At 42.1% G+C, this 142,685-nt stretch overlaps 5 protein-coding genes across 5 annotated transcripts in view; 4 read left to right on the forward strand and 1 right to left on the reverse strand.

The window, feature by feature from the left end:
- The first annotated feature begins 7,288 nt into the window (after positions 1-7,288).
- Positions 7,289-58,505, forward strand: DDAH1 (dimethylarginine dimethylaminohydrolase 1). Its single transcript, XM_062497505.1, has 6 exons — positions 7,289-7,594; positions 46,213-46,312; positions 47,382-47,455; positions 48,037-48,156; positions 58,002-58,145; positions 58,389-58,505. Exons 1-6 carry the CDS (start codon positions 7,289-7,291, stop codon positions 58,503-58,505), a joined length of 861 nt encoding a protein of 286 aa, XP_062353489.1.
- A 7,392-nt stretch (positions 58,506-65,897) lies between these two features.
- On the forward strand, positions 65,898-71,760 carry BCL10 (BCL10 immune signaling adaptor). Its single transcript, XM_062497649.1, has 3 exons — positions 65,898-66,004; positions 68,110-68,398; positions 69,441-71,760. The coding sequence occupies exons 1-3, from the start codon at positions 65,921-65,923 to the stop codon at positions 69,806-69,808; spliced, it is 741 nt and encodes a 246-aa protein (XP_062353633.1). The 5' UTR covers positions 65,898-65,920; the 3' UTR covers positions 69,809-71,760.
- Positions 71,761-73,075: 1,315 nt separating this feature from the next.
- Positions 73,076-75,905, forward strand: C8H1orf52 (chromosome 8 C1orf52 homolog). Its single transcript, XM_062497491.1, has 3 exons — positions 73,076-73,339; positions 73,430-73,637; positions 74,819-75,905. Exons 1-3 carry the CDS (start codon positions 73,082-73,084, stop codon positions 74,902-74,904), a joined length of 552 nt encoding a protein of 183 aa, XP_062353475.1. The 5' UTR covers positions 73,076-73,081; the 3' UTR covers positions 74,905-75,905.
- Positions 75,906-94,131: 18,226 nt separating this feature from the next.
- On the forward strand, positions 94,132-120,404 carry SYDE2 (synapse defective Rho GTPase homolog 2). The gene is made up of 7 exons (XM_062497392.1): positions 94,132-94,243; positions 97,641-98,357; positions 106,937-108,036; positions 110,708-110,834; positions 116,092-116,273; positions 117,096-117,327; positions 119,486-120,404. The coding sequence occupies exons 1-7, from the start codon at positions 94,132-94,134 to the stop codon at positions 119,986-119,988; spliced, it is 2,973 nt and encodes a 990-aa protein (XP_062353376.1). The 3' UTR covers positions 119,989-120,404.
- A 5,226-nt stretch (positions 120,405-125,630) lies between these two features.
- Positions 125,631-142,685, reverse strand: part of DNAI3 (dynein axonemal intermediate chain 3) — a 22,476-nt gene continuing 5,421 nt past the window's right edge. Inside the window, exons 5-21 of the mRNA XM_062497086.1 lie at positions 142,438-142,552; positions 140,741-140,940; positions 140,374-140,490; positions 139,521-139,705; positions 138,486-138,610; positions 138,295-138,384; positions 137,746-137,865; positions 136,218-136,346; positions 134,194-134,267; positions 132,688-132,835; positions 131,841-131,928; positions 131,047-131,177; positions 129,656-129,719; positions 129,163-129,293; positions 128,330-128,534; positions 127,840-127,928; positions 125,631-125,848 (exon numbers count right to left, since the gene is read on the reverse strand). Of these exons, the coding sequence (XP_062353070.1) occupies positions 125,741-125,848; positions 127,840-127,928; positions 128,330-128,534; positions 129,163-129,293; positions 129,656-129,719; positions 131,047-131,177; positions 131,841-131,928; positions 132,688-132,835; positions 134,194-134,267; positions 136,218-136,346; positions 137,746-137,865; positions 138,295-138,384; positions 138,486-138,610; positions 139,521-139,705; positions 140,374-140,490; positions 140,741-140,940; positions 142,438-142,552 (2,119 nt within the window). The 3' untranslated portion in view covers positions 125,631-125,740. The remainder of the gene's footprint in view (positions 125,849-127,839; positions 127,929-128,329; positions 128,535-129,162; positions 129,294-129,655; positions 129,720-131,046; positions 131,178-131,840; positions 131,929-132,687; positions 132,836-134,193; positions 134,268-136,217; positions 136,347-137,745; positions 137,866-138,294; positions 138,385-138,485; positions 138,611-139,520; positions 139,706-140,373; positions 140,491-140,740; positions 140,941-142,437; positions 142,553-142,685) is intronic.

The following is a 142,685-nucleotide window of genomic DNA, read 5'->3' on the forward strand; positions in this document are numbered from 1 at the left end:
AACAGCAGTAAATCAGCTTAATCCGCTTTTTTCTCTTTGTGGTTTGAATATGCTTGAGGTGGAAATCTTCATTTTGAGTTGTGCTGATTGGTGGAAGAATTCAGATGGACCCTGTGAAAACTGAGCACTGGGCCTCATGAAGGTCAACAAGAAGAACTGCAAAGATTTGTTAATGGGTAGATCTGCATACAATAGGAACTAACCAGGAGCCCTGCAGAAAAAGATCTGACCGTTACTGTGGGCTCCAGGTTCAAAGTCTGCAAATACACAAATAGCATATTAGACTGCACCAGCATGATCATGGCCAGTAAATTGAGAGAAATTGTTATCTCCACCTGCTTGATACTGATGAGGCCGTATCTGGAATACTGTCTCTGGTCTGGAGCTGCTCCATGAAAAGAGAGATTGAGAAACTGGAAATTGCCTTGCAGAAGACTACCACAATAATTAGGAATCTGAAACATGTGGCATGGAGAGTTGGAGAGCTAGGCTTCTTTGGTTGGGAAATGAGGAGGCTAAAAAAGGAACTAGAAGCAACCTATTGGTACTTGAAAGACAGTTAAAAACACAATGGAGACAAATTCTCAATAGACGTTGAGGGTAAGTCAGGCAGAAGTTATGCTTTGAGAGGTTCAAATTTGACATCATGACAAAAGCTTTTGCACTAAAAAGGATACATGATTCTAATACCAAATACACAGACATAAGCTCTGGTCTTCTTGCTGACATTTGGAAAACAGACCTTAAAGCCCATAGATGCTTCAGCTCAGCATCCCCTCAGAATTTAGTATTAGGTGTATCAATGGTAAGGGTTTATCTGCTGAAGGCAGTGCCTTGCAGGTTTATCAGCTGCAGGTTTATCTGCTGCAGGCAGCATCCTCTGTGCTGCCTCTGATCTCTGTCATGTGTGGTGGCATTACTTGCCAATGACATTGTTGGGAGTAGTTTTGTCCCTTTCAGAACTGCACCTAAACTTCATTTCTCCATTCTGTTTCAGCTGGTGAGTTTGAGGTATCCAGAAACCTCTTGGTTAAGTGATAAGGAACAGCAGTTCAAATGAAACACGCTGATCACTGATCATCCACTGCCTCTTCAAGCCATCCAACTGGTGTCACTCACTGTACAGTATTTGCCTCCTACAGAAGCACCTACCTATTATGCCCCCGTGGTGGGGCAAACAACTGTTAAACATTCTCCTTGGAAGAAGACAAGATCACTTCAAGCCTGTTCTGTGATGAATTATAGCAAGAGTTATTGCCACCCGGATAGACTAACACTGTAGCTGATCCATGTATCCTTCATTGTTTATAACTTCTTAACTCTGACACTTAAGGGACAGCATATTAATAAACGTGGTAGAAAAGCCAATTGGAAATCTTTCTTAGCTTGATTTGTGATGTATTAATCTGCTTGTTTGTCTGTAGCACTAATCTCAGTGCTGAGGGAGATGGCAAAAGAACTTCTTGCCCCTTGCAGGAACACAAAATCACAAAGTTGTAGGCTCATGTGCACACATATATATACACAAATGCATATATATATATGCACATATATATTCTGTTTCATGCAGATATAAAAGCTAACTCTAACAAGTTTCATGTAAATATAAAGCTTCATAGTTGCATTTGCAAGTTATTGACCAAGTCAACACAAAAAATATAAAAAAGCTTTTTAAATCAGTTAGGAAATGATGCCTAACTGATAAGAAAGGCTGTGAATTAATTATCAGGCAGCTGGCTCCTAGAAGGAATGAGAAATGCAAACCATGAAAAGCAAAAAAATGTTACAGCCAAAGGTCACTGCCTCTTACTGCTGAGTTTGCGAGGGCTTTTCAGGCAATGCAAGGGAAGGACAGCCTGCCACACCTGCAGGGTGCTGCCAGCTGGTCAGCTGGCTCTACAACAGGGAAATGGAGTCTTAGGACAAGCATTAAAAGGTAATTCAAGTTACATTGCAAAGGGCTTGGAATATTAACCTACATCCATCAGCATTTTTAAGCGTTTGCTTTTTGAGGCAATTAAGACATAGTTTTGATGGTAGATATGAAGGGAAGGCAAGAACACAGCATATGCATTTTTCCTCTTGTATCAGTGCAGCCCAGTTAAGCAGCCATGATTTAGCAAAGGCTTTATCCCACCCTTCCCTCAGGAAGCCCCGAAGTGGGCACCTCTACAGCATTTCACAGCAGCTGGTTTTGGATTCATGAGACCCATTGAACAGTAGCTGCATAAGTATGAATGGCATGAACCATTTCCCCCTCTACTGCTAGAGCTGATGCTTTCTTGCCAAGCTTATAAAATTGCATACTGTATTAAAAATGCTGTTGATAGTAGAAATGGTTTCATTGTTGCAGTCACAACAAGAACCATTTGCAAGGCACTTATTCTAGCTCTGTCTCCTCCTTCTCTTAGCTGGAGTAGCATTTCTGGCATATTTCTGGGGAGTCTGCCCATCAGGGACACAAATGGTGCATTTCTATTATTTTCTGTAAGAGATAGGTTTACTTGTGTAATTCAGCATGCATTTCCACAGACTACTAGCCTCATTTTTTCATCATGGTCTTACCTGTTGTACCTAGCCCATGTTTTGTGTTTGTTTTCTTTTTTTAATTCATGGAGTGACTTTTCTCCTGCATAGAAAGAAGGGTTAAAGTGGTCATAAGGCATGGTGAAGGTGAGGAGATAGGAGCACAGAAGGTAAATAGTCAGAATCCTGCAGCTCTTGCTTCAGTGATCTGTTTGCTCAGCCAAGTAAATCCAGAAGTTGATTCTGGTTGTACACAATAACTGCAATCTATTGTAACAAAACACGTGGGAAGAATACAAATGTGAGGAATGCCCTGTGCCTCTGCATGTTGTCCAGGCTGCTTGGTGCTGTGTGTCTCTGCAACAATGCTGCCAAAGCTGACTTGCAGCTTTGAACCACCCTCTGACAGCTTGGTCTCCCAACAACTGTATAGCTGTCAGTTCATGGAAATTCCTGCTTCTCTGCAGGATGCAAAATACCAGCTGAGGAAACACCCAGCTCATTATCCCATAGTAGACAAAACAAATATTGTGTTTCCCTGAACCAGCTATATATAGAATTTATCTGACCCTGGTAAGACTCTGAGATAGCATGGGTTCAACTCAGGCAAGGGAAAATGCTGCTCCCCAAAAGGATTTCTCTACAGACTGGCAGACGCACTGTTGATTTATGCCATCCAGAAGAAGTTCTGGATGGCATAAATAGTCTCTTCCAGAAGTTCTCTGTTATTTAAAGAATAGATAGTAAACAAAGCTATTCAGCATCTGGAAAATATAAAAGCACTTGGGAACTTGTCCATGCAGTAGGGTGAAGTGACTTGTTGCCCACCTTCATCTTCTCTAAATCAGGAACCTGACACTTAATTATTTAGTAGAAATATTGACTTACTGAGTCACCGTGGTTTTTTACAGTAGAAGAGCAGAAAGAGAAAACCTCTGACAACTGCCTGGGTGAAAAACCCTTTGAGCCACTGTTTGTGTATCCAAGGCACAATTAAAGTAACATTTTTCTCTTCTATGGCTGTGAGTATGGCTTGGTCATGCACTTCTTGTAAGAGAATGATCCATTGATCATAATGGGAGTTTTTCCAGCATATCAATGTTAGTAATGGTGTTTGGCTGTGCAGTAGTTGCAGTTTTTTATTGAGCTAAAGAAATAATTTGTATTCTTTCTGAGAAGTGAAATTCAGTGTCTCTCCATCTTTCTGGTGCAGATTCCCTTTGTTACAGCAGGATGTGCTGGTGACTGAATGGTTTAGTTGTGGTCTTGTCCCGGATTTTCATTCTCTGGAGTTTCAAGTGGCATTTCATTAACAGCGTGAGAGATGTCCATTAAGGTTTTAGGGACAGTGGTGATGTTCCAGCATTTCCAAACAATGGGAAATGTTTTCCAACATAGCAGCTGCCTATCATGCCTGAGCAATTGCCTGTGTGGTATGCATTTGTATTCAGCAGTGATCCAAATTCTCCTTTCTCATGGTCACACAAACTGTTCCAACAGCAGTGGCCATCCCTGACCTTCAGTGACCCAGGTGAAGGTTATGTATTTGCTACTGGGCATGTTAGACTCATCATTACACAGCTGTTTTCACTAAAACAATAGTATCTAGTGTAAAAATAATAATTGAATCACAGGACCGGAAGGGACCTCTCCTTACCCATCCTCCTTCCCCATCTCTGGCTTTCTGCTCCTGACAGATGTTTCTTCTTCTTAAAAACACCTGGTATGCAGGCTGCACATTTTTACCAGGCAATCTTTTTCTCTGCTTCTTATTGTTAGAAAGTTTTCTGTACTTTTCCTGAAGTACAGAATACTTCAGGATAAATATTGATACAATTTAAGCCTGTTGCTTGCCTTCTGCCTTGTGGAAATGATTCCCTTCATCTTTGCGGTAATTTTTTACATAGCTGCAGACTGTTCTCAAGTTGTGGCTGTGAAAAAAAAATAAAAATCTTATTGATATCTACTATTTTTTTGTCAAATGGATAAAATTTCACTCCGGGTATCAATATTTTTCTGTCATAACTTTTAAACCATGTCTCCTGTTTCAGGATCTATCCCTTTCTCCAAAAGCAAATGCAAATTTCACAAATGCACCCTCAAGTAAATTTCACAGAGCAATTTCCTTCTTCCTGTCACTGCCAGCAGATGACTCTGTGCAATGCAGTCACAAAACACCTGGATTTGCATCCTCCTCTATATGAAGCATTTTCTCCTTTCCAAATACAGCTTGCTCTGATACTGCTTAAGTGGTCTGCAGCCCGTATTTTATTAGGAGCATACTTTTCATTGTTCTGCATTACTTTAATTGTGTCACACAGCTTTTTTCTTTGATGGGGGGCAGATTTGTTCTTTTGTACTAGTCTCTCTAGCAGGACAGTTACAGGAAAATACTGGATATTCAACAAGGTAGACAATATTTAAATACTATGTTGGTGTCTGACCTATTTTGTATTACTGAATATGATGAATTTTAACAACACACCCATAAGACTGTGTGAACACATTCTATTTTGTAATATTAATTTGTGAGTAAACTGATATTTTGATAATCTTATTATAAATATGCACAATATTGCTCTGGGTGCGTCTGCTCCTAGATTGTTAATGATGCTTTTCTATTCACCATAAATAATAGAACAACACAATCAGAAAACAGATCTTAATTTGTACCTAAACGGCACAGTTTTATACATTTATGGGAATACAGACTACTTTTTTACTGTAGTCATTAGTACCAACACCTTGTTTAGACAGCTAGGATATGTACTTCCAACACACAATTGTGTGCCTAGCACACACTGTCTCATAGCACTGTGTCTCACAAAGACATTCTCCAGCCTTGTCTCCCACAAAGGTATTGAGAAGCTGTCAGAAGTGATACCTGACCAGCTCCCAGGGACCAGCTGTAGTCACCCGTGCTGGACTGGTGACTGTGCCTCTGGGGCAGAGAGCATGTCATGTCTGTATGAGCTCACATCATAGCATCACCTCATATCCTGTAATTTCAGTGAGATCTAAAAATTGTCATCACTTACAAATTCACAAAGTAATTGCAGATGTCAAAAACATCTGTATTGACTATAACTTTCCAATCCATTGGCTGCAGGAAAACTATTTTCAATACCTTTTCTGATAGGAACCCCGTCAAGTTTTAAATTACTGGATGTAGCACTTTTTCTTCTGGCTAGAAGTAATGCTAACTAAAAGAAAACCAAACTGTGCCAATGGCTATATCCCAAATATGTAATAAGTCCAAATATACTTTAAGGATGGTGGAAGGATTGCATGTTATATCAGATACAGTAGGATGGTACTTATCGTGGTTTTTCAAAATTTGATATATCCTACATGATAGCAGCTGGATTACCTGTCCATTTGTTTAAGTAAAGTAATATTTGCACATTATTCAGTGAATGACAGTTATTCAAATAACTGTGCCAATGCATATTAAGTTAAAAAGGCCTTTACAGAATATTTGGAGAATGTGTATAAAATGCAGATGAAAATCTAGTGAGCTGCCATTTTAGAAACACACTTTGGTATTTCCTTCATGCTATTCATTAACCATATTCCCAAATGCTGAACATCTGCAGATATCTGTGACAGCATGGCCAAGGCAGCTGCCTGGGTTTGCCTGAGCTCTGGAGGGGCAACTCAGCTGTGTGCTAGTGGGGTCCCCTTCAGCATCAGAGGGACACCTGCAAAACCCTTGCCAGCAAAAAAAAAGCTGGAAGGAAAATTAATACTGCTTCTTTTTTCCTGCTCCTCTGGTGAGGACTGGGCTTGGAGACAGCTGGGTGTCTTGGGAGCAGGAACAGTACAACTGAGGACTGGTGCTGTGGATGTTGCCTTTGTCGAGCACAAAGCCCCATTTGCCTATTACCTGGGAGACAGAGATGTGCCCTGGCAAGAGCTGGCCCTCCTTCAGGACAATCTCCAGTCAGGGTAAAACTGGGAGAAATAAAACCCGGGGGAGCGTGTTTTGTTTTTTTTGTTTGTTTTTTTTTTTTTTTTTAGGGAACAGTGTGTGAAATCCTCCTTGTATTTCAGTCCCTGAGGCGGAGGAGAACACCAGTGTTCCTCCTACTCCATGGAGGTGGCAACCTTAATGGTATAAAGGAGTGGGAGCAGGTGGACACGTTCTGCCGATAAGCGCCTGTAGAAAACCATGACAAGAATCGGCTGAGCTCATTTCCCTACGATTTGTATTTGGAACTGCCCTTGTCATGGGATATTCTTCCTTTGGCCACCCACACGAACCGCCTGGTCTTCAGCTGAGCCAGCAGGGAAGGAGAAAGCAGCGGCAAAGGCCTCGCAGGTGGCCAAGCCAAGGCAACCTCGAGTAGGAGGGTCATGAACGTTCCCCCTGCCCACCCCAGCTCTAACGGATGTAAAAACGTGCCCGGACAACGTGCGGGGGTTAAAACACTTTCAGCCCAGTCGTGCCTTTGGCAGAAGCACCGCAACCGGGCAGCGCCGCCCCTCAGGCCACACGCGGGGCCGTCCGCGCCCGCCCGCACAGGTAAGAGGCGCCGCGCGGGGGGCGGCCAATGGCACGGCCCGGCAGCCACCGCCAGCCAATGGGGGCGCGGCGGCGGCGGCCCCATGGAAATGTGCCTGCTGGGGAGCCAATGGGGCGCGGCCGGGCCGCGGGCGGCGCTTTCTCCGGTGCCAGCGGCGGCCGCGCGTCCCCGCGTCCCCCTCCGCCGTCCCCGCCGCGCGTCCCTCTCGTCCCTCTCCGCCGTCCCCGCCGCGCAGCATGGCCGGGCTGGGCGGCGGCCTCGCCGCTTTCGGGCGCTGCACGCACGCCGTGGTGCGGGCGCTGCCCGAGTCGCTGTGCCGGCAGGCGCTGCGCAGCACGGCGGGCCCCGAGGTGGACTTCGCCCGCGCGGAGAGAGAGCATCAGCTGTACGTGGGCGTGCTGCGGAGCAAGCTGGGGCTGCAGGTGCTGGAGCTGCCGGCCGACGAGAGCCTCCCCGACTGTGTCTTCGTGGAGGATGTGGCCGTGGTCTGCGAGGAGACGGCGCTGCTCACCCGCCCGGGCGCGCCCAGTCGCCGGAAGGAGGTGAGGAGCGGAGAGGGGAGCGATGCCCGCGCAGGTGAGCTCGGGGCGGCCGCGCCGTCGGGCGTGTCCCCGGGTCCGCCCCAGCCCGCGGCGGGGACCGCGCTCGGAGCTGCAGCCCTGCTCGGCGGGAGCGGCTCCAGCCCGGCGTGCCGGCCCGGCTGCCGAGCCCGCTGTGCGGCGGAGCCCCGCTGTTCTGGGCGTACTGGAGAGCGATGCTCTGCTCCTGGAGACACGGACAAGTGGATGGACAGTGTAAACTATGACTCATCCATTCTGGGGCGTGCGGGCTTTCGCTCCGTGTCAGCTTGCCCAGCCCGTCTGGCGGGATGGGGTGGCTGGCGGATTGTGCGGGTTTGTGTCCCCGGTGCAGCCCTGCTCGGTCCACAAACCCCCATATTCAGTACGCGTTGAACCCGAGCTCAGCCCCAGGCAGTGCATTACTGGTGCCTGCGATAATTGTATCTACTGACCTATGCACAAGAGCTGGTGTGTGTTTTGGTGTACTTAGTGTCAGCCTTAATGCCCTTGAACCTGATGTCGCCTTCCCTGTGGGACCATTGCAGGTCCCTGCATGTATAGGGGATGCAGGCTATCTCATTGGAGAGACGTGTGGAGGATGCACACCCACAGGAGCCTTAGTTTAGATCTTCTTAGTACTTTCTTAATGTCCTCAGCCCATTCAAAAACTAGTTCATGAGGCAATGCATGCATTGAAGTGCCACCCAGTTATCTTCCTCAATGGGCAATGACAGCTTGCCTTCCTGTAACCATCTTTTAATGTAACGCTCCTCTTGTCTCTTTTAGTTCCCATCTTTGGTACCACAGTGCATTGTGAGATCTACAGGTGTGTGCTGTTGTACCTGTGGGACAGGGCAGTAGCTCCTCTTGGCCATTGAGAGCAATGCTCCACTTGGTTTTGGGTTTTTTTTTACAGTGCCTTTCTTTTCAATTGCAAAGTTTTCTTAAATTCTCCCCCAATGGTGTAACATCTGAGATACTGTGTACAACTTGTACACATGCACTTCTTGTACATAGCCATGTGTATTTACTCTTTGTAACACACTTGGATGCTCTTTAAGGGGACAACACCAGAATGAAGTGTTTACCACATGCTGCTCTCAGAAGCAGCTGTTTCTTAGCCAGAATCAAAGCACATTTTCACTGGTCCTTTCCACGACACACTGGTATGTAGCTCTGTGAGTCCTGCTGCCATTTGTACCATTTCCCCTTCAGGAGGAGGGATTTATTTCTTTCCATGAGTGACTTGTCCAGGCAGAGTCATGAACAAGAGAGAGCAAGCTTTCAGGAATAATTTAAACATTATTGATGTTCTTGAATGATGGAGCAATCCCTCCCTTGAGTTTTCTATGAAGCAAAAATAAAAAAATAGTTGAACAAGTATTCTTTTAAAGCTATAACAGTGCATGACACTGCAGTGTGATGCTTGTCTGAACATTTAACTCTTGCAACAGTTCTTCCTCCTGGTAACATCATTACAGCAGTGTCTTGTGGAAAGGGAGAGAAGGTGTTCATTTCTGCAGGATGCTACCTGCCTATTCCTGATCCCTTTCCTCTCCAAGGCATCCTCCCCTTCTCAGCGTGGCTACTGTCAGTTTTGTTTAGGTGGAGTATCTGTGTTGAGTAGTTAGTGACCAGGATGTCATATTGAAAACAGTGAAATGGCAAAGGCTTTAGAAAGCAGGAATGCACACATGCCTCCCCAGAGCTCTGTGTGCTGGGCAGAGGGCTTGGTGTGTGCCTTGGACATCTTGGCAAACATCTATAATGTCACTAAAGTCACTTTCATAGAGCCCCCCCATAAAGAGCTGCACGAGAGGCTATTTCCTATTGTACGCAAAGCTGGTCTGCTCCTATTGCCTCCAACTTTGGTTTTGGAGGGGCCAACCACAGGTGCTCAGAAGTCCAGGTGCTGAGGGAGCCCAGCACTTGCCCCTGACCCTCCTGCTAATCTCAGTGAGTGTCTGTTAGCAGCCTCCAAGGATATTTTTCTGAGGTTTATGTTCAGTCTCTGAATTCCCCACTGAGATAGTTGCTGGAGTCTGGTGGCAAGTGATTTTGCTGCAGGGTCTGTCCTACCATCTGCCCTGTCAAATGCCTTTATTGCTGACCTGGAGGAGATGGAGGCATCTTTATTTAGCTGTGAGTGGCCCCACAGTGGGGGTGAGAAGTGATACCATTGAGGTCTAGGCTGTGCAGAGGGTCCTTATGAGGCTGAAGAAAGGGGCTGACACATGGTAAACCTCATGGTGGAAAGGGACAAATTCAAAGTGCTGCCCCAGGAAATGAAGGATCCTACATCGCTTAGCTTGGTCAGCCTGCTATGAAAGTGAACCCAGGCTGTTGCAGTGCACTGTCACTTGTACTGGGTGACAGGGTGGATGCAGTCTACGTCAGCACTGGTTTCTCAAACTGGAACCTCTTTTTCTTTTTATGTAACGTAAGTGCAAACCCATGAATATTTTAGCAGTACAGTTTGTGTATGCTTGGCTTAACCCAGTGAAGCCCAGCTCCTGATCATGCTCTCCTGACCTGAGCCTCCCTGTAAGGGAGGACTCAGCTGGGCTTGTCTTACTGGTCTGTTAACTATTAAATGTATTTTTGTACAGAGCAGGCAGGAGCGGTGGAGCAAGGAAAGGATGAGGGAAACAGGGTCATAAGGCACCATTTCTGCAAATAATTAACAGAGGGAGGGTCTGTGTACAGGAAATCTGTCAAAGAGGCATGCGGTAGGCTGGTTTCTGAAGCCTGATCAGACCAGTGAAAATTGAAGAGCACATGGGGTTTGCTGAGGTGCATCTCAAACACAACAGCCTGGTTGCATACACAGCTGGAGCAATGCTGTTTCAGGTGTGCTGTTCCTTCTGATAAACTGTCTGCCAGATACATGAACTGAGCAGTACTGTCTTAATCTCCTCTATTTCTTGCTACTGGAAACCTTCAAACCTATACAGTATTTAAAAGGATACAGCTTTTTCTTTCACTGACTAGACTCCTTATTAAGAAGGCTTGTCACCAATTATGGTAACACTATGCAGTAGACAAATTTCTGCAATAGTTTGTAATAGCACTGATTGAGCTTTCAGGCTTTATAGGTATTAGTATTATTGCTTATCCCCCCAGCAACATTGGATTCTCTACTGATTGTCTGTCTGGAGCAAAACAAAATAAAACCTAGGGTTATGTCTGTTCTTGCTCCAAGTTATTGTAAGGAGAAAAAAAGAATTGAATTAAATTTGGTCATGTTCAGGCAGCACTGGGAAAGAGCCCAGTATTTTTTTTAGCAAAGTAGAAAAATTATTCATGCATTTAATGATTTGTTTGCAAGTCAGACTTATTTCAAGGCATTATGTTTCTGTGTTATCTGCTTCTGAACTTATTTTAAAATTCATAGTTTCTGTAGAGTTTTGATTTGGCAGAAAGGTAAAGGCTTTTGGAGTAAGCCTAAGGTAGATTACTAATATGTCTAAGCTGGTGTTTTGCTTATCCGTGTGCAGTCACCAGTGCACTTGATGCTTAAGTTGAGTAAGTCCAGTGGAAATGTTGTGATCACTGATCAGATTGTGAGTTCCAGCACCTTTTGTTCTAGCAGTGTGTTCTGTCACCTTCTGCAGGCAGCAGGGTTGGTTGTGAAGAGACCTCATCAGCACATTGCTCTTGCTGCCTAAGTTGTCTTAATGTGCTTGGGATAGCACAAAACAGCATTTCCACAATTTCTGTGCTTATGCAGACAGATGGAAACCCAAAAGCTCAGCAAAATGCACTCACAGTGACCTGGCCTCTTCTCAGCTGCCACATGGGGAATGAAGAATTAGCTGGTGCTGGGAAAACGACAGGAGCTGCTGCAGAAGACCTCAGTGTATTTCCTTCCTTGGTTAAGAGGAAGCTTCTACCCAAGACCAAGTTTTTCCCAACTCCTCCAAGACACACTGGGAACACTTGTGATTGCATTCATGTAGTATAGGATAGCTGGTCCTTCAACAATGAGGGACAGGATGAGCAGCTAAAGAGTATGTTTGTCAAATCCCACCCTCTCAACGAGAAGTTGAAACTACCTAATTGCTTTTCCAACATCCCTGGGTACCTTTTCCCAAATCTACTTGCTGTGTAACAGGATTTTGTCCACAGTAGTGCTTCTGCAGAGCTTCCAGCTGTGCTAGGCCAGATAACTTGCTTCTCAGGGTGGCTGCTGCCACCCCTCCCACCCTTTACAGATTCTGCAGGGCTGTGTAGCTGTGTATGAACCATACATAGTTGGGGAACCACAGTGTGAAGCTGCGTATGAACCATAGCTTGCACCCTACACTGCCCGTCGTCCCAACTGGAGCTACTGCTTGCAGGGATAATTCTTAGACCAGGAGGTGGAGGTTTCTTAAAAAAAAAAAAAAAATAACACAGAAGGCAAAAAGAGTTTATGAAGTTATTCATTTGTTATATATACCGAGGTAATACAGCATAGCTGCTGCTAAATGCAAGACACTTTCTCTGCTCTCTGTAGGTATAGATGATCCTGCAGGTTAATGATGTCTGCTTCAAAATAATAGAAAATCTAGGTTCAGGAGAAAGAGATTGAAGGCTCTGCTGGCTCCTGAACTTAATTTGGTTATGGGGGTTTTGTTTTACAGCATATACTAGTACAAGTGAGCCTGTATTTAGAATTTAGGTTTGAAAGATCTTTAAGATGGTAGAGTCCAACTGTTAAGCCAGCACTGCTGAGTTTATCACTTAAACCGTGTCCTTAAGTGCTCCATCTATGCATCTTTTGAATATCTCCTGGGATGATTATTCCACTACTTCCCTGGGCAGCCCAAAGCTTGACAACCCTTTCAGTGAAGAAATTTTCCCTAATATCCAGTCTAAACCTTCCCTGGTGCTGAGGGCTGTCCCCCTTGCCCTGTTGCTTGTGATACGGGAGATGAGACCAATTCCCATCTCACTAAACCCCCCTTTCAGGTATTTGTAAAGGGATGAGGTCCCATCTGAGCCTCCTTTCCTTCAGGCTGAGCCTCCCAGCTTTTCATAGGACATATGCTCCAGACCCTTCCCCAGCTCCACTGTCCTTCTCTGGGCTTCTCTGCAGCCCCTCAATGTCTTTCTTGTCATGAGGGCCCCAGAACTGGACACAGCACTCGAGGTGTGGCCCCATCAGTGCTGAGCACAGGGAGGCAATCACTGCCCTGGTCCTACTGCTGCACTATTCCTGATATAGGCCAGGATGCCATTGGCCTTCCTGGCTACCTGGGCACAGCTGGTTCATGTTTATGTCCAGCTGCTGTCAGTCAGTGTCCCCAGGTCCTTCTCCACTGGGCAGCTTTCCAGCCAGCCACTCTGTCCCAAGGCTGTTGTGATGCATGAGGTTGTTGTGAGCCAAGCACAGGATCCAGAACTTGATATTGGTTAACCTCATGGAAGTGGCCTTGGCTCATTGATCCAGCCTGTTCAGGTCCCTCTGGAGAGCCTCCTACCCATATGCAGTTCAGTAATGCCTCCCAAGGGGCTCTGTCAACCAATCCCTTAAACAGGCCAATTTCTCCAATATTCAAAAATTATTTCATGATTGCTGTGCCTAGGGTGGCCTTCAGCCACCAGATCACTCACCAGTCCTTCTCTGTTCACAATCACCACATCCAGAGGGACCTAACATACCAGTAACACTTTGCTGCCACATGGATCTGAATCCCGTGCTTCCACTGAGACAGCAAATGGAAGGACCTTGCTAGCACACCACCCCTCAAACGTGGGTGTACTGCCCCCAGGCTTATCTCTTGTTAGCCTGTTTTTATCTCTTTTTCTCTTCAAATCTAGTTTAAAGCTCTTTCAATGGGAACTCCTCTGCAAGGAGAGAGACAAGTGTCTCCAGCAGGCCTGCTGTTGTGTAAACTTACCCATTATCAAAACCCAAAAATTCTGCTGGTGACACCAGGCTCAGAGCCAGGTATTGATCTGCTGGCTCTCTCTTTCTTCACTCATCGCTCCCTGCTGTTGCAAAGCTCATAGTGACTTGTGCTCCTGATCCCTTAAGCATTTGTCCCAAGGCCCTGAGATCTGTTGGTTGCCCTCAGATTTCTTGTTGGGGCTTCATTGCTGCACACATGAAAAATCAATAATGGATTAAAATCCGAGGGCTGTATCAGAGGAGGAAGCTTTCTCTTCCATCTTTAACCAGGGCCCCAGGGGAGCAGCAGGCTTCCCTAACAAATGAGTCTGGTCTGCATGGGGGGGCCTTGTTCCCTTCAGAAGGGAACATGTCAGTGACCGGTCTTGTTTTTCCTTTATGTAGGCAGTTTTGATGCTGGGCACAAGCTGACTGAACCTCAGCAACATCTCCCAGCTGGATGATGAACCAAGCAGAGGAGCTCCTGTGCCTGGGCACCTGTCCTACATAGATGCTCATTGCTGCTGGCCAGCACTGGAGGAAGAGCAGGGCACTCCTGCAGCCCAACTCAGGGTGACAGTGTGCTCCCACCCAGCTCTGTCTGGGCAGCTCAGTCATGTAGGGACAGAGCTTAGCAAGGCTGTGGCTTTCTTCTGGGTGGGTACCATTGTTCCCTGTTTGATCTGGCACTGTCAGGAATCTGTCTTCTTTCTATGGAGGACTAGCATTGGCAGGTCACTGAAGAAGCAAGAGATTAAATGTTTTATTACCATCTTAAATAATTTATGGCTCTTTAAACTGTCACACAAATTGTGGTGGTCTTTTATGTTTTCACTGACCCCTTTGCACATCCTTCTTGTGCTTTACCCTTGATGACCCAGACCATCTTGGTGTTACACCTAGAAAACTTGTGACAGAAAGCACAGAGGTTGCCACAGTGTAATTGCTTAGTACTTAAAACAGCAGGTAAGTAAACATGGGCAAACACTTTACATGAAGGCTGACAAAAATTAGAGGTGCCACTAGGTGCCTTCCCACATTCTTGTTAGATTGAGTTTTTTAATACCTTTCCCATTCTATACTGAGCCATATTTATATACTCCTTTAGCCTTTTTCATCATGTTCACTTACTTCACAATTAGAGTGAAAGCATGCAAGATATTGTCAGCATTTTATTTTCTGTCATACTGAAAACAACTTGAGAAGTACCAGCCAGACTTTGGATATGATGTATACCTGAGTTTTAATGTGGGATTTGGTTGTTTTTTGGGCCTATAATTGGCAAACCTGAATGCAATGATCTTCTACAAAGTTAGTGTCACTTGGAGACTTTCTCCAGGATGATGAGTGATGCCCTTCATGGGTTGCAGAAGGTAATGAAGTAACTAATATCAGAATCTGTTTCAGTGTTTTCTTTTATCGTATCAATAGCTTTATTTTCGGTGCTTTCTGTATTAGTATATAAATTAACTGAAAAGAATGCAGTAGAGGAGAAAAATTTCTTAAACAGTACTGAGAAGTTTAAAAAAACCCAATCATTTAGGCAACGTCAGGCAGACCTTTATCAGGAGCCAGTGTAATTATCAGTATGCATAAGAATGGGTCTTTTGCCCTCCTAAAGCAGACTGTTTCAAAAATCATCTGCTTCATATTTTAAGTGATGCCTTTTGGTTTGGGCAGGTGGTTCTTTGGTCTTGAAGTTCATTCCTGGTGTAGTTCTGACCCTACATTAATAAGTCTAACACTTTGAGTGAACTGGCTATGCCAAGAACTGTATTTTTTCATGTTCAATTTTGCTTCTGTGATCCCCAATTTAATGAAAATGTTAGGAAGTAGCTTATAGTCAGATCAATATAAGTGGACTGTATTAATTACAATTGGTTTCTATTTATAGAACTGTAAAACAATCTGTAAGGACAGTCTAGAAGCAGCTTGGGTTTCATGCTTTTCTAGTAAAAGACATATTTAGATCTTGTTATTGAATTGTGACATGAGGATCGTCAGAAATATGCCAGTTACTGACCAGAAGATTAAAAAAAGTCGGAACCCAAATTAAATGCCTTTTTTTAAATCTGTTGTGGACACCTGATTATTATAATGCAAGCCTGATGTCAGCTTCTGTACTTTGTTAATCACTGTTCCTGTGGCTGTGATAGATAGCCCTTGGTGAGCTTATGGTTCAGTGTAAATGTTAAGTGGTTAAAGGTTCCTCCCCCAGGAACATTCTGCTTGGGCTTTCAAATTGAACCTGACTAGTTGATGTTTTGTAGTTTTTTGTTTGTATATTTTGGGGTTTTTTTTGTTGGTTTTTTTTTTTTTTGTAACCTCTTTACTTAAAACCATTGCAAAAACTAGTTTACCACAGTCACTTTTGGAATTTTGGTATTAAGATTCCAAGATAGGTTCATAACATCCCCAGTGTAGTCTGCCTGATCAGTTGTGCACTTAAACTTCTTGTCTCCCATCATCCCTCTTGGTGAGGTGACTGGGGCGTGCAACTCTTCAGCAAGCCTGGCTGATGTTAGCACTGATATTTTTCATTAAAATGAACACATGCAGACTTTAATTTCTACCACTATTACTGGTTATTTTGAAGTGATTCTGGAGCAGGTACTCTGCCTCTGCTCTAGGCTCAGCATGACTCTGCTGAGGATGCTGAGGGAAGTGACAGTATAGCAAGTTTTAACTTGCAGCACTCCATTCATGCTGAATATTTGGTGAGCTGAGCAGCTCAGTCTGGGGAAGCAGTGTCTATGCTTGTGATGTTCAGTTTTCAGAGGATTTCTTGTCTTTGTCAAAATCTCCTGGTAAATAGAGCTGGATCAAAAGTGTAGACCTGATCACAAAATGCTGACCTTAAATGAAAGTTATGTATACAAAACAGCCTTCATTAATCATAAGTCACACTAGTACACACACACATCTCTGTAGAAGTCATTGTTTATGGAGGCCTTGCCAACCAGGAGTTGTGACTATAGAAAGTGTGTTCCTACCAAGAAAGCAATTATTATCAGTAATTACTGATCATTCATTCCTTTGAAAAATAAACCATTCTGATTTTTTTTTGTATTTATTATAGAAGCATATTCCTAATCAAGTTTATGGTGTAAGAGAGTTTTACTCTTGGTATCAGGTCTGGTCAGTCACAGTTGTAGGGTGAAGATAAATTATGTACCCACAGCATCAGGTGACAATATCTTTTATTTCTGCCCTTTTTATAGCAGTATTAGGAGTTTGTCTTCTGGGGGGGAAAAAATAAAAGTGAAATGTTTTATGGCTGAGATGTACCTGAGTCAGGTCTTGCATTCATCCAAGGCCAGTTATCACCTGTACCACTCTAATGTGCTGTTTTTCTGTCACTTGGAGTCAATATTAAAACCACACAAGTAGATAAAAATCAGCTCGTTCAGGACTTGCAGAACTAATTTTCACATCAATAGAGATTCAGTATTTGGCATCATCTTTAAAAAAGGATTGTGATAATTTGTTTTTGGAGGGTTCATTATGTATGTTAATAGTAAAGGATCTGGCTATCCACGCCTGTCTCCGGATGCCAACTGAAGTTCTCTGGCAAAATGTAATCATCTATCTCAGCTCAGTCCCAGCTGGCCGCTGAAGCAAACCAAAACAAAACTGCTACATAATTGGACACTGTTGACAGTGCTGTGACTGATTTTGCATTTCTTTTTTTTTTCCTAAGGCTTTTAATGTAAGAGCTGTCAGGAAGCTGAATCCTGTATCTCGGAAAGGGTGATCTTGCAGGATAAGAATCCTGCTTATGCAAATGTCTCTGCATTTCAGTGTGGTTGATGTCATTTGAGCTGCAGGCCAGCAGCCATGGTGTTAGTGTATGTTTCTAAAAGAAACCAGGTGGACACTACTCTGGTGTTTTCCTTACTGATATTTGTCCAATAATTCTTGATGCTTTTGTTCTGAACTGGCTGCAAGGAGGGAAACTGAAAAGTAGCCCCACCATGTCCAGTGCAGGAAAAGTCAAGGCAGAGGTCAGTGTAGGAGAGATACACTGTCAAAGGAAGGGGTGGGGAGTGACCTGACTCTGTGTACATGGGGGAGAACCCTTGTCAGCACTTTATGCATCATATGGGATGCCACGTCTTCACTGATGCTGGCAACTCCAACTGTGAAAATCTAATCCATAGGAAATAGAGTTTCTGCGTGCCATACAGAAATCTCTTATTTTTGTGACCCTTAAAACAAGTGTTTCTGTTAATCTTATTCTGGAATGTGATCTTATTGTCACACAATAAACCAACCAGCCTGCCTTGACCACAGATCTCTGGTTTAGCACAGTCCCTTCTAGATGAGTACTGTATACCTCCAGTATTGCTGAAAGGCTATTTTCTTCACTTGGCCAAACTGATTATTCATCTGGAACTGAAATGCTGTGTGAGGTTCTGGTAACACATTTTGGAAATGTAGAATAAACAGAAAAGGTGTGTGGATGGATGAGAAGAACTTGCTGCAGTGTAAGACTGTTCCTGTATGAAGTGACACTAATTAGATAAATGCCTTCAACTCAAAGTTATTTTGGATAGGGGAGAAATAGGAGAGTTCTACAGTATCTCAAATGGTACAGAGCAAATGATCTGCGACTGGCAGTATGAAAATGACATCCAGAGAAATACCCGGGGCAGCAAATTCCAGCAGAAGGAAGTATTTTGTCATGCAGTGCACAACTGAACTGTCGGAGTCTTTGCCAGGATGTTGCAGGGTTGGGGGGTGGCAAAAGTACAGCTGGATGTCAACAATGAAAGAGAGATCCATCAATAGATGTTTTAACTCTTTGATCCAGATGCAATAGTTGTTTTTGGAAATATGTGCACTGCCTCTTAGAGTAAGCTGGGGAAGATACACTGGAGACAGCAGCACTTTGTACTTGTCCTCTTTGTTATTCTTTCCTTAAGCTGCCAGCACTGGCCACGCTTGGAGTCAGGCTGCTGGGATATACAGGTCTCTGTGACCCACTTAAGCTGTTCATGTATTATGAATAAGCTGTAATACTGATAGCTGTTTAGCAGACTCTTAATGAGTCACTTGCTGTGATCCTGGAGGTCACAAGTTGTTGAGCACTATCTGTTTGGGAAGGAGATGCCCAGTGTTGACCTTGCACAGATCTTGCTGGTGTTTTCCTCCCCTCAGGCAAGGGAAAACTTGTGCTCAGGCTTAATCAGGGTGTCCAATGGCATAAGATGGGCCGTCACTAGAACCATCAATGGTTGGTTTAAATTTTGATGTTGATTTATTTTTTCTTCCCTGCCTCAGGATATCCATCCTAGAACAGATAGTAGGAAATGGAACAATTTCACCATGAAGACAGTCAGAGATACTTTCTGTCAACAGTATAAAAGAATTCTGAAGCCCCCCCCAGTCCTTAGCAAGTCAGATTAACCCAAAGAAACAGTGCAGACTTTGTAAAGCAGAGATTTCTCATTGGGAAGTGTTGTTTCTAGCTTTTCCACATCAGGTGTGAAAACATACTGCCATCCAAGCTTTGCAAAATGATTCTTAGAAAGGCCTAGCAGTGAATGCTTGGCAAATAGAGGTTGAATATATTGAGAGTCAGGCTTAAAAGCTTAATGTTATGGAAGAGAGTGTCCTGGAAGAGCCTTTGCAGAAAGCTGCCAGGGGAGAACCGTCTCCTGTGGACTTTGGGGTCTGTTTTGTTGTGGGACAGCTGATGGTAGCTGATAATCTGCCAGTTTGCGCTGTGGAAATGATCGACAGGTTTTTCCTGAATAGCATGTTATAGATTAAATGAGCCTGAAAACACCAGCATTGCTAACAGGAGATAGATATTAATTTCCTGCTTGCAAGGAGCCATTTGGAAAAGGTACCAGTCTTTTTTGGCTTTATGCTCTGGCTTCATGGATAACCCAATCACAAAAAATTTTAGACTAGCGCCGCTCGTCTTTTTATGCCTGTGAGCAGCAGAAGTGGAGCCATTTCTGGGTGGGTTTGATGAATGGCAAGCTGCCAGGAGTGGCATCCATCTTGTATCTGAGATAATGCCATGAGCAGCCTGAAAGCCATTTCTGACAGGAGAGCATCAAACCAGCTGTGCATTGTGCAGGGCTGACTGGAGAGATTTTGCAGGAGCATGACTACAGCTGGTGTGACCAGAGTTGCATTGAACATTTTTCTGTGCTTCCAAAGCCTTCACAGACATCAGCCCATTGTGTCAAAGCCTGGTGTAGGCCGATGACACCAGTGATGCTCTGATCAAACTGGGGTCATGAGAGCCTTGGTGCTGTAGGTGTTACAGGGCAGGGAAGATGGGCTCTTGTCTTGCATCTCTGTTTTGGTGCTGTCACTTGGCTGCAGTAACCCTCCCAACAGTTTTGCCGTGGCTCCCCTGCTGTAGCACATTGCTGAGCTCTGTGTCCTGGCCATTCAGGTTGACTGGGGAGTAGCAAAAGTCAGTTCAGGGGAAGGTGAAACAAAGAAAGGTGGCTGCCATCCAGGCTCTGAACTAAGGCAGTGGTGTTTGTTCTACTGATGGGAATGTACTCCCATGACCATCCCCTCTGCTAGCTGCAAGCATGTCCTGTCTCTCTTGGGGCTTACTGTTTCTTGTCCTGACTTTGATATTTTTCTGAGCATGATTTTATCCTTCTCATTTCTCCATCCTTTGGGGAACTTTGGCACAGATGTCAGCAGCCACCAGAAACCGCCAAAAGCTTTTGTGCAGTAAAAATGTGTTCTGTCCACACTTCATCTTAAGAACTAAAGGCACTGTTTATAATTCTGCACCAGGCTTCTCTGAATTCAACCTAGTTTCCACTTTGCTTAGTTTCTTTACCCTCTTTACAAGATTACTGCACATAAAACCGAAGTCTAATGGGAGCTTCTAAAGGCCTGCCAGTCCTCTAACATGCAGTCCTAAAAATCTGGATGGAATGTAAATCAAGGGCTGCTAATAATACAGTGTGTAAGGTCTTAGTTTATATAAACCCTGAAACTGTGTCTAAAAATAGTGTATTGTTTTGCATTCTTGAAAGCAGATTCACCATGCACCTACATATGCCGTGAAGTACTATGCTGGCTGAGGAGTTGTTTGAAAAGTACTGAAAACCCATTTTAATTTTATTAGTCCTGCAAAATTCACATGGGCAGTCATGTTAAATATGATAACACCTGGAATGAACTGCAGCTGTGGTACTAGCAGGAGGCATAGGGTATGGGAATCGTGCTAGAGAGGTGTCCATCAGGGAAGTGCAAGTATTGATTGCCTGATCTGGAGTAGGAAGCAGTTTGGGGGAGCTGGATGGAGATTTAGCAAATACTTTCAGGCCATAAGGAGTGAAAGAATAAAAAACAGGTAGTTAGTGTGTCTTCTGTATGTTATGTTAGGTTTCAAGAGAAGGGACTTTTTCTTTTAACCGTAAGGCTTGTGCTTATGACACAAGTGTGTAAGTAGATGGGGTTTAATCCTGTAAGGTGCCACTGCTTAATGTAGGGCTTGTGATCAGTCTTACCAATTTAAAGCACTTAAGCTCCTTCCTCCCCTGTGTCTGCTTACTTGCCATCTCTCTAAGCTGGTCTCATGGTTATGTTTTTCACTAGTGGAAAGTCTGAGGTAATGTAATGTTTGAGATGTGGCTGTAGTTTTAAAGTGTTTCTTAGCCTTGAGTATTGACTTGGTGATTTTGGGCTGTAGTGTGGTGGCTGTGAAAGTGTGTGGTTAATAGCACAATAGAATTCACATTCGTAGTAATCTTAAATAGATAATGTAGCAATATGAAATATATCCTGCAATTAGCTTTAGGAACAAGCTAAATGGATCTTTAAAGAATGCATAGTCTTTGCCCCTTGCTTTTTGCATTCTCTCCAGGGCTGGGAAAGCTGTAACCTCATTGTTGATTCATAAAGCATCTGCCATGTCTCCTGTATGTGTTGACTTCTCTAGTAATGAGATTTTTTTTGTAGGTTTGCTCCTTTATACTTGGTAGAAAGTGGATGCACTCATTCAGCTTTTTGGGAAGGTAATCCAGAAGAGATGAGGAGGTGACTGCTGTCAAAATCAGCTTTTCCTTGTCTTGCAGACCCTGTCTGGTGCAAGGCAGCAACAGACACAGGCATAAGTGATAACTCCTATCGATGAGATCATAAACACAATCGTTTGGAAGTGTTTTAATGTGCTTGAATAAAAGTTCTCACCATGGTACATGTTCTCCTACCCATGGCTGGAGTCCTGAATGGCAAGTACAGGCTCAGCACCTCTGAAAGTCAGGCTCTTTCCTCCTGAGACCTGTGCAGGATATTTAGGAGTCCAAACCACCAATAAAACCTCATATTGGGAAGTTTGGGGCTCTTTCTAAACTCAGCCTAAAAATGTGAGCTTCCTACATGCTAGGAGTGGCATTTTCATTTTTTCACAAAGTGTTCTTGCCCCCACTTCCCCTGCTTTTGCTACTGTAAGAAAGCTAAGCATGAGGCAGAGGAGCATGCAGTCACATGCTGGAGGTTGGAAAGGTGCTTGAAAGTGTCTGACTACTGCTTGTATCAGCATACTTTGTAAGAAGCTGCATTTTCAGTGAAAAACTAGAAGAATGTCTGAGGGTCACCCCTCTTGAAAGCTCCAGGACCTTCCACAGTTTCCGTTGTGGTCTTTACTTCATGCCAGTGCTATGGGCATACATCCAGACTATCTACTGCAAGGTGACACCTGGGATGAGAAGAAGGAATTTGTTTGAGTGCATCTGTATGTGTCCAAATTCTGAATTTTCAGCAAGGCTTTTTCCCCAAGCTCATCTGTCAGTGGGAATTATATTGGTCCAGCAGTGGTACCTTGAAAAACACTCTCTGAAGTACAGGTGTGAGCTGTAGCAGCCTACAAGTGTCTGAAGTATTTAGTGTGAGACATTAGTCAAACTGAGGAATGCCTTGTCCAGCTGTAGTGCAGGCTTGCATGGTAATTCAATAGAAGAGACCACAAAATATGGGAACTCTGGCTGCCTTAGTTCATCATGAGCAGCACTTTGAGGAATATGCATCACAGATCTGTAGGCCTTGCCTGAAGCTCCTCTGCAGTTTTTCCCAGCTAGGTCATCTTTATTGAAATGCCTACTGGAAGTATCCCAGGACTCGTGGAAAACCTAATTCAGCGTACTTGGAGGGTCAGTAGTTTGTTCTTTCCATAGTGTTTGCTTCACTGGAGCAAACTGCTTTCCTGCCCTACTGTGGTAGTGTCCCAAGCTGTTTTCTGGGAAGCAAATTTTTTGGTCATACCTTCAGCACTGTAGTTTCCAAATTCAGTTAATCTCAGTGGAAGCAGTCTTTTAGCATGGAAGCCAACCAGACACCCAGGGCAGCAGAGGGAAGAGCTATTTTAAAATTCTAAAAATTAAAAAGTGTTTTTTTCACTTGCATTCCTGGGTCTTGGCCTGAACAAGGAGTAGAGGTGCCAGAATACTGCGAGAGTGTCTGTTGTTGCAGTATGTCTGGCTGAACCAGAAGCAGGAAATTCTTGTGAGAGTCTGTCTCATCAGATTGCCAGCCAGCTCTGAGCCTTGTTGGTTGTGAGTTTGAGTTGGTGAGGTGGGAATGTGGTTGAGAGAAATATTTGAAGGTAGGTAAAATGGTTCATTGGAAGTGATAGCACAGTATGTGTGTGCAGCATGGTGGTGGTTTTCAACAAAAAAACAAGAAGTGAATACATGAAGCAAACTTGCATCACCTTCCTTCTTGCAGTGGAGGAGGAAATAGGGAAAACTCCCTGTATGGGTTGAGTGCTTCTCTGCCAGAACTGGTCTGCCTCTGTGCTCTGCCTTTGGGTCTCCCTCTGGCTTGAAAGGGGCCAAATCCAGCCCTCTGGTTCATAACTTCCTTCTTAAAACTTGCAGGTCAGGAATTTTTTCTTACTCTAGGCTAGACTCTGCTCTAAAATTTTCCATGTTGTTGTGTGCAGAGCTGCCTTGGCAGGAGCAGGGATGCAGGCGCTGCAGTCAGAGTCCCAGAGTTTAAACCCCCTGACCAGCAGAATTATTCCACCTTGGCTCCATTTCAAGGCCATTTAAAAGGCTGTAGCCAGTCTGTGCGGCCGATTTCAGCATTACTGCTCCTGGTGGAGCTGTAACAGTGGGAGAGTTTAAAGAAAAAGGACATAATGGAAACTGATTAGAAAAGTGAAGAAAGTCTTGGGATACAATAAAGCATTGCTTAAAGAAAGGCAGGAGGGTGGGTAAGGTGAACCCTTAAAAGGCATGTATTCGATCACAGCAGGGCAGGAAATAGCTTTAGGAGAATTTTTTCTTTGGTCCATTCATAACCTGGTTTGTACCTCATTAACTTTCTGTTAGTGCTTTTTTTCTTCTGAAATCCAGGGTAGCTTATTTCCACTGAAGTCAGTGTGAAGAGTCATTCAGAATCTTTTCCTGCAAATTAAACAAGAGAAGCTCCCAGTGTTGCTTTCCTGCTAAAGGGATGAGAAGCACATTGAGGATGTGCTGATGATGCGTGCTTTATTTACTCCGTTTCCTTGGAGCTACAATAAGCTTCCCAGAGGCACCCTTTCCAGGGTGCTTGCACCATTTTTCTGTAATTTACTGTGTGATCAAATGACAACCACTGTGAAACCAGTTGCACTCTTGCCTGTGGTTGCATTAAGTCTGTTAGATTGTTAGAACCTCCTGGTTTATGAAGGAATTGCTGTAAAAGCTTCATGGCTTAAAGCGTACCTGATAGAGAAGTGTCCAAGATCTTTAACACTGTCAGCCCTTCTCTGCTTGCCTAGCAAATGCTGGGTTTATGAACTGTTGTTCTGTGGTGCTAAATTTGGATTCCAGGTAGCTGAAACTGTGGTTCATTATATCTTTTAAGAAAGACAGTTGGGGTTTTGTCTTGCTGATGAAGCCTAATTTGAATGACTTTCCTCATCAAGCCTATTTAATTAAAGATTCATTACATTCTGTATAGTGTAATAGTGAAACACAGAACTGTCCTCTGGGCAGCCAGCTGCCAAAAGGGAGGGATTAGCTGTAGCTAAGATAGGGTAAGAAGCTGTGGGATTAAAATGCAGCAAGATGCAGGTTTGAAGCTGGGGCAGAATGGGAGGGATAGTGAAGTGTCACTGTGTGTGTCTGGGGCCCTGGAGGGAGGGTTAGGTGTGCATCTATGGGATGTACTTCCTCTGCCTGTGCATGAAGGGTGCATCTCTTGCTGTCTGCTGCTTTCTAGGGTTTATTGCAGAAAGAAGAAAGAGGATGGACTCTAGAAGCCTTTTTCAAAGCCTATATGGTTTGTAACCAATAAGATGGGCAATGGAAATCAATAAAATGATGCTCTGAGTTTGCGAAAGGAACACTGGTTGTGCACCAGCTCTTTGGCTTAGTTTTTGTCCCTGTATAACAACTGTGTTTGTGAATGGGGAGAAGAATGGTTTGCCAACTAGCTGTTCAGCAACAAACACTTCCAAAGACACTGAACATTTTGTGATGGGTTCCTTGGTGGTGGTTGGCTCTGCACTGGGGAAATGCTTCATACAATTCCCCTGGAAGGTGAAGTGGTGCCACTGGAGTGTCCATACATGCTAAGTTGTAGATCCATCTGCTACCCAAAGGCAGGAATGAACAGGTATGTGTTGTTTGGCAGCAGAGGGGCATAGGTTAGGGATTTTTTTTTTGCTTGAAAAAGAAGACTTTGTATGGGTCTTATTTATATTTGAAAAGAGGAATGACTAACTTATAGAAGAGCATTTTGCTATAAATCTCAGAAGCCTGGGAAAAATTCAAGGCTGCAATTAAAAAGTTTGTTTGTATTCTTTCTGAAGTGCCTGTTCATCTTGTTTGCTCTGATCAAGAGGACAATCTTACATTAAGAAACAAAGAGTCAGAAAGCCTACCATTGCTGGTCAGGGCTGCCATTCTGTAAGGGCCCCACTGAAAAATAACACTTAATTCTTCTGGTCCCAATTCTTTCTGTCTCTTGAGGTTTTTTGTTTAATTGAGTAGCCATCCATATTTAGACCAACAAAACAATGGACACAGGCTCTTCTCTAACATGAACATTATGGCTCTCACTTGGTTCCATATCACCTTTGAAGGTGCTTTGGTTCTCTGCCTGCTTGAGCCACCAGTTGGTGGCCAGGCTTCACCCTACCAGCTCTCCTTAGGCAGAGCTGAGCACCTGTGGCTTCCCTTGACTGAGTCAGCAGGGCAGGGATGCACCATTTTCTATCTATCTTACCAAAATAATCAAACTCCTCAGCTGTAGAGCTGGGGAGGAATCATTAATTTGTGTAAGAGCACTTGAAAGCTGTTTTTTTATGTGCCAAGTGTTTGTTGATGTGACACTGGAGTTCAGCTGCAATTAGGAATAGAGAGAGACAGTTATATTTTGGTTCTGTAATCTGAGCCTTCCACAGCCAGTTTGTCTGGCTGAGCTGAGGGTGTTCACAGTTTCTTCAGGGGCCTTAGGCTCTCTTGGGTCTGGTAGGTGACAGTGCACAGGGAGCTCCAAGTTACTTTTAATGCTGTAAGAGTCAGTATTTGGGATCTGATTTGGTATAGCACAAGCCCCCAGTAATTTGGATTAGAGGGCAGAACATGAGCTTTTCTAAAGACCAGCACCACTGGTTTTTTCAAGGAAGGATCATGTTTTCTGTTGAGAGCTCTGGCATAGTACAGTGACAATGACATGTGGAGCATCTCTGCTAGCATGGGGTTACATTAGTTGTGTCTTGGGCAGTTTCTTACAGACTGTTGTATGCAATGGGAACTTGCTGTTCCAGGTAATTTTGAAAATTATGTGACATCTCTTAGCTTGTAAAAGTTCAGTTATCATTCCCATCCCTATCTGAAAGGATCTCATACTTACATGTTTATGTGTAGATGTACATATGTGTTCACAGTGTGTGTATGTAATTATGTCTATGTATGGCTCTTTTCATTTCATGGGACTGCAGGGGTTCTTTCCTGCAGGGAACTGCTCATTTGTGCTAATGTCTGCTGAGAATTAACCCTGTCTCTGAGAAATAGTTTTGCTCTTCGACTTAGGCAGGTCTTAAACCTGGGACTCAAAGGTAGGAAGAGGAGTGTGCTGAATGATGAGTGTAGCTAATTCTCAGAAATAGCATGGTGTTCTTTATGCCCACCTTTCTCTTTCATCCTTCTCCTTGACTCTGTTCCAGGACATCTTGTGGAAAAAGGAAAAGTAGTTTCCGTTAGAACTGGCTGTTTTTCTTCTTTCCATAGATTTTTTTTTTACCCCTCTACTCTCAAGTTAAATGGGAAAACAAAGTATGCAGTATTTCTGCTGCAGAGTTAAATATTGATGAAGATTAAGATGCATTAAAAAACTGAGGAAATTCATGGCTCAGGAGTAAAAATAAGCAAAACTCAGAAAATTGAAAAAATGTTCAAGTGTATGAATAGCTCTTTATCTTTCCACCTTCCAGCATTACTTCCAATAAAATGTTTCAGCATCTTGATGCAAACATTCCAGTTTCACAGAGTTGGGGACAAGAAAGTGCTGTACAGTAACAGTTATGGGGGGGAAATGTTCTGTGCTGTGTTGATCTTGGACTTCCTCAGAGTATTTTTGTTCCAGATGTTAAACTGCTATTTTTTTTTTTCAGAAGCCTTGTTAAGTTGCCAGAACATTAGATTTTTTTTTTTTTTGAGGATTTTCCGAACCCCAGCTGATTATCACAACACACAAGAATCCAAACTTGGGCTTGGCTTTGCTGTGCTTCAGCAGCTGCAGAAAATCTGTGCAAAGGCGTAGGTTTACAGCGCCATCATCAAATGCCCTTGTAGGGTAAAACAGGGAGTGAGGGAATTCTGCTCTGCTGCCTTGTACAACACAGGATTTACGTCAGCCATTGAGTAACATCAAGTTCCCCAAAGCACAAATACCCTCACATAGACACTGTGGCCAAGGTGGTAGCAGAACTCCCAAAAGAGCTACAGCAGAGCAACTCAGGGGTGGAAGAAATTATATCCTATCCGCCTCCGTCCAGGCAAAGGATGATAATCTGCTCATAGCAGAGGCAAAATCAGTCCCTGGTGTATTTTGTTTCTAGATATAACAGCACTTTTCCTGGCTGACAGGGCATGATGGTGCTGGTGGTACAGGGCACAGATTGCTGCTCTTCTGAAGTCAAAATGCCACCTGTGACTCCCTGAGCAAGGCGCCTGCACCCCAGCTCCCCTGGCCCTGTTGCTCACATTCTTTTCAGACCTTTGATCTAATCCTTATGGAAATAGATGGAAAAATCTGTTAAGCTCTGTGTTGTCTAGTGAGTGTTGTCAATAGGAAACTTCTCTTTTCAAAACCAATAAATGGATAAACACCTTCTGCTTTGTACCTGCTTCCCTCCTAACCTGCCTAATTTTTGTCTTTGTGCATCTACAGAATTTTTGCACGTGATGTATCTTCCCAAAATGTACAGGACCTCCCCTGCTGCCTTCAGTTTGCTTTAAAGGATTGTTAGCCATTTGAGCAGAAACCTGTGAATATCCTAGTATTAAAGACAGCATGGAGCTCCATGTGTTCAAATTCTTTTCTTTAACCACAGTCCTCTTTTTAGAGATGAATTCTGCCAACCAACTTGGGTGACACACTCATCTGTGCCAAAGAAAGCGACTTGCCTAGCCAAGCATATCTGCTGTACCTGGAAAAGGGCTGCTTGAGGCTGCCGGAAGAAGGCTCCTGCCTTCTCCAGGACAGATCCCGGGTCTGCTGGTGGCTGGGGCAACACTGGGCTGCCAGGGCACGTTGCCAAAGTGGTGAACAGATTTAGCACCTGGCAGTGTTTCATTGTCTTGGGTCTGTGCCTGGTCTGTGAGGGCCGTGGCAATCTTTCCTGGGAACGACGTGGGGTCACAGCACTTGTGGGGTGCCTGGGAAGGAGGTACAGGTGGGTCTCCCACTGAATGGCACCAGGCTGTCCCCTGCCTCAAGACAGAACCATAGAACAAGGCCTACTGAAAAAAATTACAGAGAAAAGTGGCTAAGTCTGTGTTTTGAAATGGGGTTTTGTTTGGTGGGTTCCAAGAGAGTGGCAGCTTGAGGCAGTTAAAGTAGTAAGGTAACTGTGTCAGCTCTCTTCTGCTGTCAGTATTGATGTCTCAAGGAAGGTATGATGAAAAATTGAGTCCAAAATATGAGATATGAGCAGGTGCAATGACTAATGATAAACTGAAAACTTTTCAGAGCAGCAGAGCCGAAGTTTGTGCCAGAGATCCAAAGGACCCTTTGCTGTAATGGCATTAAGGTGAGACTGGGATGCTAGTGGGGAGCTGTCCCCATCTCCTGGGACCAGGCACTGTTACTCACAAGGGGTTTCACTGTGGTGTCAGGTGTGCCACAGGAAAAGCTCTGTTCATGATTCATGCTTGTACTGAAAGAAGTCAGTGACTTATCCTGTGTCACTCTGTGCCTTCTCTGTGTGGGCCTAATCCCAGCAGAGCTTTTCCGGTTTTGTTTCTTTTTTCAACAGTATTTCGTAAAGGATATGCTTGAGTCTAGTTTTGTGTAGGAAGATAGCCACATGGAGACCACAGAGGAAACTCTTCCAGAGTAAAATCTGAACCTTGGAGTGAAAACTGGTGAAAGAAGGCAGAAATATGGCTGTAGAAGTACAGACAATCTTGTCTCTGCTGTGGCAGCCTGATCCTCCTGGGCTTTGGAGGGTGATAAAGAGAGGATAGCAATGAGTCAGGATAGATATTTGAACTCTGTCGAGGTCCTTCCTGCTATTTCCCTCTGACTCACGGATTGCACAGAGATCTCTAAATATTTTACATGCCAGTGGCCCCTGCAGCAGTAGGCGTGAGATTAAGCCCATTTTTAAATCAGTGTGACTCTGGACAGACTACCCCCACTAGCATCCTCCAGACTCTTCCTATTTCAGAGCAACGGAAACAGAAGTCATCCCTTTTTTACACAAACTGATGGATTTGAACAGTTCTTCTTGAAAGGTACAATTATCCTAATTAAGTGAAAATAACCACTGAAAAGTCTCAATTATCTTAAAATCGAGATGTTGCAGTTCAATTGTATTTCCAGACTCGGGCAAGCTGCTGGAATGCATGCAGTTCAACTTTCCTCTATGATATAATAGTTTAAAAGAGATCAGGGTACATTTTACCATAGTGTCTAGCAATGTGAGTTTATTCAGACTTTTGGCAGGCAGTTCTGCACACTCTTGCTGTAACTGTGAATCATCCATTGTTGGCTGATTGCACTCTAGTTGCTAAGAGATCTGTCAAGTGCATACTGAGGCTTAATTCTACATTTGCTCTAAGAAGGGCTAAATGTATTAAATTGGAACATGTCACATCCTTCCTAAACAAGTAATTAAGGCACTGCTATGAGCCTGTCTGATGGAGAGAAGGAGCTAGGAACAGCTGGAAGATTTAACTTGTGTTGAGATTGGTCTCTTCTGTCTGGGAACACTAGACTTATTACATGTTGGATTTTCACAACCTGATGCATAGTGGAAATAGAGAGGGGAGGGAAACATTAAAAAAATAGAATTTGCAAAAGAACTTGTTTTTCAGTGTCCTTATATAAACCTCTTAAAATGATCTAATGCTTTTTCACAAAGTGTAATTTTTAGTAATGGAAAGACAATACGTCAGTGTTTCCCAAGCTGCCTTGCCCCCCACCCCCTCCCAAGTGAACTCCACCACTCACATGCTCCTCCCCAGTTATCCCAGCACTTGGATATGGTGCAGTACATATTGCAGATGCTTTGTGCTCTCAATCAGGAGCAGTAGGCTCCTTAATATTCTTGTTTGCTAAATACACCAGCAGAAGTGGTGAGTAAGTGGTACTATAAGATATCTTTAACCACCTTGTCTGTCCTGAATAGCCACAGGTTTTTCCAGGAGACCTTTTACTACCTGCAAGGAGAAGAGGGATCCATTTGTAGGCAGTAAACAGAGCACATCGTCTGTTTCTCTGAATGTACTCCTGCACGTGTGAGGATGTGTGGCAGCAGTTAAAAAAACACAAAAGTAAATGACAAAAGTTCTTTAGTCAAGATTTTTAGTCTCATCTGTTCCTACAATTACATCATTTGCACTGACATGAGCCACGTTCAGAAAGTGCCTTAGTTTCTCATCAGGCTCTATATCTTCTCCCCCTTCACTGAACAAGAAGTTGTGGTGTCTGCCAGTCTTTCCTGGTACCCAGACTAGCAATGAGCTGCCAGGTTCAGCATTGCACGTATCACCTCCCAGGTCTGTGCTGTCCTATTGGGATTGAGCTGCTTGCTGCCCATGGGTGGCCCTCTGCTTGGGCTCTAAAAAAGGGAAAGAGTTGAACACAATCCTTGCTTAGTTGTCTAAATGATAAATTGTCTTCCTTTTAGAAATAAAAACACTATTCCTGTATCAACCATGGCTAATGGTTTGCTTAAATGGTGCTTCTAGGTGCTGCATTTTGTCAGAGTCTGTTACTGAATTTTGCTTCCTTGCGTAGGTCTTCGTAGACATGACTGAAGGCCTTTATAATCCTGTCTGATCATCTTTGAAACAGATTGAGCTCTGTGAATGCTGTTTGATAGGGATCTTGGAAATGATGTATTCTTTCTGGTGGTTCCTCTCCAAGCTGCTCAGGGCTCTTGGATGTTGTCTGAAGGCTGGATACTGGGTCATGGCACTGGCCCATGTTGGGGCAGTGGATCTGTCCCTGCAGTGTTGCCCTGCTTGTCTGCCCAAAGAGGTCTCTAGTTGAAGGGTAGTGGTTGAAGCCCACATGCAGACAATGATCCTCTGTGGTGGCTTGGCTTACAAACCAAGCAGATGGCCATCCCCTGGCTGTAGCCTGAGGCCCTGGTGCCGGCCAGGCAGCCTTCTCAGTGGCCATATGGCAGTGTGGGTTGGTCACTTGTACCTCCTGTGTGCTGTCCCTGCCAGTGACCTGGTTTGCTCAGTGTTTAACACTTCCTTGGTGGCTGGCCAGTGATGGTTGTGTGCCCTCAGGCTATTTTTGTGAAACCTGAGTGACCTTGCACTGAGGGGTTCTGTTTGAAAGGTACCTATCCAGCAATGATTTTCATTCTCATCAGGTCTTGAGATGTGTGAAAACATTCTTCATGCATACCAGCAGCAGTGCCACTTGTTTCCATCCAGTTTAACCTGATACCTCAGTGCTATCACTGCTAGGTATGGTCAATGTTCTATCTAAAGCTGTTTTAAACTAGGTGAGATTGACTTGTTACAAACACATGATGATTGGTAGTAATTATTTTTTCCTTCTGTTCCTTACTACTCCCCTGTCAGTCATTTTGCAGATTTTTCTAGCATCCCCATTAGGCTGTAAGGATGATGAACTCCACAGAACTCTTCCATAGATAGAAATAATCCTGAGTTGCTGTTTTAAAAGTGCTTGTTAATAACTGCTGTGTAATGTCTCCCTGTGTTACAGATGGGATGAAAATTACTCTTTGTAATGCTCTCTGAATATTTAACTGGCTTTTTACCTATGCAAAGCAGAAGTATTTTCCTTTTGGTGTGAATTTTGAAAGTTTCACCTTTTCCAGATGAATAATAATTTCCAGATAGTAATAAATCAGCACTACTGTTGCTCTTCCTGTTGTTCCTAGGGTAAGGAAATAAAGGAAGGGTAAAAAAGGTTCTCTGCATATTGATTCTGATATCCAGAGTTTTTGCTTGTATAAATTTTGCTTGTATTTTGCTTGTATAAATTCTCTTAGTTTCTGATACATTGCACTAAAACATGCCATAATTGTTTTGGGGGTTTATATCTGATTTAATTTCTACATCAATTAACTTAGACTTCACCTCTGATCCTTCATCTAATACAGCATTATTTTTCACATCTGAGTGTGGGTTTTCTGGACATTTAATGACATTTTCTTAAAACTGATATTAGGCATCACATATTTTTCGCATGCAAATTAGCTGCTTAGTGAATTAGCTCAACTATTTCAGCTTTGTGAAAATAAGGCTTTTGAAAATTATTAAGTGTGTGTGGTATTAAGTCTATGTGTTACCTAACTTCTTTTACTTACTAGGAACATTCAGTTTATCTACTAAATCTGTTACTTGTTCACTGCTTTTTTCATTTCATCACTTGGTCTGCAACTGAAAGGGTACAAAATATCATCTGAGGTTTTTCAGGAGTATCATCTTTCTGGTCATTGCAACAGGTGGTTTCTGGCAGAGCAGCTGAATGTCTTCCATGAAAGCCAAAGGAGTATTGAGAAGTCTTGATATGTTCCAATATGTTGGAGGCTTGCTTCCAACCTTTGCCCTTTTTTCAGCCTGTTATCTGCTGAAGTGGAAGCTGAATGTAAAGCAGGCCAAACAAAATATCATGTTATTTTTGCTCTGACCTCGCAGACTGTATTTTTTTCCTCAGCTTCTCTTCACTCTTGCATATCTACAGTTACGACTTTCACCAGCCAAAACAGGTAGGAAAACAAGATTTCTATATTTGCCTTAAGCTCTTAGGACTGCAGGACATGAAAAGCATTCAGCAGTAGGTAATGCTGTCATCTACAAAGAATGTAGCAGTCATTATTTTCCCAGGTTTCCACCTCATTGCTTGACCCCCAAATCTGTAAGAGTGTGCAGTGTGGAGTCACACTGGTTAGCAGAAGACCCTTCTTACTGAGGATGCTAAAAACTCTTGCTGTACAGCAATATGCTTGTCTCTGGTCTCTGAAATGTAACTCAGTGAGTGTGAGGAGTGAATGAGGAACTCCTGAGCTGTCTTCCTTACTGGGGCTGCATAAATAGCAAGTTTTAAAGCTATTTAAAAAAATATACTTGTTCTTCTCCAGGATGCTTGCAGGAGATGCACTGAGTGCTCAATGCCATAGTCAAAAGCAGCTGTCCATAGAGCAGGTGCTCATGTTAATGTGTCCCCCATGCTTGCAATGTGGTGCAGGCTTTGTTTCCCTCCTCCTAGGTTGGGTGACAGGGCAGGTACACAACTGAGTCCCTTTGGTGCAGGGCTGGGGCTTGCCTGGCTGGGGCTGTGTTCCTCAGGGAGGCTCAGCTGCCTTATACAGACAGCAGTGCTGGCTTCCCCAGTGGGGCCAGGAGTCCTCAGTAGTCAAAACCAGAAACAGATGCCAGGTGTTCCTCATGGCAGGAGTGCATTCAGTGGTTTTCATTTAACTTTTTCATGAGCGACTGTCACCCCAGCCCCAAGCTCACCTTCTGTTTGCAGCAGGTAGCTGCAGGCTCTGGCATCCTCCTTGCCTGAGAATGCTACAGTTACAAGCTGTCAGGTTTTTTCCACACCTCTGATGGTGTTGATAGCATCTGCTTAGGTAATAGTTTCCATTTGGTTACAAATATATAAATTTCAGTGTTTCTCTTTATTTCTGTATGGTGGTGAAGTTGCATAGGACTGTGTGGAGAAAGGAAAAGCCATTAGACTGACTATAAAGTAATACTGGAGTCTAATGTATCATCAGCTCTTGGCTGTTATTCCAGCAGATGTGCTCCCTATTCCCACGGGAGTCTGGGCTGATACGGCACTGTATCCATCAGTCATGGCACTACTGCTTGCCCTGTGCCATGTGGGTTTGTGCTGAGCTCCTGCATGGCAGGTATTGCTCCAGACAGGGGACCTGTGAGGAGGATCATGGCATCACCATGTTCCCCAGTGCAGTGCTGGCAGCAGCCAGGAGGGCAGAGGTCAGGTGCTCCAGTGTGTAATCCCTTGGGATCATTGCTGCTGCTCAGCAAAGGGCACTGACTTGGGTGCAACAAAATGTGGGCATGTTCTACCTCAGGTAGAGGAAGCATAATTAGGAAAGGTAGGTCATCAAAAGCAATTAGCCCAGTACAGTGTAGCTGGGAAGAGTTCTTACTGTATTTACTTCCTCCTCAGGGTAGCTCTTAGTAAAGAATACTCTAAGTGAAACTGTCATTTCTAAGATGCACTTAAAAGCCTACTTCCCTCCCAAAAGAAGTGTTTGCAAAATTAAGTAGGCAGATACTGAAGAAGCTGCATCCACAGTGTCCTGGGAGGGGATTGGTGAGTGAGTGGGTGAAGGAGAGAGGGGGCAGTTGGCCAAAGCACACCTTTTTAAAGGAGCATGATTGAGTTAGGAGTCTCACATCTGAAGTGTCTTTCTAATACAAGAGCTTTAATTACATAGAATCTTAGAATAGTTGCTTTTTACTCACCTGTTATTTTTACTTCAGTTTTTTTCCCCTCCATTTCTCTGCATTGCTAGCTTCCCTTTGTTTAAATCCACTTGTATTTTATGTATGAACACTGGAAGCTGTTTCTACAGCTGCAAAGTGCAGACTGAGTTGCAAACATGGCTCGGAAATGTAGTTGTTTAAAATGTAACACTGTTCCCAGCCCCGATTTCTCTGTAGCTTGTAGCTGAATGCAGTATTTAGCTCTATTGAAAGAATGTGGTCTCAGTATCTGTAAAAGTGTGGAGCAGCTTGTTTGGCAGGGAAAGGAGCAAAACAGTGAACCACATTGCATCTGTTAGTGCGCTGAAAGTGCTTTCCTTACAGGTATGCAGACATTTGCATTCTGCATTTATCCTGCATTTATTGTGTAAAATATAAAGGGACATCTTGAGTGGGGAGAAATTAATCCTCTTCTGCCTGCCTAGAGCTCGGGTCCTGTGTTCAGGATTGGCCCTTCTAATTCCCACCTGCAATTAAACGCTCTGCTGAGAAATCTGTGTGGAAATGCAAGGCTCATTAATACAGGTAATCAAAGCAACAGGGTACTCTGAGAGTTGAACTTGAACTTAGAATAAGCACCTAAACAATTTCTTTTTGAAAAAGCAAAAAGGTGTAGTATTCTAATCTAGGTTTTGGGTTGAAACTTGATCATCATTGAGTATTAAAAGGATGTATGCTGCATATTGCAGAAATTGTTTGGGCAAATTGTTTAAATATCAGTGCATTGAAACTCACGTAGACTTAAAGGTATTTAAATGCATGGAGGCCTTGAAGGAATTCCTTTGGCTTGTACTTCATTAATATTTGTTGCATAGCTCAGGGCTGTGTAGATCAGAGTTTGTATCTGTGCCCCTTTTTGGCTGGGTGAAACATCACTGTGAGAAAAGCAGGTGGCTGTGTCCCTTTTCCAAGGATTTAGATGGTTGTCATAAATAAGAAATCCAGAGGTTTTCAGTACTGCTGCTGGTGTATCACTTACATCCAAAGTGATTTTCAGGGTAGGCACGTGGCTTTCACAGCACTTTTAGTGGAAAGGTTTGGAGCGGCTTTGGGAAGGCTCCCGTGCTCCCTCCTCAGGGCTGAGGCCATGGTTCAGCATCTCCTTGGTTGCTGTCCTCTCTTGGGCAGCAGGACTGAATATTGTCACGTAGGAGGTTTAATCACAGTGAACTCTCTGTTCTGTAACTCTGGTCTTGTAATTTTTTGAGCAAAAGTGTTGCAGTTCCCTTGAGGCATTTTTGGGGGGAATAAGAGGAGTCAGGGTTTGAACAGGCTGACTAAAAGCAGGAGCTCAGTTTTGTTAGTGCCGTGTTAATGCAATTAACATTTACATTGCAGTGAAGGTAGTCTATGTACAGTTGTTAATGTTTTAAAATGAATTGTGTTCTGCAGTTTTACCACTTAAAAATGAAAAAGGTGAGGAGAAAGCACTACTGTTATCCTGTCTCCAGAGGCACAGGAGGGTGAGGGACGTCCTGGAAAGCAGCCCAGGAGGTGCACTGTCCCTTTCTGCATTTGCAGGGTGCACAGGAATCTTCTGGGGGACAGGCTTTTCCCAGCCCAGTGCTGTAGGCTGAGCTGAACACGTGGTGAGCCTGCAAGGAAATGCAGGGCAATGCATCGATGACAGTTTCTATCTCTTAAAAGAGACTGCACCAACTGCTGTACCTTGCATGTGCTCTTCATGTTTTACTGCTTGCTGTTTTATCCTTGTTCCCTTCTTATGACTGTAAGCCTCAAACGGGAAGTTGGTGCCGAAGCAGGAAAACTGGCTCTTTCTTCTCCATTGTCACCATGAGTTCAAGGAACAGTAGCCATATTATTTACTGCATAGTTTTCTTTAAGAGTTTATTAAAACTTGTCAGTATAGTATTAGACTGGTAAAGATTATTTTCAGGTTGCAATGTCTCACCTAGCCCTGTGATGGCAAATTTGTTCATCAGATGATTCTCTGTTTGCTTATTTATATTGGGATGTATTATTGACTGTTTAAAACCATTAGTGTGTCTTCAAGGATTTAACTCCATTTGATGACTAACAGTAAACTTCCATAGTCCTGCTGGCATGACACTTCTCTTACCTGCCAGTGGAAACCTTACTAGAACTAGCTGTGGATTGGAAAATGGTTAGAATTTAAATTTTTTGCCATTACTGTTGTTATATATGTCTAGACAACTAAGGGCACTCTTGCAGGATGTGTTAGCATAGCTAAAATATGGCAGACAGATCAACTTCTCTGAAAGCATGAATGAAACCTATTATTAGAGGGGGAAAATGCTGGGTTAGTAAGTTAACCTCTGCCCATGGGGCCTTTGTTATAAAACTAGGATGCTCCTGGCAACAAACAACTGGATGCTCCTCCATGAAAGGCTGCTTATTGAGTGAATTCAATGTGAAGAAAAATAGTCTTTGTTGCCTCTTATGATGACCATTACTCCTTGAACTGAATTGGCTCAAGGGAGCCAGGACTGGCAGGTGCCCCCTGGAGCATTTGCTACTCCTCCCTGTCCAGCTTTGGTTTGTGGCAGTGGAGATGTGATGGCAACCACTGGGTTCTGTGTGGAGCTTCCCACCAGAGAGACTAAATGGGATCAGAAGATTATTCTTGGCCATTTGTGCAGCTGAAATCTTCAGGTTGGTTCCCACATACCTCAGAGAGATGATGGGAAGAGTCAGAACTAGGTGGTGATGATGCTTCCCTTCTGGGATGGAGCTTGGTGGGAGCTGCTTTTTAGCAGCGTTGGGTTAGTTAGTATAAAATTAAAGCTTTTAAATACTCTCTGAGGACACTGATACGCTTTTCATTGTTAAAAATTACAAAACCTGGAACCTTCTTGGTACAACTACACATGCACACAGCAGATCAGCAGACAATGGCAAATGTGCCAGCAACTTGACAGCTGTGAGGAATCTAACAAAATCCATTTTGATCCAAAACAAATACTCTTGAAGTTCTTTACAGAAGTTCTTTTATATTTTATTGATAAAACTAACTTTTAGCGAAAGAAGGATGAAACGAGTTGCTGAACTGCAAACTCAAATGAAAATTCATACCAGACTGAGCTTGGCTGAGCACTAGGGAAGCTGGGAGGTGCTCATACCATTTACCACTGTATTCAGATTGTGGGCATCTTGTTCAAGAAGCTGCAAAGCCCCACATTTCCCTGGTGAGGGTATTTAATTATATTTCATTTTTCCTTTGAAAATACTTTCCTACCTTAAAATAAGCAGAGTATCCTTGCCAAAGTTCTTTCAGCCTCTTTAGAATAGGGCATTTAGATTACTGGGGACAAAGTGAGTGTCTTGAATGCTCCGTGTCAAGGCACGAACAAATGGCACAGAAACAGTAGTACAGTACAGAGTGAAACCTGACAACTTGGTGTTAAAGGAAAGGAATGCTACTGTATGGTTTGATTGTGATCAACTTATCTTCAAGTGGGTGTATTAGCAATTTAATGGAATATTGGTTATTCAAGAGCCATAATAGCCCTGGTTAAAATGTCCCTTCTGCACGGTTTTCCCATACCCTGTGGAATGAGCAGAATGTGACAGTTGAGCTTTCATCAGGCTTCATGAATTTTAAATACTTTTCAACTGTAAAATGGGGCACATGGCGTTTGGTCAACGATGGACAAGGAGCTGGCAGCCACTGAGGGTATTATGGGATATTGAGTGTCTGGGAGATAATGAATGCTTGGCTTATCCAGGTGCATTCTTGGCCTGCTGTGCATGTCCAGACAGAATGGAATATATTTCTCTGTCCAACATTTAACAATTGATCATTTTGTAATTGTAAGCAGAAAGTATTTAGAACATTATTTTCTCAGCATGCCTGTGTACGACTTAAATTTCATGTCATCATCTTTATCCGGCAAAATCTCTGTTTTTCTGTAACAATGCATTCATGCTGCTTAAACTTTTCCACTAACCTGATTTTATGCTTAGTGATCTTAGAGAGTCTATTCTTCTAGTGACTTTAAATCTCCATCTTTTTAAGTATCCTTTTTTTTTTTGCCCCTGAATTTTTAAAATCTGACTGAAATTGTTTTTGCTTGCTCTGGGTTGAAATTTTGTAGCAAGTGAGCTGTTTGCTGGCTCCTGCTTTATGGGAAATAGTGTTCTTGCATTTTAAAGGCTAAATGGTGAAAGACAGAAAGGAGAAACCCAGACATGTTTTACTTCTGGTGAGCTGTGTAAAGTTGTTCTTATGCGCTTCAGTTCTACTTAGATATTAAAACACAACATGTTCAAAGGACAAACAGATTAATTGTTGTTTTAACTGTATGTACCTGGAAAAGGAGGTTGCTGCTTGAATTCCTGGGATCAGTCAGATCAGAGCTCACCTCTTTCTTGATCAAGAAGCTTTTCTAGGACAGGAAACCCTAGAGGCACCCCTTATTCTGTTTTTTCTACATGTGCCAGTCCTTCTCTGTGCTGCCCTGGTCCAGCTCGTTCCATGTTTGGGGCAATGGCCACCAGCTACATCAGCACATCCCTTGAGACTGTTTCAGCAGTAGGGCAGCAAGTAAGTTTGGATCCATAATTAGCAGTGTGTAGGCAGTAACAAGTGGGATCCTTATCTCTTTCTGAACTCCATGGTTCATAAACTCCCAAAACTCAAGCCAGAAGCTGCACCTGTTTGGTGCAAATTTTGGTTAAGCATGAAACTGGCTTTGAGCTGCAATTATCATGGGATCTGTGTATGAGGAGATACTAACAAGTTGTCTTCTCCTTGAGAATACAGTTCAGGAGTCCTTTGGTATTCCTTCTTGTCCCTTCTGTGGCTTTGTTTGATGAAAAGTGGCTGAGGCTTGAGGACGAGCCATGCTGTCTGTGTGCTGGTTGGTGTTCTGGCTGATTGATGCTGCTGTGTAACCATCCTGCCACCTGGGTAAGGGCCTGGCCTTGGACCTCCAAGTTGGCAGTGGCAGGCTATGATCAACTGAAATGCCAAAAAAGCTTTTTCTGGGTGTTGTGATGTTCAGCTCAGTTTAGTGAAGTCATGCTCATATTACTCAGAATTGAGAGTCCAGATGATTTGTGAGGGTGTCCTAGGGAGCAGCATATCCACATGTGTCATCCAGGAGCATGCTGCTGAGCAGCTGGCAATCCACTTTGGGACCAGGCTAGTGCTGGTCTTTACCTTTTCTCCCCTTCTCAAAAGAGACATGGACCAAAGGCCCTGTGTGGGTGAAAGGGGAGAATGATCGCCAAAGCAAATCTGTCAGCTGGCAGAAGTGGGAATGGCAGATACAGAATGGCTTTACCAGGGCGTGCTGGTGGCTGCTTGCAGGATAGAGCTAACCTTTTTTGTCTTGCTCTTAACACACTCTTACTGCATGACCTTCATTAAATAGCCTCTTCATTGAATGGGTCCCAGAGCATCTTGTTCTTCTGCTCTTTTCCTGATGGGTTTTCAAGAGCCAATGCCCTTTCTGGTATCAACACTAGGAACATGAGTTGGAAACTGTGCCACAACCCACATCCCACAAATTTCTGAGATCAATATACACAGGGGTGTGCATCTGACCTACTTAAAGGAATAAAACAACCAGGAGTGGGTTTTTCTTCTCAAAACTATTACAACACTGCTTTATTTTCTTTGAAGCCTGTGCAAGTCCAGAAGGGCAGTGCTTAGTGTCAAAAGGAGACAGACTTCCCTCATGTCCAAACAGAGCAGATTCAGGCAGGCAGGAACCTGAATTGTGACCAACATTGGTATCTGGTTTTGCAAAACTGAAGTCTACCATTTCCTGGCCATCTCTATTTATAGCCTTTACTCAGAACCTTGCTGAAAAATGTATTATGTATTGACAGTGGCATTTTGTGAACTCAGAGCTAATGGCTCCAGAAATAATCATCTTTGAGATTATTATAGTCTAACTTTTTCATATGTTAGGTCTGACATTTGCTTTGCACAGCTATGAATGCCTGTTTAAAACACAATAAGGTCTGAAATGCAGTATTTGTGATTTCACAAGCTGGAGAAATGTGTGGTGGATGTAAACTTTCAGGAGACAGTGCAGTAGTGTGTTGTGGACTGAGAGCCCTTTTTGTTGGAGCTGTGGTTGGTCTTTGGAGAGTTGAGCTGTGAGCACATGGAGCTGAGCTCTGCTGGCTTAGAAATCTTGTTTCATCTCTGGATGGTCTTCTGCCCTCTGAATCTCTCTGCATCCTTTCCTTTAAGACAGGGCTGGAGGCACCTTCCCCCTTTCACCAAGAGCTTGGGCATGAAGGCAGATTGGTTGCTGAAGTCATTAGAAGATGCCTGGTTTGATACCATCCACAACTTCTGCCAAGCTCCAGGTGTGCTCCTGCCCACGGGGCATTTTGGGAGCCTGAGGGAAAAACTGCAGGGGAAAAACTGCCCTGCTCTTGGCAGGTGTGAGATGGTGGCTTGCAAAATCGTTTCCCTGTTTCCATTGTCTTTTGAAAAGATAATTTCCTTCTTGCTGTCAATAACATAAATCCCATAATATGGTTAGTGCGCGGGAGACCAGTAAGTAATTTAGGAAGCAGCCTATGTTTAGAGTGCATCAAGTACTAATATAAAGAAGGAAAAAATCCGTGCACACCAGTTACAGTAATTAGTGGAAGGCACCAGTCCGAAGGGTAATGAGCTGCATTTTTAAAGCACAAGGAAATTAGATTTTTATAAATGTCAAACACAGTTATTGTCCTCCTTCCTTGAAACAGAGCTGAGCTGGCTGGAGCCCATTGTCTATCAATCAGCTTTGCTATGGATTAGACACATCCTGTCTCACACCAGGAATGTGCTTATTAGAAAAATATCACTGCACAAAGCATACAAGCTTTAACACTCAACCCATGTACTAATGGATACATGTACAATGAAACCCAGTATCACGTTACAAACCTTAAACTGACCTGAGATAATAAGATACAGAAATCTGAAAGGATACAGATGAGTGCTCTCTTTGTGTGCACAATTCTGACTACCTGGGACTTTAGTTTTCAAATAAAGGAGATAAAGTGAGGGAAGGTGACTTTTCCTCTTGGCTGCTTATGAAAAAAGCAAGCAGTAAGTCTTCTTCATAGTGACAGTGCTTGTAATCGGGAAGTGTCCAAATATTTTGTGTCTTGTACTGGTGTCTCCTGGGTAACTGTGGTTTCACAGAGGACTTTTCACTGTTTTTTGGTTCTTTCTTGGAGAAAAAGCAAATTTGTTTATACATCAAAGCTAGCTCTGTGAATTCGTCTTTCATTCATAATGAATAAAAATGTCGCCAGTATATATTAAGGCACTTCAGAAAATGGCTATCAGTTATTTGGAGAGAGTAAAGTGTGAGCAGAATAGAGGGCTTTGTAAAATCAACCCCCTTTCCTACATCTCTTTTTTAAGCATCTTACTTGAGGATAACAATCACCTGTCCATCCTTAGCCTGAGATTGTATCTTGTTCCCTCTCTGTAGGAGCTCTATTAGAAAGTAGCACAATCCTTCTTGATGTGGAAAAGTTTAAGGGTGGAGCCAAACTTTGAATTCCCTTTGGCAGTGATGAGATGCAGGTTCAAACTGCTGGTGTGGACTTTACCCCGTGCTAACCCAAATCTGAATGCTGCATATGCTGTTTCCAAGGTGGTTCTGTGTCAAACACATTCCATGGACGTGCTGTGTTGGGAGACCCAGCTCAGGGCTGGTGCAGGATGCTTTAGAGATGGCATGGTGGGGATCATGTGAGTCTGTGCTGTCCTCTCTACAGGAAATTCACCACATGGGCTATTCAGTCCAAGTTTGTTTTTCTGCAATCCTTTATTTGCAAGTGTTCTCCTTCTGGGCTTTTTGTCAGTTGCCTTTTTAATAATATCAAGTTTTCCGTCCAGTCTTCTTCAGCTCATTGTGTGCTTTTTTAATTTCTGCTTCAACTGATTGACGTTTCTGGTGTTGCTTGTAGGAAAAAAAGAGTAACTTGAGACTTCTATATTACACAAGCAAGATATTGAAAGATATTCCTACCATGCATGTGTCAGCAGACATGTGAACAGCACTTCCCAGTGAAAACTCCTAAGAATTTCTACTGGTTGCTTAAAGTCCTTACAAAACAGTGTTCCATAGGTTGAATCCATTAACACCCATCATGGAAAAGTGATCCAGCTATTTATTTGGCAGTAATTTTATTTATTTAAATTGGCTTTAGAAGCTAAAATTAACCCAGCTATTGGAGGAAAACAATGTGAGAATGTTACGAATATCTTTAAAGTGTTGAACACTATGAAGCAAATTAAACTAGTTTTCTGTGACTTTGGACAACTTTTAGTTCTGATAACTTCCCTTACTGTCTGTGCTACAGCTGCATCAACCCCTGTAAATTAAATAAAGAAACAATTCAAGACATTTCGGATGTAGCCTGGTAGTTAAATGGTAATCAGCAGCTGGTGATTAAAACATCCGTATGACTCAAATCACAAATCCAAAGTCAGCATTTACATTGTGCTAGCCTCATTAGCTGTGCACTTTAGTTAATTGGTAGTCTAGTGCAGGGGTTATTAGTTGGCCTTCTGGGCCAGGGATGTGAAGTGCTGCTGCCTCTCTGCCTGGCCCTCCCTGGGGAGCTCTGTGCTGCCCCTGCTCACTGCAGTGGTCTCTTCCCAGCACGGAGCATCGTTTGCAGTGCTCAGGTAAAAGCAGGTTTCCCACCTGCTGAAGGGAGCTCACACCCACATTGGTGACTGGTGTGTGTTTCATCACAGCCACTGCTGCCCATCCCTGGTCCCAACTCACATCACAGTTGTTGCACATTCCTGGTCCCATTAGGTCTTCAGGAAGCCTTGAGGCTGGAGCCTTCACTACATGAGGCACCTTCACTGGTGTCTGCAGCCTTGCCCGAGTTTTACACCTCTTTGCTGTCTCAGATGTTGTTCTGTGGTCTGGAGAAGCTTTTGTGTCTCCCCATGGAAAGTGGGAATGGTGGTGGTCCTCTGCCACAGTAATATCCACAGCTCTGCTGATGCACTTCTACTTCTGGAGACGTGGTCAGGGAGGAGGGCAGGAGTGGTGTGGGGAGCAGGTGCGTGGCAGGGGCAGCCACTGGCTTGATTTCCTCTGCAAGCCCAGACAGCTTCTGTTGGGAGCCCCTGCTCAGCAGCACATCTCCTGAAGGGGCTTTCTCTTCTGGCTGTTTTGGCTTTGGAAGCCACTGCAGGTTGTAGATTAACTGGAGATAGGTAACTACGCAACAGGCGGGGTGAACCTGGTTCTTGTCATTTGGCCTTCTGCCTTAAATAATCCCATCTGATGGTTTTATTTATTTATTTGAACTGCCTGTGACTGGTGTTCCAGTTGGGAGTTTGTCTGTCTGCCTCATGTCAGCACAAAAGAGTGAATCTGTGTGTCCTTGGAATGGAACCCTGCTTTTATCATGCTACGTCTCCATTACTCTATATTAAGCAATGGTTTTCTTCTTTGGGGTCTGTTGACTCTTATGTATCACCTGCACAGTAAAACCCACTGGGCTTCACAGACAAAACAAATCATTCTGCTATCAGCATGCGGATGTTGCGAAGTGTTGTCATGTTTGTACTATAACAGTTTTCCAATATTACCTCAGCTGTTCCCCATTTATTTTTAAAACACCACATGGGTCCAATCCTCATTATAAACCTAATTTTAAAGAATGCTGGAGGTAAAGCAACAAGGCTAAGAAAGATTAAGCCCTTCTACTAAGCCTGGAGACTCTTGAGTGCCAGGTATCTGCCTGAAGTCATTTTAGCATTAGGTGAAAGAGGAGCAAAAAAGAAGTGTTAATTGTAAAAAGCATGCTGTAGGCCCATTCTAGGCTTCATGCCAAGTCCTTAGATGGTCTTCTGTGGGGGGAGGATGATTCCCTTGCTATCACAAACCCACTGGATACAGTTCTGAGTTGCAATATAACCCATCAGAGTTCTGCAGGTGGCACAAAGATCTGCCTCTGTCCTTCACAAGTTTAAACTGAGGCACCTACTTTAACAGTGTGCTTGTCCAGGGTATTTTCTCTGAAGTTACTGGAGAGTGAGAAGATGTTAAAGAGGAGAAACCTCCAGAGAGCAGATCAGGCTTGAATAAGGTGCTGCCTCCAGTGTATCCCATGCAGACCTACACCACCTGTCCTGACAGCCCATGGGGAACCTGCCATTGCCTTTTGAGCCTGGGCTTCAGGGTTAATGGGATCACTCACAAATCCCACATTGCTGAGTCATGGAAAAGGTAGCTTAGATGGATCATGTCTGTCTCCTTCCTTATTCCCTAAAGCCAGCACTGCTCTTAGGAAGTTGTGTCAGCCAAACTGTGTGCTGCTCTTGTGCTGAGGCTGCCACAGTGAGTGTGAAGGACCTGTCACCATCAAATGTCCTTCCTCTGCTATGGCAGGTGTAGTTTGGCAGAGCCCAGGAGTAGGGCTGCTGGAATTGCTTCTGTTGTTGTATAGTGCTGTAAGACTAATATGGTGTCACCTATTTTAGCTTCCTGTGGTTTTTTTCCTAGAAATGCTTAATTTAGCACTTTAAATAGATGAGTGACCTGTGGGACATGCAAAAATATAAAAATTGTTCACTGTGTTTTCAATGCTTATTAATGTTTTCTGGGCACTTTTAGTTAACCATGGTGAGGAAGTTTCACTGAACAGATGCTGCTGTGTGGGATCACATTCACAGGTTTCTGTGAATGAGCTCTTATTTTTATTGGCATTCTGCAAGTTATAGGTATATGTTTTTGGTGAGTGGTTGGTTGTGTTCTTTTGGCTTACAAGGCACCACAGTGATGTTGTTTGAAGATAGTGAATGTTGGCTCCTGTTCTGGATGGCCAGTGGTATGAGCCTCTATAGAAACAGATTCTGCTTTAGGCTTCAGCAGCTCTTCTGGGAAAGAAGGAACCTACTGAAGCTGCATTTCCTGCTCCTAATACAAGCTTCTTTCAGCAGGAAACAGGCTCTGACTTCCAGCCATGTGTGTGCCTCTCCACAGCAAGCAGTAAGCCCCACAATGTATAGGCATGAAACGTCTTGTAATTCTGAAGCAGGGTGGATCAAACATGAAAGGAGAACTAGTGCCTAGTAAAATTGCAAAGCCATAAGGAATGTGAAAGTTTACTGACTAGGGGATTTTTTTTTTTCCTGCTGACTGAAGAGGGGCTTGTAGTAGAGCTGCCACCTCCATGGCTGGCAGAACCACCTCTTATGTCTGAGCAGAGTGGAAGTAATGAACCTCACTCTGCTGGTGCTTTTTGTGGCCCAAATCTGAGGGACAAGGTTTGGAAGAGGATATTACTGTGCAGGGGGGCTGCACTTAACATGTGCTTTGGACCCTTTGTCTGGCTCCCCTGAATGCTGCATGGCTGCTGTGCAAAGACAAGAACCTAATCTCTGCCACTTGCCAGCCCATTCCCCCAGATCAGGGAGGCCTCTGAAGACAGGTGGGGAACTGTGATGGGCAGGGCCACTAAGGACCCTGCCATCCATCTTGCTAAAGGTGCATTAAAAGGCTTTCATTCTTATTAATTATATGTATTTCTGGCAGGTTTTTACAATTTTTTTTAACAGTACAATATGTCCTTAATAATTTTCTTTTAAACAGGTGGAAGCCATGAAGAGAGTACTAGAAAGTCTCAACCTTAATATAGTTGAGATGGTGGATGAAAACGCTACCTTGGATGGTGGAGATGTCTTATTTACAGGTATAATGGTAGTGAATTTGTTGTTTACATGTTCTGACTGCCTTGAAGACTGCATGTTACCTGATACCAGCATAATAAAATGTCATTCCCCTGGTTTCCTGAATCAGTTGTTTCTAAATGTCACAAAGGTGGCTGAGAGGTGAGTTCTTAGTGCAACCCTCAGTGTCCTGCCTAGTACCTGGATAAATGGAGTAGCAGTGCACACACTACAATGAACAGCATTGTGCATACAGATTTTATTTCAGCTTGTAAAGTGCCAATAAGAAAAATGCTTTCAGTAGTCATCTGTCTGGGGTTGTTTCATATTTCTTATTACAAGCAGCTAACGTTCACCAGACTAATTTTCAGCAGTTTGATGCAGACAATTGTCACTAGTTCAATGAATTAAATGCAAAAAAATGCATTTTTCATTTATCAAGGATGTGGTGGAGCTGCCTGTAAGATGTCATGAGCCAGACACCTTACATGCATGGCTGATTTCAAAGATGAAGACACTGCCTGTGTTTTTTATGTCATTAAACCCATTAGGCATTTTCTCACATCAGCTGCACACAGGGTCACTCCCTGCCTGTGCTGAATAAGCCTGTTTGTTTTGATCAGCATCACAGTAGACTGGCTGCTGGCCTCAGTGCACCACGGGGAAAGAAGAGTCTGCTCCAGAGGCAGACCAGGAAGGGAAGCCTTTCTAAGGCAGTGCAGATCCAGCACTGATTTTCCCTGGTGCTGGAGGATGCCAATGACCACAGATCTGCCTTGAGACCAGAGGAAATCTCAAAGGGAGAGGGAAATGGTCAATCAGTGGTGTACTAATCCAGCCCAGCTGTTGTCTTTCCTGACCCAATGACTACTGCAGAGATTTAGAAGAGGAAGCTATTTATGTTTCTGGTTAAATGTGTCTTCTGGAAAAAGATTAATTGCTTTAGATTATCAGCTCACAATTGCAGGTTGCATTCTTTTATGCTGAATTTTCAGTTTAACTACTCAGTTTGAGAAAAGAAATACAGAACACGAAAATCCATTGAAGATTGCTTCAGAATGTCTCTAAAGCTAGTGTGATTTTTCATTCCAGGCAGAGAATTTTTCGTAGGTCTTTCCAGGCGGACAAATCAACGTGGTGCAGAAATTCTGGCTGACACATTTAAGGTTTGTAGATTCCTTCATGCCACAGGAAATACAAGCTGTCATTCACTGAACTAATTGAACAATTGTACTGGCCATGATATTTGTCATACTCATGTACTTGATATAAATAAAGACCTAATTAAAAAAAGTCCCAAAGGTACAAGTTGCTGAAAAGGTTTGACCATCCTGTAAAGTGATGTATGCTGAAATGTGAGATTGCTGCATAAAAATCAGTTGGGTAGTGGGAGGCTGTTATTTTTTGAGAACACATAAACACTCACTTTCTTCATGTTCTCATGTATCAGCCCTGTGTTCTTATTGCTGGTCCCTGGAGAAGTTTTATGTACCTACTGTTTAATTAAGCATTTTAATGTATTTCTTTATGGTTGCAGCAATAGTAGTATTTGAAACATGTTCTGGATTTTATGCCAGTCTCCAGGCAAGACAAGCTGGCCAGAGGAGTGTCATACTTAAACAGTTGACACTGTGCCCTGGGGTTGATAATTTGCAGAAAGTAATATTAATTATGGAATGTCTATATATAAGTATGGAACTAGGACACTTTAAAAATATTTATAGCACCCTTCTTTACTTCCATACAGGATTATGCTGTCTCCACAGTCCCTGTTCATGATTCTTTGCATCTGAAGAGCTTTTGCAGCATGGCTGGACCAAATTTGATTGCTATTGGATCAAGTGAAGCTGCACAGAAAGCCCTCAAGGTAAAGCACCTAAGAAAATATTCTAAAGAGCATATCTCTTTCTAGCCCTTTAAAAATATCTTCTTAAGGAAGATGGAATTTTAAAATACATATAGATCAGTGAAAGAGGAAACAACAACTACATGTCTCCTGTGTGTGGAATCCATAAAGAATGTCTATATCAGGCAAGAGAATGGTGATGTTGATTTAACTTTAGTTATCTTAAGGAAATAAACAGAACGTACAGGTTATTATTTACAGCTTTGCAGACCAAAAATCTGATAATTTGGTGTTAAAAGGGAGAAAGGAGATACAGTCAGACCAGTGGAGATATTCATTTCAGATATTGCCATGAGGAAATCTGTCTTTTAGAATTCACAGAGGGGAAGTAAATGTTCTGTGATAAAGGAGGGAGAGGCCCTACACTTGTATAGAGTGTTTATAAACTCAAGCAAAATTCAACTACAATACTGATTTTGCAGTGCTGCACTTTGAATTTGAGCCAGGGCTAATCTGAGAACTCATCAGTTTGATTAAACCCTCTGCACAGCTTGGCTAATCATGTTGCAGTGCTTCAATTTAGCTATTATAACCAAGAACATTTTTGTCTAACTTGATCAAATATTGCTGGTAACTAACCATCAAGTTAATACCAGCATTAATCAAAGTAAAGTAATAAGCAGAGATATTTTTAAAAGAACATGGTAATTAACAAGATAATCTAGCAGCCTCTGATTGTCTGGATATACTTTTAAAAATAAATCAACTCTGACAGTTTTCAGTGTGTTTCTCTGCACTGGACATTTAGCAGCACATTTTCATGTGTCTGAGGATAATGTTTGCTCACACCCTGCCAGCTGAGGTTAGGGAGTCTGGGCTGGAGCAGGGATTTGTCCCATAGGACATGCTTTTCTCATGCTCCTAGAGAGCTGACAGGTCACACCAGGCAGCTGTGTCATAGCAGCATATGGAGTTACCTAGAGCATGTTCCAGTGAGTTGGATCTGGCTGTTTCTTCAGGAGTCTTAATCTCTTCAGAGAAATTATTGGCAAACAAATGGGTATATTGTTTGTCTTGGAAATTATGGCATTTGCGGTGCTGCTCATCATCAGCTTCCCCTAACATTTGAATTCTTGCCTTTTGACAATATATTTGTATTTGTTAACTTGCCACCAAAGCAAAAAAAAATCCCGTTGACAATCAGCTTCTTGCAGTCTTGTGGAAATGCAGTGCAAGAGGATCTTGGAGGCACTGACACATGGAATTAAAAGCTGCTCCTTGGATTTCAGCAGATCAGCTGAGCTGTAGCAGTGCTGTCAGCTTTTCTCCTGTTACCCAGCAGAGTTTGAGGCAGTATAGTCCCCTGAGCTTCTGCCCAGTTTGTTGCCTGGCACAGCTCAGCATGCCACTCCTTTATTGTAATAGCTTGTTATTTTAAACCCCTCCCTCATGTTGCCATTTTTCATGAGTGGAAATGCAATCATACAAGCAAGATGATTGAGCTGTCTTTAACCATCTCTGGTAATTGAGTTGTTTTGCATGTTGTGTTAGGCAGCTACTACAAGTGAACTGCTACATCATGCTATGCCCACATTTTACATTTAAAACAGGATTTATCTGCTTACAATCTTATTTGAAATAGAGATTTTTCTTGATTGTTCTTACTGGTGCAACTTATGTATCCTTACAATACTTTAAGTATGTGTAATGTAAAGCACTGCAAGTGAGCTAGGAAATGAATCCACAGAGTTTAGGATAATAGACCACATGCTAGAAGCAGATAATAAATCAGAAGTGACATTTTAACCATTAAATCCTCTTCAGGTTTTGGCTAGTGTAGTGCATTTATTTGAACCGCAGCTGAAAAGTGGCACTTGAGGGAACTTGGTGAAAGAAAGAGACAGATTAAGTGCAGAAAGTGCTGGGGCCTCTGGTGGCTATCACATCTGAAACTTTAACTTCCCTCTGCTGTTTTCAGCATGTATTTAATTCCTTCTTGTAGTTAAACCTGTTTATAATTCTGACCATGTAATTCCGCATTGGAGCATTAGCTCAATGGCTGTTGGGACGATGAAGCCTGGGATTATTTTTCAGTTCTCTCACTGAGGCCAGGATTTCCTATAAACATGTCACCTTTAGGCTCTGAGCATGCACTGTCAGAGTTGCTGTGAATGTGAATAAGGACAGATTTGGGCTGCAACAGTGCCAGTCCTAATGTAGGGAGTTGATGTGGCAGTGCTGCAGGTGAACACTCTGCACCACTTTTTCCCCAAAAAGGGACAGCCCTCAGGTCTTGCTGGGACAGCAGAAGAACAGAAGCTGGCCCAGGACATAATCCAGTTCAGGTTCCAGCAGCAAAGGCAAAAGCTAGGCAAGATGATGATGGGAACTGTGACACAGCATCTATTGCACACTCCTTTCTGTATTACTAAATCCAGAAAAGCCACATTTGTGGCTGCTTGTATGGGTTGATACAGAGCACTATATCCCTCCACATTGTGATGAGTGAAGACTTGGACAGCAATAGATGATTGTGAACACAGTCCTTGATCAGACCATCTCTGTCACCCTTTGGATAACTCAGTAGTAATCCCAAAGGATCTGAGGGTTGCACATGTTGTTCCCAGCTTTGACAAGCTCAACCCTTCCCTTGTAAGCAGTATGGATTGTTATCTGTAGCAAAGTCCTGCTAAAAAAATTGTTCTCTCACCTGTCTGTCCTTTGGGTAGGCTCTGATACCAAGCACTGACCACAGGACCAGCCCTCAGGTCTCCCCACAGGACTGCTCTGGGGTCATGCAGGGTGTGTGGGGATTGCTGATGGATCTTGGAAGGGAGGGCACTCATCCCACCATATGGCCTGAGCTCAGTCCTGCAGTCAGCTGACCCTGGCATATTTCCTCTGAGATCTGGAATAACGGAGTGAAACATCTGGGATTTCAGTTGGTCATTCGAGAGGAGTGTATGCTAATTACAGAGGCAGTGTGGCCATGGCAGATGTCAGGACTGAGCAGCATTGCCAGTCTGCTGCAATGGTGCCAGGCAGAGCAGGTGATGCAGCTGATCATGTAATCCCTCGTGTCCCCTCACAGACTTGTCTTAGCAGGACCCAGAGCAGTGGTGACATCTGCCCTTTGGTGCTGGTCCTTGATATCTTGGAGTCCAGCTTCATTATTCAATGGGATTTCTTTATGGTCAGGACTTGGTTGGAATACCTACAGTAATGCAATGCCATGACTTTAGCAATATACCTTTCTTTTTTCCTCCTGCTTTCAATAAAAGCTGGGACATGATTGTCCTTCCTTGTTCTTGACTGTCTCAATTCAGTATCTTCTGGGGGGAGTGGAGCTGCTCATTCATCCCCTAAATTATTCCCTAGAGGATGCTATTGCTAGTGCAGCTGTTTTGACAGTGGTCAAGGGAGGCTTATCAAAACCACATCCTAAGGATAATGTAGAAAGGAGTCTCTTTTGGGTAACTATGCCCTTGGTCTGTATCCAAGCTGTGATCAGAGCAGAGCTTTTAAAGATTTTAGCACAGGGAGTTGTTCTCTCATTGTCAGTTGCCCCCATCCCTTTGATTAAAGGCATTTTGTTCTTACTCCATCTTGTGTAACTGAAGTCTCTGCAGTGTGCCAGCTTTTGAAGAGCTGAGTACTGTTTCCCTGCATGGGAGGAGGGTTATTACAGTGCCTGGATAAAGCAGAGGGGTTCCCAGTTCTGCCACAGTAGTGCCTCCAGACACGTAAGGGAAATCTTCATATCTCTGGTTTTCTTAGAAAACAGCCTATACTGCTATGCAGCAGGAAAAGGCTCAGCTAAATCTGCTTTACCTATTGTCTGTATAACAACCTTCTTTTCTAGTAATGCACAAGTTTGCGTGAAAACATTATCTCTTCTTCCTTAAGAATTAATCATTTGTGCCTCTGCTTATTCCCCGTATGAAGTCATAATCCTCTATTTATGCTATCACAATGGGTTGCTGTGGAAATCATTACCAATATTAATAACCCAAAGAAGATGACATCAGGTAGGGAATTAGCAGAAAGTGCAGATGTATACTAACTTATTTGTAATGTGGGAACAAAAAAGGGTTAGTGAAATACAAAGGACTGTTGAGAATTTTCCCCTTAAAGCTAAACATTAGAAAATGAGACTTTACTTCTCTCAGCCTTGTAGATAGGAAAATTACTCAATTTATATTCAGTCAACAAATTAACCAACTTACCAAGTTCTGTGTACTTTCCTTGATCCCCTTCTGATTCTTCATTACTTTATCAATTAGGGGTACACATCATCTCAGAGGATGTAGGTCTTCACTGAACGCCACATAAACTCCTACCTTAAAAAGTCAACTAGTTATGTTTTACTTTGAATTAATTTTAGATTATGTAATAGACACTGCACTTATCTGTGGGTTAGTGCTGTTTGGTTTGCATATGTGCAGAAATATCTTTGGAAGATAAAGATTCAAAAGTATATCTTTATAGACTACAGATTATTGTATTAATCAGTTTTGTTTGTTTGTTTGTTTGTAAAGGGTGAGGAAAGTGTCCCTTTCCATACATGTTTTTCCTCACCAGTAAGGCTGTCAGTCACAGGAGCTGGGTCAGAGGCTGAGTGAGATGTCATTTGCTTTGCGTAAATGGGGACTCATGTTTCTGTTCCTTTGCTTCTTTTTTTCCCCTTTTCCTATTCTCTCCCTGGGTTCCTGTTCCAAACGACAGGATGTTCGTGCTCTTGCCTTCTCGACTGAGAATAACAGCCCACGTAATCTGCTTCCTTTTCTCCTTCTCAGGTCATGGTTTCCCTTTGCAGTGGTCCTTGGCAGAGCTGGCAGGCAGGTGACAGTGTGGCCCTGAGGGATGGTGGCTCAGAGGGGCAGAGCAGTGTAGGTGTGCCTGTCAATGACACTTGGTGCCCTTTGCATCAGTGATGATGCAAAAGGTGCCCCGTGCCAGGAAAAGCTAAGGAGCAGGGTGGGAGAGGTTGCTTAAAAGAACTCTTCCTTCTGGAAAACATGACTGAGAGGGTGCAGCAGGGAGGCAAAGCCCAAAGCCCAGCTGCTGAGACCGTGGGTGGTGGGTGGAAATTAAAGCAACACTCTGGCTATAGTTGGACTAAGGAATTTGGTGTAATGACCATGGCAGACCAGGGCACTGCTGGCTTCAAAGACATCTTCAATGGAGTTTGTCTCTATAGGTCTATGCTGTCCTATCCTATATCTCTGTCAGACTTTTCAGTGCCTGACAAGAAGTCTTAGATCATTCTCCTTTGATTTATGCTGCTCACAGTGGTTGTGATGGCCCCTTCCTACTGAGTCTACTACACTGTTGTCTCATCTGCCTGTCTGCATATCACTACTGATAGATCTTGACAGTCCAGCAAGGTTGCTGGCTTTCACCTCCACTCCCTATCTTGGGATGCAAAAGTGGGTACCATCACCTCTCACCTGAGACTGGAGACACCCTACCATGCAGCACTAAAAAGGCTCTTCTGGATGCTGCAAGAATTTATGAAAAGCAGATTTGGCAGTCAGCGGTATTTTCCAAGTAACAAGCACTAATTTACCTTTCTCAGCTGTCCCTCCAGATGGCAGTGGACTGGTCAGGTGCCTGTCCTCATCTTCTGCCTTTGCTGCATAACAGCATAGCCTGACATTGTTCCCAGACAAGTGGTCTTTCCTCCAAGCAGAAAAGAAACATGCTGACCTTCCAAACTCCCATCCAGCCTGGGGGCATGTGACTGCCTATTGCTGTTATTCTCATCAGTTTTAGTTGCCCTGCACCATAAAAATACTTCATTTTTGTCATTGTAGGCGAAACCTTGAGGTAGTTTAATCTTTTCTCACACCTTTCATTCTCTTGGATTGCAGGCCAAGGGTTGCTTAAGCATCTGTCAAACAAGCCAAAGTTTAATGTGCTTTGAAAGAAAGGAGGTGGGATAGAAAAAATATCTTAAATAGTTTGACATGACTAGTTTTCTTTTAAGAATACTTTGACTTGAAGGATTTAAGAAAGGATAACTGAAAGCTGGTGAGGGAGTGATCCCATGGGTATAGAGTTACATACACTCAACTTGAGCTTAGATTTGATTTTTCTTTTAAATGTTGGGGTTCAGGGGAACAGTGCCTAATCAATACAAACATCAAACCCTGGAAATCTGGGCTTTTCTGTCAGGATCACACATGCATTTTTAACTATGGTGCTCAACGCCGTGCTCGGAAGAGGAATATTCAGTCTGTGTTTGGTTTTGCTTATGGGGAGTTGAAGATAAAAATGTGCATTGCAGGTGGGTTTGGTCACTCTCTCCTGCAGCAGTCTGGATATGAGTAGGTCCCAGAGTGAGTAGGCAGCAGGGCTCAGACTAGGTCCTTCCGGAAAGTTTGTAGCTAGGCTTGGCCTCTTTTAAAAGTGCATGCAGTCATCTTAGTTCTGTCAGTGATAACAGACCTGAAATGCATATACATTTTTCCTTCATGCATAATGCTGCTTCATAGTTAGGATTATTTAGCTTATCCATTACCTCAGTTGTCTGAGGACACACTATAAAAAAACTATAGAAAAGGCATTTTAGGCTATGTGAATGACTTCAGCATAAGGAAAGCATGACTAAGGGCTGAGAGAATGTGCAGTGAAAATTACCCTCTTTAGGCTAAAGAAAATTCCCAGAAACCTGGGCACGCGGGAAATGCCTGGCTCTTAACGTAGCTGGTTGTACAATGTTTGTGGACAGAAAGCCAGCCTCTATAAATGCATCATATTTTGGGATGTATCTGATAGAAAATACAATCAAAGGACCTTGCTTTTATCTCCTTTTCTCTGCCATGGAGTCAATCTGGCCAGGCCCATGTACTTAATGACTTCACATAATAGAAATACAGAAAACCACATGGGTCTGTAAAGTACCCTGATAGTGTCATATTGGTGCATTTCTGCTGCATCCAGAGCCTCCCTGTGGGGCAGATTTGGGGTGTTATTGCCTGGGGACTCCCTCAAGTAAGTGGCTTTTGAAATTTTACTGCAACAGTCAGGCATAGTTATAACAGTGATGAAAGCTTGCAAATATGATTTCCTTTTTATCTTAAGAGCTGAGGAAGAGAGTAATCTTGTATTGTCAAACTTCCAGTTAGTAATAAAAGCTTTCTTGTGGTGTTGTTCCAGCTAGCTGAGATCCCAGTCCCACTATCACAGTTTGAGCTGTGTCACAGAATTCACAGAGTCACTGGGTTGGAAGAGACCTTCAAGATCATTAAGTCCAACCCATGCCCTAACACCTCAACTAAACCATGGCACCGAGTGCCACATCCAGTCTTTTGTTAAACACTTCCAGGGATGATGACTCCACCACCTCCCCAGGCAGACCATTCTAGTATTTGATCACTCTCTCCATGAAAAACTTTTCCTAATATCCAACCTATATCTCCCCTGTAGCAGCTTGAGACTGTGTCCTCTTGTTCTGTCAGCTGCTGCCTGGTGAAAGAGAGCGACCCCCACCTGGCTACAGCCTCCTGTCAGGAAGTTATAAAGAGTGATAAGGTCACCCCCGAGTCTCCTTTTCTCCAGGCTAAACAACCCCAGCTCCCTCAGCCGTTCCTCACAGGGTTTGTGTTCCAAGAACCTCACCTCCCTCGCTGCCTCCTCTGGATGTGTTCAAGCATCTCAACACCCTTCCTAAACTGAGGGGCCCAGACTCAAACTCCTGTGCTGCTTTGTCTCACTTTCTCACTCAAGTTTTCTCATTTGTTTCTCAACTAATTCAACCACCATTTGTGTGCTTTTTAATATTAAAAGCAATCCTCGTAACATGCGCTTGGCATCATCTCCCAGGCTCCCAAAGCCAGTCCTTGAGGCACTAGAGCCCTGCCACTTGTCCTTTATTTCTGCTGGCTGCTGTAGTTCCCACTTCACCATTTTGCAGAAGTAAATGAATGGGGGACTTGTCTTTACCCTTCTGCTTAAGAATTCTTTCATAATTTCGTATGGAAGTGTTTCACAGTGTTTCACAATGTATTTCTGATGTTCCTACAGAAAACCTACAATATCAGAATTCAGTTTCCAAAGAGTGGAGAAAGAACAACTGTTTGGGAGCTTAGTGAAATCCACAGTGGCTTTTCTTCTACTGATACATGTATTTTAGTGCAGATTTAATAAATGTTTCCATCAGCAAGACTTAAAAACATTGTATGGGTAGGAAAAGGGAAGCTGCAGGTAGAGGACATGTCTGCTGACTCTGGTTACTGGGTGGAAGTGCCACACAGGGTGCAGGATGTCTGCAACATCAAGGATCAAGGAAAGCAGAATAAAACACATCTTGGGAACATAACAGAAACAAAATTATATATAAAAAAATTAACTGTGCTAAGGATATGAAAATACAAAATTACATCTGGTGAAGAAAAGATGCAAGGATTTTTGCCCAGAAAAACACATTAACCTTTTATGGAGGTAGATATGTCCTTGGGAACTTGGGAGAGTTTCATAACATGACAAGGAACAAGAAATGACAATCTGATAACACTTCCTCAAGAATGCATGGCATTCTTTGTTGTGAGTTTCATGTTCTCTGCGGGATGTGGATGACTCAGGCTAGAACATGAAAAATGTAGACCTATAAAGGAATTACTGACCATAGGCATGTGCAAGCATGAGTTCTTTGTTGCTTCCCAGTATGTTTTAGATCCTGTTATAAATCAGCTACATGTAGTATTTCTTTATTGAATGAGAAGTAGTACAGATGAATGACCTTGGAAACAACTGAATGACAAACTTCACTGTGCCTAAAATTGAAGTCTGCTTTCTGCTGTGTGATGTAAATATCAGGGTTCTCCCTGAGAAGGGAATTTAGTTGAAAAATCTTGTTAACAAAAGACCAGGTTTTTCTATAGGTAATATCAGTGTGAATATTTTAAGCTGAAAAAAGCGCCTTTTCTTTCTGTTTGCAACTTTGCAATGTGTGTAGGAACACAGGTGGGCTAGGGGAGAAATGGAAACACTTGCATTTACTTAGGCTTTCGGGAGGACCAAAGTGGGCTTGGAGCCTTGTTCAGTTCTGTGTTACTCTTGGTCTCTCTGAGGCTGAAGCTGAAGTAAAGCTGGAATGCTACAACTGGGAGTCAGGCATCTTCAAGCTTTTCCCATCCTTACTAAAACTGATCCGATCCAAAACATGGGATTGCATGCTTGTCGTGTCCTGAGAGTCTCTGTCTCTGAAATTCCAGCCAGCCAGGGTCTACATTTGTGCATGAGCCTTATATTTATAACCCCAGCCTCTGAAACCCAGCAGCTCTTCTGTTGCAAGGCGGGTATTGTGTTGTCCCCTTGGGAACGAGGATTAGCGCAGACGTGCCTGCTCGCTCCCCAGCACAGGTGCTTAGTGAAAGAGTAACTGCTTGCAAAGCAGAACGGAGGTCCTTGAAAAGAATTAAGATTGGGCTGATATCCAAGCTGGGAACCATTCCTGTCCTGTTTGGTTTAATTCATACTCATTATATAAATATTGAACAGTGGTTGCTTTCTTTGAAGGTGCTGAGTACCTATAGTCTCAATCAGTATCAGGAGCAGTTTTGCATACTCAGTGTGCAATCCTTGAGGAAAAGACCCCACAGAGGATGCTTACCAACCAAGTCTTACTTGCTGCTTGCAAGAACCATTGCACAAATGTTTTCTACTGCTCCTTTCAGTTAGGTTTAGTAGATTCTTCCGTAAAGGCAGAGATAAGAGGACACATCTGTACTTGCTGCATAGCAAAATGGCCCCTGACTGCCTCAGCAATCACAATTAGCTATTTCCGAAGATTTTGTTCTCCCATTACTTTGGAAGTGCTAATGTGTTTGATCTAAATAGCTGCACATTATGTCTCCTGGCAGACCATGCAGCAGATGAGCGACCATCGCTACGACAAGCTGACAGTGCCTGATGATGCCGCAGCAAACTGCATCTACTTAAACATTCCCAGCAAAGGGCACGTGCTGCTGCACCGAGCCCCCGAGGAGTACCCAGAGAGTGCAAAGGTGAGAGCCACACCAGGGCTGCCAGCCAGGCTCCTGGAAGCTCCCTTGCTGCACTGTGATGTGTGTGAATCCCCTAGCCAGAGGGCCATGTGCACTGTAAATATTCCTCTGGATTAACAGTGATGGGTTGGCTTGGCACCTACTGACAAATCCATGTCTGTTCCTTTTGTAAATACTTAGAGAGAGGGGAAAACAGAGGTGTGAAGTGTAATGATTTTCCTTTACATTTTCTTTCCTGAACAGGTATTTGAAAAGCTGAAGGACCACATGCTGATCCCAATAGCCAACACAGAACTGGAGAAAGTAGATGGGTTACTCACCTGTTGCTCTGTGCTTATTAACAAAGCTTCAGAATTATGAGTTTACAGAGTCCCTCCCTTGTAACTGGCAATAATGTTACACACAAGGTAGATGAATCTGTATCCACACTTCTATTGTTTTTATTGACAATCTACTGTACCACTGTGCTACTAACCCTTGTTTACAAATTTTTTGCATTGTGAATTTTTATTATGTCCTTGCAGATGGTATTTCAGGTGGATGTAGGGTTTGTTGGGAGCACATAACTGAAGTAAGTTAGTCCCATGGGCTAACAGAAGACAATTATAATGGCTAACCCTTAGCTTTAGTGATTTAACATATCTGTGTGAAAATTTTATGAAACCCAGCTAATTCTCAGTATTTCAAGCACCTCTGTTGTCTTTACACTGTTCTCTTCTGTCTTTTTACTCTTGCCTTCTTGCTCTATGTGTTTTTCTCCTTCCTCAGTCTTCTACTTTCAGTGGTGCAAAGTATTACGGGGACTGAAGAAAACTTAGTGGGCTCATGAACCAAGTACCTTTTGTGGTAGGGAAGCTTTCCATGCACTAGCTGGAAGAGTGGGCAATGATTTGTGCTCACTGTCCTGGCCACATCACAGTGCTGCTGCTGGGCAGAGTTGTGGCTGGGATCTGTTTCAGACATCAGGTACCAGCTTTGGAAACGTTTCCTCTGATGGGAGCATTCAAGGGCAATGACTGCCTGGAAACTTGAATGACAGAAGAAGAGAGTAGTGCAGCCACACAAGTTGTCTCCTGCAAATTCAGGTCCCAGTTTCCTGCTAAGACCATGACTTTCAATGTGGTGAGAATGGGAGGGGAGTTTTTAAAAAGGCCAGGTCCTAGGAAGCCTCTGGACCACAAAAAATAAATGCAGAGATACAAAAGAACTCTAAAGTATGGGGGAGTTAAATCTCTTTGTTTAAATCTTAAAATTTGTTTCTCCTTTCTGTTTTCTCCTCTTTTGGAGGCCACTTACTAGCAAAATTCAAATGAAAAGGGTGATAAAAGGAGATGAAGGACAGCTATTCCTGGATTATGTCCATGAATAAGGGAAGCTATTTTTTCCTGGAAGATTGTAATTTTTTTCTTTATCTGTCCTTGGGACAGTTTTCCTTGGAACAATAACCATCTTATATATTTTTTTTAGTGTCATGAATATTCACTGTGGTATTCAGTTAAGGTAAATATAATTTTTGTAGCAAATTCCTCAATATGTTTACCCACTGAGTCATAGCTTTTTTTTTTTTTTGCTTTGCTTTCTTTTTTTTCCCACCACTACAAAATGAAGCACACACCATTGTATTCACATGCTTCTTGTTAAATCATTTGTAAACTAAGGATGGGAGCAATTCCCAAACAGAGGCAGTAGTGGGAACTCTCCAGAGGCTGACAAATAGTCTGAACATGTTATCAGCTTCCTAGAAATCTCCACCTTTCCTGAACCACTTGTGGCATGTTGCTGAGGTACACTAGGGAGTGAGTGAGGGGGCCTGGGCAATGTGGTATGCAGGAAAGCAAAAAGTATTAACCAAATGCCCACTGAGATATCCTTTGGAAACTTGTGTGCTGTTTTGTGCAGTCATAAGGGAGGAAACACAAGTACTCATACTCATGGGTTCTCTCTGGCATATCTCACGCTGTAGCTCAGTGGTAATGAGAGGAAAACCCCCTGGCAGCTGCAGGAGTACACCTGATGTTTGTGGGTGCACTGTTTGTTGTGATGACATGAGGTATTGTGGGGCAGAGAGCAGTGACAAGGGAATACATTGTATGTGAAAAGAATGTGTCCCAAAGGAATTTCTTCAGCCCACCAAATAGCATGTGGGGTTTTTTTTCTATTTATGACTCTTCTGTCCCAAGGGGTTATCCTAATGTTTCCCCTTTGCCTCTTCCATTCCCATGCGCCATCATTTAAACCTGAGCCAGGTGATCAGGCTCTAAGGATGTAAATGTTGCAGTGGGGAATCTTTTTCTGCTTTCCCTTGGTGCTTTTTAAATATTTGATAAAGTATCACACATTTCAAAATAACTTAACATTAAACAGAGATTTTGTGCCAAAAACTGGCCCTGCAGTATTGAGCTGTGAGCTCCTAAAGGCAGGCTGCACTCTGTTAAAAGCCTGTGCAGCCATGGGAGCTGTCAAAACTGAAACAGCCCCCCCATCCCAACTTGTCCATGTACCTCCTGGGGCCAGGCCCCCATCCATGTCCTTCAGTCCCTCTTCCCTCCTCTTGCTAGGGAGCCAGAGCATCTAGCTACACTGCGAGTGTTAGGCTGTCGGATTTCTATTCTAGTTATTGTTAAACATTTCTGTGGTGTTGTCTTGGGGTTTTTTTTGTTGTTTTTTTCTTCTTCCACCATCTCTCACCTGTCTCCTTCCTCAGACTTATTTCTAGCTTGTTCATCAAGGTATGACAAGCACTTTTCTCTTTTAATCCCAAGTGATTTTTCTTCCTGTTGCCTCAGTTCTTACTTGAGTCTTTTTCTTCACTTCTTCACTGTTCACTCCACAGTATCCCAAGCCATGATGGACAATCCTAAATTCACTCCCTCTTTGAATAGGTGCCAGGAGAGAGTTAAAACTGAGGGGTCTGTTTTGGGTCTGAGCGACTTCTTTGGAGCTGGAAGGATGACAGTCAGCAGAAGCTATAGATCAACAGAGTAACAAGGGTGACTCTTCTTTTTAAGATGTCTCCAGAAGAAAAGGAATAATTTCTGGTGACACTGCTGTTACTTTGTGTCCTTGAAAGCCTTAGAATGGGTGACAGTGAATTCCCCTGACTCCCTAGGGGAGGGAGAGGAGGAGTTGGGATTTTGAAGCTGAGAAACAGTTGTGTGGACAGGTTGGTTTTCCATCTCTTGCCATTTTGATTTCCTTGGCTTCAAGGCTGCATTTTGGTATACAGAAAGCAAGGGAGTGGCTGAGGGACCTGAATTCCTTCAGTTGTTGTATTCAAACTGTCTCAACTTCAGGCACAAAATCTAGGTGCTCTAAAACCACACCTGCTTTCTCTCAGCCTCAGTAGGAATCACCGCCTCTTAATATAGATTCTCTAAATTACATCTTAGTGTGATGCCAAAAGTTACCTAAGCAGGTTAGTGGGATCACCCTCACCTCACAGCTTCTCCTGCTAATCTTTATTCTGTTATTAGAGAGAAAAATATTATGAGCACTTCAGTTTGCAGTATGGTACTAAGAACTAAAATCATGCCAAATGCTTCTTGTTCTTGATGTTTGCTGTTGATTTTTCTGTTGCCCAAACAAAGAATTCAGTTGTGAGGACATTTCTGCAGTGACACGTGTATCTAATGCATGTCCTGTACATTCTGTCACCAGAGCACTTCTCAGCTGCCTAACATAAATCATCATTCTTGAATAATACAAATAAAATCCCAAACCAAAAAATGAGATGAGACACTGAACACTGATAGTTGCTCACATAAAACTCTTGATAACAACTGTCAGGCTGTATGACAGAGCAGACCTGTACAAGAAGTTCTTGTAGTAATAGCTCAGCAAAGGGGCTTGAATTACTCATCAAAGGATTTTTCCTTTCAGCAATCAGTTTAGCTCAGTTGAAATGAAAGAGCCAGAATGTGCAGTATAGATATTTCATGGATGTTATCTTTGCTAAGAGTTTAGGGAGATCTGTGATACACAGGTTTCTTTCTTCAACAGAATGTGAATACAGTGTCTCTCTCTCTGTAATGAAAATATGAATGCATACTGTATCTTATGAGATAAACTTGAAATCTTCCATTTATGTATTTTTGTGTATACCATGCTACTATTCAGTTTTAAATAGATGCCACTGTGTGAAGCTATGCTGTGATTTTTTTGCTCATTTCCATGTGATAGGAATAGAGCTCACAGGCACCACTATGTCCAGTTTTGAAAAAAAAAAAAAAAAAGCCAGTATACAGAATGCTGTTTGCTCACAGCAAATTGGAAGATATGGAAAAAATGAGCTTTTGATTTTGTTTAGCTTCATATGTGTTTTATCAATGAAGTCAGGGCAAAATTAATAGAAAACATCAATACCCACATGGAATCATTTGAGGAAAATAATTTACTATTTAAGATTGTCTATTTTTTATTTTTTCAATAAGGAAGCTGAAAAGATAAGCCTGCTTAAAGAATGGTATTTGTTAAGTGATTGTGAACAAAGTATCAGTGGACCTCATGTATTTTCAGAGAAGTTTAAACTGGACGTGTGATGTAAATTGTATAGAGTTGTATGTGAATTGTGTTAGTCACTGTTTTACATTGTATTGTTCTGCAGTGCACAAATGTGACTACTGAGCACACAAGTATTACACTCATTACACTTCAACTCTTGTTGCAGTATATAACTCCCCACTTTTTGTGCCAAAAACATCAATACATTCCATAATCAGTTCTAATAGAGGTTTGCACTTTGATTTTTTTTTTTTGTGACTCTTGCAGTTTCAATATTATATATATCCATCATGAAGGAATAAAGTGTCAGTTGTACCATGTCCTGTGTAGTTTGTGCTTCTTGTTTTGGAACTGAAAATGTATGTATTTAATTTAATACTGTTTTGTGCTTTTTATTTCCAAGCTTATTACATACCTAGAAATAAAGCAAATTATAGACACTAGCCCTAAAACCTTTAATTCACTTAGGGGAAATCTTAACTCTTTAAAAAACAAATTATAATTTTAGATTCTACATTTGAGAATAATGTGTAGAGAGGAGATACTGCCTGTGAGTGGTCCAGGGTAATGAAATAGATGTTAGCATAGTACAGTCTGTTTCTCTGTATTTACTGTAACTTACAAAAGGTGAAGCTACAAAGGTTTAGTGGCATTCCCACTATGGTTAAATTATTCACCTACTCTTGTGTCTTTCCTCTTCCACAATCTCAGGAGCGGTGACTGCACTGCAGACACTGCTTTGAGGTAACATGGCAGATAATTGCATGTTTTATATCTCAATACTCCCTGTTGTGTGCTGCAGACGGTGCTGGTGGGGCCGTTCTCTGCTCGCAGCCTTGGGCTCCAATGCCGGTAGGTGACGATTTTAGGATCCAGGAGAAGGGGAGACCGTGCGGTTACTGCGGGCTCCGTGCGCCTGCGGGAGGGCTCGTGGGCCATCAGTGCCATCTCCTGGCAGTCAGGAGTCCGTTGTTCGAGGCCTCGGTATTGTTCTTTCAGCTTTTTAAGAAACCCAAGACAATTTAACAGAGTAGGAATTCATTAATAAACTGTAGCAAAATAATTACATCACTTTCAAACTGTATTTTGCTAGTATAATAGAACTTTAAACAAACCATTATCTATTATTCTCCTTGCCAGAGAAGTAGGGACAAAAGATCTAAATACAGCCTTTATACTTAACACTGGTTAAAGGTATGTTTTTTATACTAATATATTTAAATCAATGCTGTTCCTAATGTGAACACATTTAGTGTGATTCAATTAATATTTTAAACTACTTCATTTCCGTGTGTACCCATGTCTACAGGATAGAGCTGGTAACAATTTACTTGAATTTGTTTCTAAATGGCAATGATTAAAAAATAGAACATACAGACAAGCCACAGCAACTTGCCATATTAAGAAGTTTCTCATAGAATATCAAACCTGAAAAAAGCAAAATCATAGTAATTCAACATGGAATGTTCTTTGCCAAACCTAGCTGTAGGATATTACTTTGTCAAGTAGAGACTTCTACACCTGAGTGTACAGATTCAGTCCCCACTCTAAGTACGTGCTGCTTGAAAACATCAGTCACTTCTGAGTACTGAGTGGCTGTTACTCTCCTGAAATGAATTTCATGCAGAGTAGCCTTCTTCCTGCTGCCTGGACCATTAAATCCTGGTATGGTGTTTTGGCATTAAGTCTGCTAAAACATATTCTGTTCTTGTATTCTCTAGCCATGTGCTCTCTTCCTGACTGCTGAAGTTAAATCATTCCAGTTTGTCTCCTACACGGCTCAGGAATCAGCAGCCTAACCCTCCAGACATCACATGGCTTTGAACTGCACCTCTTGCTGGGCAAGGTTATTAACAAATATTCTAAATCCAGAATGCATGATAGATGTTCTTATCAGCAGTGTTGCATGGAGCCAGCAGAGTCCACAATATAATACACTTTGAAGAAGAGCTGAAAGGCATGTGATTTAATAAACAAGGAGGGGGGAGTCAAGGGCTGGGAAGATGCCTGTTTCAGAAGTGCCACAACCAGTTCCCTTGGAAGCACTGGAGAAGCTGAAAGCTTTCCATGTATTTTGGGTGCACAGCAGGGATTAGCGAGGATCAATGTAGGCACCTGAACTTGGAAGCCCTCTGAGCAGGAAAATGGGAGATAAATAGTTTACTTTGCAGAGATACACGGCTTTGAGAAATTCAAATGCACTGCAGCAAAGAAAGGCTTCTTGGGGTGAGGATAACACACAGGAGGCCACGGGCTGTGAGCAGAGGTGTGCCCCAAAATGAGCAGCAACCAGGGCTGCAGGGAATGGAGCTGACTGGATGTTCCCTGGCAAACAGTTTCGGGATTTTAACACCCAGCCATGCAGAAATCAGCCCTGGGCCTAGTCCTTTATTTTTCAAGTGTTCTGGGCAGAATCTTCGTGTTTATTTTAAAGCTCGGACTGCTAGCACTATAAAATACATATTGTCACAATTAATATTTGAAGTACTATCGTATTAACAAAGCATGTCAATCAAAAACTTTGCAAAACTGTAAGACTACCGTAAAACTGGCCGTTTTTCCTTACTGACAGCAAACCTTAGCGTTGATCGGTTCTACTTTGTGTTCATGTTTATCTGCTGAAACGAAAATTTTAGGAGTGCATAAATAGCCCGAGTTCCACCCGCGTCAGCTGCAAAAACACCGATCGCTGAGCTTCCAGGGGCTCCCTGCCCCCGGGGAGCCGGCGCCGGGTCCCGGAGGGGCAGCGGCTCCCTCTGCTGCTGCCTTGGAGCACGGTCCTACAGAGGAGCGGCTTCAACACCGCCGGCCCCAGAAGCTGCGCGCCCCCGCGCCGCCCGGCCCCGCCAGCGCCCTAAAGCCGCCCTCACGGCGCGCCAGCACATGCACGAGCCGGGAGCTGCGGGCCCCGACACCGCTCCGCACGTCCAAGATCCTTTAACGGGGGGATGCCACACGTCCCAGAGGCGCGGAGAGGGGCAGCTCCAGCCCGTGTCCCGGCGGCACAGCGCTCCCGCGCCGAGGGAGCCCGGCCCGTACGGCCGGAGGAGCCGGCACCGTCCCGGGCGCGCTCCCGCTCCCGGCGCGCACGCGGAACTGGGCGGGGCCGGAGGTGGGGCGGAGCGCCGGATCTCTGCGCCCATTGGCGGGGCGGGATGGGGGCGGAGTGTAGCGCAGGTCCTGAGCGCCCATTGGCGGAGGCGGGCTGGGGCCGAGCCCGGGCGGAAGCGCCGCCCCGCGCGGGATTCCCCAGCGGCGCCGCCGAGGCTTCCGCCATGGAGGGCCTGGGGTCGTGGTCGAGCTCGGGGGGCGCGGGGCGGCCGCTGACGGAGGACGAGATGGCGGAGGTGAAGAAGGATGTAAGTGGCGAGTGGGGCCGGGGGCTGAGTGTCCGTGCCGGTCTCGGAGCGGCGAGCGGGGCCCGTGCGCGGGCGGGGGAGCGGAAGCGCTGTGGCAGCAGGCGGGGGGACGCGGAGCGGGGGCGGCGGGAGGGACGGGATCGGCCCGGTGGCGCCGGGAGGGCGGCGGGGAATTTGGGGCACGGCTTTGCCGTCCGGGGTGCCCCCGGTGTGAGGCCGATGATGACGCGCGAACTCGCACTCGGTGCTCGCCCCAGCGCCGGCCGTGCTTTGTGCTGCTGTCGCCCTCCCGCCCTCCGTGGGCCGGCGTTTCGAGGGCAGAGCTGCGAGACGGTTCGGTTCTCCCGCCGTCTCTGCGCCGCAGGAGGCAGCAGACGAGATGAGTAAAGTGGTACCCAAAAGCCTGGCTGAAAATGTATGTGCTGCTCTTGGTGCCAATAAAGTTCTTTCTTGAAAGGCGTGGGTATCTTCGTTAAAAATACTTAGTTATTTTTTATTGAGGCTTATTGTTCTGTGTTGTCCTGGATTTTCCCCTATACTTATTCACTGATGTCTGGAATCTGAGGGAAGACTGCATCCTGATTCATTCTGGATTCGTTTAATTCTTTGTGAGACTAGGAAGCAATGTGCTAACCAACCTCAACAAGTGCTTGCTTAATTAAAAAAAAAGTAAAATCACCGTTTATATTTTATTAATTGCCTCTCTATGGTTCTGTTTGTAATTTACAGTGTTTTATTTTTCACTCATTGGGATTTTTTTAATGTTCGTTTTAAAGTACAGTGAAGACTCCTTGCAGTTTGTTTTTTTATTATTTTTAAATTTATGCTGGACTGATTTCCTTTAAATGCTTTGTCGCAGTTCTATGAGCCATGCTTTTCAAGCTAGTACTTGTTTCTATGGAACCACAGGCTAATACAGCAGTAGGTGGCATTGGGTAGTTACCCCAAAAAAGATAAAAACTACTTGAGCCAGACAATATAGGTATAACATGACAGGTATGATTGTCTGGCTCGGTGACTGAACTCATGGCTGTGTCTCACAAAAGTGCGTGTTTGTCACTTCAGCCCTTAATCTTACAGGTTCTCCCATGGTACTTGGAGGAGAAAGGATGGAAACCTTAGGTAGAAACAAGTAACATTCATTTTATCATCAAAATGCAGTCCCATAAATCTGACTTTAGAGCTTCTGCACTGAGATTTTAAATGTGGCTTCACAATCCAGCGTGCTGGTTCAGTGTAAATTCACTTGGCTCTCTCAGAGCTGCTCAGGTAACTTTGATGGCATCTCTGCAAGCCGAGGTGCTGTGTTAGCAGAAGCACTGTGTGTGGTAGGGGACAGCACACCTCAGGAAGCTGATACTGACAAGGACATCTTGGTCTGGCTGAGCTTGTCTTGAGGAGGAGTTGTAAAGGTTGGAGTCTTGCAGTTGAGAGCTGAGAAGAATGAGGGTGAGCCATATAAAATCACTCACACAATAGAGTAGGGTTGCAAAAGACAAAAAGAAGCCCCTAATGTTGTTGAGAGTACATACATTTATGGATGAAAGTGCATGTATTTTGAATGTCACTAATTTGTTGAACTTGTCAGTAGTGGGGTTTATTTGTAAACATTTTGAACTGTGAGTATGTTCTTGCTGTTGCTGTGGGACTGCTTTTGCTCAATGTACAGAAAACATCAATAAGTGCAGTATTTTGCAGTTGTGCCTCAAGGATACAAACAATATGGAAATATGGCAGTCAGATGATCAATGAAAATGGGTGTATCTGTAGACAAAGTGAGTAGGTGCTGTTTGGTATAATTTCATTTTTACTTGACTGTTCTGAAATGTGCTAACCTCAGAGCTTATATAATCACATTTTCTATAAGAAGTCACCTTATTTCTTAACAAACATTGGAACTCCTGAGTTAAGTCAAAGAGTTAATGAAAGCGATAATTAGGTAACAGGTTTTTTTAAAAAAATTTTACACTGAGAAAAATCTCAAGTAATACAGCGGCAGCCTTAAAAATTCTTTTGCTAACCTGTATCAAAATCATATACGTTCCAACTACAGGCTTCTAAATAATTTGAAATGTTGGCTAATACTAGTTTGTTTTGTTTTTCAGGCTTTAGAAAGGATGCGTCCCTACCTGTGTGATAAAATCATAGCTGAGAGACACTTTGATTACCTACGTTCTAAGAAAATACTCACTAGGGAGGACACAGAAGAAATTTCTGCTCGATCTTCCAGTAGGAAAAAAACTGGGAAGTTATTGGACTACTTAGCAGAAAATCCAAAGGGACTAGATGTTTTGATTGAATCTATTAGACGAGAAAGAACACAAAATTTCCTGTTACAAAAGATAACTGATGTAGTGTTGAAAGTCAAAAATGAAAAGCTTGAAGCTCTTAAAGGTAACAAATTTTTAATAATGTTGTGTATGACATAGGTTTTATTTTCAGGGTATGCAAAATTACAATCCAGAACTAAAGTCTTCCTCTGGTATTTGGAACAACGTGTTTGGAAATATCACCAGTTTGTGTTAGAGATCACAGTGCATGTATCCTGGCTTTACCTTTTTACTATCTGAACACATCCATCATAAATAACAAGTTGCAAAACAACCCCTACTGTGTTGTTATGATGGATAAATCTGTCTTCACGTTTCAGTTTTGCTTTTCAAAAATGGGTGGTTATTTTCCGTCTTGTATTTCTCTTGAAGCTATTTGCTGAAGTGGCAGGATGCTCTGGTTTAGTTAAACTTTGTGCCTCACCAGAAGATATGCCAGCAAATGCAGCTTGAGGGGAGTTCCCTCCTATGCCTTCAATGCCACAGCTTAAAAGTGGACACTGTAAATACATGTGCTTGTTTTTTCATATGGCTTAGAAGTTTTGTTGACACCCAGACCTTGAAGTGACTATGTGTACTCATATTTTAAGGCAGAGGAAGAAAGCATAGGCTTTCTACACGTATAGAGCGTTACTTCCCCTTCCACACCCATCAGAAGGCAAATAAGGAAAATGTACATTTTAACTGTAGAGATGAAGGACCTGAGGTTTTCTTTGGCTTCAGGTAAAATAACCGTGAAATGCTGTCCACTTTGGAGCAGAATCATCAGGTGAAGCTCTTAAAAGTTTGAATAACACAGTGAGAAAAATCTAAAAGAATTGGGCCAAAGGGTTGAAGTGACTTTAAAATGAACTTTAAGTTACAGTGCATCTTTGTCAAGTACAATCTGCTACTGAGTACAGAGAAACCATTGACATCAGCCTAGATAACCTGCGTGTTTGTTCTTTAATTTGTCAGGAATTCTGGATGTCACAGGTGAGATGAAGGTTTAGTCTCTTAAAAACACAGACAATTGATTTTTGAGTCTTACTGATATTAAATCAGAGCACAGTTTTAAGATGTTCCCACATTGTAATTAAATCCAGTATCTGGTTTTTTTGTCTTAGGTTTAAGCTGCAGCACCTGTATGACCTCACTGTGTGGAGGAACAAATAACCTTTCTAGATCATATTCTGATGAATCAAATTTTTTGGATAAAACCAAAAACAAAGAATCTACCCAGATACATCACCCAGAAGATGATTATAGCACTGCTGCATTTGTGTCTGCTGTCTCTCTTCATTCAATGAATTTACCAATTGCAGAGATGGGAAATTCACAGTGCAGTGTTTTCTCAGCCACTCTCCCAGGGCCTGGAGACCCTGGTGCACCCCCGCTACCCCCAGAGCTCCAGTCAGACCAGCAACAGCCATGTACTGGTTCAAGTGACAATTGCTTTTTGCCTTTAAGATCACGTTCTGTTCAACCACAGTGAATGCAGTGACTTTCATCTGTTCATCTGAATGGTACTGAAACTTTGTGTGATGTCTCATAATGGCTAAAAAATGTTTTCAAACTATTAGAAAAACTGGAGGAAATTTATCTATGCAATTCCTGTTTTAATTTTGTAATTGTGTGATGCTGAAGCTGCTTGACCTTTTTTTCCTTGCTTTTGTTCTTTAGGGAGCTTTTTTCCAAAATACTGTGTTATACCAGCAAATGGTTTTTTTGTGTTTTTTTTTTTTTAACCAACGTTTATATAAAATTTCACATTTAGTTGCGGATACTTGAGCTGGAATGATAAACAAATGGTCTTTTTCTTTCTATAGAAACTAACAAATCAGCTTTTCTTAATGTTTCTGTGATGGGCAAACTGGGAAAGACGGTTAGGAAAAGTACTGAGTATGGAAAAAAAAATCTGAACTAAAAGCTTAAGCTTACATACCAAAAAGCTTAAACTCATTTACCAAGTTAAATGTTTATCACTAGGATAAGTTCTGCTCTCCATGTATGTGTGTGCTGCTCCATTTGCAAAAGACCTCATAAATCTGGCCAAATCCATGCTTATTAGCAAGGAGTCTCTTCCTTGTGTGAACTTTGTCCTGCTGGTAAATCAATAGGTATCAATATTGCAAATACATTTCTGCAGGCCTCAGCATATTCTTCTTGTATATTAGTTAAAGATTGCTGATTTGAAATGCACTTTAAATATAAATTCTCTTTAGTACTGGAAAAGGAATGTAAACTGCCCTAATGGCATCATGAGGGCTGTAAGAAAACATTATTGTGGGATGCTGTTAAGGAACAAAGCTTGTATGCTTTGTCCCGCTAGGGAAGTGGAGGAGGAGTTGTGTTACAAGCAAGTATCTGTACCTGAAGGACTCTTGGAAATATGGCACTTCAGATACCTCCTCTTCAAAGCAGACAGACAGGTTTACATTTCAAATTGTTTAGAGTCAAATGCATTTTAAATTGTTTCAACATGGGAAGGTTCTCATTTCTTGCCACCATGTAACATACGTACATACGTGTAACATATTCCTCTCGAATTGTAGCCTACTTTTTGTGCAGGTGCCTGTAATCATTTCAAAGTGACCTGGTGGATTCTTAGTTTGACATGTATACAGTTGTGCTCTGCAGTACTACACTTTAAAGTGATGGGATGTTTTCAGTATATTGAAGGGTAGGTTTGTATTTAAGGCCCTAAATTATTTTGGCTCTCATACTATGTATAGCCTTGTAATGCCATTCCAATGCACACCTGGGTAATATTACTGAACTGTTCTCCTTTTGTGGAGACAGGCCACCTGCAGAACCTCAGTATAGTCTCTGTAAATTGTTTTTCATTATTATTCTGGTTTTGGAAGTAGATTAAAATAAAATGCAGTGTTCAACTGCACTCCAGCCTGAGTATATGAGCATCTCACCTGTGAGAAAGATGTGTTTATAAAAATACTTGTTTTCCTTGTCTACATCTACAGTCATAGACTGTCTGGACAGTGAAAATACTTTTCAGTGAAACTGCTTCAATTGTATAGCACTCTGGAAATTAAGTGTCTAGATATGCAAGCCAAACTTTGCTCCTTAACATGAAATTAAGGATAGGATGAACTCCCTCTCTTCCATTAACTTGAATTGTAGTTGCACATACTTGGGACATCTAAAAAGTGATTTGACTGAATGTGCACTGTAACCATGTAAAGAGCTGTGCTTAGGCTTTAGTCCCTTCCTGGGTTCTTGTAGAGCAGAGTTGGCGTTAACAGAGAAAATGCATCAGCTCAGGGTGGAGGCTGCCTTGCTGCTCCCCATCCTGCCCAGCACGGTGTGCAGCCTGCAGGGACCACTCCCAGTGGAGCCTACAAACCTGAGACCTTGAGTGAATGTATTACCTTACCAAATGTTTATAATGCGCATTTTTAAAATGTTTTATCACAACTTTTGAAATAAATTCTTTTGTATAATTGCCTGTTTTTCTGTCTACCTCTTTTTTTCAAGATGTACAGGTTGCAAGTGCAGTTCATGCCGTTACCTTGATGTGTGGTTTTGGTTTTGTGTGCCCGGGAGGCTTTTGTTCTCCTTGTCTTTTTAGAGAGGTTTGTCTTTGGTGGAAAGTCTGACTTAATGTGAAACACCTGTGCCGGTAGGACTGCACTCGAGAGCAGTCTGGAAGGAGAAATGTGCATGTGAAATCAAGAGCTCTGCTGCTTAAGTAGTTTCTGCACTTTGTGACTACTATTGCTAACCTGATTCTTGCTTTTTTCAAATTACTCTATTGCTCAACTTCCTACGGATGTGAGAAGAGTTGCTTCTAGCCACACATCTTGTTTTCATTCTTAAATTAAGATGTTTGTTTTTATTAATAACAGGGGAGAAACAAAAACTTTGCTGAGAAGCATGATTCAAAAAAGGATTTGCAAGTGCTGCAGGGACTGTGGTGTCTCACTTCAGTGGTTGTTTTCATTGTACTTTGTGTATAGAGCTTATTTCGAAATAGTGATCACGGTATTGATTATGAGAGATCAGCTAGATATGTTTTAGTATCTTTACAGTAAAGGAAGTGATCGTAGTATAACCAAAACCCCTTCCTCAGATCTTACCCTGCTTCTGGTGGTATAAGTAATCTGAACGTGGAATCGTAAAGTATGCTGAATTGGAAGGGAGTCATGAAGAACCTCCAAGTCCAATTCCCAGCCCTGCATAGGACATCCTCAAGAGTCACACCATGTGCCTGAGAGCATTCTTGAACTCTGCCAGGCTGGTGCTGTGACCACTGCCCTGGGGAGCTGTTCCAGTGCCCAAACACCCTCTGGGTGAAGAGACTTCTCCTGATACCCAACCTAAACCTCCCCTGACTCAGCTTCATCCCATTTTAGCTGATGCAGTAATGTACGTATGAGTCAATCACAAATGAGCAATGTCCCCTACAAACTTCGTCCAGCAAATTTGACAGATCTGTTTTGGTAAAGATACCTCCTGGTCAGGTGATGATCAGCCCTGAGTCTGCCCTAGGTTAGCCGATGATAAGAGATTAAGGAAAACGTGTTTTCCTTCCACGTAGGCCTGTAGGTGTGAAAAGGGAGAAATGAAGGTTGGCTCGTCTTCCTGTCTGCTTTTCGGTGTCGGTCACTCGAAGGGAAGCACCCCGGCTCCGCAGGGAGCCCGCCCGCCCCTCCCGCCGCTGCCGCTGGCTCGGGCCCGGCAGCAGCCGCGGGCCGGAACCCTCAGCGCGGGCGCGGTTTCCGCGGGCGGTGCGAGGCGCGGCCCCGCCATGGCGGCGGAGGGGGAGGACCCGCTGGGCTATTTCGCGGCCTACGGCAGCTCCAGCTCCGATTCGGAGCCAGAAGAGCCCCAGCCCGACGAGCGCCCGGCGGGGGCCGGCGCGGCCTCGGGGGGCAGCCCGGGGCGGCCGCGGCTGCCGTCGCCCGACGAGCTCTTCCGTCGGGTGTCGCAGCCGCCCGCCTTCCTCTACAACCCCCTCAACAAGGAGATCGACTGGGAGAGCCGCGTCCTGCGGGCCCCCGAGGAGGTGCGTGGGGCCTGGGGTGAACCGCGGCGGCGCTAGGGCCGCCCCGAGCGCCCCGGCCCGCTGTGACGGGCGCTGTGCTCTCTCCCGCAGCCCCCCAGGGAGTTCAAGGTGTGGAGGAGCAACGCCGTGCCCCCGCCGGAGACCTACAGCCCGCCCGAGAAGCCGCCGCCGCCGGCCCCCACCCTGGACATGGCCATAAAGTGGTCCAACATCTACGAGGACAATGGCGACGACGCGCCCCGCCAGACCGGCAAAGCCAAATTCCTGCCGGACGAGGAGCAGGAGCCCCTGGAGTCGGGTGAGGCCCTGGCGTGAGGCGGCTGCGCCGTGCACGGGCTGCGAGCGCTTCCGGAGCCGAGCGGGGCGGCCGGGCGGGTTCCCCGCGTGCTCGGGGCCCGGGGCCCTCCCTGGGCCCGCGGGAAGCTCTGCCGGCTTCTGCGTCCGCTGCTGCCCAAGGGCAGAGCGCTCTGGCTGCAGGGATGGGTGGACTGCAGTGCCGGTGTTTTGGCTTTCCTGGAATCAACACAGACCCTCGAGCAGTCTCTCTGCTCCTCTCCCCCACTGTCATTAGCAGGAGAGCATTAGAGTCTGTAGCACTGTAGTTCTGTGAAGCCAACAGGTTCAGTCATGTTGCTACTAAGACAGAAGGTGGTGTGAGAGCTTCAGGTGCTGCTGTCTTGATGATGTAACTGCTACGTTGTAAATGTAGGCTGGATTATTTTTATAACATTTGCAAAACTTGGGCTCCAAAAGAGGAATCAAATAGGATGTCCACGGGACAGGTTACTGAAGAAAATATTTACTATTCTCTCTGCTTTCAATGATGGTATAAGCTGTATTGGTAATTTAGGAAGTAAAGAAGTATTTGATAGGTAGGAGGATTTCTTTTGTTAATTGCTGGAGAAAGAAAATAGCCAGCAAGAACCAAGAGAACAGAACCAGAAAAAGAAGTTCTGGGCTTTCAGAGCACACAATAATGTTTTCATTCATTGGTAAAGTTGTCAACAAAGCTTTTCCAAAAGAAGGTTTTAATTTGCTGTCTTGTGCCTTTTTTTGGTTCTCTGAGTATTCTTCCCCAGTAGCAGTTTTTTTAAGAGCATTTCTCTTAGCCATCCTTCATCCAAAGAAAGAAGATAAAAGGTTAATTGATCTTGACATTATTTATTGCTTCGAAAATGTCATTTTCTAGCTTTTTCTATTAGCTAGTCTAATAATAATTTTTAGAACAGGTACTGTACAGCAGTATAAAGCCTCTTTTTAATTACCTACGGTGGTTTGTGATAGTAATAAGACGTAATCATTCCTGTTTTTCCACATATTGTCTGCATTCCAAAAATGAGGATGTTGTCAGTTAATACTATAGTGTCTTTTTTCCAGCCATCTCAGATATGGTTAAGTCAGTTGTTCTGAGACAGGATGGTGTTTAAAACAAAAAAACTGGCTTTGCTGACTTCTATTAACTCTTTCTTTTATTTAAAGATGGTGAAAAAGATGATGAACCAGCTTCCGCTAAGAAACGCAAAGTAGAGTCTGGAGAGCAGGCAAAGAAGAAGAAGAAGGTATAAGCAGGGTGTTTTGGATTTAGACATAATGAGAATTTCAAGGAACTTGAATTCCTCTGCTGGAATGGGAAACAAATATGTGTTTACTGCATTTCTCTCTCGTATTGGGTAGGGAATTTTTTTTCTGTAGTATGCTTGCCTTTTGGAAAGCACAAAATCAAATGGACAGTGTTGTGGTAGAACTTGTTTACTGAACAAAATTTTAACCTGTTTATTTAAAACAAGGATTTAGAGGAGAGATCCATTGCCATGGATACTTGTGCTCATGCAGGTTACAGGGCTTCGCAGTATTTTGTTTATCAAGAAACCTGGTAACATGCGTTTTTCGGGACTGACTTTTCCATTGTGTCAAAACCTTTTATAAAGGAGTATATACTAAAGATTCTTTAGGTACTGGTCTGTGATATGTTCACGTAATGTTGTTTTTAAATGTATGTATATACTGCAAATAGCCACTGGAATAAAACTACATTTGAAAACATCTGTGGTATAAATATTGCATTGCATGGTTGGTGAGTAGGAGTAATGAATTCTGTACTATATGTCATTCACTGATGTGTGACTTAACAGATTCCTCAGGGCTTTTTTTTTTTAAATAAATACACTACTACAAATTGAAAAAATGGACCTATAAGTGGAGTTTAATATTTTATAATTATTTTGGTGTTACGGGATCTTTAACAGCGAAACATGAGACTAACTGATGGAGGGAGAATTGAGGCATGTAATGTATTCTTCCTGAAACAGAAAATAGAATCAAGATATTTATGTGGACAGAATTTATGACAAAGCTGTGATAGAGTCTTTGCTGAAAAATTGTATTTATTTCAGTACAATTGGTTGTCTTCTCAAAGTGCTAGTCAGTATATGTTGCATTTGTGATATGCTGCTGAATGTTTTTTTGGGTCTGAATATGACAAGGTACCAGCTGGTACCATCTTGTACTGGACTGGAGAAAAGGTTGCTTCAGATAAAGATTCTGTGCCTTAGAAAATCTGCAGTGAGATTAGCGCCTACTAATAGAGGTTTATGTAATTAAATTTTTAATGTAAAAGTTTGTGTTTTCTATTTTCCTTCTGTCTTGGACTAGCTTTACTTTGGCAGAACAGATTGTGTGTACATATGTGCTAATATGATGTTGGTATTTTTTAAAGTGATTTTAAGAGATTTTTTAAACCTCAATATATAGAAAAGTGTATTCCTTTTTAGTGAATATATGAAGTTGTCAAGAAGTTTCGCAGTTCTAACCTTGGCAGTGTGATAATGCTTTCTCTGGATCCTTGTCTACCTGCAGACTCTGCAGCTGCTCCTTGCCAGTTCACAGGCTGTGGGGCCAAATCTGTGATATATTCTCCCCCTTCTGTGCCATTAGTCTGGAAACAATTCAGAAAATGACACTTGACACAGCTGAGGGCTCCCTGTGCCCACCTTTCCTAGCACAAACCCAGATACCAGACCCTGTCCTAGCAAGCCCCAGGATGAGGGATACTGTCAAGGCAAAACTTATGGAGTGCTGGCTCTCTGTAGGGTTTCTCAAAATACTCCATCTGCATTTTTGAATCTTACAGTAGTTCTGTTTGCCAATGCAGTGTTCCTTGAAGAGTGTTTCAGCTGAAGGTTAATGTCACCAGCTCTGGAAATAGGATGCAGTCCTATGACTGCTGTGACCAAGGAGGCTTTTGTCCATTTAAGTTTTGCTCTGCTATTCCAGGGGGCAGCTCAGGAAGTTACCCTGCCAATTGCTCCTTTTGTTTTCAGATCTTATGATATACGTAGTATCCAGTTTTCTTGAAGTTAACACCGTCTGATACTCACTTTCCAAGGAGAAGACCAGCATGTCTAGCCTGGGAGAAGAACAATTAATTGTGTTATTTGCAGGTTGAGGGAATCTTCACGGTAAGCGGTGACCATGGCAGCTCCCCTGTCTAGGAGAAATGGCACAAACAACTCTTCGCTTTTTTCTGAGGTAAGGCTATGATCTTCACAAAGCTGTGAGAGCCTGTGTGCAGCTGAATTATCTGGATAGATTGGTTCAGCAGCTGTAAGTTTGTTTTTTTTTGTAGAGATGCTTCAGTGCATCATCTTCAGAAAGAGATAATGAGAGAAGTGGTACAATGCTGCAGCTTCTGAAGCAACTCAAAAGACTTCAAGAAACAGAGGTTTACTTCAGGTTTGGGCTTCTAATAATGAAAAATTGTCAACACATCAGGCTCTGTGAAACATGAGTGAACACCAACTAAACTTAAACTGATCGGTTAGATGTTCAGAAAATGTCTAGCTATAGAACAGTTTATCCTGGATTGTCTTTCAAGGGAAGATAGTGACAAATTGGGAAGATTGCCTCTGAAAATTAGTGCTCTATTAACTCATCATTCTGCTGTTTTTATGATGAATCAAATTTGATTACAATCATTATGTGTAATGGGGGGGAAAAAGGCAGTAAAAATGCATACAGGGTTGATTTGAGGAAATTTAAAATTTATCAAAATCAGAAAAACTGGAAGGCAATTAATTTGCAATGAGCACATTGTGTTGCTTCAGATGCTGGCACAATAGCAGCTGCAGTACTTGGCTTTCCAAGAGATGCAGGATGATCTGGAGAAGAAGAATTCACATCAGTATAAAAGTACAGCTGTTGAGGGTAATGGCAGGCAGTGCTCTTTCCCAGAAGAGCTGACAGGGAGGTTGTGGCAAAGCATCCCTCTGTTACTGTGCTGTTCTTGTTCTTGATGCAGACTACTGCTCTTGAAATGCTGATTACAACAAATAGTTTCTGATTAGCTTAGTGCTGCCAATATGAAACTAAATCCAGGGAAACGTAGTGTGTTCCATAAAGAGTAATTTACTGTGAACCTGGAGTCAGCACAGGAAGAGGTGTTTTTATCATTGGAGAGAAAGAGAAGCTGTGTAGTGCTGGCTCAGTCCGGTGACAGGAAGCTTCTTTGCCAGCTTGCTGATCTTAGAGAATCATGGCAGATTCAGGACAAGAAGATGCAATGCTTTCAGTTACCAGCACAAAAAAAAAATTATTTTCCTTTCAGGCTTGAAAATTTCATGTTCCTGTTGATGTATTAGCTTGCTGATTTTATCCAAGCCCCTTTGGGCACTGGTCATAGATGTTTGTGCTTTTGCTTTGGGTGTGGATTGGATGTGAGAACAGTGCAGGACTGGCTTAAAAGCATAGAAGATGGTTACAGCTGAACTGTGTGTTCTTGTAGGATAAATGGTTGTACCTGTTGGAAGGGACCCTGGCAATGGCTACAGCTGTGCAGCATTTCCATTATGAGAAATTTTGTTTAAGGACAGCCACAATTCCTTGTTAGACAGGAAAAATCTGAAAGGTTGTTTTCCCAGTAGCTGGACAAATTCCAGGACCCTTAGGGCTGGGCACGAGCATGGTGGTACCAGTGCTCTCCAGAGATGAGCTTGCTCACAATCCAGTTGCTCTTGCAGCAGCTGAGTGGGAATGGCTGTCCAGGCGTGCTCAGGAGGAGACGCTAACCCCTCTGTAATTCACAGGAGGGCAAATGTTGCAGAGGAAAAGAATTCTCAAAAACACTAGTGTAAGATGTGATTAGAAAACCCTTGAGCAAATGGAGGCACCTTGTAAGAAATCTGATTCATTACTGCCAAAGGCATTTTCTGGCTGCACTGACTGAGGTGAAGTTCAACAAATGATGTGGCAAGAGGCAGTGATTAGCTGGGCAGGCTGTGGCTGTCACAGGATGTCAGGACAGAAGCAAAAGCCGTATTTCTGTACAACAAAATGCTGGCAGAATACAGAAAACTGCTGCAAAGAAATACTCTGTTTTCATTGCACAGGAAGTTTCCTGTGAGACATGGGGATCTCGGGGAGTAGTTCTGTTCTGAGACAAACATGTTGGTAGCAGTGGGCTGCTTTCTGAAAGTTTAAATGTAATATAATTAGGAACCAAGAAATAGCAGGAATAATGGAGGGATAAAGATTGCTGTGAACTAGTTCTTTATGCTGAGAGAATCACAGACCAAAAAGAGCAACATCGTCTCTAAAGGAGTCCACGGAATTTGTCACTGTAAGAAGTGTGCAAAGATAGGTTGAGACTGGAAGGCAGAGTCACAGCAGCAGAGATTGGAATGGGTTTGTGCTGCTGGTTCCTTTGAACTGTTTTCTTCAGGGCACTTCTGAAAAAAGCAGGCATTTTCAGGGAAGCAGGTGCCTGTGGAGCTGCATTGACAGAAGAATGCAATGAATTCAATGAATGGAGACAAGCATTTTTAGTCCTTATCAAATAATTTTATCAGGGCTCTTCATTTAGAAGATGAAGTGGTCTTCATCTTTAGAATGCTTTAGTCTTGGTAGCTTCAGAAGACAAAGACATACTTGATTTGCTGTAACTGTGAGCAGCAGCACAAGATCTCTGTATTTTCTTGTCTTCTAGCAAAGTAAACTGGTTCTTTGGAGTAAACCCTGATTTTCCATCCCTTCCCATAACTTCTCCCACCATATGTTTCTTGCTGCAGATGGACTGATAAGAAAAAATACAGGATTAATATAGGGTAACCCCAGGAAAGTGTAATGGGGAGTTAAACCTAAACCACAGGGGAGGATTAACATACTCTCCTCAAACCAAAGCCCCAAACAAACAACAACCATGCCAGCATCAGGCTCACAGCAAAAGTCATTGGGGAGTATTTCTGTTGGAAGGAGAACATGATCCAGTTTTGTTAAAAAAGTAATCTCTCTGACACAGGCTGGTGAGGGGTGTTTTGAGGAATCAGGCCAGGTAATGTGAGAGATTAATTTCACTTCTGTTGCAGAAAGGATCCCTACTAGTAATGAAGACCTAAGAAAGGGGGTTTTTACACACACAAAAAGTTTTCTCTGTTAGGCTTCTGTTCTAGAAGTGTGTCACTTTCTGTGATAATCCCTTCCTTAGAACTGATGTAATTGTGAGACTAAGAGCTTATACATTATCTGAAATGTTTCACAGTTGTATTATTTAAAGCAATAACAAGGTTGGTAATGGCAAGACATAGTTTAAAACATACTGTTTTAAGAGTTAGACATACTAGGGGTTGTACAAGGTCTAAGGTTTGCTCACCATTAGCGACTTGTTCTCACAGGAGCCTTTGTGCCAGCTGGATCCTTGTAAAGAAGCTGAATCTCTGGCAGCTGTGTCACCATGATCTTAGACAATAGTAATGAGATACTGCTTCCCCCTTGAAAACTTAGAATATTCTAAGTATCTAGATAAAGGCTGTTAGCAGGTTTTCCAGCTGTGCTGCTCCAGCAGAGAGCGCTTTTGTTACCATTGGCAAGGAGCCTGTTGAATCATCCGGCAGCTCAGCTTTACAGAATCCAATTCCTTTCTAATTTTCTTTCTAATGCTTAAGTGTCTCTTGAAACAGTACACATTTATTTTGTTTACTTTCTTGATATCTTGCTCTAGACAAAGGTGTTTTAAACAGCTTTTGCCCTGTAAATTTCACCTGATTTTTGGATGCTGTGTGGGGAGACTTACCATAATCCTTTCTCTTAAAAAAAATTATTACATTGCTGGATCGTAATGAAAAAAATTATATGGCACACAATTTTAGTCAAATATGTTTGTCTCAACAAAGCAGTGAAAATCAATATGAAAATAATGAATGGCTAAATGTCATGCATGTCTATTTCAGACAAACTATTGAGTTTCAAAGTTTCTAACTTAGAAGAGAAAAGCTCAGAAAAGGGGTTTTTGATCTTGTGCTTGAAAAAGCTATCGTTGGTTTAAATTTAAGAATACTCAAGAAAAACGCTTATTTCTGTAAAATAAGAAAGTGAGGAAGAATTTGCTTTGAAAAGTTGCATTTTTCTTATAATAGCACAGACTTCTAACCTTCTTTCATAGAAGGTTACCAAAATAAGGCTGGAATGTGCCTCTCCAAGGTGACCCAGCCCATTGGCTGCCCCAGGCCAGCCAGGCCCACACCATTCCTGTCAGACCTCTTGGCTTTAAAGCAGTGCTGGAAGGGGAGACAGTGATGTAACCGGCCCCACCAGCCCTTCTCCCTGTGCTGGCAGCCTGGTGCTTTAGTGAATCAGTAGAAATCAGCAAAAGCATGCACTTAAACAAGACTGGGGAAACATATAACCCTTTCTAGCAACTCCATGGTCTATACAGTTTTGTGTTCACACAGAGCAAGGACTCCTGTGTAAGCACAGGTGTCCATGGCTCAGGATGACAGACTCAGGGTTATAAAATGTGATTTACCCCAGGATTTTTTTGGTTCTTTGGATGTGGCATAGCCAAGGGAATATAGAAACATTTAATGCAATTTTTTAAAAAATTAACTAATTCTAGACCAAATGACAGAATTACAGCAAAAGGCATAATTTCTGAGTCAAATTTGTCTGGTCAAAGAACCTGCTACAGTGCACTGCATCCAAGTTTCCTTGGAACAGACTTATGCTGAGGATTGTGTTGCTGCTGGACTGGGGTATCTCTGGGCAGCATTTAACACTCAGGACCTGCATTTTACTCAGAAGTTAAATTCACCCTTAAAACCAACTTTTTTTTCTCAAGCCTATTCAAAAGGAATGAAAATACCATTATATTCAAGAGAAGCAATCAGGTCCTAGAAAAGGAATCGACCCACTGTATGTATTTAGAGTTTTAATTAAAAGACCTTATTTAATTTTTCACAACATATGGAGCTGAAAAATAATGGTCTTATTCACTGTGAAAATACCTAATGTGATTTGCTTATATGGCAAATGTTTCCAGTGCTGGATATGCCATATGGTAGGAAACTTCACTTGATGCTTGCTTTGGCTGCAGAGGGACAGTAATGCTGGAGGTGACACAGCTGTCTTCATGGATTGCTCTGAAATTCAAAGTTTAATGTGAAGGGGCTTAAATTAATCAGAAGGTTGTAGACCCTGATTTTTTCTTTTCCTTCTCACGCTGCAAAAATCCCTTAGATTTTAATAACATTCTGCTGATGTTAATCTGAAAAACTGTCGCATTTAATGACAGCACTAATTCCCATGGATCTCTCCCACATTTTCCATCAGAACTGTTTATATCCCAGATTGTGCATACACACTTGAGCATTAAGAACCAGAAATATTAGCAGCTGGGAAATTTGCTTCCCTGGCTCTTGGGAAGTAATCCGTTATCAGATGATCAATTCCATCTTGAACATTTGTTTGTTCTTTCAATTAGATTGTATATGGCTTTTGTTTGCTAAATTAGTAGCTCTTCTGTTTGTGTAAGAATAAGGTTTACTGACTCTCCTGATTAATGCTGTGGGATTTTGGGAAAGTTCTGTTGCCAGTTCTATTTCTGATATCATGCTAAAGGATGCTCTTTAATCTGTGGCTCCGTTTGCCTTAGTAAGTCATTCAGCACAGTAGGAGAGTGCCTGTAATGTTACCTAGTCCATGCTGTGGGCTCACTCAGCTTTGCTCCCACAGGAGCAATGCCCAGCAGCAGTCCAAGTGCATTCAGTGCACTCCTAGAGTGCGTCCTCTGATTTGAGTTTCATCTGAAAGGAATCCAGCTGGTGCACTCTGGAAACCAAAGTGGAGTCTGCCAGGCTGATAGGGAGAGTCACATCAAAAGCCGCCTCCTGCTCCAAACCGAAATACTTGGGCAGGCACACCCTGCCCGAGCGAGGGCCCTGCTCGCTCAGCACCCCAGCCCCTCCAGCACATGCCTTTGCCCCCAAAATACACCCTGCTGGGGAAAACACAGCTCTCTTTAATGTTTCTGCTCTTGGTAGCATGCCAATATCACCTTCTAAAGTCAGTTCTTTCCTCACCTTAGATTGCGTCTTTCATATTAATTGATTCACTGGTTCTTATATTACAAAGGGTGATGGAGAAGAGTAAATTGCAGCACTCATCATTGCTTGTGGGTTCCCTGAATGGTAACATTTCTCCTTCGAGATGCTGCGTTCATTCCTGCAAGAATCTACACGTGCGGATGAAATTCAGCTGTGTATTAATCCCACCACAGGCAATGGAAGTATGCTGTCTGTGAGCTAATTGCACATGTGAATTTACAGTACTGGAACAATAGCAGTGAGTCTCTGTTTCTTGATGGGGGCTGATGCCTCGGTGTGCACCTTTCAGCAGTGTAAGGAAAGGGATTCGTGTTTTTTTTACTCCTAGAAAGAATGGATTCCTTTACACTTCTATGCTTTCTTCTCAAGAAAACTTAACTGAATTTTGCAAGCTTAGAAATGCATTTTTTTTTTCATTTTGATGTAGATGTCTTAAAAGATTGATTTCTCCCTGAAGACATTTGGGCAAGGTGGAGAGAGAGATTGATCATTTCCAGATGTTCTTTGCTGACAGGCAAGAAAAATTCTGCTTCAGGTTAACGCTTGTGAATGTACTTCAAAAATATACATTTTGTATACAAACCTGCCAGGGAGAGCACAATCCGGTGCAGCAGGGGCTGAGATGCATAGATTTGCAGTGTCATAGCTGCATTAATAAGGTAGGGCTTGCCCCTGCTGACAGGGCTAAAAGCTTTGGGAACTTCCCTCACTGTAATCTCCTACGGACAGGCAGGGGAGATGGATGTGCTTTTCAGACAGAAACACCACATGCAATGTGCTTTGAGATAGACACTTGTCTCCACAGTGTTTGCTGAATCAGACATATTAAAATAGATAATTCACCGTTTCTTTTGTGTTTTGGGAACATTTCATACTGGGATTCTTAAACATTGCACACTAAATTCTGGCAAGACTTGGCACAGTGAATGACAAGTATTTTGACTTCAGGCTTTGAGGAAGGACCCCAGATTAGCAAAGCAGGGAGAACTGGTGTCCTACGTGTCACCTGGGAGGGCAGCCAGGCCCATGGAGCAGCTGGACACTGGTGTCCTGCTCCCTGTGTGTCTGCCTTGCTTCCCACAGCTCACGAGCAGCACTCCAGCATCACACCTGCAGTTCCTACCCCTCTTGCCTCTGCACAGGCAATGGAGGCTCACTCTGATACTGGCTGTCTTGTCTTGCAGTAATCTCCAGTGGTACGAAGTGAGGACTTCTTAGTGGTGAAAGATAAACATCAGTCAGTTCTGTAGGAAACTCTGATGCTTGGGAAGTGCAGATTCTTCTTCAGTTTGTTCTGGTCTCTAAGGCAGCAGGAGCCTGAGCATGAGAAGTAACCGAGCTCATGCCTGTCAGCAGCAAAGGAAATGCCTCCTTGGGAAGCAGTTCTTCATAACAACTGTTGTCCTTCTCATATGGTGTGTGGAACCAGAAATGCCACTGGAGACCAGCATGCCTTTATGAGTCACAAGTTGCTTTTCACTGGGTGGGCAGAGGAGAGGAGGGCAGTCAGCAGAACCAGCCCTGCATGCTGCCTCCTTGTGCACATTGAATCCTGAAGGAATAGGTTTCCATTGGAATGATCAGTAAGCCTGTCTGCCTTCAGAGGTTGCTGACTGTTTTAAGTAACTGACAAACAAAAGACTGATAAACCCATTTTCTTATCTAGAGAGGAGTCTGCCCTTGTGAGTGGCAAAGCTCAGGGCCCTGGGAGCGTTATGGGCAAAACCCCTCCAAAGGCACAAGGAGCAGGTGTGGTGAGGACTGCAGTGGATGCGAGGTCTAGAGATGGGAAGGTTCACTTTAGGAAATGAATCTTCTATGGAGCTATGTCATGGCACTTGTCTCAGTGTCCCAAGCCTCAGCTATGACAGAGTAAGAGAGGAGAAGACAGGTGATAAAACTAGGGGGCATGATTCTCTGGGATTTTTCAGGTAAAGCAGGTAAATATCTACAGGTTCTTCACTCAGCACCTATATTCTTTAGAAAGGAAAAATATGCTAGCTTAGATCATTAATTGATTTCTTGTGTTTCGGAAGCAGGGAGAGTGGAGAGGGAAGATGACTCTGACATCCGAGCGTTTGAGAGAAATATGTTGATAGGAGGAAGGGGCAGGATGGGGGGAGAAAAATGAACATTCCAGTTTTTGTCCATAAAGAAGGACAATGTGCTGTGCAAAAGAGGGCTTTGAATCCTGGGACAAGGTTTTGATTATATTTAGGCGTTAAAGCTCTGAGACTTGATACAAAAGTTAACAAAACATCTACTTTACTACCTCAGCAGCATGCTGAATTGATCTGTCAGTTTTGGGATTGTTCATAGAGCTGTGCAGGAGGCAGTCTCTGGTGTTTGCTTAGGGGTCTTTTTTGTTCCCGAAATACACGTATGAAGATCTGAAGAAGCATGTTCAGGGTATGTTTCCTCAGGGGTTCCTTTCTCAGCCTGCTTTGCTGCACCAATAGCTGCCCAGGTGGGGTCCTGCCTGTCACACACATGTGCAAGGTGCCAGCTCAGAAAGGTAAGCTGGTAGTGGCGTCTCAGTGCATGATTTAGCCTGTGACACCTGATGAACTGGATGCATGATTAGAATGTGCTATTTGAGGATACATCTTCTAAAGGGATGCTAAAATTGGCAGCTTTACAATTTGACCTGATTTTCTTTTGTTGCTGATTGTGAAGACAGAAGCCACTACACAGTTAATATCTGTTTTGTTGTGTTTGGTTGGGTTTTATTTCGGGAATAAGTGGGATGATTTTAGTTCTTCAGCACTAAAAATTAGATCAAAATCCTGGCAACTGTACAACATAAATGAGCAACCTTGCAATAAAGGTGTTTTTGTCACCTTGGAAACACAGTTTGAGTAAGCTACTTGGAGTAATTTTAGTTTCAGACTTCCCCCTGTCCTTGTCCCTCCCATGCAAATTCTGTTTTTACACTCAGTATATCCGGTTTGTATTTCTTCCATATATAGACAACAGGGGAATTTTCCAGATAAAATTGGAAGAACACTGAAAATTATCTTGCACATGCTGTTTCAGAGCAGAAACTGGTGTTTGGAAACATACAAAATTAAACCCATCCAAAAATAGATTTTAAAATCCATCATTTTAGATCTCAGAGCTCAGTGTAAAAAAGCCAAAAGCTTAACTTTAAATTATTGGTTTTTACATACCAGTGAGTCTTCTTATTCTGGAGAAGAATGTGGCATTTAGGCAACAAATTTTAGCACTAAGAAGCAAAGTTCAGGGGTTAAATAAGGAGAAATATACATTGGAAAATTTATGTAATCTATTAGATATACATGGTCTTTCAGAATCCCCAGTATTGTGACAGCCATGTGAAATTTGTTGTATTAAAATGCTGTGGGTCTTTGTTGTGAACATTACACAGATTATAACAGCATAGCTGGAAAATGAAGTAATTAGAGAAGAGATTAGGATAAAGTAGTGCTTCTATCCACTAAAGAATGTAAATATTTTGAATATTTTCAATAGCTCACACTTCTCTAACAGGTCTCACCTGAAGAGTGCCCTTACTGTGAGTGCCCACTAGAGAAAGCTCAGAAGCTTTTGTAGCCTTTGCCGAATACTTGATCAGCTGAGACACACTGACTTTCCACTCCCATGGAGACAATATTTCAAAGTGAAAAGTAAATTGATTTTCAATTATTTAAAAGAGTAAATTGCATTTGAATATATATTTTATTGTCCAGGTAATATTCCAGGAAACTTAGAGGAACCCATGCAGGACTGGCTGGTGGGCCCTGTGCCAGTGCCTGGTGACACCTCTGCCTCTGCAGTGTGGTTTGCTAGGCTGGGCAGGGAAATGTGTCACCCAGGACCATGTGCCGTGGTCTGAGCAGCCACAAAAGACCAGCAGGAAATTACACCAGTACATCACAAGACATGGTGAGATAGAACAGCTGACTAACATTTGGGTTAAATACTTGGAAATGCTTCCTAACTACATGAGCACAGGACTGGTGTGGTCCTTGGTGTAATAATAGGACCATATAACTCAGGATAGTTAAACCCAGATTGACTCAAATATGAGCAAATGGAGGACGGGTGTGATTCAGGGAGCACAAATGAGATTCTATATCTATTTTTCACCTCCATTTTTGTGGATTCTGTTTTGTCTCCCAGGAGTTATAGAATGTTATGATGGACATCAATAATTAAAAGAAGCTTGACCATAGCACCTTCCCATGAGCTGCTGTGCTTTTGCCATTGTTATCACAGCAGTGAGTGAGTGCTGGGAGCAAGCTGTCAGCAGATAGTAGGCAGCAACTCTGGCAAGTTTGCAAATAAGGGACTTTCCCCACTGCAGCCAGCTGGCTTCAGTATTAATCTCCTTGCTGCACTGCTCTTTACAAGTCAAGAAAGCTCATCAGGTCAAAACATGTATTCTATACTGGCTGTCCAAAGCAGGAAAACCTTCTCTGATGAAACACAGTTTTACTTTATAGGTGCACTCCAGGACATGCAAAAAATCCCTCCATGGTTCCTTACCATTTACATCTCTGATTGTTCTGTTTGACTCACACACAATGGAGGGAAAGAAGAGAATATTTCACGTTTGAAATTCCACAGATCTCTCAGCAGCCTCAGGTGATATGCTGTGTTTCTCTGGCGCTTTTTCCCCCTCCATTTATTTTGGCTTTGTAACATACAGGATAACTATAATGAAATTATCTTATATGCACACATGTAAAGATTTTTGAGTAATAAAATTATTTAGCTTCTATAAAAGAGAAAAATAGACTAGTTCCTTTCAGCTTGTGAAAGTCATTGCCAGATTTTTGCCTACAGAAACATCTGTTACTTAAAATTTAAGATTATGAAACCACATCTCTAAGGCATCCTTGTGATTATCTTAAGTCAAGTACTTTGAGCACAGTATGCTATATACAGTTCTTCAAAAGGATCAGTCTTTCAATTTGAGGATGTTTCCACTTTTCTTTCTGTAAATTGCTTTCCCTGATACCACATTTAGAAGTCTCTTATACTTTGCTCTCATGTGAAACTCAGAGTTTCCAAGTTGATGAACTGAAAAATCGCTATTTCTAATGGGAGAAGTGAAAGAAAGGGGAATCTACTTTCTGAAAGCAACTAAGAAGATCCTCACTAACTGTGTTCCCCCAGTCTGGCATTTTGTTGGCTGATAGTAGGGAATTGAAAGTCATCCAATATATCATACAATGTTGTAAGTTTTGCAGGACTTTTAATAACTAAATTTTGCATATGCAGCATATGCATTATATGATTTAGAATAGATGTACCTTGCAACATTCCCTGGGCTGTGTTGGGTGGCCTGGCAGAGCCAGCTGAGCTAAGGGTCTGCAGGTGTTACCAGCTCCAGTTCAATATTAACAGAGCCTTCTAAAGAACACAGCTTGAAAACCTTGTTGCTCCAGCTAGGTGGAGGATGAGAGTCACAAATGTTACATTTAATCTAAATTTGGCTTAACAACAAAATTCTGTGGGAGACTGAATGGTGGTGGAGACTTTGGGAAGGCACAAGGCCAAGTAGAAAGATGGACATCCATGAGAGCTCTGCTTCTTCTCTGTCCTCCTGGGGCAGAAATGGCAGGATCATAAATATGATCCTGGCCTAAAGACATAGGACGAAATAGACAGAGAAATGCTTATGTAGAGATTTCATTTCCTTCTTAGAGAACCTCCTGATGTTTTGAGCAAAAGTATGAAGCTGTTTTTCTTTTGACCAAATATATTTCACAATTTGCCGGTATTTATTTTCACTTCAAGCTAAGTTGAGTGCCACCAATCTGCTGTTTTTGTCTCCATGTTAGGAGAAGGTAATTTTGGTGATGGTCATGATACCGACTATTTTTAGTGTTTGGGTCATGCTTTGGCTTTCTTATACCCAAAATACTTTGGTATTTTTAGCATATCTTCAGTGAGACTGACATCCTACCGTAGCACTAGCATGTTGTAAGATTGCAGGCAGAGGTGGTAATGACAGCCCTGAAGTTCAATGATATATTTTGAAAAAGTCATAGAGGTGTTAACTTGCATTTTCTAAAATGTCAAATACTAACTTTAAAAAATACATGTGAGATGCTAAAAAGAGCATTAATTACTGTCTTATTTCTGCTTAAGCAAAGCACAGGAGGCAGAGCTGTGAACATTCCTGCTGCTTAAGTTAGCTGATAACTATGAACAGAAGAATTTCCATCACATTGCTCATTTGAATCTAGGTTTGCCTTATATGGCTTTTAAAATCCTTTCCTGTTTAATTTTAATTACAGTTTAACAGGACAGGCAGACCATGGCCTTGGAAGCAATGGGCTCAGCGCTTCATGTAACGGCAGGTTAACCATCCTGATGCTGTAGGTCACATTGCCAGAGCCCAGGTGGTCCATGCCACTGGAGTCAGAGAAGAACTGATGGTGGCCATGGCTTCTCAGAGGTGTGTGATCTCCTGGTGGGAAGGCACCCACCTTTTGTTGGACACGGCCTAGCAACAGCAATGCAGGTGTAGTGCACCAGGTGTAAGATCTCAACAGAGGTGCCTCTTAAAGCAGTTTTGGTTGAGAAAGGTGTCTGGCAAGGATGCTCTCTAGAAGGAGGCAGTGGTTTGAGCCAAACACTTCATTGCTCTTGGAGTCTCTAAAATCTGCTTTTCAAAAGGGCAACTACAACTGCAAATATTTCCAGTGATCAGGAAGCAGATGGTGGACCCATTTTGGTAATGAACACCTTCAACTTTGTCCAGCCTGTCGTCTATCAACCGCCTCAGGTTTAGAATATGAATGTTTTATTTTCCCATTGGTTTGTCTTCCTAAGACAAGCCTAGCAGTATTCTGGGCTTCTGGGGTGCTTTGGCTGGCCAGTTCAAAATAGGGTATGGGGGTAACAAAGGTCTGGATGACTGTAGTGGTAATTGTGTCTGAGAGAGATCAGTCATTTGGAAGGCTGGAGATAAGACACACAGCTATTAGCTGCCCGATAGAATTTCATGGGACTCTTATTTCAGTCCATTTTGATGTCAGGAAGGCAGACGCTTTCAACAAAAAGAGTGCTCATAGATTTTATTGGGGCATTCAAATGCTTCCAGTTCCCAGCTGTCATCAGCTCCACTTTAGTCATATAGCTGTCACTTTATCCCTCTGTCTGCAACAGGTCTTGAGAGAAGAAAGATACTGATTTGTTAAGCTTTAATGAAAAGGAGACTCATTCATGTTTCCAGACACTTTTAGCTTTACTCACAGAAATGAATCCCACTGAAGGAAAATAAAGTAGATCTTTCCACAGGTACATCCAAAGTTAATAAGAAATTATTATTTCAGATACGTCTGAGGAGATCTTGTACACTATGGAATTTTGTGAAGTCAGAAGACCAGAGCAGTTCAAAACCAGTCCCCAAGTGCATATAGAAATGAAAGCCTGTGTACTTAGGGAAGCATAACTTCAACCTATCTGCTGAGGCAGAGCTTATCTCTGGTGCTGTCAGCAAGACTGGAAAGGTTGTTTTTGAGGTAATTTAAGGTTATTTAAATCTTTCATGAGGAAATATTTAGCTGCATAATTTCATTATTCAACTATATCAGTGTCCAAACATTGCTACCTGTGCACCACCATCTTCACCAGGGATATCCTTCTGAAAAATGTTTTTTTTTCCCCAACTTAAGTCAGACTTTTTGCCTGTTCAGTTATTCACAGTTCTCACATTATCGGCTTGGAAAAAAATTAAGTGATGGGCAAAATCTCATTCCCTTAATGAAAAAAAAAATTTATAACAGTTATCTTTGTACCATCAGAAGAATACTGTTTTCTCTTTGCTAAAAGTTACACTGTTTAACTAGTCCTAAATATTTGCATGTCTCCTAACAAGAAGCCTCTTCAAGTCTATGCAAGCTCTAGTCCCATTCCGTTAAAGTAACTTTTACTTTTTGTAGAAGGCCAAGTAAAGGGACTCACATTCAGCACTGTGTGCTTTGCAGCTCCTGAACAAAACAGGCTGATCTGAAAACAAAAGCTCAGCTTTGACTCTTACTCCACTGGCTCAAGTTAGTTCCAGCTAGATCCTTAATGTTACTTCATCTGCAGGGTTGTATTTTTTTTGTGTGATCAATGCCAACACTGTTGGGCAAATACAGGATGCATAGGGATTTTTAAAAAAAATCCAGCTGCCAACAAGAAAAAGCGCTTTGTAACCACAGTTTGGAATGGAAACAATTTTCTAAGATACAGATCAAACTGTGTTTATAGAGTCAACTACTGGCAGCTTTTCACCAAGCTATTTCCTGTGTGCCTATTGCATAGAGGAATAATCTAAGTGCTTAAACTAACATTTAAAACCATACAGAACATGAAGGAAATACTGTGTGAAGCAGCATGGAAAACACAATGGTGTTGAATTTTCTTTTGTTTCCACAGCTAATACTCATGGGAGAAGGCAGTCAGTACTGCACACCAAATGCCAGTACTCCAGTTCTTTGCAGGATTTGGTCCTTACTCTGGCCAGTACTTACTTTCTACTAATACTGTTATTATTGCTGAAATATCCAAATAACTAGCATTTTCAAAAATGCCTCCTAAATTAGACGAATTTGCTAAAAGTTACATAGTTACTTTAAGTGCAACAAGTTATTATTCCTTAGTAAATTAATTCAGACAATCAAAGGCACACATAAACATAAAGAATCTGATTTCCCATTAGAACAGGTGGAAAATCTGAAGATAAGACTCAAGGTAGATGTAAAGTGGTTTGCTCAGTTTGATATGGTTGCAACAAATGTTTCTTTCGGAAAAACCCCAGAATTCAGCTGCTAGCTGTTTGCAATCTTTTTGGTATTTTTCAATGGGGCAGGTTTCCTCTCCCACACTTCAAATGCATGGCCTTTCCTTCAGGCATGCATGTGCTGGTGGCACATCTCACCTCCTGATAGCATCAGTAAGGTCCGGGCAGTCAGGCTGTGGTGCCCATGCAGAATTTTAATGGGGTTTTTGTCACTGATGTTCTGCTTGGCTGGACTTGTTCCTTCTATCCAAGCTATGCCTCAGTTAGGGAGCATGACAGCCCCAGTAGAGGAAAATTTTATGGTTAGGAGAGTAATTTAGGTGGGATGGAACCTCTGGAGGTTGTCTGGTCAGCCCCAACACAGAGCAGGAGCCAAGTAGGTGACTTTGGCCAGGGCCAGACAAGTTTCCAATGTCTCCAGGATAGAATTCCACAGCTTTTATGGGCAACCTGTTTTTGGCATCTAATTATGACATGCACAACAGCAGCATCAAATTTGTTTATACTTTTCTTCTTCAACTGTATCCTTACAGATCAGTTCTGGGAAGTACAGTAAAAGGCTTAGCTTTACATACTGATTCCAGCTAGAAATCAAACATTTTTGTTGGGAAAGCAAACCACCTGAACAGGTAAGATCAATTCAGGTGAGGGCCCATTACCCTGGGCCCTTGGGTAATGAAGAAAACATAATTGTGGATGAATTTGCTGGAGACAGATGCATGCTGGAGACAAACATGGACTGTACAGAGCAAGTGTGCTGTCAGAAAAGCATTGACAGTTTCGGGTTTATGTATTTCTTGCACACTAATCTGCCTGAGATGCAGTTCCAAACCCAGTCCATGGGTGCTGCAATGCAGCTGCCAGAGGGAGCAGGATCTGAGGCCGTGGTGACAGAGGCCAGGCAGATCCACTGGGACTCACAGCTCCTCATCTGCACAGCAGTGAGTATTGGGACCATCCCAACCACCACCATTGCTTCTGGGATTTGTCCCAACCAAAGGCATTCTGGAATGGTTTTACATCTTGCTCTGAAACCCGTACACAGATATTTCACAATATTTGTGTTTAAAGGAATGCAAACGGTTTCAAAAGACAGCATGGCAAAATAGCATTTCAAGTTGATGCATTGTGACATATGATAACTACTGTGAGATTTATTTTAGTTGGAGAGAAATCACACCTATTCTGTAATGAGGCTTTTTACTTTGTAGAAATACAGGTATTACTGGGTTACTACTGTTGGTGTCTCACATACAAAGATTCAAAAATTAAATCTAATTTTGTTCTTCAGGAAGATTTAGTTTAAGATGAGAGAATTTTTAGACCTTCCTCAAAATTTGGTAAGAGAGGAAATCTATGAATATGTATGATGCTCCTATGTGGCATGATGCTTTCTTTAGAACCAAACGAGCACTTCCTTTAGTCCAGGATTTGAGTGCTGTGCTGGGCATGCAGAATGCATGGAATGCCTGGCTGCCTTCCACAGTGAGGTGACAGCCAACCTACAGCCAATGTGTAGGAGATGGCAGTGGGTCCTCTGCTCTCACCAACCACAAGACAGGTGTACTGCAGATCGATTGTAAGCTATGCCACATAAAAAAACCTGCAAAATATAGTCCTGAAGTTGTTTATAATGAAACTAAATGCAGGAGATGTAGACTTAGGTACAAATTAGCCACCAAATCTGTCTCAATACTTTATCTTGATAAAAAAACCAACAATGCCATATCATCTCCTAAGATCAGTTTTGAAAGAATGTGCATTTGCTAATGGAACCATTCAGTATATAGCTGAGCATCACATATACCAAAACTGGATTTTTGCCTCCTTGAGCAGCCTCGCTTGGCACATTATTTGTCTTGTCCTAATGCTGTTTGTCTTTCACCGGTGTGGTATTTGGGCTGGGATAGTTACAGGATAGTAACAGCTGCTAAGAGCCAGGCCAGCTCCATCCCCACACGCCAGGCCCGCAGGACCTGCGGAGAGCCTGCCAGGAAGGGAGAACTGCCACATGCACAGCCTGAGCCCAGGGGGCAGAAATCAGCCCACAGATTTGCTTCTTTGGGGCCAGGGGGAGGCAACATCAAGGGGAAAGAAGTATTTAAAATATGCCGCGATTGCTTTGGTCTTTGTCAAGAAACACTACGCACACGGCTGCTGAAGGAGATGATGACACTGGGGGCCGCCGTGGGGAACGGGGAGTCCGTGCCCGCACAGCGCCCTGGGCCGGGGGTTGTACGGCATTCCGGGGCCCCTTGCAGCGGGCACGGCCCGGGCGCTGCCGAGGCTCCGGGGTGCAGCAATCCCGAGCCCTAACGCGGCTCAGGGAGTACGGTACTCCCGGGTCGTGCAGCGCTCCGGCCCCGCCGCCGAGCACGGCCGCCCCTCACCCAGCCCGGCTCCCCCGGGGCGACCCCGCACGCGGCGGGCGGGGCGGGGCGGGGCGGTGCGCATGCGCGACGCGGGCGCCCTCTCACCCCGCTCAGCTATGCCAAGTATGTGCGCGGCGGAGCCGGGGCCGGGCGCGCGCGGCGGCGGCGCCATGGGGCGGTCGGGGCCGGGGCTGCCGCCGGGGCCGCCGCGGCGCTCGGGGACCGCGCGCTCCCGCGGGCCGGGGGGCAGCGCCCGCTGAGCGCGGCGCGGAGGCAGCGCCAGGCATGGCCGACCCGCTCCGCAGGACGCTCTCCAAGCTGCGGGGCAGAAGGTCCCAGCGAGGCGCGGCGGCGGCGGGCGCCGGGCACCGCCACGGCGGGGTCTGCTCCCCGCAGGGTAAGTGTTCGCCTGGCTCGACCGCGAGGATCCGGCTGCCCGCACCCGGCCGCTGCTCCACCTGCCGGGGGGGGGGGGGGTCTCCCGCCGCGCCGGGATGCTCCGTGCGCACCCCCCGGAGCGCCGCGCCGGGGCCGGCCGTGAGCTCGGGTCTCGGATGAGTCCTGAGCGGCGGCAGCAGCAGCGTGCGGAGCTACCTGCGCCTCTCCTGGGAGCGGGAATTGCTCCGAAAGCCAGAGCTTCTGGGGCTTGGACCAGCGCTGTGTGCGCGTCCCTGCTCGTTGTCTTGTCTCCTGCATCTGCTTGTCACTCCTCGGCTGCTGTTTGCCTGCTGGGGTTGTTTGGTTTTTTCGCTTTTCAAAGATGCACTCGAAGTCTTACCGATCTGTTTTCAGTTTTGTCGTTGTTCCATTTGAATATATAGTAGTTATACTTTTGTTAGGAAACTTAGTGAAAAAGAACGTGTTTAAATATCAGCCAGAAGAACTGAGAATTGTTTGATCCTTATATGGAGAGGCCGGATAAAGCTGTTCCCTGCTTCCATGAAATCTGCAAAGCAAGGCACGGTATCGTGGTGAAGTATTTTCTGTGCCCACGGAGTTGGCGTAATGTCAGTTTTGACTGCAGTTGAGTTGAAACATTGAAGCTTTGATTTCTGAGCATACACGTGTTGTTACTCTCTTAACTTGAAATACTGATTTATCTAATTTTTTTTTGTCAATAGAGTGAAAGGTTTTGTCAGTAGAGTGAAGGAAATATATGACTTTTTTTTCTTGAGCACCATATCAAAGTCTTTTGGGAAGGAGCTGTTATGTTTGGTATTTGTGTGGAGACACAGTCTTAACTATATGAAATATAATGTTAAATATTTATCTGAAAATGCTAACAGTAGGTAGCATTCTTCTGAATGAAATATTGCTCTAGAACAAAAAGTATGTTCCTGACCTATATGTCTCTCAGAGCTTTGTATGTATTTAAAATTCACTCACGCCTGTAACATCTAAAAGCGTTGAAAACTTGCTCTGTGATATTGGACCACTGGTTGTGCAGATACTTGCATGAGAAGCAGTTTGTGACTAAAATAAACACAGGCATAAGGGCTTTCAGGATCAGGGCCAAGTTCGAATAAAGGGGAAGCAGTGCTTGCAAATATCGCTAGCAATTGCAGAAACTGCAGTTGGGAGATGTATGTGCAAGTGTATCATTTGGACGAGTTTCAGTGAGCATTTCCAATCGGTGACCTCTGGCAGCATGTGGCCGATCAGAGTCGGAGTCACCTGAGTCCTGTGGAAGGTTCCATGTCCCTGCGAGCAGCCTTGCTGGAGGAGGCTGGAGGCTTGTGCTTATTGATGTTTCTGAAGTGAGCTTCTGCAGATGGCTCTTTATTGCGATACCTGGGTGGATGTTGAAAACAAAGTTGGCAGCTGCTAGGACTGAAGGGCAGCCTGGGGCCGGCACCAGATGTGTCACTGGGCGTATGTTTAAGCACACTGTACTGCTTAGGAGCCTGTTGTTTTGGGAATTGTAGGCTGTCCTAACCAGTGCTGAAGGAGCTGTGTTTCTACAGCAAAGCAGGAAGTAGCAGATAGTTTTGTTTGTGGAAATACAGCTCTCAGATGCTTCATCTATTTATGTCACTGGAGCGGGGACCATCCTTGGAGTGAAGCAAGGACTCTGGGATAGTTGTCACCGGCAGAAGGATGCCTACCTGAGAAGTCCCTGATCCAGACAGACTTGTTGGAAACACCGGCATAGCCCTGTGCCCATTGCAGACTAGTTTCCTATCCTTTTGCTTAGTTCTTACTTGCTGTAGGTGACAGTGTGTTAGGAGGAACCATTACAATGGCATACTTCCATTTCCAAGGTGTGGGTGGGAGAAGGAGTATGTTTGCTGCTGGATCACTGAAACTTTCACAGAGATCTGCATTCACGTTTTCCTCAGATTCTGTTACCTGACTGACTTGACCCCCAGTGTAGCAAAGCACCTCTGTGGAGGTGTGCAAAGGCTTCAAAAGGAGCATGGTTAATTTTGTTAATTATTTGAAACAAGTTAATTCTTCAAATCACAAACAGTGATAATACTGCAGTTTAGCTGAACAAGCAAACTGTGTGCTTTTGAAAAATCACCAGATGATGAATCTTTCATCAAATAAAATGGTGGTGTTTCAGATCTTATCAAGGATCTCTTCTGCCATTAAAGTACAAACCTAAAAAGAGGGAAGGTGTTCAAATGAAACTTTTTCATGTCTCCCTTTCTACAGCCAACTTGGCTGGATTTAGAGAGCTGTTCCTTGAGTCCTCCAGAGAGGTTTTCATATTTTAACATCCATTATTGGTGTGTAAATAATTCTTTGCTGAGAATAGTGTTCAAGCAGTAACAAATAGCTGCTTCCATCTGGAATCTCCAGTTGCAAAGTGCTTCATGTGAAAAGAGGTTGTCTGTTTTATGTGAGCCCAGTTATCCCTGTTCAGCCTTAATGGCTGAGTGAGCCTGTTTTGGGTTGTCCTCCTGTGCAAAGCAGCATGAGTTGTCTGACCTGCTCCCTGTTTTTTAATTTGGGTGTATTTGCAGCTCTTCTTCCAGTCCTAGTGCAGTGGTTGCAGTTCCCTGGCTGAGATGTGCTCCAGCCAGGGTGGGTATGGCATGAGTGGAGCTTGGATGTGCTCTGGCAGGGGGCTCAAGTGTGAGCAGCGCTTTCCATGGACACGTAAATGTTTGTCTGTTGCTTCAACGAAACTGTCAAGTTTTGGGAACAGTCAGTGGAATTTGTTTACTACTTGCATGAAATTTTTATTGTTTAAAAATTTCTCTACAATTCTTCTTTCTCCTTCCTTATTTTCATGATGGTGTGTTTTGTTTTATTCCACCCAAATGAGGGGATATTTCTGTCTTAACAGTAGGATAAAGCTGGTAAGGAACCTTTTTGGAGGTTTTTGTGCAAGACATATCATCATCTTTATTTATATAGAAATCTAGAATTGAATTTATGTGGTGGTTCTGTAGCCATTTAAGCAGTACATTGGGACATCCTTCATTGGCGTAACTAAACTGGAGAAGTACTGCTCAGATTGATTGCACCTGAACTTGGCAGAAAGAAGCAGCCATTTCTGTGGAAGTATGCGTGACCTTTCAGCAGAGCTATCTCACTGCCATTTGTCTAAATTACGAAGTGTTAAAAATACAGCCAAACAAGCCTGCTTCTTTATTAGCTATGTGCACATTCTGCTTTGACAGGCTGAAATCTAATTTTGTGATCGTATCACCTTATCTTTTGTCCTTTTGGATGAGGTCTGGTGCAAGTGTCACACGACAGCGAATGTGTTCATCTGTCAAAAGCAAAATTATATTCTAAACATTTGTCTTTCCCTCTCTTTTTGCCTTCCTTTCTGGGAACAGATTTCATAGAAAATGTTTACATAGCTTCGAGAAGCAGGAAGGAGCCCAAGTGCCCCCAGGCCAGCGAGGTGCCCGAGCACAGGCCGCAGGTGAACAGCATAACCGTTTCCAAGAAACGCAGCTGGCTGCAGCAGAGCACCCACCGACGACCTCCTCCTCCTCCTCTGGAAGAAGACAATGCCTGTAAGGAAGTGCACGGGGCTGTTATCCCGGTACCCAAATCTCCCATCCCGCTGCCGGAGCCCGCGGTGCCGTGGGCTCCCTCCACGCCGGCAGCGGGGCGGGAGCACCCGGCGCGGAGCTGTGCCCTGCCGGGCCCGGGCGTGCTGAGGAGCACTGCCTTGGACTGCGGCGAGGATGGCGACGCCGATGATGAAGGAGAAATATGGTACAACCCCATCCCTGAAGACGATGAGCCCGACTTGCCCAGGGTCCATCCTTCTGCTGTGAATAGCCTCGTTGCTGCGGGCTCCCCATCGGTTTGGTACAAATCCCAGCCTGGAGGTGACTCTGGAGTGGCCACGAGTCCCCAGGAGGGTCCCACACGCTCCGTGGAGAGCACGGGGAGCAGCTGGACGGCGCAGCCCAGCGAGGGGAGCCAGGCGGACGCTGCGCAGCCCGGGGAACACACGCAGCAGCCCCGGCAGAAGTCTGCCTGCAAGGCTCCTGGTGCGCCAACAGCAGAGGACAATCCTGCCTTCAGGTGCCCTTCCACAGGTAAGAGTGTTCAGGAACATAAGTGTGTGAACCTCTGTTGTCTTTTACAGGAGTAATAAACCTTTGTTATGTCTCTCTTTTCTCTTTCTTTACCTCTTCCGTTATCAAGCAAATTTTTTGGTGGAAATGGACATTAAGTGCGTTGAAAATGGCTCAGGTTGTGAGACTGATGCCTGCTAAGTGCAGAGGTGCACAGTTGTTTCTCAGTCAGTTTGTTCATGGCATGTCCAGGTGTGGTTGGCCTGTGTTCTCCTTGGCCCCCACCTCACTAGAGACAAGGGTTTTACAAAACAAATTTGCTGAAGCCTGGTAACGTGAGGACACATTGGGTTTCCTTTGTCAGCTGGTGTCTGGCCCTGGCCTTGGATTCCTGCCTCAAAGCTACTTAATGTCTGCAGAAGTTTCTTTAACTTGCTGTCTGGGACTTTTTAATAAAGACTTTTTGATAGACCATGTAAATGCTATTCATCACATCGCTTTCTATAATTACTGTCTTGTTGACTGTCTCAGGCTAATCTAATAGACTGGAGAAGAGTGGTTTTCACTTTCAGAAGCCAGGCTTGTTCCTTGTTATCTTTGGCTGTGTGTTTGATAGTCTTGTTTCCATAATTCCATTAGTGTGTGAATTCAGCATCACATTAAGGATTTTTCCCAGTCTGTTAAAAAACCCCAAACAATTATAAAACCACACCAAACAAAAGTAAGTAGAAAAAACCCTCCCAACCCTTTCCAAAAAGTTATTACTTTTAATTACTTATGTGCCTCGTATTATCTCGACCTTAACTCTAGTGGCCTGTTCAAAGTTAGAAACAGCGTGAGGTTCAGGAGACAGAGAATTCCAGGTTTCTTTCTTTGGAGAAATTTACATTTTACACTGACATTTAAGAGCCTGTATTTCTGTGTGGTTCATCAGAAAGGACCTGAAACATTGGCGTGGGAGCCCAGGTGTGCATTGCCTTCTGGAGAGTCTTCTTTTTGGGTTGTCCCCGTCCAGCCTCATCATCCTGGCAGCCCCTGGCCCCATGTCCCTGTGTGCTGGGAGCTGCTGTGCCTGAATTCCTGGTGTAGAGATTACTTCTGGGAACAGGGTTTGTTTTCAAAGGCACCAGAGCAACTGCTGTAAACAGCAGAAGAAAAAACCCTTGGTTTTCTGGGGGCTCACATTTTGTTCTTGTCATGAAAATGCTGCAGATACAAGCATATTTGCAGTCGTGAAGTGTGTTAAAGTTTTTTGGCATTTATTACAAATGGCTCACTTCATAGCTGTTTTAAATATTTAGATCAGTTTTATTTGCTTGCAAGGTGAATGAGATAATAAACATATTCTTAGGTAGATTTTTGTCATTGTTGGGGCTCTAGAGGCTTTGTAGAGGTCAGTAAGAGTGGTTATTTAGGAAGGCCGTGTGTGTCTTGCAGACTGCTTGACCTCCATTTAGTTGGTTAATCTCTTTGTACGTGGGTGACTATTTCTTTTTCTAAAGAGGTTAGTCCCTTTCTGTAAGAAGAAAAATGTCAAACTCATTTTTGTACTGAAGATGCATTTATTTCTGAAAGCAAAGTTGTCCATTTCAAGAGTTTCCTGAAACTGGGAGAGAAGTTATGAATTTCACCTGATTGTTCATTATGTATTTAGTTAATTAAGGTACTTCAAATGCAGCTCTCCTTCTACATGTGTTGGGTGGTGATCACATTGAATAGATTAATTGATGATGAAGTGGATCCCTGCTGCTCAGTAATTGGCTTTATTATGGAGAAGTAGCTTAGTTCTTTTTAATCCAGTTAAAGTATCTGCAGTTATTTTGAGTGAAATTTAAAATGACAGCTCATCCATATAAAATTACTACACGAAGGGCAGCATGGCCAATTTGACTTTGTGTTAGGACCTTGTTTGAATTACACAGCTGGTATGAAATGGATGTCTCTGTTTGTAGAGAGCTGGGTACATTAAGCAGTAACTCCTGTCAAATAAGAAACTAAAGCTTTGTGGAAAAGTCTGCTTACCTTTCTTATTGAAATGATTTATATATGTCAATATTGGTTAGCACTGGAGCCTAAATGCTAGATTTTTGGAAAGCTTAGACAAAAAAAGGTGAGGCAGTACAAAATCCAAGAATACATATATATATATATATATATATATATATATGTTCATTTTGTCATTTGCTGTTTTCTTCTTTGGACAATGGAAGCAACTGTACCTTTAAAACTTTAGACATTTTTTGCCTTACTTGGATTTTCAACTTTGTAGAGAGAAAATAGTAACGCCTTTTCTTCTTTTTGCTTATTTTTGTGAGTCTTTATTAGGCAGGACATTTTCAATGAAAAGAGTAAGTGATAGAATTCTGTTACTGTGAGTCATTCCAAACGGAGCTCCAAATAGATATTACTGTAATTGTTACCAGTACAATGGATGATAGTTGTATAGGTGCTAATTTGTCCCACAGTCTTAATATTCACTGCTAGGTCCTGGTATTAATCTGGTTACTTCTACAGTAAATGCCATTTATGTTAATAGGATTTGTCAGTCAATTCCTTAATGAGTAATTCTAGCCTTGTTGGCTTAAAAAACAAAACAAAACAGATCAGAAATAAGGCACCCTTATAGCAGAGCTTGGGAAAATAATTAATGTATTTTCTTTACAACATGTACCCAAAAGGTAGCAGTAAGAAGGTAACCTGGTTCCTAGTTAATAATGTAGAAACAGCCTATCTTGGGCTCTTAGGTCTGGGGGAGAAGAATTTAAGTGGAAAGAATCCTGGAGGCTGTTTTTAATTATGTGTCTCCTTGCACAGGCAAAATTGTTATGATTGAAAAATAGAAATATTTTTTGTGGCAAATGCAGTATGAGAAATTTTTTTCACTGTAAAATGTTCAAGTAAATTTTCTTTATAACTGTCTAGGCCTGAACTCTTAACTGTATATTTTTACAGATGTATGTATCACCTGCAGATTGTTGAAGAAAAGCACCCCTTTGTAATGTTGGCTCCTGAGACAGATTTACACCACGGAGCTCTGAGTGGTGCCTTCTGAAGAGTTTGCAATATATTTGCTTTTGGGAGGATTACTGTGGGTATTAGTGTCTACCTAATGAGTGGAATCATCTTGTGTATCTGTATCTAAGAGGTATCTAAGGTCCTGGTAGTACCCATGCACTGAAGGTTGCCAGGATCTGGATTGTGCTTTTGCTACTAAAAATGTACTTGAATTAGCTGTCTGGGTGGAAAATCCTGGTAAGAATCACTGTAAACAATTTCTTTCCAATGTTATGGCAAGTGAAGATGGATCCCATATTCTCACTTAACCCTGTTATGTGCCAACTGGAACTTGGCTTAGTTCCTATTAAAACAACAGGGCTCTTTTTCCACTTACACTGTGACCATTATCCTGGTTTCCAAATACATCTTTTGGGGCCAATGCATGCAAATATTTTGCATGCTTACATGTTGCAGGCAAGCTTCCAGCAATATACATGGAGTATACTGGGCAGCAAATGCTGGTATGCACCTTTCCTTCCACATGTTACAAATATTATTTTTGAAATTTAATGTTTTTTCCCAGATGGAAGATGCTTTGTGGTTTACCTGTTTTTCAAGTGCAGGGAGCTTTGGTTTCACAAGAGAGAAGTGCATTGATGTGAAATACTTGCATGATGTTTGAGATACCAGAATGGGGAGGGATTTGGCAGAAAGGTTCCTGCGCTCCCTCTTTCTCCTGCAGAGGTGAAAGCAGTTTTTTGGGGAGTTGGTGCAAACGCTTTTGGAGGTCAAGGGCTTATTCATGTATTTGTCTTGGATTCATGGGGGTGACAATGCCATAAAGACCTGCTGGTGAAAGAAACAACAGGATGCAGTGTTATGGAGTCAAAGGAGTTCAATCAAAATAGTTAACTGCCTTTTTCAGTTTCTGATTTGTCCTGAGTAACTGTTTATATCCTCTGATGGGGAAAACGGGGGCAAAGCTGCTTTTTATGCTGTGAAAGACACAGTGAGGAGAGGCAATGTTCGTGAGAACAGCCTGATCAGACAGTGCTTGGCATCGCTGCACTGCTCTGCAAGCGCCTTGGTGCAGCTCCAGCGTCTGAGCAGAGCTGCCTGTGGTTCATGTGCAGGGTCATTAATGTTTAAAATATCTGCAATGAACTCATGCTGGTTTGGAGATGCTGAACTCTTCAAATCTGGTCAGTGAAGTGCTGTTACACGTGCTTGCTCCTCTCTGCAACGAGATACCCCATGGTGGATGCTCCGAGAATGAGAATCACCACCAGGATGAGGGGTAGGCACTGGTCACCCCCTTCACCTCTCGTGCCTGAGCCTTGGGGAGGTTGTGCTGTAACCACCTCTCATTTTAATTGATGAAATATTTTAAGCAATGTGTTTTCTATCTTTCACTCCTATAAAAGCGATCCCTGAGTTGATGTGTTCATCACAATTTTATTAGTATCAGTGTATATAGCAATCAAAGAAAACAAACTATCTTTTCAAAATTCTGATGATTTTTTTTTGCCATTTTAATAATTTCTCCATTCCTTGACTCTGAAGCATTATGTGAGATAGGGACTGCATTGGTCAAAGTAGTAATTTATATAGAGATAAAAAATACTTTCCTTTACATGTTAAAAGCAGAGATTCTTCCATTCATTTAGATAAGTAATTGAGATGCTACATAGAAATAATTGCTTTCTAGCAGTTTTTTAAAGTGCTTTTTAGCTTTTTCATTTTCTTTTGCCCAGTTGCTGATGTAGATAGAGGTGATGCTTTACTTTATGTCTTAATTGAAGTTGCTTCAATTTGAGTTGTTCTCTCAATGCCATTTACAGTTCTGCTGTGAAGTTTTATATCAGAACAGGTCTAGAACCATGCCTGCACCTGAGAAATTTAACAGCCTTTGACATCAGTAGAGCTGACATGCAGTTTGTGTCAGCTGAGGACCCAGCTCAGTATCACTTGTGGATTCTACCACAGAGAAACAGTAGATCTCTTTCACCCATTGTTTACTACAAGAACAAGTTTGAGATATTTGGGCTCTTCTGATTTGCTGCTTTTTCACTTTTAATACATTAACACAGCATTTCCATTAGGTATGAGAGTGACTGATACTTCAATACCTTGGTGTAGTAAGCGGCTGATAGCTTTCTGACCAACTTACTAACCTCGACTTGTTGCACAAAAATAAATTGCAGGTTTTCTGAGTAACTTTAAAATAACTCAGAAACCCTATCTTAAGCAATGAGGAATGTGACATATATAACAGCATAGTCAAACGTGCCTGTAAAACAGCATGTGTTGCTGGCAGTGGATGTGACAGTGATATATGTGCCCAAACACATATGAACAGCATTAAACAGGGTCAGACAAGCATGTTTACTGTGCTAAATCACTGCACATGTCTGGCAGGGGCTGTGTTGTAAGTGCTTGAGTCAGTCAGTGTTCTCTTCCCTTGGGGCAGTGTGGTGTAGGGGTAGGTCTGCTCGAGGGACACTAGTGACTGTCCTGGGGACACCTGGATGGCTGGGCTGGGAGAGGGGCCTGCTTTTTGAAGCCCTGTGGGCTCTTCGTTTTTCTGTGGTCGTGGAGAGGCTTTATGCTTTCACACAGCCACAGTGCTGAGTAAAGTAAAAGGTGGCTTTATACTCAAGCTGAACCCACAGCTGATGTTACACACAGTTACTTAGGATGTCAGTTCATTTTGGCTTGGGTTGCATTGTCCTCCAAAAGCTTTTTTTATTTTTTTTCTGTATTCATACTGCTAAAGTGTCAGAAGGCACAAGACAAATGTATTAAATACAGTATAATAGAGCAGCCCAGGCCAGAGAGGACATCAGATGATCATCCAGCTCACCCTTCAGTGGAACAAGGAGCCTAAATGGGACTACTTACCCTGCCCCATGCCAGCTGCAGCTTGGAAACCTGCAGTGGTGAAGGCTCTACCACATCCCTGGTTGTTCCAGGGATTGAGTGTTCTCACTGTGAAGATAAATGCTGCATACACATACAAATGGTCAGCTGTGTATATAAAATGGATCATGCCCATGCTGTCCTGGTGCAACAGATGCCTCTTATGTTTTCTCTTCTGCTACCACCCTTCTGTAAGCATTTCTTTAATGTCTGACTGCTGTTTGCAGCACCGTGTTGTAACTTGGTTGAACAAAAAAGAGGTACAAGTCAGTTTGCTGTCACCCTTGTGAGAAAGCTGTGTCAGATGGGTGAGATGGGAAGTGAAGTGTTACTGGACTGTGCTACAACTCCTCCTGCAGCTTGTTCAGAGTTGTCATGTACACTCTTTTAAAATTGCGTGCATACCTCAGCACATTGCTGGCTTTAGTGGAACACCATGTGGCTCAGTGCTGATGGGAATACCATCCTGCATAATACTCGACTGTTAAGTTTCTTCCAGCCGCATATTTCATTTTAACTGTTTGGTGCTGAACGCAGCAGAAGTTGGACACATAAAAGTCATAGTGTTAGATTGACTCTTTGGTTTTAATGAGCTGGGGGGGAGGAGTTTAATTTGCTGGCTTGCTTTTCCAAGCCTGTGCCAGAGACTTTTGACAGAAAGGGAAGATTAATGTTAGAGGCTGCAGTGTGGCACTGATTGCTATAGAGTGCTCCACACCAGCCCACCAGTGGGACCGTGCAGTGATTTGCAGTACAAGGGAAGGCTTTGTCTGCCTTTATCAAACACCACATTTCTAACTAGCTGCTTGCCAGAAAAGCACAGCAGGCGTGCTAGAAATAGCCCTTCCCCTGCAAGGGAACTACTTCCATGAGATGCAGGATTAAATTAATTTTCCTCTATTCCTCCGGAAGACAGATTCTATGCATTATTCTTCGTAACTGAAACTTCCTTTTATAAAGATACTCTTTTAAGGAACTGTCTGCAAAAGTGACTTAATCCAAAATTCTATGGAGACTAGAACTAGGCTTTGTAGTGTTTTTCTTGGAAGGGGGTGGGGGGACCAAAACCACAGTGAATGACTTTGGTCAAAGACCAGATTGCCTGATTTAGCTGTTTAAGCTTGGTGAAGTATAAAAAGTAAGTTACAGTCCAATGGTGAAAATTGAATGTGCAAAGCACTTGTAAGAATCATTTGCTGTGGACTTGAAGTGATTAGTTTAGAATTAAAGTAGTAAGTCCTTGGCAAATCTGAAGTAAAAACCTCTATGAAGTATGGCTTACTGAGCATCTTGTGAAAACAACACTTCTTTTTTTCTTTCTTTTTATATGCTGTAAACAGTCTCCCTTTCTGAGGCTAGCAAAGGGGAATGAATGATGGATGGATAAAGGTGTTGGAGTCTCTGTGAGCTGCCTGGTTGGTGTGCTTAGGCGCTCTGTAGCACCCCAGCCTGCACAGGCAAGGCTGCCTAGTCCTCTTGGGAGCTGTTAACATTTGAAAAATGATAAGTGATTGGGATGGCTGTTGCTAGCAAGAGGCACTCTTTGTTTCTTAAGGGGTGGAAAAGTGACTCTAGTGAAAGTAATCATGTAATTTTATTAATATCTGTCATTCTGGCTTCAGCTTCCCTCATTCCTTAACTCAGGTAAATTGATCAATTTTCTTACAGTTATTGCTGCCTCTTGCTGGCAAAAGTGAGAATGGCTTGAGCAAAACTTGTTTTTTGCATTTCCTTGAGTATTAGAGCATGAGGTGAACCCCAGGGTCTTGTCTGTGTGCAGTACTTGTGTATGTCTAATTGTGTTCCTTAATTAGTTGTTCTTTACTGCTGAATTGAGGGAGTGTTTTTTTTTTTTTCTTTTTTCTTATTAGCATCAGTACTTGCTGTTGTTTTTTTGTTGTTGTTTTTTTTTTTGCTTTTTGGTACCTTGAAAGGGGGGTGATTTCCTTTGAGGCTGTCACTTGGGAACTGTCTAAACTCTCTTGTGGGATAGTAGTGCCAGGAAACATGGAAGGTTGCTGGCAGGCAGTGAAATGAGGCAGTGCAGGATACAGCTTTTGGAAGGAATAATTCTTGCATCCTTCTGCAGAAAGGAGAAGCTGAGAGTAATGAAAAAAGGTGTGAGACTGCCTGCATCTACACAGGAGAGATTTAGGGCTCTTTGAGATAATAGAGGGACACAAAGAGCCATATTCTTTACTGGAGACAAGTGTCTTTCCTCTACATATAAGAGAAGTGGCAATGCTGATGTGTTGGCTGTGTAGCTAATTGCTCTGTAGACAAGGGTGTCTTTGCCATACTTCCAGGACTTTTTCATCAAGTCTGGTGTCCTTGCACTCGTGCCCCAGAATGTGGCTGTGTGTGCTTGTGTGGGGGATGCAGCACAAATGGGTCGAGCTGAATGCTGCAGGTGCCATTGCTCATTTGTTTATATGTAGTTTCTGGGCCTTTCATCTCCATAAAGCAGATAAATCTGACTTTTGACAGTGAATTGCCAAATTTGGCTGGATGAGTCAGCTTTCTGAGTGCTTGTGAACATCTGACTTGAATGAGTGATGGTTCTCTGAATGAATTGTACTTACCAGGTTATGGCAAATCAACGTTTTCCCCAAGTTCAAGATGTATTTTTTCATTGCCGAGAATTGCAGTTTGAAAATGATTATTCCTTCTCTTTTCTTCTAAAGGGTTTGGAGCTGCTCTTGCACGCAAGCCTGATATACCCTCCACAGAGGTTTCTCCTCCAAGTCCCAGTCCCCTGAAAAAAAGTGGGTCAATCAACTGGCCTTTCCCTGATAGAATTAAATCTCCCAGGACCGTGAGGAAGCTTTCCATGAAAATGAAAAAGCTGCCAGAGCTGAGCAGGAAGCTGAGTGTGAAGGGAACTTCAAGCCATAGTAGTTCAGATAATCCTCCTTCCCTGCTGAAGGGTAGCTGCCGGGATACAAGCCATACAGTGTCTTTGCCTTCTTCTGGAAACTCAGCTACAGCTGCCAGCAGAAATGTGATAAGCCGTTACCATCTTGACAGCAGTGTGTCCTCGCAACACACCTACAAAAAGAAGAGCTCAAGGAGCTCCAAATCCTTCAACAAAGGTGGTTACCTCAGTGATGGTGACTCTCCTGAACTTATAACAAAATCAGGTAAACACAGAAATGAAACCAAGTGTGGGAAAGGAAAGGAGAACCTTCCAAGTAACAGTGGTAAACCTGAAATAGATATTGATGCCTTCAGACACTATAACTTTTCTGATCAACCCAAGTGCTCTCAGTACATCTCTGGACTCATGAGCATCCACTTTTATGGTGCTGAAGACTTAAAGCCACCACGAATAGACTCAAAAGATGTCTTTTGTGCAATACAGGTAGACTCAGTAAACAAAGCAAGGACTGCCCTGCTCACGTGTAGGACAACATTTCTTGACATGGACCACACGTTCAACATAGAAATCGAAAATGCTCAGCACTTAAAGCTGGTGGTGTTCAGCTGGGAGCCCACCCCACGGAAAAACCGAGTGTGTTGTCATGGAACTGTGGCTCTTCCCACTCTCTTCCGGGTCACCAAAACACATCAGCTGGCTGTCAAACTGGAGCCCAGGGGGCTCATTTATGTCAAGCTGTCGCTCATGGAGCAGTGGGAGAACTCTCTTGATGGCCTTGACGCAGACCATGAGCCTGTGATGTTTGGGGTAGATGCTCGAAAAGTTGTAGAGAAGGAAAATGCAGGCTTGATGGTGCCACTTTTGTTGCAGAAATGCATTCTGGAGATTGAAAAGAGAGGCTGTCAGGTACTGTGCATATTTTAATCTTTTTTGTCAATATCTCTTGTGTTGAGATAGCTTTTGTTGCAGTGTAGAGTGAGTGGAAATGGGGGGAAATTAAAAACACTTCTACAAGTAATTTTTTTTCCTTTGCTATTTATGGTGAACACTTGTCATTGTAATGTGGGAAGAAAAGGGTGTGTACAATCAGTGCTTCCAGCTTGGCCTTTGTAGAGTAGAAATACACTTACTCACAGGAGCTGCTCCCAGCAGAGCTTTAGGAGTGAGGGTACTGCAAGAAACCTGCAGCCCTCAGTGCATAGTCACCCTTAGAAAGTAGAGATCAGTTGAGAACTTGAGAATGCTTGACCCCTGAGACATGGGTCAGTCTGTAGGGACACACATCTAAATGCAAAAATGATGTGGTTCACTGTTTTCTCCCACCCAAAGCTGAGACCCTGTGTGCACTGATGCAGTGAGCCCATCTTGTGGTGCAGTCTGAAGCCAGTGTGCTTACGACCCATCTCTGTCATCATTTTGTACACAGCATTAGGATGAGGATGAGTTCCTGAGGGGCTGAATTAAGTTCTTTCCCCACACCTCTGCTCCTTGTCTTTCTTTGGATTGTTCTCAAAACTGGGACTGCTGCAAAGCAGAAGTGCCCAGTGTCTTTGTTTTCATCCCATTATTGGTTGATGTAATCTAATGAACAAAAATATGTATGAGAAATGAAGTATGGAAACAAATCACTGGTTATGGATGCTAGGCAAGAGGTATATTAGGAAGGACTATGCACAAGTAAGCTCAGATGTTCCCCTTGGCAATTAATTTGAAACTGGTGGGAGGACTCTTGCCTGCTGTTCCGCATTATACGAGAGCCTTCCTTGTCTTTTGCACCTGTTCTCACTCAGGTGAAATTGAGAAGTAGTCACACCTACCACTGTTGCTATTTTAAATTGCTGACAGGTTGGATATGCTTCCAGGTGTGATGAGATTAGCTCTGCTGTTTATAACCCAGGTCATGAACTGTAGAGGGAAATGGAACTTCTGTGTAGCTCTTTTGTCGAAAGTCATTGCTGATATTAACTGTGTGATTTTTCTTGGGGATGATTCTACTAACATCCAAATCACTGGGAAAGAGAAGCTTTATTCTTTTTAGTATATGTGTCCTATGATTTCAGCATTTTATTACAGGCTTATTAGCGCCTAGTCATGCAAATGATATTGGGTAATCAAGGCAACACTGGTAATAAAGCAATTGGGATTTGAGGTATCTGAATGTACCTGGTGCTCTTGAGCATGAAGTCTATTTTTGTATTTGCACAGAGAGAACCAAAACTGCAAAATATACTGTTAACTTCTTTTAACTATGTGCTTGTCTGACATTTTTGACTTTCCTGCAGACTGCAAATACTGTCATGGTGCATAATCTCCACCTGAATTTCAATGTGGCACTAGGGAACTTGAAAAGTTTGAAAGAAATGGTCTTAGGCATATACTAGATCATATTCAGTCATGAGAAATGGGGAGTACAAATTCCACTGGGTAGCTTTCCATTTATTTAAACAGGAATTAATATACGACCAGAAAAATATTCTTGCTTACATACCTGTAGTCTCCTGGTCGTAAGATAGTACAAGTGGGATTCTTTTGTTTGGTTTGGTTTTGGATAATTTTTTGTCTTGAGTCCATGGTAGTTTTACATTAATCTTTTACTGCTCAGTATAGCTGCCTATAATGCTAATTAAAATAAAATTCATATTTTTGAGATTTAGTTTTGTAATATTATAGGATTGTTTTGTATAAATGGTGTTGATGAAAATAAAAAATAATGATAAAATGGAAAATTTCAGTACATTAAACCCCATGATTTAACTGGCAGTTCAGTTCAAGAGTGACGTGGGTTTCACGCCGATCACCTTAAGCATGTTAAATAATACCTGTTTTGCAGAAAACTTTCAATATTATTTAAAACACATGAAAGTCAGCATCTTGTCAGCCTTAAAGCAACATATTACAGGTGTAATAATGGAGTAGACATAATTTTCTTGAAACTCTGGTTAAGGGTATAAAAATAAATTTTAATATTTTTTTCTGTATAATGTAATACTGTAGGAAAATATTTTCACTTATTTTGGGTTTGTGTTGGTTTATTAATTGATTCATAATTTTCCTCATTTTTATTATGGAGTCATTTGCATGACTTTTTCGTCTGCTAATGGTTAATAACTGTATTTGTTTAATAATTAATTTGTTTAATTAATAACTGCAATTTTGTTTACATAAAGCTCTAAAAACTTCTCATTTCTTTATGCTGAAGTTTGAATTCTATTTTGTATTATTAAACAATTATGCCAAGGAAAATAATGATTGTCTGAGTAAGTAGGGTGAGAAGCAAATATATGTTTAATCTGTACTTCTTTCCTGATTCTCCATAAAAGCAAAACATTAAGCAATTCCAGTTTAGAGCTTGTGTTATGTCAGTGGAACACTGCTCAGCATCACTCACCGGGTGCTGCACAGCCCCCGTGCTGCGAGGTGCCCGATTCTGTGCGTGGTGTTTGATGGTTTGCTTGCCTGTCCCCAGTTGCATTCCCAAGCTGCTGCTGCCGCCTCTCTGGATGACACAGCACACGATGGCAATCGCTGGTCCCTGGGCAGGCCGGTGGCTGACGTGGGGCTTTGTTTGTGCTCGCAGGTGGTGGGGCTGTACCGGCTCTGTGGCTCGGCTGCGGTGAAGAAAGAGCTTCGAGAGGCGTTCGAGAGGGACAGCAAGGCTGTTACTCTCTGTGAGAGCCAGTACCCAGATATTAATGTCATAACAGGTAACACATTTACTTGCTTTTCTTCCAAAAGAGTTGTGCCGCGTTCCTCGTGTACCTTTAAAAGGGTGAAATTGTGCTTTGAACTCTTTTTCTGTTGTCATTTTAACAAGCTTTTAACTGCTGCTGAAAGCTTGCTGGGAGTGAGTGCAGTTACTGTGGGGATGGATACAGATACTGTGTGAGTATGGATGAAGCAGCAGTGATTTGTAAGGAGGAGATGACATGGAAGGACCTGCTTTCAGTAGCTGCTCCACCAGGTACAGAGGGGAGTCTGAAAGGAGCTGGTTAAACATGTACCCTTGGTTTGTATTGGAGCAGATCTGGAAAAGCTTGGTTGTGATCAGGCACCTCTGCTGTGCTGGTGGCTCTGCACTGTGTGACCAGGGTTGTCTTGGATCAACTGTTGTTCTCCCTTTATGTTGGAGGTTGAGGAGTTATGGAAACAGATTTCCTGTTGTATTGTGCAGGCTAGGTAGAGCTGCAGGAAAGTGCCTTCATTTGATCACTGTTTTTTTAAAAGCCTTGCTAAGCTTTCTCCTGCTCCCTGGAGTGGCCCTTTACTTGGTGTCACACAGCAAGCTCCAGGGACAGGTAAGGAGGTCCTGGGAAGCCTGTCTGCATCAGGTCCTTACATGGCTCTCTTCACAGGAGCTGCGCTGTGGAACTGAAGTAAGTTGTTGAGGTTTTTCTGGTTTGCTAAAAACCAGAACAGTTTTATAACTATTGATACTTGTTATGTAAGCTAAAGTTGATCTAATTTCAGGCATCACTGAGTAAGCCAGTTGCTCTGAGAAATTAGTCAGAAGCATTCACTGCCTCTGTATCAAGGGTTGGAAAATGTAACAGTAGTTGGGTTATAAATTTTCTGTGCCAAAACCCTCTCTGTAATATCCAACATCTAGGATAGGATGGATATACCCTGTTTGGTGGTTTATTTCATTTCAATTTCAACTGGGAATTAATTTTATTCATTACATTTTATAATTGTACAACATGTTATCAGAAGATACTACTCAATGACATTTGCTGAGTTACATAAACCTCTGTGTTCAGAGTGGGCAGCCAGTCAGTTTGCCTTACTTGCCTTGGCTGATTTTGCTGTGGGGCTTAATTTTGTTCACAAGAACCAGCATTCTCAGCACCAGAAACTTGTATTTATAGAATCATAGAACTGTTTATGTTAAAAAGACCCTTAAGATTATCAAGTCCAGCCATTAACCCACCAGTGTTTCACTCTGATGTTACACAGCTTTTATAAACAGGGTGTACGGTAAAGGCAAAAAGTATAAATGGTCTTTTAAACTGGGTCGTTTTTTTCCCTTTGCAGATAAATTAAAGAGAAAAAGCAGTGGGAACTTTAAGATCGGATTGGTCCATTAAATGATTGAAGTCCTATTTTCTCAATTTTTTTGCCATCAACTCCTATGATGGAGTAAAACCTCTCAGTTGCTTTCTGTCAGCAAAAGCTGTCTGATACTGACTTATAAGCAGATAAATGGCAAATTTGCAATTTGGTTAATGTAAACTTTGGGATACTTAAAAACTTTGTTGTTACTTTTAAAAATTTTAAGATACTAAAAATGACACTGCACTTCCATGCTACAAGTAATCATTAAAATAAAACAGTATTTGTAGAAATGGTTCAGTAGTATCATGGCGAAGGGTATAGGAATTTAATACTTAACCTGTATACAACAGAACATTTCCTAAGCATTTTGATTTTCCTGAGTATATTGTACACTCAGAACCAACCAGAACTGGCTGAAGCCAAAGTCTGAACTGCAGGAGAGCTCAGTGCTACTGCAAAGCTCTGGAAGGGCAGGAACACAGTCTTGACTGATCTTTCCCTCTTGAGTTTGTGCTGTGGTGGCGAAATTGAAAAATTGCAGTACATTTTTCCATATACATTCCTTCAAGCCTCGCTGCTGGTGGTGATCTTTTGGTGACTGCAGAACTGTCACCAGAACTGGTGGCTCGGCAGTGGTAGTACTGGAGGATGCTATTTGGCATCCAGAGTTTGCATTGCAAGAGTGAAAAGACTACAGCTTTGTTTTCTGCCTTACAGAAAGTCTACTGAGTGTCCTTTAGTTTGTGTTCTATTGCAAGAGTTTTCTTACATGCTACTTTCCTTACCAGGAAAAAAAGAATTTTGAGGAATTACGTTAGAAAAGCAGATTGTTTTCCCTGGTAGCCCTGCAGCTGTGCAGTCCAAGTGCCTGTGTAAGTGCATTGCCTGTGTCAGTGTTGTGCTGCAGGGGCTGACTGGGTGAGCAGGCAGGGAAGGGGTGTTGGCATCTGTACCTTCCACTGACCCACATGCAGCCACGTGAATTACTGGAAACTGCCTGCTCTGGATTGACAGGGGAACCTGCAGTTTTTGTGGACAGCTGAGTTAGCCACTGTGCTTAGTGCTAGCAATAAAAGTGCCCACAAAACTTACTGCATGTGCTCAGGGAGTTGTGTAGAGAGGGAATGTTCACCTGATTACTTAATACTGAGGCTGATGCACATGATTCATACTTCCATCAGTCAAAACATGTGTTCCACAGAATATGAATCCTCAGCATAAATCTTGGCTGTTTTGAAGAGAAGTGCTGCCTTATGTCCTTTTTGAAATTTGAGTAGCGCTCCGTTCCAAAAAGATGAATAATATTTTTTTGACAGCTCTCCAAGGACTAAAGAATGAACATTTAATGATTAAATCTTGACTGAGAAATACTCTTGGGATTGACACAGGCTTACACACAATGAAGTGGGCTCGTGGATCAAACTGAGGTGTGCAGGCAGTTCATGGAACTGACCTGTACTATGTTGTTGCATTGTGTCTGTTGGCATCCACGTGAATTCATATCTCTGCATAAAGCTTGCAATATTCTTAACAGTTCAGTGGGTCAGAAAAATGAGGAATTAATGAAGTGGATGGCAATTTCTGCTCTCTGTCTGAATGTGTTGTGTGTGGTTGTGTCAAGAGGAATGTGCCAGTGGGCTGGCAGCAGCAGGAAGCTTAGATTCATGGAAAAAAAAAATAACAGCAGCCTCTTAGAGGGCTAATTTAGCTGAGTGAATAGCAAAAGGATTTTAAAAGGTCAAGGGGCATTCATGCCTCCCAAACCATCCTGTTATCCAGAGCTGAACAGGAGAAAGTCTTTTGGCAGGTGGTAGTCCTATGATTGTGGATGCTGTTGCAGGAATTCCTGCTAAGTAATTATTAATAAGTAGTTCTAAGTGTTTAGTATAAGCTAATTTGCATAGAACATACCATTTCCTACTTTTAGCTGATTTTGATTTCAGCCTCTGCCTCCAAAGAAAGCACAACTGAAACAGAGATCTTGATAGAAGTCAGCATGTCTTGCTTATGTTGTGCTTATGAAATAAGGAAAATATCCCAGACCATATTGTACAGCACCAGAATGTGCCACATTTGTTTCATAAATATTTTAACCAGCTAATCCACATAGGGAACATGAGCCTTTAAATTCAGGGAAGAAAAAACATTTGGTGGGAAGGCAGGAATATGAGTGAGTCACTAAACAAAAACTAGCCACTTAAGTGGAGAAGTACCAAAAGTGCTTATTCTTTTGAAAGCAAACAAAAAATTCCACCAAACCACCAGGGGAAGTAATTTTTCAGGGAAAAAAATGGTTGTTGGCATGTTTTGTGTTGCTGAGGGGACGTTCCCATTTTAAGCACAGAGTGAGCTCCTGGAGGCCATGTGGTGTCTGCAGGGATGGCTTTGCCTGGCTGCCCCGTGCCCCTGCTGCAGCTCAGGACCAGGGTGCTGATCCTTCAGGTAGTGCTGCTCCTGCAGCACAGCTTCAGTGGCTGCACTGCTGCAAGTGCAGGATTCTTTGTAAATGAAAATATTTATACAGGTAGAAGACAGCTCTTACATGCACTCTGCATGTGAAGGGCAAAATGTTAACTTCTATTCCCTGTACTCTTTTAGAAACAAAGCTCACGCTGTACAGTTCATTTTACAGCTCGGACTTTTACACACACTTGAGCTAATGAAAACTGATGCTTTGTTAAATAGCACAGTGTGATGGTAATTGCTGTGATGTGAGATTTTAAAAGGTTGTGAGAAGTGCCTGCTAAAAAAATCTTCTGCCTTTCCAACTTTACCTGTTTGGAGGACAGGCTGCTTTGTTAACTTGCAGCATCTGCTTTTAAACAGTTTATTTTAATCCAGCATTTCTTCCTAACGAAGTAGTTAAATGTAGTTGTGATCTAGCTAAAAATAGTAGATACTTGTGGGGCAGAAAGCAATTTTTTAAGGAAAATGAGAATTGCTGGGAAGCAGCCTTGTTTCCTTCAATTTTTTGTTGGTCGTATTGGATATTGCTCCTGGATAGCATCCTGCTATGTCCTTTCCAGAGGTTGCTCTTAGAAGCCTTAATATTTTGGTTTTTTTCATTATTATTCTTCCAGTCACTGAAACCCCTCTCAAAATGAAGTATCAGCCAGGTTCCAATGCCAGCTTACAAGAATGCAAACGCTCAATTCCTGTTTGGAAAGAATAGGTGTTAATGAGGTGCTTGCCTGGTTGTTGCAGTCCCTGGAAACAGCCTCTCCCCAGCACATCCCCAGCTTCAGAAATGGTGCAGTATTTCTCTGCAACAGGGAGGGCTTGGTGCCTGGGTATTTTAGGCAGTGTCTGCAGTGGGTGTGAATCACATCTGTCACAGCTGGAGCAGTGGTTTGCTGGGGCTGCAGCATACCCAGGGGCAGCAGGGAGCTGGAGGCTCTCTCTTATGAGGACATGTTTGGTTTGTGTTTGCCTAGGTGAGAAGATACCATGTGCTTTGCTGGATGTGCTACTGGCACTGGGATGTTTGCTCATAATTTTATAGCTCAAAATAAACAGAACAGAAAAATTAACTGATAGGCTTATATAAAAGAGGAGGGGTCATCAAGCTGGACTTTGGTTTTTGTAGGAGCTCCTTTCCTTGGATAGGAGGTGGAGTGCTCTGAGCACTTTCCTTGCCTCCCCTCACCCTCATCAAGGGAAACTCGGAGAGATCTTCCCCTGGTGCCCAGTGTCCCCACTTCTGCACATGCAGCAGCCCCTGTGCCCCAGCCCCTCTTTGCTTTGCCCTTTTGGTGGTGTCCTCCCATCCCTCGCTCCTGAGTGCAGGGTTGGTCACTGACATGGAGGATTTTCTTATGGAATGGGTGAAGTTGATGTGATTTAGTGCTCCCAAAATTTGCTGCAAAGGGAATCTGCAGCTTGTTAAAGGTAACTGTTGTGTCTCATTAGGTGTCCTAAAGGATTATCTGCGAGAGCTGCCCTCTCCCCTGATAACCAAGCAGCTCTATGAAGCAGTGTTGGATGCCATGGTGAAAAATCCCTTGAAAATGACAGCAAACGGTTGTGAGAATGACCCAAGTGACTCTGAGCACACAGCAGCTCTTCTGGATTGCCTGCCAGATGTTGAGAAGGTGAGTAGTTGTTAGCATGTTCAAGTAAATCACAAGCTTCAGAAACTTTTCATACTGGATGTCAAATGTCTCAGAACTGTTTATCAGATCAGGTGGTTCACTTGGATTTGTGATGCTCCACATATTTGAAAATAATTCCATGCTGCAATGAATTGGAGGGTTTGCATTGCTGGATTTGCTCTAGTTTTAATTTTATATTTATTTTTAATTTTATATTTAAAACTGGATGAAAGGCTGTGATCTCTGCTTTTACATGATTAGATAAATGATTATTCCTGTGTGCATTCCTGCTCCACTTCTGTGGAACTCTCTGATCTGTATGATGTAATTACCCGGGCAAATCCATTCCTCTTTCTTTAGTATGTGCAAGAAAGCCTTTGTTTCCCGTGCTGCACAGTGTTACCTGCCAAATTCCTGTGTAGCAAACCACAGCCCCTTCCGGGGGGAGGGAGGGAGCGAGGGGCCTGCAGGCTGTCTGGAAGCTTGTTCAGATGTTGACATCATATAGAGAGTTTCTTTATTTTCTAATGTACCTGGATCATCTGTACTGCTTCTGCAGCCTCTCCTCCCTTCCTTTTTACTGAGAAAACTCATCTGTGTGAAACTGAGTTCAGATAAGAAACAAACTGAGTTTCACCAGAAAGTCTGTCTTAATTGGTCTGCTCTGTCACAGTCAAATACAGCTTTTCTAATTCAGCATTTGCATGTTCTGTTGATGGCTGTTGGTAGTAAAACCAGAGCTAGCAGCCTTCCCTCTAGAGCCATGACCAGCACCACTGTTGTCTAGTGTTTGGTTTCCTGAGCAGTATTTTGTTTCTCTAGGCTACCCTGAAGATGCTGTTGGATCACCTGAAACTGGTGGCTTCTTACCACGAAGTAAATAAGATGACGTGCCAGAATTTAGCTGTGTGTTTTGGCCCTGTGTTACTGAGCCAGAGGCAGGAAACCACCAACCATAACAACAGAGTCTTCACAGACTCAGAAGAGCTTGCTAGTGCCCTGGACTTCAAAAAGCACATAGAGGTTCTTCACTACTTACTTCAGTTGTGGCCAGGTACTTTCGTGAATCTGATCAAGGAAAAAAAGTCATTGCTGTGTGTTTGTACCGTGTAATACTGTACATTCATTCACAGGATGATTGAGCAGCATCAGAATTCATAAAATGGGAGGTACTATGGTATCACCTATTAATCTAAAGAAATTAAGTAACAGTAACTAAAGACAGTTTCTAATTGGGCACTTTGCTAAGTGGGAAGTTAGTTGGTTTAATTACTTTCTTACCAGATGGCAGAGTTTGAGTATAATGTAAGAAATAGTGAAGGCTTTATGTGAGTAAGGATATTAGAAAACACAAACCCAGTGACATTGAAATTTCCACATCTGAATTAGACAGGTTGGAGATTTTTTTTTCTTGCTCTCCAGCTTTGACCTGATGGGGTTAGTTTATTTCCACCCTTGTAATTTGGCAGAGTTGAAGACATCCTTAGAGGAAGAGGTCTGCAACTTCTACTTGTTTTTGCAGAGCTTTGCATAAGGAACAATATTGCTGCTCCATGATGGGTTTGAGGTGACTGAAGATGCTGCTGCTTGCTTGTCAGCTGCAGGTGGGCAGCTCCAAACCTGCTGATCACCGAAAATGAAAAGAACCTTTCAGTCAGATGAGTGGGTCTATGCAGGAGAGATGGGGCATGTAGGTGGAGGAAGAGGCAGATCAAGAGCTGTTTGGGCAGCAAATACTGTGCAAAAACTAATCTTGAAACCTTGGGGATGGGTTGTGGCATGGCTGCTGTGGACTACAAAACCAAGTGGCTGTAGCTCTGCCCACAGGAGTGTGTATTGCTGTAAAAGGGTAGGAGTAGGGTAAGTAGTAGGGTTTTCCTTTACTTAGAAGAAAAAGCCAAGTCCTGTCCCTTGGTTTGCAAGGACTGTTGTGTTAACTTGCAGGATGTTGTGTTAAAAGGGAGGTAATGCAGAGACTTGAGTAGGTGAGCACCACACAGTGTAAACAGCACACTTGGACTGAATGGAAGGATCACAGTCTGATCCCTTATATTTGATCATCTGTAGTTTGAGACAGCTTGATAACCAGCATGTTGTGCAATACTTAGATTTCCGTATATTTCCAACTGGAAACAAATAGTCCTTGTTTGGTTAGACTGTGTAACAGTGGCAAGTTATTGTTAACCCATGGCCCTCCATCTTAATGGAGCATAGTCTAAACAGAAGGGGTTTTGTTATAGTAAGCGGAGGAGGGCAGAAGCAGTGAGAGTTATTGCATGTTACTGTGCAAGACATAAAGTAAAATCCCCTGGAGAGACCTGTAATGTGGATCCAGAAGGAGAAGGACTGGGCACATTTCAGGACTGAATGTTTGTGCTTGTGTGGGGGGAATCTAACAAGGAGAGGGTCAGATGGTGAACTGCATGGGTTTGTGTGCACTGCCTTTTCAGTGGTGAATGGGAATAGGAAGTCTCTGCTGCTCATTACAAGAAGCAATGGTCTGTATAACACCAGAAGTTTTGCAGCTCAGATACTTAATAGGCACAGGTCAATGAAAAAACTGTGGTGTTTACCTTAGGCAGTGGGTAGCAGCAGAGAAGCCTGTTAGTAACTTGTGCTATGCAACTGTGAGCTCAGGTAACACTGCCAGAAAACCCGTGTGAGTGTACATCTGCTTGAGGCTGCACAGGAAAATTACTGCAGGTGAGCTTCTTTAATGGCACAAAACATTAGGGCAGGAGAGAAGCAGGAGAGCTCAGCTCCATGTGTTGTCAGCTTCTGCAGGTGTTTCTCAGTGGTGGTATTTTTGTTGTGTTTGAATCTCCTTTGCTGTGCCTGCTTTCTATTACTCCTTAGCCTGGACAAAATGTGTGAGCTGAACTGTTTGCTTTTCTTTGACCCAGACATGGATGGTGATTAACTTGTACAATAAATTTAATTGTTGTTCTGGGAGTTTCTACTTTCAGAAAGGCTTCTCTGCTGCAATTTGACTCTGGAATGAATCTTCTAAATTAAGATTTTGTAGTAGTAATTTTCCCTAATTGTTTTATATCGAACAGTGGCAAAAAATGTGCAATGTGTTGGCTGTGAGATTGCATATGTTCATTCATGCTTTTAGTGGGTGGGACATGGAGGGAGGACAGTGGACATCTGCCATGGACTTTGCTGTTGCAATGGATTCAGTTCTGACTGGTTTACCTCCTCTCTTCTAGTTCATCACTCGCCTGCCAAAGAGCCAGCACATCTGAATGTGTTTCCTGAGCACTCATCCTCCCTGAATTACCTGAGACCCAAGAGGCAGAGACCTCAGATGCTGAACCTGAGTGGGACCGAGATGTCAGGGGTGCTCAGACCAAGGCCAGCAGGTCTAGACAGCCCCTCGAGCAACCGCTATGCTGGGGACTGGAGCAGCTGTGGGGAGAACTACTTCCTAAACCCCAGAGACTGCCTGGGTGAGGCAGACTATGATGATGTCCCTTCGGAGGACACGGAGAGCGGGGATGACAGCAGCAAAGCCGAGGAGCTGGACGCGCCCGTCGGACGCCCGCAGCCCGGCCCCGGAGAGCATCCCTTGGGGAGCTACCTGACAGTGCAAGCTATAGACTCTGCAGTGGATCACAGAGCACATCTCAAGGACCTGCAGGAAAGTATTGATACTCTCATAGGAAACCTGGAAAGGGAACTCAATAAAAACAAGCTAAATATGAGTTATTAAATCCTGTCCTGCATGACGTCTCCTTGTGCCTCCATGCCCCTTGTTGGGCTTCCCTAGCTGTGTGAGGAGTGATGGTGCCCTGAGCACCTCGTGGTAAGGCCACAGCCCACCTTGTGTTAGCACATGTGAAGCCATTCCGTAATGTTTCTGCCTTTCGTTAGAAGGCTTTGTCCTGATTTGTGTTGGAGACCAGCTTAGACTGTGATGTGATTCCACATAGTGGCATTTCTCCCTGAAAACACTATGCACTTAGGTGGCCTGGGCAGTACCTGATAGAAGATAAAGCAACATCTCTGCTGTCAGTGGCAGCAGAATTCCTCATTCCTGAACTCCTGGCTCCGGTACAGATGTTCCTCTCGGAAGAGGATGAACGCTGCTTGGGCTGAGTTTTGCAGCAGGGACTTCACATAGACTTGTTTCACTACATATGCAATGGCTGCTATGAAAAATACTTTATATAATATTTATATATAAAGTTTTAATTGTACAAATATTAACGTATTACTGTATTAACACTTTTCAGTAATTATTTAAGCAAGCAAAAATAAATATTTTTCTAACCTTGTTTGTATATATCTATGTATACATGTACATGTGTCTGTAGCCATCTTTGAAAGGAAAGGTCTCAGAATTATGAAATGTTCCCATTTCTAGGAAGACATGTTCAGTGATGCCAGGGCAAGGTTACCCTTTGGGGAACACGGCATTTGATTTATGCACAGAAACATGGCCAGAGAGGAGGTAGGGTGAATGATTAATGTAAATGACCTTGTGAATTGCAGGAACAGCGGTTTGCAGGTGTTGACTATTAACTCTCACACACTCACACCACCCTTTCTGTTTGTTTTGTTTTTTCTTACTTCATTGTTTGTTTCTTCCTCCATGGGTTTTTTCACATATAAAGAAGGTCTGGAAGGTATCTACTTTTCAAAAAATATTTTTTGTTTTTCCTTTATAACCTTTACTTTATTCTTGATGTTTTGGTACATTTTTTTCCTTTCCAGAGTTCCATGTATTTTTGTTGTGGTACCCTTGGCTGGTGCTGGTAGTTAAATGTGTTTGAGCCTTCTGTAAAGGGTTGTGGCTCTGGAGATGCAGGCTCAGCACAAAGCCAGTTACTTTTATTTTTTAAATTACTCTCCCAAAAATGGAAGCCAGAGTTGTCACATGCGGTTGAATGGGTGGAGTGATATTACTCCTGGGGAGTTTGGGTGGGATTGCAGTTCACTGTGACCTTTCTAGATTCAGCCATCACCATCTGCTCAGAACCTCTTTTATCTCCAGTCATTTATGGTTAGCCATTAACATTTCATGTTAAGGAAGCACATTCTTGATTTAGTTAAAAATATTGTATACAGATGTTTTGATAGTCCTTCTAACCAAAAGGACATACAGAGTCGTTCCTTGTCCCCAGAGGTGACACACACTCCTCCAAGGAAGGGGGGATTTGGGCAGGTGGGGCTGAGAAGCTTTTGGTGTTTTGAGAGGTCAGCTGCTGTCAGCTGGCAGGATAGAAATTAATTCTATGTATTTTTGGTACGATTTTTGACATCCCACCCAGGCTTTCCATTCACCCTGTGGGTAAGTGCTTTTCTGCTAACCTGTACTTCCTTATACTGCTTAATTGAACAGTTATTTATTTACAGGAGCAAGGAATTAAGAATTGCTATAGCAAACTTCACCCCTCTTTTCTAAGCAATTATTTTAGCATGGTTCCAATGGGTTATTCAATCTCATTAATTTATTTTTATAAGTGTTAAAAGATACAAAACAATTATTGCAATATGATGATATGAATGAAAATGTAAATTTAACCTGAAGCATTTATCAATAAATCGATGTATTTTTTTAAACTTTTATACCTACAGAATGTGCATACTTTTTAAGCTATAAATTTAAATTCTAAAATAAAATTTGAATTAAGAACAAAATCTGTCTGTACCTAGCTTGTGATTATTTAAACCTGTCTAAGATGATGTCATCCATTTGCACTAGCTGCACACATTAATTAATTCCATAAAGACATTGAGTTTTTCAGATGTTTTGTTCTGTTGTCATGTCTAGATTTACCCAATGTTTGAGTTAGATAATTAAAAATAAACCACTACTCCATTAGCACTCTTTAAATTTAAATGCAAACATTTTTCATTTATTAATCTTTCATTGCATGTAATAATCCAGATGATGTAAGTGGTCACCTCTTGAACTCCTGTAAGCTTTTCCTCCAGGAGGGCTCTGTAACTTGGGGCAGTTGACAGTGCACTGCTCTGTCAACTTTAATATTACCACACTGGAAATTAGTGACTTGATAAATTGTATTCAAGTAAATATCGCGGGGTAATTAAATACATTCATATATTGTATTACTCAAACATTTCCAGGTAATTTAGTTAACAATTTGTAAAACATGTTTTGTATCTTAGAAATCCTCCTTTAATGAGACATTTCCCAAGTGGTATCTTTGTTATGTTATCCCTTATATATATTTTCTTAGAGTTGCTGTTATATTTCATATAGTTATGTAATCTGGTCAAGCTGCATTCTTTTTGTGATTGTTACAGATTCTTAAGGAACAGGATTACTGTGGGAATTACCTTTAATCTAGAAACACTAAATCGGGAGATTAAAACAACCTGCTTCTACCAAAGCAGTAATTAAGATTTTTACACAGAAGGGCAGCCTCTGGCTGTGTGTGGTTGCAGGGCAGAGCCCCTCCAAACCCTGTGGCTGCAGCCAGGAGCGTCCTTTGCTGTGCTGGCCTGTGCTGCTGTCTGCTTGGTGAGACTCCTTTGGCATCAGGTGCAGCTCCTGTTCACCAGGGACTGGAAGAGGTTAACAGCAGAGGGCAGAGCCTGCAGTCGAGTTCAGAGTGCAAATTGTCCCTCGAGTCCATGGGCTTCCTTCAAGTGTGACTTCTGCTTCCCAGGTAAAGAAAATGGGTGTGGGTGCTTTTACAGGGGCAGTTCCAAGGCTTGCACCAAAATCACACGCAAATGATTTTACCCAAGCACAAGCACTGATAGCCACGTACAGGGTGGGCCACAACCAAGATTTGTAGTTTGTAGTCCCCAGGGAAAAGCAGAAAAGCAAAGGTAGATCTGTGCCATTCTTTGGTGCCAAGTGTGGGGGATATGATACACTTGGGTGGATTTAGGAGTGGACTAGGCCCGTTCACGGAGTTTTAATCCTTTCCTGTTTGTTTAAATAGGATTTTCCACATTCCAAACACTGCTGGTGCTGTGTGGCTGATCCACCTTTTGGTTTCTCCCCCTTTTACTTTCCCAGAGTGCTTATTGCAGGAACATGCAAGAGGTGGGTGGGGATGGTGTGGGGTTGCATGACCTACATGCTCAGAAACCAGGTTTTTATACCTGTCCTTCCCAACTGTGTAACCTAAAAGTATATATATATATATATACATATAAGTTAATGCACCTATTTGTTTGTTAATGCACCAGACAAGAAATGGATCTGCAGCTATTCAGACATGTTCTAAAAATAGAGGGAAACATCCCCAACAAATAAGCAAGATTTTTACAGAATAAATTATAAATCTGATAAGCCAGAGACACAGGGGGTATTTCCACTTTCAGATCTTAACCCCTTCACCTTCATCCCCTTCTCAATGAATAGGATGGGGATACTGGGATTTTTGACAGTAAGTGTGTTTTGATATAGGAATCTGTTGTCTCACATTCTGGAGCTAACATAAGCTGAAATATGGTTATTTGGGGTAGGGGGGGACTGATGTTGCACTGTCATGTAACTATTATATGTTTGCATTAAAATGTCATCCTACATAATGAATTTACTGTTTCCATTCGGCTTGGCTCTTAGAACCAAGCAAGAAAACCTGTAATGTATCTTAATATCCTCAGGGCAAAATTGGAAGAGCCTGATGATGCAAAACTAACTCTACAAGTATTTGAAAATATTTAGATTTCAAGTTTCAATAATTGTATTAGACAGATTAAAGGATCCTGATGGGATGTATAATCTAATGTGTCCTGTGTTACTTGGGAACAGAGATGAGGAGGAAAATGGCTCTCAGGAAGATTACTCTCTTTTCCACTGGGGCATTCCTGCAGCTTCCCAAACTACTTTGCTCTAGGGAGGGAGGGAGGGGAGCTGATAAGCAGAATCCTGCCCCTTGGCCATGCTGTTAGAAAAACCTACCTGAAATCCCTCTGTCTTTTTGGAATATTTTCTTAATCAAAACTCTTAAGAGTGCCTCTGTGGTGGGGAACAAGGCTCCCATTGAGGCTGCTGCCACTTCTGGGGAGTACTGACAGAGCTTCAGTGGAGAGGGTTGGCTGGGCTTTCCAGATAAGCCATGACCATATGACTGACTTTATTTATATGTAGTTTGCAGCCTTGTTAATCAAAAGAAATCTGTGGAAGATGCTCTGAGGTAGTGTACTAATGAAGTCCAAGCCTGGTAATAGGTGAGCTTTTTAATTAGTTGGTTGTATGGTATTTAGGTATCTGTGTAGAGCAGGCTGTTAGTTAAATATTGATTTAGCAGAGGAGCAGTGTTCTCTTCCTGTTTGCACTCTGACTGCAAACACTGTGCTGCAGGTGCTAGGGACATGCTTGTTGAATTTTCCTTGGTTTTAATTTAGAACTAGTTCAACATGAAAGACAGGGCATATTGCTATAATATTTAAACTTCAAAGTAACCAACCAGACCATTTTCCAAACCAGTCCTATCTAGCAGCTCCAAACTGCTCTTAAATCTGACCAAAGTTCAGTAAAAGTGCTAAAAGTATGTGATAGGGAGATCCTGGCTAGAAAATTGAAGGGGCTTGTCTTTAACACTGCCTAACCCCAATTAGCAGTGTTTATTTTGGGACGCAGGAGCCTCACAATGATCCTGTATTCTCTTTGGCTGTTCTTTGTTCTGACAAAGCAGAGCACTGGGGTTGTCTATTGCTTGTCAGTTGAAGATCCTCTCTGTAAATCCCCTGTGTGTCAGCTGTCTTTTGTGCTTTAGTGTCTACTGTGACCACATGGGCATCTGTTTGACAGGAGTCTGTGACCCTCAAACACTTTGGTGAGTCATGGAAAGAGTGAATTCACCCGTATAGTTTAATCTGTCCTCCTCTGATAGATCTGATTTCTGCCTGGCAGGCTCTGCTCAGTTACCTGGTGTCTGACCTGGCTATTGAAACCCAGTAGCAGCAGAACCACTTACCAAAGAGTTCTCTCTGGATGGAGGGTGGGCATTAATATTCATGAGCTGTTACTTATTTACACTGGTAAGTATTAAAACTTCTGTATAACACCATTTGATCTCTCTGAGGGATAATTGTCTTTTGATAGAAATGTGCAGCTACAGTGACCTTACTAAAAGCTGTTTGTCCTAAATAATACTGATTTCTTTGAGGGAACAATATATTTTAATGGACTTGGTTTTCTGTTTGTAAGCACTTACCAGGACTAAGTAACAATAAGTTTGTAAATTGATGATAGCAAGCAAAAGTGGTTCAGAGCCCTGACAGAGTTTTGAGAACTATCATTTAAAGAGAATATTCATTATAACTGTATTAAGGAAAAATAATGGGGAAACTGGGTCCAAATCAATTGTTCTTTAACCATACTGTGAGCAAACAAATAGATAACGTTGATGAAACAATAACCTCTTGCTGCAAGATTCTTTATTTCCAAAGATAAATGTGTTCTGCTGAAATAGACATCTTTCAAAAAGAAGCTTGCTGGTTCTAATAGGATCAATTATCCAATGAGGAAAGTTTTACTTGTCTCTAAATCCATTACTATCTGCCTCTCCAGCTCCAGAAACACAGTGTAATGCACATTTTCTTGATCCTCCATCTCTTCTTTTGTTTTCTGTAGTCATATGCTGAAGGAAAAAAACATACCAGGCAATAATGCACTGTTAAGCTTTGAAACCTGTATATGACCCCATTGCTTTCCAGTGGGTTGTGTCAGTGCTGTCACAAATTGATGAAAGTAGGCATTACCATGGGCTACATCAATCAACCAAAGAAATGACAGTTTAGTTATTTAGTATTATTAAACCATTTACCAAAGAATGGATAGGAAAAATGCTTTTGTGAGTAAAGAATGGAAGGATGGAATCCATCTTTGCTTGAAGGAGCAACATTTATAGGGATGTTGACAATATATATCTTTTTGAAAAAGCAACCGATGTAAAATGAAAAGCAAATTTATAGTTGCTAAATGTCCATAGGTTCAAATGCTCTTGCAGGGGCTTCATTTGACCAAGAAATGCACCACATGAACTGGGACCATCTTTTCCATTCTTAAGAACTGTAAATATGAAATAAAAAGCTGCTAAACAATTCTGATTATGTCCATCCCAATTTTTTGAAAATACTGTGGAAAATCTTGTCTAGCAATACAGGTGTGTTTTAAAGATACAAAGAAACATAGAAAATTTTCTTAATTCCAAGTGTAACATACTGTTTTCTCTCTCTCTGTCTCCAGTTCGATTTCAGTTCTGTTTTGGCTTGAAACTTTTGATACTCTTTAAACTCCTGTTCACAGTACTTCAGATATTTGACTTCTCTTTTGAAGTAATCAAGTACGTTGGCATACTGTAAACACAGTGACAAACAAGGGTCATTACCTGTTCAGAGACACAGATCTCTTGCTGATGATCTGAATGGTATTAATATTTTATTTAAAGTGGAAACATAAATATCTCTATTTTTCCCAGTATGCAGCAAAACAATAGAAAGATGTGACCAACTTCAGGCATAAAGAAACCATAAACTACTATACTTTGTTAGTACATTATGCATCTATTTTATCTGGGATTCTGTGCTTTAGTTTTTTTAGTCTCTTCAACAGCCTAGTATTTTTCAGTGAATACTTCTGTTACAATGAACATAACCTAAATATTAGTGACTGTCTCTTGGTTGATAATTCTGCACCCTAAAGAGTTTAGTTCCAAACCACAAGTACTCTGTGCAGAAGCAATTGTTTTGTCATATCATGTTAGCTCAGTTGCTTTGGAGAAGTAATCTTTACTAAAATGAAGCTGCTGATGTGATGTTTTATTGCTACCCACTGCAGCTCTGTGCATGGCAAATCTTTATGGGATGTCTATAAACTAAGTGCCTACATAAACATAAAACTGCAATAAGAATGGGAAGACGATTTTGTGATGTTAGAGTAACAGAACTAGGCAGCAGACAAGACTGCTAGACTGACACACTAGCTCAATCTTTGGCTGGGAGGTGGAGAAAAAGAAAATCTGAAAACTGTGTAGGAAAAAAGAGAAATTAAAACTGCTTGCATTGTCCACATGGCCTTTTGGTACAGATAGTCCTTATTTCAATAGCATGATTGAGTGGGAATGTTAGTAACAGTTTTCAAAATGTGCTTTCACTGAACTAGAACCTGATATGAAGACATGTAAATTGAATTACCAAATTTAAAGGAAAAGAATTAACACAAATGTGGACAAGGAGGTGGAAAGAAAAAGGAATCCAGTATATATACATTACTCGAATGTATAAAGTACATCTATATTACTCTTTTCTGCACTCTAAAATATTGTTTTATTGCATGAAAGGTGTCATTTTATGGATGTGGCAAAAAACGCTGACCTTTTAATTGTGTTTTCATGTAGGCAGGTTGGAACAGTGGAATTCTGCTAACTGTCACTGAGATTCCCTTTAGTTGCCTCTTATCTAAGCTCTGTACAAATCCAGCTTGGCTACAGGTGATCTTTGGAGAATATGGATATACTGATCTCAAATTAGTTGCCATTATTTGAAGGCATTTTTGTCTAGGGAGATTTGTTTCTGTGCTGGAGTTTTCAGTATAAAGTGTCAAAGAGATTTAATAAAAATTCTTACTAACCTCATTACTCGAAGGGTGACATAGTGTTTGACAGATTTCCAAAATATGCAGAACTCCAAGACTGTCAGAAACAGCCAGAAAATGCTGCTCTGTTGAAAGATATTTGACAAAAAAAACCCAAAAACATATAAACAATCCAAATTCCAACAGCAGTGTGAACCTCCACCCAAAGACAAGTTACAGAGGGTTCTTTATTTTTTCTTGATCATTCTAGTTTATTGTTCACTGCTGCAAGAAAAAAAAGCAACCTTATCACTCTGTTATTTTATTAATCCCTTTAAAGATTTTCTTTTAACAGACTTTTTAAAAATGAAATATTTTCAGTTGCTTTTATACCATGGTAGTACACTTAGAACTGATGTATCCATTTTTGTATGTACAGTGTTAAATTTGTGGAAGTATGTACTTATAGAAGATAATTTGTAATAAGATTTGTGTACCCATTTTGCAAACAGGGTAGCAGAATAAAGTGCAATCACCATCCACATACCTGAGGCACTGGAGGGGCTGATGAAAGTGATGATTGATTTGGAGATGCTCTGGAAATGAGATGGCTCATGAGTTTTCTTCAGTAAGTCCCAAATATCTATATTTCCATTCTCTCTGCCAATGAAGAAAACTCCTGGTCTTGTTAAGGACCATTGTCCTGTAGTGTATCTTCCTGCAGAGCAGCTTGACTGAAGGATTGGTCCATTCTTAATTTTTTTTGGAAAACAAATATAAGATAGACCAGACAATCAAACAGTACTATCAATTTGTTACTTCAGATCTCCTATCTTAGGAAAATGCTTACAATTTAAATGGTCCCATTACAGGAATTGTATCAATGACAAAACTCCTACTACCTGCTGTAGATAAAAAGGATTGTGGGGAAGTTAAAAAGCTGGTATCTCACTTCAAAACTCTTCAGGTAGTCTGTCTGTCTGCTGTTAAAACCTGTGGTCTGGAGATTTTGTCAGGTGCAGCTAACCTGGATTCCTGCATGAGACAGACTTTAAAAATCCTCATGTTTGTCTTCACATGAAAAAAAACCTTGTCTTAAAATACAAGTTCTTCAGATTTGTTCAGCATGCATTTCCCTAGCAGGAGAAATGAATAGTTGGGAAGCTATGCTTTTTACAAGGTTGGAATTTACGAAAGTAACTTTTTCTGTAAAAGGCAAGTTTACTAAGCTGTATCTAAAATAGTTTTCTGATGTGAAGAAGATGGAAAGCTTCTTTTATATCTGTTTAGTTTCTAAGATATGAATACAGTCTCTGAGCCTGTTATAGTCCTGTCTTGTATACCCATCACAAATGTTACAGCTGTGTTAAAGTAACTTACTGTAACTCCTTCTTTCCAAATGGCAAACCTCTGGCCTCCAATGCTTAGAAAGATGTCTTTAAAAAATGGAGATATCTGGAGAGTGTTGATAGCTTCAGTGTGGAGAGCGTATTTCTGGGAGTGCTTCTGACCTAATGGAGGAAAAAGGCAGTTGTTTGTTACTTGTGCCTTAGGGATCAAGAAACAAGAGTGCAGGACCTACCACAGGTCTGGAAGATATCAGCCTCTTTTTCTTTTGCTTACAAGATACAGGAATTGGATTTGCCCCAAATCTAGTTACTTCCATGATTTGTGCCAATATCTTTGTGCTGCTTTGTCATGCTAGCTAAAGTGCTCGCACTTTTGAGGGTGTACTGTTAAATCCAGGTGTTATCAGTGATAGTGACTATTAGAGCTATGAGCAAGAACCTTAAAAAGACAGAGCATAGGCACAAACATTTTCAAGTTAGTGATAGATTAAGGTTTAAACAGGTATTGAGAAACTTGAACTTACTAACTGTTTTTGCTGAATTAATATCAATTTTCATTTTCCAGTTAGAATAAACAACTTCTCCATCCTGTAATGCCAAAAGAATCAAGCAGATGCTAAAGTTAGAGCTTGGTGGCTTATTTCAAAGTGACTTGTTTTTAAGTTGGACTTTTATTAATTATAACCATTGATGCCAAGATAATTTTTTGCCTTTTCTTTTATATACCTTTTATGTATCCTCAGTATTCTTAGCATGCATACTTGTTATTCCTTAAGTCTGATAATTTAGCATAGTCCTAGTATTCTGTTAGACCAGGAGACCAAACATCCTAAAGGCCTCATAATAGGAGGCCAGAAAACCCTACGTTATCTTGAGACACCAAGATATGTCCTCTCTAGAACATATCCTGTAAACTAGAGCTTTGGCCTATCCAGGGGGGAATTCCTCAGATGGGGGAATATCACACCACTGATCCAGGCCTCCCATTGGGGCACCCCTGTTAGATATGCTAATTTGTAAGGTCTATAAATTGTATACATGATCTATCGTGTGTGTGCATTGCAGCACATCCCACCTTGGCCAAGTGGTGCACCAATAAGGATCCTTATAAAAATACCAGAGTAAAAACCCCTTATCCCTTAACTGTGTCTGACTCTCAATTTTTAAAACCAGGGAAAGACATCACCATCATTGAATATGATCTAAGTAAATTAAAATCTGAATTTGCAGTCAATGACTGAAAATGACAGTAAAGTTTTGCATCACCATTTTTCAGTTATGTGTTGCCAAAACAGCTTTACTTGCCACGAGGTGTGCAGGCAATCCTTCCTGCAGAATTAGGTGCTTGGTTTTGATAGCTCATGCTTTGCTCCAGTATATGGGGAAAAAGGTGACTGGAAGCCAAAAGGTAGCTAGAAGCCTAATTTTCATTTCCATATGAACTCAGAACTAGGAAAGACTCATGAACTTTAGTAGCATAGAGTAGGTAGTGGGCTGGGATTTCCTAAAGTGAAATTAGGCTGGGGGGCGTAAACTGTAGAATAAATGTTTTCACATGACATGTGGGAAGATACTAAAAAATCACTAATCTTATGTGTTCTGGAATAAGGAAATACTCTTTGGATCTTAATAGATTGTTAAGATCAACATACTGGAAATTTCTTCTAATTCTGCTCTTGAAGAGGTTCATAGGTTCATAGTCTACTGAATATTTGAGGTTTATTATTTTTAAGCATGTAGCTAAAAGTATTAAAGTGGAAATAAAAGGTGGCATGTTCAGAGAGATCTTTTTAGTTACACCTGAAGAAAACATGCAAGTCCATACATTTGTGAAAACACTGTTATTTAGCTGTTCAGTCTTTCAGATATCTTGGATTAACATTTTAACTGGTAATATAGTATTTTCACTTCTTACTTCATTTCCAGCAAAAAAGTCTGTGGATATATTCTCTAGCACTTCCAGATTTTTGCTTGAAGATGTACTCATCTCCGTATATGGCCTGTCTTTGATGGGTGCTCTTAGTGCACTCAGAGATTTTGCCTTCCCTGGGAAACAACAGTTACATCTTTTTGTTACTCACCAGAATTTATTAGACCAAGCGAATCCTTTGTCTTGTAAAGGTAGTCTGTGGATAAGGGGAATTTCAAGAAGAGATAGGAAGAAAGATAACCAAGTAAATCAGCAGTTCTGTAGGTTTAGTGTTTCCTGGTGGAGTCTCCCCATTGCTGCAGCTCTGAAGTCACTGCATCTTATATCCAGACAATATTTAGGGTAGCACCATCCTGTTCTTTGCCAGTTTTACACAGCACCAGTGCCTCCGTGGGAACTGCTCTTACACAGCACCCACATCTGCTGCAAGCAGGAGCTCACATCTCTGCTTCAGGGAATGGATTATGTTTCTAAAAATAGCTCTCTGTAGTGGCTGAAAAGGACATATTATTTCAGGGATAAAAAGATTGGGTGAGGGATTTGTATGGGCTTTTAAGTGAAACTGGGTAGAGTCACTGTGTATATGGAATCGATCAGTTTGGATTTTTACATGTACATCTCTTTGTAGTCAGTACATGTAGTTCACACACTGAATAACACTATACTTAAAAAATCTTTTTCTCCAGATGTGTTTAGCTATACAGTATTTCGTTGCTCAGCTTTTATTACATATATACTGAAATACAAGCTTATTAATAAATTATTAATAAAAATATTACCAGAGCGTTTGTAACGATACTGCAGTTCCTTTAAACTAATTCTGGTGGGACCATACTCTGTGTTGTTATCCCTTTCACGCAGATTTATCTGTTCAGAAAGAAGTGCATTTGCTAAACCATTTTGTCAGATCTTTGAGGTACAAGTATAAATTACTTTCTGCTGTAATGGAACAGATTTTTGCAATGTGTTTGTAATACTCCACAGACAGCATTTGCTGTCTCACATACAAGCATGGAGAAAATGCTCTTTCTTACCTTTTTTCCTGAAAGAATTTTCCTTTTTTTCTAGCAAAAAAGCCCAAACAACCCAGCTCCAGTGGTCATGCTTGTTCAAAAACTGTGTCAGCTGCAGGTATTCTGAGCAGCACAGATCAGCATGCCTAAAATTATAACTTCTTTTTCTTACCTAGCATGGTTTTCAGCCTCACTTTTTTTCACAAATTGCTATGACCATTTTCATGAGAATGAATGTTGGTTTGCTAGTAATTATGGTTCTGCTGACCATGACCATGTTCCACCAATTTGGGACCCACTGAGATAGACAGCAGAGCATCTGAAAAGGTTGACAGGAATTTACACTATTTACACAACTACTTTGGGCCTACTGCATTTTTTCAGAAGCAGTCATGCTGTTTCTCATGAATTTGCTTTTCAAAATGCATTTTATTGAAGTTTCAAAGAATGTTGAAGTATTTAGTGTCATAATCAGAAAGAAAATCAAAAGGAAGTCATAATTTGCTGGAAAAAAAATAGAGTTGGGAAGCAAAAGAATATGTTCCTATGGAGTTCTGACCATATTTACAGTTTAGCTCAATCCCAGTCTGTGTTCTGTATTCATGTACAATACCTTTATGAGAGGTTTCCAGGAGAGATCTAAATCCTCATCAGTATCTGAAACATCAGGGGGCATGTGAGATCTTCTCTCCTCCTTAATTTTCTGAGATAAAAAATTTTCACGATGTTCAATGGATGGAATATCCCAAAATAATAGTGAGCTGCAAAATAATTGTATAATGTATATTGCATAGTGTTTTGATTTGCAGCTACATGCAATTTGCCTTACATTTTAAAGCCTGAGGTGTTTTTAACTTTTTATCTTCAAGCCTTGTATAACAGTAGAGACTCTGAAAATCAAACAAAGGCTAGATAATTAATTTCTTCTTTTGTAAATGATGAAATAAATTCCTTCATTCACCCTTTCATCAGTTAATTATACCAAAGCAGCTAGACAGTATTCATACAGTTTGCTTATGGACAGTTATTGGGTGAACTTACTGGCCCTGCCTGGGAGAAATTCCTGAAGGCTGTAGCAGCTAATTTAGTAACTCAAATTGAAGATCAGTCCCAGATTTTGTGTGTGCCAATTAATTTGCTGATGTTCAAGGCAAATGGCCCCACTCTGTCATCTCATTGGAATCTTCAGCTCTCTGATTGTTCCTTTTGTTCTAGTCTGGACATCCACTCACGAGTTTGATATAGCCAATGAAACTTTCCTCATTGCTGATATCTCTTTCCCTTTTCTAACAGGAGTTGCTCAGGGACCTGTTGTCTTCAAGTATGACATTACAGTGACTTCCCTGCTTTTAACTTCAGGTAAATATTTTCAGTTTGGAACCCTGGTGGGTGAACAGCTAAAATAATGTCTTCTATGTGTATTACTTGCATTACACTTATTAAGAACTGCATTTGCAATCTTCTCATTTAATTCTTCAAAGTCTTCTCTGTTATTTGATAAGGAAAAATAACTTAGCTTCATAAAATTTTGCTCCCTGGACCCTCCCTTTGATGTAGCTAACAAATACATGATTAAGCCCAGACATGCAGCCTTGAAGCCTTAAGCCTTCTGACATCATGAAAGCTAAGCATTTATTTCCACTTTTTGCATTCTCCCCCCATGCTAATCCTTCACACAGAAGAATAATATAACTATCATGACTATTCAGTCCACAAAAGAGGAGATTCACAAAAGTAATTCTGCCAGCTAAATCTCCAAATTTATATATAGTTTATAATATTTCTGTAGAAATAGACCTTAGAAGCTTTTAACAGCTTTTTGTGCTTGTCAACAAACAAATGTAAGGTTGGGGCTGTGGCTTTCCAAGCTAACACGTGTGATCAACACTCTTCTGAAGGGGGTATACATAGAATATAAACATATATATGCAAGGGTTTTCAGTTAATAAGCTCTTAATGGGCAAGAATGCAAAGTGCTTGTTTTCTGCATACAGAATTTAAGCCACTCAGGATATGCTGATAGGAATCCAGAAATGTGCTACTTAAATAATGGATTATGCCTCATAAAGTTTTTCAAAGGAAACTGAAAGATGTCTTGTAGAGTATGTATTGTATATACCCATCAGGGGAGCAGGTTACAAGCTGCAGTTTATTTTCCTCTCTGTGTTCAGAAGTACCACCCTTTTGGTTGTCCTGAAAATAACAGTAATCATTATTACAGGGGAAGAAGGTGATGAAAGACAAAAATCACACTCTGATACATAAGTACATCAACACATGAAACAGGCTACTAGAAATTAAGTCACTGTTTCTGCTTGGGTAAGGTTTCAAAATCAGGATTTATTAATCTGCAGTTATTAAGTCAAGCTATTTTACAAATGTTCTTCAAGAGAACTGATACTGGCTTTGCCTGCTACACACCTAAAATTCTAAATTAAGTTAGCAGGATAAATACTTACTGGTACCACTACAAGTCAGGAACTCTTTAATTTGTCATGTTTGTAACTTCTTTTATGCAGCTTAACCAAAGAGCCAGCAATTGAGAAATTTATGTCCAACAGTTCAGTTTAGTGGGAGTGATGCATCTGCCAAGTTTACACCATGGGTTTTCTATCTTATATTATCACTTGGTTGGATCTCACTGTGGGATTTGTAGTGGTGCCTTCAAATGCTAATTATTAATAGTTTAGTTTGTGTATGTGGGGTTCTGCAGGTTTTAAACTATTTATCATTTACCAAGTAGCTATTGGTTTATAGCAAATTAATTTTAATTACTCAGGAAAATAAAGGAAAGGTGTCAGGGGTAACAAGGATTATAGGCTAATCAATAACTTCCAGTAAATAAAAAACAAACATATTTTGGCAAAAACTGTACTTATCAAGTATTTTCAGCTAATTAAAAAAAAAAAAATTACGCCTACTCTAATTTTCATTCATGAGTTTGTCTACCTGGAATCACAATGCTAGTAATGCAGCCAGGCAAAGCTGTATTAGGTTCTGAATATAACTTTAAATAATTTTTCATTATTAAGTAATTATAAAACTGCTGATTCTAGGAACTGTGCCATAAAAATTGCTATGTCATGCAAAAGCTGACATATTCCATGTTTATATAACAAAAAGTGTGTCCAAGTACATGTTGCTAAATACTGGCAAAGGGATTCCTTTGTCAGTGTCATTTATTAAGTATGGATCTCCTGTATCTGTTATTCCAGATGAACACAAAAACAGCCTTCTTAGCCTAAAATTTAATTTAAAAAACCCCACCCAAACAACAAAAACCACAACAATATTCTGCTATCCAATCCCTTTCTTTATGCTTTACATCTGGTAACAGTTAGTATCCATGACTATTACTGTATAAAATAATGAACAGTGGTATCAGCTGACATTTTATGATATTTGTGTGCCCCTTTTCTTACTTTTCTGGAAATGTCACTAAGGACTGTAATATCTGTGAAGTCTTAATTATTTTTTTCAAAAATTTATTGATATGTAATTTCCATTAACCTTTTAAAGATTTCAGTTTTCTTCTTCTTCTTGGTCTGGTTTTCCACTGTCATTATTTTGCATTTGACTACATTTGCATTTCAAATTAATTTAGCACCATTTGCCATACTTTGATAGCAAATCAGCACCCAGTGTTCCTGTTGGATCCTTTCAGTATATAGACCATAAGTACTTTGGAGCTTTAAAACCATAATGGAAAGTGTAAGTTTTGAGTACACAGGCAGCATCTAGAAAAATTAAGGTGACTACAATAACACCATTCTTGAGTATCCAGATATTTAGATAATTGAAGCTATTTCTTGGAATTCTTAATGACAGGTTAGATTGTTCATAGTAGAAATTAAATACATTCTAAATACAGAAGACATACTAAAATTTTAAATTATATTTTTCTATAAAGTTAAGGAATTTTTTCCCAGTATAAGCAGATGCATATCAGACTGAGAGCACAGCACAGTTGTAAAGCACATTGAACAGGACAAGAGGCACCAGATTATTAGTATTTACTAAATGCAGTGAGAAATAATGAATACAAATAATTAACTCTTTAGTATTTTCTCTTGAGTTTGCATCAGAATTTCTGAGGTAGTAGATTAGAAAAGCAATAAAACAGAAGTGAATGTTTAAACTCACCTCCAAGTTACATGGCAGCCAATGTACATCTGTTGCTGGTTTTGTATGACTATATGGTGTGGAAGAGGCTGCACAGTGTCTCACTAGAGGTGGCTCTGTGCTACAGTGCTGGACTTGCATATGTGATGGCTAGAAATGTTTTAAAAAAGATATCTTACTGTGTTTTCAAAATATAATAGTAGGTCTATCAAAGAATAAAAGGTTACTTTGCATTCTGTTAATACTTTTTCACATAATTCAGTTCAGGTTATAGAACTCTCTAGGGGTCTAATACCTTCCATTAGGGGGGAAAAAAAAAAGAAGGAAAGCATCAAAATAGGCCTTTGGATATAAAGCTCTACAAAGAATTCCAACATGCCTCCACAGACATGCAGATATCATTAATGTCTCCTCTCCTTTTAGATCTTCCTTCTGCTTCTCCTCCTTACCATTTTTTCCACTGAAAAAATTTTCTCATCTTCCAAGCTACCTTTTCTCTGTTCATAAACATCTAGAATACTTTCAGTATTGCATTCAGTAACAAATGTATATCTGTATTTGACAGGCTTTGTCAGAGTGGAGGGTATATTGGTGCCCATTAAAGAACAGGCTCACTGAAATGAGTTGCACAAAAGGCAGTAAACCTATTAAGCTGTACTAATCAGGTAGAAATTATACCATGATAATTGTGATAATGGTTCAATATCATGAACTCATCAGGTTTCTTATCCTTTCTAGTGTCTCACTGCAAATATTATCTACTCCTCTCTTTTGAGTCAGGAAACCTTCACCCATTTTTCCTCCACAGACATACAGTTACATTGCAATATACTTACAACAAAAATATTTACCACATTAACAGCTGTTATCTTGATTTCATAGAATATTAAGGGGTTGGAATGGACCTTAAAGATTACCTAGTCCCAGCCCCTAGCCATGGACAGGGACACCTCCCACTAGACCAGGCTGCTCAAGGCCTTATCCAACCTGGCTTTGAACATTGTCAGGGTTGGGGCATCCACAGCCTACCAGGGCAACCTGTGCCAGTGTCTCATCACCCTCACAAAGTAAACAATTTCTTCCTAATATCTAACCTAAATTTTTAATTTTTGCCCATTATTCACTGTCCTGTCACTACAGTTACAAACCAAGAGTCCTTCTCTGGTCTTCCCTCTAGATTCCCCACAGATACTGGAAGGTTGCTATGAGGCTTTCATGCAACCTTCTCATCCCCATGCTGAACAGCCCCAGCTTTCTCAGCCTGTCTTTGTAGAGGAGATGCTCCAGTGTTCTTATCAACTTTGTGGCCCTTCTCTGGACTTGCTCCAACAGTTCCATGTCCTTCTTATGTTGGGGGCACCAGAGCTGGACGCAGAGCTCCAGGTGGGAATCTCACCAGAGCAGAGTAGAGGGGTGGGATCCCCCTCCCTTGCTCTGCTGGCCACGCTGCTTTGGATGCAGCTCAGGATGCAGCTGGTGTTCTGTGCTGCCAGTGCCACCGCTGAGGAATCCCTGTACACCACTCTCCAACCATCAGCCCCAGAATTACCTCAGTCACCCCTGCTGCTGCTGCTCTTGGCTCACTCTCTGATGAGTCAATGGTTTCATCAGCAACAGGTACTGTACTTTGCAGCTTTGTTTCATGTTTAGAAATATCCCACAGTACAACCTATAATGAGAAATTAGTAAATTACAAATTATATTTGGATATGTGTATTAATATGCTGTGCATTAATATGCCTTATTTTTTTAATCATGGAGGTTTGGGAAAGAAGAAATTCAGTCTCTGTACTAGAATTTATGAAGTCTTTAAAGTATTTTCTCTTCAGTCTGATGCAATCAGCAGAAAGATTACATTTGTCTCTAAAAAAAATGTCTGCACAACTTGACCTATTTATCAGTACATTGTACTGTAATGGCTCAGCTATGGATTAACCAGACATAGCTTCAGTCCAGGATAAGAGAGCTTCAAGACTCTGTGACATCTCTCTTCTATCTCTATGTGTTACTATGGATGTTGAGTACATCTCTTCATCCTTATTTCTATACTAGAAGAAAATACAGAAATAGGCAATTTTGCTTTTAAAGAGCAAAAAACCTGTCCATCGACACAACCACCAGCAATGATATTTGGATCACTTGGACTGAACTGAAAGCAGTAAATATCTTCAGGAGCCTTCAACACCAACTAGAGAGAAGAAAAACAAGATGGTTGAGAAATACAGTCACCATTTGTTTGTTCTCATGTTATTGAAATACTTGGCATATTTTCAAGTCTTGATTAAATACCTGGAGGCAGATAGGGTCAAAAAAACTCCAGAGAAGTATAACTGACTCGTGTAGCAATGATTTATTAGAAAGGTTAACTTTCCCTTCATCTGAAGGCTGCTCTCCCACTGATAGTGCTATAATCCCTAATCAAAAAAGAAAACAAATTTTCTCAAAAGGGACAATTCAAGTTTCAACACATTGATAATTATTCTAACTTACTTGTATTTATACCTTCTGAATACAATGAAAAAATCCCCACAAAGCAGGAAAGAAACTGCAAACCAGCCATGTATATTTCTTTTGTATTCAGATCATCTTTGAGGAGACTATTTTTGTTACTTAACATAAGATTATTTTAAAATGAGTCATAGAACCTGTGCATTAGGATAAACCGCCTCTTTTTTTGCTCATGCTCCTCAGTAGTGTCATACTGCACCTGAAATGATGTGACAGGCATGTAATCCTGGCCACCCATCATGAAAACAAAGCCTTGTAACTAGATTCATTTTCTTACCTAGGCCAATAGTATGCTGGGAGCTGGGGCATTTATAAAGTACTTAATTGTGCCTTTGGGTCTGGCCATTCAGAGCAATAATCCACAGCAGGGAGCAGGATTTGACATTTCAGATGTCTTGTGATGCTCCCTGGCACTTGGCAGAGCCTGTCCTGGTGTGGCTGTGACATTCCTCACCAGTATTAGGCATGCTATGAGTGCCAGGCATGGACACAAGCACAGTGGTATGCAGGGCCACCTGAAGGGTCTGGCACAACAGCCCTGCTTAAATGAGCCTCATAGGGGGAAATTTCTCTTACCCATGATGTCCACTTATGCATTAGAATAAAGGACTTTGCATGGCCCATATGAATTCTACAAAGTATTTGTCTGTCTCGTTTTTCAGTTTGCTTCAAATTGGCAATTCAAACAGGAATACTAAATCAGTTTGGTTTTCTTTTTAAACTTGAAAGCTATTGATTTTATGAAAGATGTATATTTTATAGCTGTCATGTAAGACCCATCATTGAAGACTCAAATCAGTACTGTAACTGCATTACCATAAATGGTTGGATGCCAGCGAATGCAGCTAATGGTTCTGTTCTTGAGATACTGCACATCTGTAAATGATTGGTATGCTTTAAGATAAACATCTGGCTTGCCTTCTTCTTGGTCTTCTGCTAGGGCCTTCCAGTCATCAAAAAAAACGTTCATAATTTCATTTTGCTGCAATGCAATTTCCATTCTGTTTTGTGAAAAGAACAGTTAACACTTAGTAATCCAGATGGGACTACTCAATAGTGGAATTTAAAATATTTCTGTAAAGAGGTAGCTTCTGTTTTTCACAGAATTATGTGATCACATTAGTTAAGAAATCAAGTGCTAATTCCTCAGTGATGTATCACTGCAAGGAAACACTCTTCTGTTTAAACAGAAATAGCTACTGTACCAAGAATTTAGTTCTTTGTGGACCAAGTACAGAGGAATTGTCCAATGCTTTGGGCAAAAAAATGTCATTAAGTAGGACTTGTCCCACTTAATGGGTCATGGCTAAGGGCATAATCATGGGTAGGACAGCACCTTTGCTCACTGCACTACCATCTGCTTGAGTAGGCAGTGTTTGAAAGATCAGCTTTGCAGTTTGTTTGAAAAGATGCATCGCTATCAACTTCAGCACTTCTGATATCTATTTAAAGCAACATTCATATCTATATAGCATAGATTTCATGTTTACTTTCATAGAAACAAGTATTATCATTGTTAATATTATAATAATAAGAAAGGAAAAGGAATCTAGAAGCAAAAAATAAAATTTATATTTAGCCAGACCAATAATCCATTCAGACAAGAGTACTTGCCTGTATTCTGTACTATTTCAGGTAGTCTTTAATTGTATTGCTGAAATAATTTTACCTTATATGTACTGATGCAAGAAATTCTTTCAGTGTCTCAGATGACAGACTCTCTGCTTTTGCTTCATTTGACAACTGCCTAGGACAATATTGCGTGGATGCATTTTGTGGATAGGTCCTACCCAATTGGAATAAATTTGAATGTAAGTATAGAAAATATTTCAAAGACAGAAACCTATGTAATGAATAAAATTTAAATACAGCTTTTCCAGACACTTTTAAAAATATTTAGAAAAATAAGATGCAAACAGAGTATCCAATTCTGTTCTATTAATCAGTTTGTAACTGAGTAACTCTAGAATTTTAGTTGAGATAATAAACAGTGCATAGCTTAATAAATCAGCTGATAAATGTTTTCTCATACTTACCATTTTGTCTGAGTACTAGTTTCTCTTAGTTTTGGAACCATTTGCACCCCCACATCTCTTTCAAGCATTTTAATACTGAAAGTGTCATCTTCGTAGGCTGTGCACTCAGCATAGCTGCCTTTGTCATCTGAAGCATTTTTGTCAGTAAATGTAATCGGTGCACCAAACTTCCTGCGAGCTCGAGAGATCTTGTACTTAATCTGGAAAAGATACATTTCCATGGCCAGAAAAGAAAGTTTTTGGAAAGTTCATTCTTTAAAGTGGCTGCATTCATATACTTGTAGAATTAGTTCTATTAATGGTTTCTGTGTTGAGCTTACTCATATTTTGAAATTCTGAAGTGCTCTTATAAATAAACTACATATGTAATAGAAGACAGGTTTGTATTTGTAAAACAAGAAGCTGTAGCATTTTTGGAATACTGCTAGTAGGACAAGAGAATTACATGTTCTAATTCATCCAATATCAGAACTGCACATTTAATTAAAGGATTGATTTGCAGGATGCCTGCAAATATGTACGTATGCCTACAAAAATTCAGTATGTAATACTGAATTAGGTTTCCAAGACCTAACTTTTCAGCTCTTCCCTCTTGGTGGAATTCTCAACTTTGGGTGAGGTATTTCAACTTCCCTTGTGGTGCCTAGTGTGAGAAAAGTACGCTGAAGAAGATGCAAAAAAAAGTTTGGAGGAGTTTCCTTATGTTCAGAACTAGGAAGGATGAAGGGACATGTCTTGACTTCTGCCCACAAGGAGAACTTCATGTTGGCACTTCATGCTGGGCAGCAGAGAGGTATTGCTTAGTCTTGGATTCATATCTAGGTACTTTTTCCCAGCACTTCCCACAGAACTGGAAAGGAAAGTAGGACCTTTTGAGTGCACCTTGCCAACAATGCAGAATACAGAATACTTGGACTGTGAATGTGTTAAACTGAATGGCTGTGAAATAGCTTTAGAACAATCAGACATCTTTTTAGGTGTAAGCAAGATGTCCAGCTGCTAAGAACTCTCAAAACTTAGTCAGTCTTCCCTGAAGAGGGACTTAGGAGCTAAGAACCACTCATGGACAGTTAGATTCTTGGAGATGCCCCACACATCACAAGTTAGGTGACAGCTGTGAGTGGATCTATTTTTTGGGCATATAATTTTCTCTCTCTCTCTCTCTCTCTATATATATATAATCTGTGGATGTAATTAATCAGATGTAGACGTAATTAAAGTATCTCCTTCGGTAAAGCCAGCTTGTAATAACTGTAGATGTTTAAAAAGTGTTGCTTGCTACTTAAATGCCATCCATATACTAGAACAGTTCACTGAGCTTCATGGAAACAGAGCAATGACTCCGATTGTCATCTGGCCATGTGGTAAATGGAGCAAAAAGTGGCAGAGGTGCCAGTGACCAAAGATGATCAGGACTTTTGAATTTACACCTTAAACGTAGTTACGTCCAATGCAGTGATACATGCCTTATTTGCAAGATTTAAAGAGAGCAGAGTTCAAAATAAAAGTTTCTGCAGCACTTTCAGTTTTTGTTAAAAGTTTAGCTATTTCTCTATTTCTCTCTAATAGCCCTCTTGAAAGACCTTCAGAAAACCTGGGATTGCAGCTTCCAGTCTTCTGACTTTTTTTTAAAGGAACTTAAAATAAACGTAGGGGTTTTATATTTATTTGATTGACTAACATCTGTTGATTCTGACCTTTGTATCCCTTTCTTTAAGAGATTCTTCTTCAACTTCCTTTTCGCTGCCAAGGGAAACCCAAGGTTTGTGGACTTTCAGAGCTTCCTCTATATTTTCTTCTTCTGTTTCTTCTCTTTCTTCCACAGCTGCTAAGGACTGTGATATCAAACAGTGAGAAATGGTACTTTTTAAAAAAATTGTTACTGAAATATACATATTGACTAGAAACCCAGTTTTCAGTCTTCACTCACACATTCTACTTTTGT

Source organism: Cinclus cinclus, chromosome 8, assembly GCF_963662255.1.
Source record: "Cinclus cinclus chromosome 8, bCinCin1.1, whole genome shotgun sequence".
NCBI classification, from domain to species: Eukaryota; Metazoa; Chordata; class Aves; order Passeriformes; family Cinclidae; genus Cinclus; species Cinclus cinclus.

Coding starts and splice junctions, on each gene's coding strand:
- DDAH1 (XM_062497505.1), top strand. CDS start 7,289: ATGGCCGGGCTGGGCGGCGGCCTCGCCGCTTTCGGGCGCTGCACGCAC. Junction 7,595..46,212: donor CGCCCAGTCGCCGGAAGGAG/GTGAGGAGCGGA, acceptor TCTTTTAAACAG/GTGGAAGCCATGAAGAGAGT. Junction 46,313..47,381: donor TGGAGATGTCTTATTTACAG/GTATAATGGTAG, acceptor TTTTCATTCCAG/GCAGAGAATTTTTCGTAGGT.
- BCL10 (XM_062497649.1), top strand. CDS start 65,921: ATGGAGGGCCTGGGGTCGTGGTCGAGCTCGGGGGGCGCGGGGCGGCCG. Junction 66,005..68,109: donor TGGCGGAGGTGAAGAAGGAT/GTAAGTGGCGAG, acceptor TTTGTTTTTCAG/GCTTTAGAAAGGATGCGTCC. Junction 68,399..69,440: donor AAAGCTTGAAGCTCTTAAAG/GTAACAAATTTT, acceptor TTTTTGTCTTAG/GTTTAAGCTGCAGCACCTGT.
- C8H1orf52 (XM_062497491.1), top strand. CDS start 73,082: ATGGCGGCGGAGGGGGAGGACCCGCTGGGCTATTTCGCGGCCTACGGC. Junction 73,340..73,429: donor TCCTGCGGGCCCCCGAGGAG/GTGCGTGGGGCC, acceptor TCTCTCCCGCAG/CCCCCCAGGGAGTTCAAGGT. Junction 73,638..74,818: donor GCAGGAGCCCCTGGAGTCGG/GTGAGGCCCTGG, acceptor TTTTATTTAAAG/ATGGTGAAAAAGATGATGAA.
- SYDE2 (XM_062497392.1), top strand. CDS start 94,132: ATGGCCGACCCGCTCCGCAGGACGCTCTCCAAGCTGCGGGGCAGAAGG. Junction 98,358..106,936: donor CTTCAGGTGCCCTTCCACAG/GTAAGAGTGTTC, acceptor TTTCTTCTAAAG/GGTTTGGAGCTGCTCTTGCA. Junction 110,835..116,091: donor AGATATTAATGTCATAACAG/GTAACACATTTA, acceptor GTGTCTCATTAG/GTGTCCTAAAGGATTATCTG.